General features: G+C 59.9%; 2 protein-coding genes across 2 annotated transcripts; both read right to left on the reverse strand.

Annotated features, from left to right (window-relative positions):
* Positions 1–7,199: 7,199 nt before the first annotated feature.
* Slc6a3 (solute carrier family 6 member 3) lies at positions 7,200–54,174 on the reverse strand. Its single transcript, XM_048368307.1, has 15 exons — positions 54,130–54,174; positions 51,883–52,209; positions 50,457–50,588; positions 29,654–29,885; positions 24,735–24,873; positions 24,446–24,580; positions 23,748–23,851; positions 22,530–22,654; positions 18,624–18,736; positions 17,722–17,850; positions 16,898–16,997; positions 15,396–15,496; positions 14,120–14,287; positions 10,158–10,229; positions 7,200–7,336 (listed from the first exon to the last, which is right to left on the reverse strand). The coding sequence occupies exons 2-15, from the start codon at positions 52,166–52,168 to the stop codon at positions 7,313–7,315; spliced, it is 1,860 nt and encodes a 619-aa protein (XP_048224264.1). The 5' UTR covers positions 52,169–52,209; positions 54,130–54,174; the 3' UTR covers positions 7,200–7,312.
* Positions 54,175–60,867: 6,693 nt separating this feature from the next.
* On the reverse strand, positions 60,868–105,781 carry Lpcat1 (lysophosphatidylcholine acyltransferase 1). The gene is made up of 14 exons (XM_048368390.1): positions 105,568–105,781; positions 86,199–86,341; positions 78,469–78,683; positions 75,174–75,286; positions 73,498–73,558; positions 70,996–71,054; positions 70,322–70,356; positions 69,243–69,297; positions 66,788–66,870; positions 65,919–66,044; positions 65,374–65,527; positions 64,635–64,733; positions 63,574–63,715; positions 60,868–62,661 (listed from the first exon to the last, which is right to left on the reverse strand). The coding sequence occupies exons 1-14, from the start codon at positions 105,700–105,702 to the stop codon at positions 62,477–62,479; spliced, it is 1,605 nt and encodes a 534-aa protein (XP_048224347.1). The 5' UTR covers positions 105,703–105,781; the 3' UTR covers positions 60,868–62,476.
* Positions 105,782–140,380: the final 34,599 nt, after the last annotated feature.

Consider the following 140,380-nt stretch of genomic DNA (forward strand, 5'->3'; position numbering starts at 1 on the left):
ACCCAGGCCTCTGCCCAGCCTCTCTGGGGCAGGGGGACCCCGTACCACGTGGGCCCCCCTTCTCCAGGGGGGGCCTCCCAGGCCCCCATGGGGCAGGTGGGCTGTGTCTTATCACTGCCGAGACCGAGACTCCGGGCATGGTGAAGGTCTCCCAGCCTCCTCCCAGCTGCCCTCTTCCTTTCATTGTCTTATGTCCTGCTTCCCGTGTGTGTGTGTGTGTGTGTGTGTGTGTGTGTGTGTGTGTGTGTGTGTGTTACTGGGGTTTGAATTCAGAGCCTTGATTCTGGCCCCAAACTCTTATTACTGTGTGACTTGTCAAATGGCCACACTTGGATATCATCACCCATTTGCAGTTGTAATGGCAGCTCTGAGAGGACCACCATTCGAATTCTCCTCTTACCTACCTTACCTACCTCATCTGTCAATCTGTCATCTATCTATTTATCTATCTATCGTCGACTTCATCTTCTTCATTATCTATTACCTATACCATCTATCAATCACCTACCTACCTGTTATAATCTATCCATGTATCATCTACCTCCCACCTGCCTAAGTATGGGACTTGCAGACATCTAGCCTTAGTAGATGAATATGCTCCATTGCTATAGTTTATTCTTTTTCCCAGGGGGTTCAGATCTGGCACCCCATGTCCTTTGGGCTGTCTGCATCCTTCAGGAACCCCCCTTTAGGAGTCCTGCATGCTTACGGCCCACGAGGGGCTCCAGGGTCAGCAGCCCCTTTGCTGCCTTGGCTCTGTCCAGGGAGCTGTGGAGCCTCTGGTTGGGAGAGATGCCAGCAACCACACTCTGCAAGATGCATCGTGCTCATAAATTGATGTGTTGTGTTGAAACCCCTTGGTACAACCACTTAAAGGGAGCAATAATAATAATAACGGGAGAAACTACAACCCGAGTGTGCTTGGGGCTCCTGAGATGCCCCTATTTGGGGCCTTTGGGGACGAAGGGAGACGTGTTCTGCAACATGGACATCTGTGCCTAATTCCACCGCACGCCTCTCGTCATCCACGCGTGTGAGCCATCGGAACCTCACAGCCGGGCTGGCCCCGGGGCCTCCTGCCCAGCCTTGGCCCGCGCCTCCTCCGCGGTGTCTGGGCCTGGCACTCAGAAGGGTGTGTGCAGGGCTGTGTCTGGGCCTGGCGCTCTAGATGAGTTTAAGCAAGGGCTCTGAGTTCTCATTTTGCACTGGGCCCCACAAATTATGTAGCTGGCTCTGATTGCCCATAATGTGTTTGTTTGCCTGTTCAGTCTGGAGCACACAGCGAGTGATTTCAGAATTGCGAACTTACTGACTGGGGCAGAGCTCGCACCGTTCCTTCTGTTCTGCAGTTGAAGCGGACCGGATCTTCCTCCCCATCCTTCAGCGCTGCTGAATTCCACTTGGGGGTCCCTCCTCTGCACTGATCTTAACTGTGCTTATTTTGGGGTGACAGTCCTGTGGTCCTCTGAGAGGCACACAAAGAACTCCCCAGGAAGCCAGGTCCCGGCTCCTCCAAGGACAAAGCAGAGGCCCCTGCGCTGACCTCTCCCGGCCTCATCCTCGAGCTCCCATCCTTCCTCCCTAAGGTCAGGAGGAGGGAGGAGGCGGGGCTGTAGAGGAAGGACGCACCTATGGGCTCTGCTGCTGCTGTCCTCTGGCTGGACACACGCGTGAGTGAGCCCTGCTCCCTAACGCGGGGCCAGGCCCCCGTCCTGTCTCAGGCGGTAGCCCACAAAGCGGTACCCAGGCCTGGCAAGGGGGTCCTGAGGAATCGAACCCAGGACTTCATGTATGGGAGGCAAGCACTTGATCACTAGGCCCTATTCCCAGCCCCTCTTTCTGAGACTTTAAATGAGCACTTTTATTATAACAGGGCGTTTTGGAACTCCAGACACAGCTCCTCTGTACACAAAAGGCTTACAGGACATCAGAATGTCAGTGGCCAAGGGTGTAATCCAAATGTTAACCACTGTTCAGAGCCAGCAGTGGACTCGGTGGGGGGCGCAGGGCCAGGCCGGCTGTGGGGTGGGCTGTGCCCGGCGTGGTGGACCCTCGGAGGGCAAAGACACAATTCCAAGAGGGCGATTGTGAGCCGCCCAAGTGTAACACGATGGAATGTTCCCCCTGACCCACCCTCGTCTGTGCACAAAATACTCCAAGGAAAAGGAGCTTAGCTTCCAGAATAAGTAAAATTATTAAGATTCTCGGTAAATACGACAGTGATACAGTCAACATTGGCATCGCTTTTGAAGCTCAGTCCTCTGAAGAATACTCGGCGTTCACTTAGAAAACCCACGCGTTTGCGCAAACAGCACGGACTTTTCTGAAGTCGGTCTGTGGGCATCCAGCACCCTCCCGGCAGAATCTGGCGGGGGAACTTTCCTGCCCAGGGATGGGGGCACGACTGGGGTTAAGCTCTTCTGGCATTATGAAGAGTTTATTTGATTTTCTTAGGTCTGAGGTCAGGACTTGAACTTGGTATCTGACAACTTTCACTCACTGGCTAGCACTCCACCAGCTGAGCCACGACTCCAATCCATGAGGAATTTTTTTTTTACCTTAATAACCATTTTGTTTTTAATTGACAAAAGTAACAATTGTATACACTTATGGGATACAATGTGATGTTTGACTTCATTTGTGACAACAGGTAGGAACCTAGAAGACATACTGAGGGAAATAACATTTTTGTGTGTGCGCTGGTACGGGGACTTGAACTCAGGACCTCGCCTTTCCCTTTGCTTTTTCACTTAAGCATGGTGCTCTCCCACTTGAGTCGCAACGCCACTTCTGGCTTTTTTGGTGGCTAGAGATAAGTTTCACGGACTTCCCTGCGCAAGCTGGCTTTGAACCATCAATCTCAGAACTCAGCCTCACAGCTGTGAGCCACTGGAACCCTGGGTGGGAAATGATTTCTCGAATGGACGTTTATTGCATTGACTTTCAGTATTTGTAATTTTCTAGTAACCCACGAGCGAAGCGTGCGGCGAGCGCAGGGATGGCGATGGTTGCAGCTGAGCTGCGGCCGCGCAGCCTGGAAGGAGAGGAGCCGGTGCGTGCGGCCCGGGTCGGCGGAGCGGCATGTCCCGCGCGGTCCAGGAGCACAGGACTTGCTAATTGCCTTCCTTTCGGAAGGAAAGACGGTTTTTCTGTGGTCGGTAATAAGGAAACGGACAGAGGCGGTAACCTTTGGCCAGTCAGACGAATCTACAGAGATTAAAGGGCAACCGGGGAGGGAAAACAAGTCAAACAGAGGAATCCGTTTACCCTTGGAGCCGGGGCATCTCACTGGCGCAGACGGAGGCTTTATTAAAGCGCTTCTCTCAGCGGATCACGTGGCTCCCCTAGGCTTTCACATCCAGACTTGTGTCTAAAGGTCACTCAGCGCACACAGAAAATCCAACGGTAAAGAGCAGCGCGGGGCCCGCTTCTGAGGCACCGTGGGGCGGCCCAATGCAGAGGGCGCAGCCCCCTCCTCCCGCCCCTCCTGGGCACCAGAGCAGTGAGGGAGAGCGCTCTGCTTTGATGGTGGCCGATGAACACGGGCGCCCACCCACCTTAAGAATTCATACCTCATCCAACGGGAAGGCTGAGACGGAAACCTAGCCATTTGCCGACCTGTCCACCCACCCATCCATTCCTGCACCCATTCCCCTAGCGTTCACCCACCTGTCCACCCACCCATCCATTCCTCCTTCCATTCCCCTAGCGTTCACCCACCTACCCACCTGTCCACCCACCCATCCATTCCTGCACCCATTCCCCTAGCGTTCACCCACCTACCCACCTGTCCACCCACCCATCCATTCCTACACCCATTCCCCTAGCGTTCACCCACCTACCCACCTGTCCACCCACCCATCCATTCCTCCTTCCATTCCCCTAGCGTTCATCCCCTACCCACCTGTCCACCCCCCCATCCATTCATTATCCAGCTACCCAGCCATCTCTCCATCATTCATTTGCCCACCCTTCCACACACCCAACCACCCATTTTTCCATCCACCCACCTGCCCATTGTCCCACTCATTCATCCAGAGTAAATATATTAAGTGACACTGCCCTGTGCCAGGCCTCTTCAAGAAACTATCAGAAGCAAATGCAACTAAGTCAGTCTCTACGAGCAGCTAAGATGGGGGAAATTTTTCAGTATGACACCTCCTGGGAGGAGAAACCCTGAGAGAACGGGAGTTCAGGGAGCTCACGCGGAGGGTCAGAACCTAGATGCCGGGGTCAGCCAGCTTCCAGGGCGATGGCTAAGGGCAGCGGGACCTGGAGGTGGGGGCTGGAGATGGTGCCAGACAGCGGGCAGGTGGCAGCCTGGGGCAGCAAGTTTGGTGTGGACAGGGTCCTGGGGCCTGGAGAGCCTCTTGTCCCAGATTCCGACTCCCGGTAGACCTGGTCCAGGTTTACTTCTGTATTCACCACACAGACAGCCCTGTTGACAGGTGGGTGCTGGAGTTTTTCCCTGAAGCCCTGCGTGGGAGGCTGACCCCTCGCGGGCGCCGGCCGGGCACCGTGGGAGACAGCAGAGGCTTTAAGAGGGAGCCGAGGGGGGAGATGAGGGCACTGGGGTGCCGCCTTGAAGGGAAAGTGGGACCCCAGTTCCTTTCTCGTCCCCCATGTCTCAGACACGAAGGGAATGGAGTTGCCACTCACGGCCGTCGGTTCCCAGGCAACCCGACCCGATCCAAACCTCCAGACCTGTGGAAACCTGTGACTTGGTGTTTCTTACAGTGCTGGGAAGCTAGGTGACCGCATGTTGACTGACACACCGTGCTTCTATTTTCTCACTGGGTGGGTTTCCTGCTGGCTTCTAGGGGTTCCTCCACATTCAGGGTGATGCCTCCCCTGCGCTCCCTTCCTGACATTTTCTGACCGTGCCTGGGCGCGAGCCGCGGGCAGGTGAGGGTCCGCGGGGCGTCGGGCGGCGCCTCCTGGCTCGGGTTCTGCGCGCGGGCGGCAGTGCTCGCCCCGGAGTCCCCTCCGCGAGGCGCGCAGGCTGCTCTGCCGCAGTCCTCTCTGCACGGCCCCTGTGCCCGGGCCTCGGTGTTCACCCCAGCCCCTCGCTCCTCTGCCCCCTCCCCCGGCCTACCGTGGGCCGGCCTACCGTGCCTTTGGTTTCTCTGGGGGTCCAGGGAGGAGGCACCTGGGTGGCCCCAGCCCCACAGGTGGCCTTTGAGCTAGGGCTGTGCCGCAGGGACTGACAGACTCCATCTCCTGAGCAAGCACAGCTATCTGGAGGGTGGTCGTGTGCCCCCCCACGGTGGGGAACGGCAGCACCCCGGGCCGGGGCCTCCCCCACCTCCGCCACTGGCGGCCTGGCCTGTCAGATGTGCGGCCGCCTCCAGAGCTCTGGCGGCGGCAGGTGTGGGCCCCGGGTGGGGTGGGGTGGTGCTCCCTGCACATCTGGGGCTGGGAGGGTCCCCAGCTCACACTGTGGGCCAAGGGCTGTCCCCTGGCGATTTGAGCAGTGGTCACCTGTGTGCTGGGGACATCATTCCTACCGCGGGTGTGTCACGGTTGGCACTGGGGGTCAGGTAGCTGGCAGGGGTCTTGTTAGGGCTATGTTTAACCACGCATCGGGCAAGGGGACGGTAGTGATCAGCAGAGACCTGGTTTCCTTCAGGTGTGGCTGGGTCCACTGAGAGGCCCTGTGGCATTCCTAGGGTCACAGAGTGGACAAGAGAGACTCGGCCAGGGCCAAGGGCCTGGAGAGTCCCGGGACATGTCTGACCCTGGATCTCTGCCACAGGCAGCGGCCAGCCTGTGGGGTCCAAGTCTGGATGCATGGGGAGCTCCCCAGCTGCCGCTGGATGGGTGGGGGCTGCAGGAGGGGGGACATACCAGCGGGGTCCCCTGAGCAGGAAAGTGTAGGCAGACTGGCTGGCCCGTGGGGACGGGGAGCGGGCTGCGAGGGAGCCGGGCAGACGTGCCGGCTGCAGACTCTGGGGCACAGATAAGCAGCTGTTTGCCAGGACTCCGGTACAGATGCAGGTGGGTCCCCCCCCCCCCCAATCCCGGCAGGTGTGAGCCGAGGACTGGGCAAGCAAGAAGGGCCAAACAAACTCACAGCAATGTGGCTGAGGTCATTTTCCAACACAGAGCTCTTTTATTGTTCACAGGACCGACACGAAGTATTGAGTACAAGACACAAACACGCCGCCGACGCCTGGATGTCTAGCGCTGCTCCTCAGGAAAGGGGCCGAGGCCGACTCGTCCAGTCCGGAGGCCGAGGCTGTGGCCGCGCTGTGCGCGGAGCTCCGGTCCCCGCTGCCGTGCCCTGGGCGGGGGGCATCCGAGGCTGGCTCCCAGAAGAGGGGTGCGGCCAGGCCCCTGCGGGCACACGGGAGCCGGGCCGGGCGTGCCAGGGCAGGTCTCCGCGTGCTTCTGCGTGCGGCCAGTGGGCCGGGCGGGGCGGGGCCTGGCCCTGTTCTCCACTTGGTATTTGTCAATTGTTCTTGTAAACAAACCCCAAGACATCAGCACACAGATTCCCAGACCCTGCCCTTGGGTTTTCAAAATTGGCTTTGGTTCACAAGCAACTATGCGGTTTCACTCGCCGTTCCCCAGCAAGGAAAGGCTCCCTCTTGTGCTCAGGGCAGGAGGCGCCTCGGCTACGGGGAGACAGCGACCCTGAGCTGCCCCTGAGCTGGCCAAGAAACCCAGAGCCAGGGTGGTGGCGTCTCGCGCTCCTTCCAGGAGCTTTTGCTCCTCTCAGCCACAAGGAGGGAAGCGGAAGCCCCGCCCACTGGAGGCCCCGCCCTCCGGAGGCCCCGCCCCCAGAGGCCCCGCCCCCAGAGGCCCCGCCCTCCGGAGGCCTTGCAGGGCCAGGAGAGGACGCGGTGCGCGTTAGTGGTTTTTTCCATTTAATCTTCTGCACAATTAGACAAAATAGGATAGTTGGCTTTTTAGATCTGAGCAAAATAAATGATCCAGGCAGCTACGGGAAGCACAGTGTATTTACAATTAGCAAGGTCCCTGCCCCGGGAGCACAGAGGAGACCGGGCGGGGGGGGGGGGGGGCCTGGGGGAGGGGGCCTCGGCACAGCCCCCCGGCAGGCAGATGCTTCTGCCCTGGGGGCGGGGGATGGGGACAGCCTGGCCGTGTGGTTTGGGCCGTTCCTACAGTGACACACAACACAGTAGGCCTGGGGGGGGGGCGTGGACTGGGGGTGAGCGGTCTGAGGATAAGGCCTTGCGGAGGGGAAGGGTGGAAGCAGCCTTCCTTCCCCCGACACTCGGGCCTCTAATCTCCCTGTGCATCTCTTGTCGTGGTGGGTGACCTGTCTGGTGGTCCATCTCCCTCAGGGCTACACCAGGAGCCAATGGCGAAGCTGGAAGGAAACAAGTGTTTGTTGAGAAGGAAGAAGAAGCCGAGTGGACAGCGGGTGGCTTCCTGCTGCGCTCAGAGCCTCCTCCCTTGTGATCTCTCAACCACAGGGGAGCCTGACCAGGGCACTGATGCCCGAGGGCACGAGGCCAAGCGGTTTAACTTTCATAAATATGCCATTTCTTAGGCGTGTCTGTAGCACCAGGGCGGGCACTGGCCGGCGGTGGCCACACGGAGCTTGGGGGTACTAGACACCAGCAGCTAGACTGGGGATCTTCAGGACATGTGCAACTTCGTGGCTGGTTACAGCAGTGAAACCCGGGTGACAGCTGCTGACTCCAGGGCGGCCTAGAAATGTCCCCATCCCCTCTGGGTCCTGACACTTTCCTGGGGTTCAAAGGCCCACCTGGGGGAAGGGTGGTCTGCAGCCCGCTGTCCGAGCGTGACCCAACGAGGGCCAGGAGCACCAGAAAGCGGGTACTGTGGCTACCAGAAAGCACCCTGGTCCTCGATTCCACCGGAGGCCAGCAACTGTGTACACACGTCCTCAAAACAAGGGCTGGCACCCACGTGTGAGAGCTTACACCTGACATCCCAGCTACCCAGGAGGCTGACACTTGGGGGAAATCACTGTTCAAGGGTGGCCCAGGGGAAAGTTCTTGAGATCCCATTTCAACCAGCAAAATGCTGGGGCAGTGGCCCGGGCCTGTCTTCTCATCTGCGCAGAAAGTGTAAATACAGAGGGTCACGGTCCAGGTTAGCCCTGACAAAATGGAGGATCCTAACTGATCAATAACTAAAGCAGGGGCTGGAGGTACACCTCAAGAGGCAGAATCCCTCCCTAGCGAGCACAAGGCCCCGAATTCAAACTTCAGCATTGCCAAACAAATAAGACCAAGAGTTCTCATGGCTTGTTTTTGACACTATGCTACCAGGGATGAAGAAAGGCCATGGGCACTGCCGGTCACAGGAAACTGATCTACTGTCAACTACCTGCCTATCCTCTCATTCTTCCTGTCATCTGTTATCTGAACCTATTGTCCAGCAATGCTTGCATGCTCTTATTCTATCTATCTATCTATCTATCTATCTATCTATCTATCTATCTGCATCTATCTCCCTAATCTATCCATCTACCCATCCATCCACCTATCCATCTATCTATCATCTATCTACTCAAAATGGGTTAGGTTTGTGTTTACTTTGAGGACGGGGAGGGATGATCGGGTGATCTGGTCCTGTCAGCATTTAGTTTTCACATGCAGCATCATGAGGGTTTATTTTGTCATGTAGACAAATGGCCACCTGTAGACCGGCGACCAGAGTGTGCTACACTCCTGGACCCTGAAGCCCAAATGAAAAGGATTCCAAGTGGGGCCCAAGACAAAGACTCCAGAGAGAAAAGCACAGGACAGCCAAAGGCAAGATCGTAAAGTGTATCTGCCAAGTTCTAGAACGGACAAAATTCATAAACACACAGATGCTGCACACAGCGCATTCCAAGATGACACGAGGAAGAGAGCCGTGGCAGCTCCCTCGAGCAAAGCCGTGATGCTGGACACACACCGTCCAGGCAGCACCGTGGAGCTGCGGGCCTGGCTGTCAGAGGCCAGGCTAGCATCTTCAAAACCGAGAGACCTTCAGGGCCAGCTTGAGGCTGGGCTGAGGAAAGGGAGGTAATGAGAACAGGTCAAAGACATCCCAAGTGTGGGACTGCCTCAGATAGTTTTGGAAAAGCCAAAACGTGACCCTAGAAGGAAAGATACCTGTGCCAAAAGCAGAGGAAATGATCAAAGCACACAAGCCCCAGAATGTGGGCCACACACACGCATCACCCCGTGGAGCCAGCCACACAGCTCTAACTCTGGGTTAATAAGGAAACACTGGGCACCTGGGTAACAATAGCACATTAACTGGCCAGGTGGAGCTTCGAGTCCTTGTGAGAGTCAAGTGGGGAAGAGGTAATCAGCTGTATCTCAATGTTGATCAGCACCAAGTGAAAGAGTAACCAGCGTCAAGGATAGCTAGTAAAAGAATCAACGTATGTAAATCCCAAGTGAATACAGAGCAGAAAATGAAGGAAAACACAACATCCTGTGAGCAGAAAAGGAAACGTAAAAATGGGCCAAATGTAAACTAAGAGATATAGCAAAATAAAGCTGCACTGTATCAACAGTCAACAATCAGGGTAAAACTATAGGACCTCATTAGGGTTGTAACGGACATCTCAGTCAAAATCACTGGGCGGCTGGTGGCATGGCTCAAGTAGCAAGTACAGGGCTCTCAGTTCAAATCACACACACACACACACACACCAATTTCTGGCAAATGCAAGATATGCCTGGTGCAGTAAAAGTCACCAGACAAATGGATCTTAAGTAGATCAAGAAGAAAATGATTGGGAACATGAATAGACCTCACTTCTTCCTGCTCCCTGCTGGCTTGATGGACATTGACAGGCTTGACGCTTACCCTCCTGTCTCTCCCCCCTCCCTTCCTCCTCTTCATTCCCCAGCGGTGGGCTGGTCCCTGTGGACCCTCAGTCCACCTTCCCCTCCTGAAGAACCCACCGACTCCCTCTGCCCTCCATTCTCGGCTGCCCACCGGCTGCCCTGTCCTTCAGCGCAGCGTCTTGCCCTGTCCTTCAGCGCAGCGTCCCAGAGTGGTCCGGCTCAGCGGCTCAGACCTGCCGGCGTGACCGGCAGCTGGTTTTCTGCGCTCATCCTCCTGGCTTCCCGGGCCAGGGGAGGGGCTGTGGGGAGAGGATGTGGTTCTCTAGATTGTTCCGAGTTCCTTCGGAGGGCCTCCTGGCACGGGGTACTCACTGTGAACTGGCGCACCTCCCCTCTGTCCACAAGCTGGCGGTCCTTCTCGGGCGTGATGGCATAGGCCAGTTTCTAAGAGAGAGTGAGGCTGTTGGCTTTCACTCCCATGTGCAGGGAGCACTGCATCTGCGAGGCTGCCAGGCAGCAAACCTGTGACCCACCGACCTACGGCAGACCCGGGGCTGAGGAGCTCAGCGTGGCCTAGGACAGACCCGGGGCTGAGGAGCTCAGCGTGGCCTAGGACAGACCCGGGGCTGAGGAGCTCTGCGTGGCCTAGGACAGACCCGGGGCTGAGGAGCTGTGCGTGGCCTAGGACAGACCCGGGGCTGAGGAGCTCAGCGTGGCCTAGGACAGACCCGGGGCTGAGGAGCTCTGCGTGGCCTAGGACAGACCCGGGGCTGAGGAGCTCAGCGTGGCCTAGGACAGACCCGGGGCTGAGGAGCTCAGCGTGGCCTAGAACACTCTGGGGGCTGAGGAGCTCTGCGTGGCCTAGGACAGACCCGGGGCTGAGGAGCTCAGCGTGGCCTAGGACACTCTGGGGGCTGAGGAGCTCAGCGTGGCCTAGGACAGATCCGGGGCTGAGGAGCTCAGCGTGGCCTAGGACAGACCCGGGGCTGAGGAGCTCAGCGTGGCCTAGGACACTCTGGGGGCTGAGGAGCTCTGCGTGGCCTAGGACAGACCCGGGGCTGAGGAGCTCAGCGTGGCCTAGGACACTCTGGGGGCTGAGGAGCTCAGCGTGGCCTAGGACAGACCCGGGGCTGAGGAGCTCAGCGTGGCCTAGAACACTCTGGGGGCTGAGGAGCTCAGCGTGGCCTAGGACACTCTGGGGGCTGAGGAGCTCTGCGTGGCCTAGGACAGACCCGGGGCTGAGGAGCTCAGCGTGGCCTAGGACACTCTGGGGGCTGAGGAGCTCTGCGTGGCCTAGGACAGACCCGGGGCTGAGGAGCTCAGCGTGGCCTAGGACACTCTGGGGGCTGAGGAGCTCTGTGTGGCCTAGGACAGACCCGGGGCTGAGGAGCTCTGCGTGGCCTAGAACACTCTGGGGGCTGAGGAGCTCTGCGTGGCCTAGGACAGACCCGGGGCTGAGGAGCTCAGCGTGGCCTAGGACAGACCCGGGGCTGAGGAGCTCAGCGTGGCCTAGGACACTCTGGGGGCTGAGGAGCTCTGTGTGGCCTAGGACACTCTGGGGGCTGAGGAGCTGTGCGTGGCCTAGGACAGACCCGGGGCTGAGGAGCTCTGTGTGGCCTAGGACACTCTGGGGGCTGAGGAGCTGTGCGTGGCCTAGGACAGACCCGGGGCTGAGGAGCTCAGCGTGGCCTAGGACAGACCCGGGGCTGAGGAGCTCAGCGTGGCCTAGGACAGACCCGGGGCTGAGGAGCTCAGCGTGGCCTAGGACAGACCCGGGGCTGAGGAGCTCAGCGTGGCCTAGAACACTCTGGGGGCTGAGGAGCTCTGCGTGGCCTAGGACAGACCCGGGGCTGAGGAGCTCAGCGTGGCCTAGGACAGACCCGGGGCTGAGGAGCTCAGCGTGGCCTAGGACAGATCCGGGGCTGAGGAGCTCAGCGTGGCCTAGGACAGACCCGGGGCTGAGGAGCTCAGCGTGGCCTAGGACACTCTGGGGGCTGAGGAGCTCTGCGTGGCCTAGGACAGACCCGGGGCTGAGGAGCTCAGCGTGGCCTAGGACACTCTGGGGGCTGAGGAGCTCAGCGTGGCCTAGGACAGACCCGGGGCTGAGGAGCTCAGCGTGGCCTAGAACACTCTGGGGGCTGAGGAGCTCAGCGTGGCCTAGGACACTCTGGGGGCTGAGGAGCTCTGCGTGGCCTAGGACAGACCCGGGGCTGAGGAGCTCAGCGTGGCCTAGGACACTCTGGGGGCTGAGGAGCTCTGCGTGGCCTAGGACAGACCCGGGGCTGAGGAGCTCAGCGTGGCCTAGGACACTCTGGGGGCTGAGGAGCTCTGTGTGGCCTAGGACAGACCCGGGGCTGAGGAGCTCTGCGTGGCCTAGAACACTCTGGGGGCTGAGGAGCTCTGCGTGGCCTAGGACAGACCCGGGGCTGAGGAGCTCTGCGTGGCCTAGGACAGACCCGGGGCTGAGGAGCTCAGCGTGGCCTAGGACACTCTGGGGGCTGAGGAGCTCTGTGTGGCCTAGGACAGACCCGGGGCTGAGGAGCTCAGCGTGGCCTAGGACACTCTGGGGGCTGAGGAGCTCTGTGTGGCCTAGGACACTCTGGGGGCTGAGGAGCTGTGCGTGGCCTAGGACAGACCCGGGGCTGAGGAGCTCTGTGTGGCCTAGGACACTCTGGGGGCTGAGGAGCTGTGCGTGGCCTAGGACAGACCCGGGGCTGAGGAGCTCAGCGTGGCCTAGGACACTCTGGGGGCTGAGGAGCTCTGTGTGGCCTAGGACAGACCCGGGGCTGAGGAGCTCTGCGTGGCCTAGAACACTCTGGGGGCTGAGGAGCTCTGCGTGGCCTAGGACAGACCCGGGGCTGAGGAGCTCAGCGTGGCCTAGGACAGACCCGGGGCTGAGGAGCTCAGCGTGGCCTAGGACAGACCCGGGGCTGAGGAGCTCTGTGTGGCCTAGGACAGACCCGGGGCTGAGGAGCTCAGCGTGGCCTAGGACACTCTGGGGGCTGAGGAGCTCTGTGTGGCCTAGGACACTCTGGGGGCTGAGGAGCTGTGCGTGGCCTAGGACAGACCCGGGGCTGAGGAGCTCTGTGTGGCCTAGGACACTCTGGGGGCTGAGGAGCTGTGCGTGGCCTAGGACAGACCCGGGGCTGAGGAGCTCAGCGTGGCCTAGGACAGACCCGGGGCTGAGGAGCTCTGTGTGGCCTAGGACACTCTGGGGGCTGAGGAGCTCAGCGTGGCCTAGGACACTCTGGGGGCTGAGGAGCTCTGTGTGGCCTAGGACACTCTGGGGGCTGAGGAGCTCAGTGTGGCCTAGGACACTCTGGGGGCTGAGGAGCTCTGTGTGGCCTAGGACACTCTGGGGGCTGAGGAGCTCAGTGTGGCCTAGGACAGACCCGGGGCTGAGGAGCTCAGCGTGGTCTTTGACAAACTCGGGCAGTGTGGGCAGAGCCCGCCCTCCTGTCCACACAGACCCTCAGGACCTGGCTGATCCACGAGGATCACCTCTGGGGCCAGGTTCTGCCCGGAGCCCCCTCCACCTGCGGAGGGGCTCGGGTCACCTTGGTGGCCCTCAGACGGACATTCCCACGTGGGAGGGAATGCAAGGGTTTATGCGCAGTGCAGGGCACGTGGACAGAGGTGGGCACACACAGACAAGGACATAGACATGGACGCCATAAAGCATGGTCAGCTACATTCATAGGCATGTCCCTATGCCCCCACACGCATCAACACGCACGCAGACCCAGGTACACGCAGACGCGCAGGCACGCAGATGAATACACAGACAAACACTCAGGCTCGTGCGTTTGCCTAGAAACACACAGATGGCCCAGGGATGTGTAGGTGCGCGCGCACACACGCACACACACACACACGCACACACACACACGTACCGGGTGCAAACACAGATGCAAACATACACATGGACACGCCTATAGACACACATGGATACACAAACACACAGATGCACAGACACATGAGTGGACCTGCTGGGCACTCACCTCCTTTCTGCAACAATCCACTGGTCCCCTCCCTCCTCCCCTCCCCCTCCATCCCGGTCCCCTCCCTCTCCATCCTGGTCCCCTCCCTCCTCCCCTCCATCTCCATCCGGGTGTCTTTCCTCCTCCCCTCCCTCCTGCCCTCCCTCTCCATCCCGGTCCCCTCCCTCCTCCACTCCCTCTCCAGCCTAGTGTCCTCCCTGCTCCCCTCCCTCCTCCCCTCCTTCTCTGTCCCGGTCATTCCCCTGCTCCCCGGCCTCCTCAGAGCTGAGCCAGGAAAGGACCATCACCCCCGCCTCGTGGGGGCCTCGCGTCAGGGGGCCGCCCCGCACCCACCTCTCGAAAGGAGCCGGGCAGGCTGCAGAGCTTGTAGGTGGCGTAGATGGGCACCATGGCCATGGAGGACGCGGCGATGGCCCACCCCAGCACGTTGGCCCAGTCTGGGAAGATGTAGGATCCATAGTGGGGGGGCCTGAAAGTCACGATGCTGACCACGACCACGAACTGAAAGCAACGGCACAGGGTGAGGGCGCCTGCGGCAGGCGCGGGGCCTGGGGCAGGCATCCAGTCCCAGAGCGGCCTCCCGGCCACGCCGCCCCGGGGGCTGGACTCCGGCCGGCTGCGGGCCGGCTGGGCCCGGCCCTGAGAGAACCGGCGGCCTTCTGAGGCACAGCTGCTGTGTGCCGTGTCCTCCGGACCCCACGCCTGACCCCCACGCTCCCAGCGCCTGCCTCCCCAGCGCTGGCCTGGAAGGCACCCCAGCTGCCCGGTCGCCGCCTCTGAAGGGTGGTTGGGGTCACGGGCCTCGGCCACTGCACCCGGCCTAGGGACTAAATTCTATCTCCATCCTCAGGGCACAGGTGCCTAGAAGGCCTGTCTGGCCACCGGCCTCTCCTCTGACAGACTTGCCACACGAGGGCAGGACTCACTTTGACCTCAGTGGGGTCCACAGCCCCTTGGGGTTGCCTGTGGATTTCCCCCAGAGGCCCCAGGGGGAGGGGAAAGCTGCCCTCGGGAGATGGGCACTTGGCTCCCGAGACCTGCTGATGTCACCTGGATGGCCCTGGCTTCAAGGTGCTGCGATGGGCATAGGGACAGGGGATGACAAGGGGCGAGAGGAGGACCAGGGGCAGGAGCAGGGGCAGGGGCAGGGGCAGGGGCAGGGGCGGGGGCAGAGCCAGAGGCAGGGGCAGGGGCAGGGGCAGGGGATGACAAGGGGCGAGAGGAGGACCAGGGGCAGGAGCAGGGGCAGGGGCAGGGGCAGGAGGAGGGACAGGGACAGGGTCGGGGGCAGAGCCAGAGGCAGGGGCAGGGGCAGGGGATGACAAGGGTCGGGAGGAGGACCAGGGGCAGGAGCAGGGGCAGGGGCAGGAGGAGGGACAGGGGCAGGGGCGGGGGCAGAGCCAGAGGCAGGGGCAGGGGCAGGGGCAGGGGATGACAAGGGTCGGGAGGAGGACCAGGGGCAGGAGCAGGGGCAGGGGCAGGAGGAGGGGCAGGGGCAGGGGTGGGGGCAGAGCCAGGGGCAGGGGCAGGGGCAGGACCACGGGCAGGGGCAGAGCCAGGCGTAGGGCCAGGGCCAGGGGCAGGGGCGGGAGCTATCCGAGGCCCTTACCAGGAGGAAGCAGGGGCTGACCAGCTTCCAGCACAGTCTCCAGTACAGGTTGGGCCTCTGCCCCGTCATCTGCTTGATGTCCTCACTGAACTGCTGCACACCTGTGGGCAGCGGGGTGGGGGAGGGGGCACAGGTGAGCCCGGCTGGGTCCCTGCAGCACTCAACGCACCCCAGGCTCCTCTCGGGCCCGGCCCGCACCGTGGAGGCCTCGCCGGCTTGGGGCCCCTGTGCCGTCAGCCCCGGCGGAGCTCCAGGGCGCCGGGGGCCAGAGCCGCTCTGCGGGCCGGTCCAGCTGCCTGCCCGGCCCCGCTTCCCTTCCTCCCACTCCAACTGGTATTTTTACCCACTGGAAAAAGAAAGTCACAGGCTTGTAACGTAACATTTACCAGTTCAGTGGCTTTGAGGGCATTCGCACTGCTGGGCGACCACCACGCCCACCTCCAGAATGTTCTCATCGCTCCAGACGGGAGCTCTGTCCCCACGCAACACCAGCTCCCAGGCCTGGCCCCAGACCTGGCCTCTAGCCCACCCTGTGGACGCGGCTCTCCCCGGGACCTGGTGTGGCTCCGTGCAGGCTGACTGTCCTCGGTTAGCAAATGTCCTTGAGCGCCGTCCCGGTGGAGCCCAATCCCTTTCCCTTTCGAAGACTGAGTGATACTCCGTGGCTGCACAAAGCCATTTTATTTTTTATGGAAAGGTATTTGCAGAAACATAATAAATGGTGTCTTCTCCTCACTGGCGAGTACCAGCCGAGCACTTGGCAAGCGTTTCTTTCAGGGGTATGATCTGACTCTCGGGAACTGGACAGAAGCTCTTCGCGTGACTCTCCTCCAGCTCCAGCTGGCCCCCCACTCTTGTGAGCACAGTGCTGGCCCAGCTCTGGGCGACCTCTGCGGGCTCCACGGTCCCATCAGAAAGAAGGCTCCACTCAGAGCCCCCTTCCCACCCCATCCCATCGTCAGAACCCAGGTGTGGGGAGATGGACTGGGGGGGAGGGGGAGAGACGCTCCCCGAGGCCCCGCGCCCCTCCATCGCCAGCTGCAAAGCCCAGGGCCATCAGTGGCGATAGGCTGGCAGGTGCGGATTGACAGTCCCCCGGTTCTGAGTTACGGTCCCGAGCCGGGATGTGCGGATGTGGGGTCCTGGTGGGTAGAGTCTCTGAAGGACTGACAGGCGCAGCTCTACACAGAACGGAGCTGAAATCACGAGGCCCTCACCTGCACGAGCTCCTGGGGGCACCCCTTCTGCCAGCAGCGAGGAGCCCACCACCCCCAAAAAGTCCTACTCTGTCACCCGACCAAGATGGCCACATGGCACAGCCGATCTGCATCGCATAGACCGCACTACGGCTTCTAGGCAGCGGGCCTGGCAGGACATGCTTCTTTCAGGCACCCCTGAGATGCACACGAACCCCAACGTGAGCCTCTGTGCCTGGAATGCCTCTCTCTAGGGCAGCTTTGTAAGAAGGCCAGAGGCAGCCCGCTGGTTCCCGCCTGCCTTACCATAGAACCAGGCCACCCCAATGGCCTCGATGAGGACACCGAAGAGAATGGACGTGCCAGCTGCAAAGTGGTCCAACAGCGTGAATACGTAGATGCCCCCCTGGAAGAGAGGGGGCAGCTGAGCCTGGAACCCAGCAGGGTTCCAGGAGGGAGGCTGAACCCAGTACCCGCTGTGGGGGGGAGGGTGAACCCAATACCCGCTGTGGAGGGGGTGGGGGAACCCAGTACCCGCTGTGGGGGGCAGGGGGAACCCAGTACCCGCTGTGGGAGGGAGGGTGAACCCAATACCCGCTGTGGAGGGGGTGGGGGAACCCAATACCCGCTGTGGAGGGGGTGGGGGAACCCAGTACCCGCTGTGGGGGGGGAGGGGAAACCCAGTATCTGCTGGGGGGGAGGGGGAACCCAGTACCCTAAGTGGAGGGGGTGGAGGGGGAGCCCGGGACCCAGCTGTAGAGGGGGAGGGGGAGCCCGGGACCCAGCTGTAGAGGGGGAGGGGGAGCCCGGGACCCAGCTGTCGAGGCTCCCACAGAAGTGCCTTTCCTTAGAGCTAATTCACCCTGCAGGCGTATTCTACTCACTCCCTGCGAAACCAGTCTGAGTCCTTCAGTTCCAGTCGGACAATGTCTATCACAAGTGACAGAAACGTTTCCTCTCCTTTCCTCCCCCTGGCTCCAGATGTACACAGGCAGCGGCAGCAGGGCCAGCGTGGCAAGGCCTGCCCCAGCAGCACTGCGCCCATCCCCAGGAGGCAGCTTCAGCGAAGGACCCTGACCACATGGCCCAGCCCTGAGGGAAACGAGACATGAGCGGGGAACAGTACGTACATTGGTGACACAGAGGAGGGACAGCAGGAAGGTGGCAAGAACAATGCCCAGTGTGAAGATCTCGCGATGCCGGTGCAGCAGCTGGAACTCATCAATGAGCCCGGTGATCACCGACTCCATGCCGCCCATCTGAGGAGCGAGCACAGGGTTCCCCTAGCAACGTGGCCCTCAGGGAGTGGCCCCGGAGGACCACCACAGCCACCACAATCAGGGAGGTCCTGGAGGAACACCACGGTCACCGTGATCAGGGAGGTCATGGAGGACCACCACGATCACCGTGATCAGGGAGGTCATGGAGGACCACCACGATCATGGTAATGGTGATTACTACATGGCTATGACGGTACCAAGGCACAGTTCTGCCAGGCTGCCCCAAGCACCAAAGGGCGTAGCCAGCTGGTCGTTGTGATGCGGCCTCACCCCCACACCCTGGACGCCACCCAGGCCGCCTTGGAGCCAGTGTGTGCCCTGTGCCCTGTGCCCTTCAAGCACTGCGCCGGGAGGCTGCTCCAGCTGGAGGGACCAGGGGCTGCGACCACACAGGGTGGAGCGAAGCTGGGGACCATGCACTGGATGATGTCTGTGGCAACAGAGACTCCCGGCTTAAGCTTTCTGGAAAGCCGGTCTTGAGCTCCATCGGGGTGGGCAAATGGCAGCCCAGGCCCCGCCTGTGCTGTACCCTGGGGCTCAGAGTGTGGGGAGAGAAGGCACCTGAGCCAGGCAGCAGCCCGGTGACAGCAGTGTTACACATGAGGAGGCGGACACGGGGCAGTCCACGCAGAGTAGGGGGTCGTTGGAGGGCCTGGGCAGGCCCCATGAGGGCGGCGTCGGCCAGGAGCAGGCCGACGCCGAGTGTTGCTGCCTGCCGGCCCCGTGGGGCAGCACAGGCCGGACTCACGTACCGCGCTGTCGATGCCCAGAGTGAGCAGCATTATGAAGAAGACCACGGCCCAGGCGGAGGACAGCGGGAGCGTGGCGATGGCCTCGGGGTAGATGATGAAGATCAAGCCGGGCCCTGCGATCAGAACCGTCAGCGGTCACGGGGCCTCTGCCCTGCCCCAGGCTGCCAGCTGCCCACTGCCCCCAGGGGCCAGGCTGACCAGAGATCTCCACCCCACCCATTTTCCCAGGAGTCTTCCTTCCTGTGGGCCCAGGACTCTAGAAAACCCATCACTGGGCGCCAGTCACCCCCAGCCGGGCAGCCTGCCTCCCAACTCGCTGGGTCCCCATCAGGCCGAGGGGGGCTGGGGAGAGCAGAGACCAATGGGAAACGGAGGCCCGAAGAAGAGGCCCAGGCCTGTGGTTACTGGATGACAGCTTCCAGTTGTGTCCAGTCCTATCTCACACTCACACACACACACACACATCACCGAACACGCATGCACACACCAATGTGAGCATGCTTACGTATGTACACCCATGCACACACATACCCATGGGCACACACGTGCGTGCGCACGTCAAGCACATCCTCGTGAACAAATCAATGCACACACATTCGACTATCTGAGGGCCTGGGTTTTAAGTGCAGCGACACAGAGCGGGCGTGCCCTGCCGTCCACCCGCCGGGCGTGCGGGCGTCACGCCCCTCCCGCCCTCTGGTGCTGGACAGCCCATTCTCCCGGGGCCCACGGTGCAGGGGCCCGGACGACAGGAACCCTTCCAAAGCCCGCACGGAGGTGAGCGCTTCTCTAGGGAAACACCAAGCGGTTCAGAGGGGCAGGGCACCCCACCAGCTCCAGAGAGCCGGACAGCAGGGAGGGAAGAGATGGCCGCGCCTCAGGCCCCGAGAGGCCGGTCGCGGCAGCTCAGCCGCACATCCTGACTTCAAATCCTGACGGGGGACTCGAAGCCGCCGGCGGGGGGGGTGCTACGCCGAGGCCGGCCTGAGAGGGGAGGCGCTAATCCGTCACGCCGGGAAGATGAGGGCACCGCGGGTCAAGACTGGAGCGTGGCCTCCGATGTCCCTTCTGGGGAGTGACTTGGGCTTCCTGTGACCCCGGGACTGGCGGTGCGCTGCACGCGGCCCCCCAGGACTCACAGGATGTGGCCTCCACGGCGGTCCGGGCCTCCTGGGTGGACCTGTGTCTCTGACACAGGTCCACAGGGTGAGTCTGGCTCCAGGGGACGGTGACGGAGCTCACTATCTCTCCCAGGCCAGGCCCGGAGCCTGCGGGCCCACTGCTATTCTAGAGGCTCAGGCCTGGGCTTCCCGCAGCCCAAGGTGCTGGGGGCACGAGGAAGTTTCCAGTAGAGGCTGAGCATGCAGGCCTGTTTGAGAGTTTTGTTGTTGTTGTTTTCCAGAATGAAGCCCCTCGCTGCCCTGAGCTACACCTGCAACCCCCCTATCTGAGATTCAGTTCAGACACGCAAGCCAGGAGTGAAGTGAAGACAGACAGTATCCTTCCCTGCCAGGAGTGAAGTGAAGACAGACAGTATCCCTCCCTGCCTTTCGGTCTGCCCCTGAGTCGACACGTCACACGGTGGTGATAAGAATCTGGGTGACAGGTGACATTTACTTTGCTTGTCTGGTAATGCACAGAATATTCAACTCGATGTTCAGAGGTTAACAGTTTTCACAAACTACAGCTGTTTATCATAATAAAGGGCAGGGAGCTAGGTACAGATGTATAACTGTATCCATGAGTAAATTCCACTGCTCTGTGTTTATTTGCACTACATTTCCTTTCTCCCCCTTTCATTGGATTTTCCCACCTGGGCTTAGGGAGCCGGCACCGTCCCCGGCCCCCTCCCCAGCCCCCTCCCCAGCCCCGTCCCCAGCCCCCTCTCCAGCCCCCTCCCCAGCCCCCTCCCCAGCCCCCTCCCCGTCCCCGTCCCCGGCCCCCTCCCCGGCCCCCTCCCCGTCCCCGTCCCCGGCCCCCTCCCCAGCCCCCTCCCCGTCCCTGTCCCCGGCCCCCTCCCCGGCCCCCTCCCCGGCCCCGTCCCCGGCCCCCTCCCCAGCCCCCTCCCCAGCCCCGTCCCCAACCCCCTCCCCAGCCCCCTCCCCAGCCCCCTCCTGCGGGCGTGGAGCAGACTTAGGGCTTTCGAGGCCTCGTGAAGCAAAGGTCTGAATGCTCAGTAATCCAGAGACAGAAGAGTATCCAAAATGGCCCTCTGCTCTGGATATGGGCACGTGGCCATGGTGTCCTAGACCTCCTCCCATGAACGCCAGGACCCATGGCCAGGACAGGGCATTCCAGAGTCCAGGGGCAGCAGCTCTGCTTCCAAAGCAGCCCCAGGCAGAAAGCACCCAGGGAGGAAGAGAGAGGACAGGGGAGGGGAGGAGACGCGGGGAGGGGGGGGGAAGGGAAGGGCCATGGAGAGAGAGGTGCCGCCTCCCCAGCCCAGGGCCCAGTCTGGGGGGAAATGGGCTTACTTCCTGTCACCTGGCCGGGACCAAGACAGAAGCAAGGCAGTGTCCTGGTGAGCTCAGGAGTCCTGGCTGATGCCAAGCCCGGCCCTCCAGCCCCAGTCCTGGGGCCTGGCTCACGCAGGGGACGAGCCTTCCCCTAGGCCTTTTTCCTTGCTCTCTCTTGCCTGCACACTTCCCACGGAGCAGCTCGCCCCGGCCGGGGGCTGTGGTTTGGTGTGGCTCACCCCACCCACACTCGAGAAGGCAGCGAGGTGCTGTGGGGTTAAGTCTGCCCTGGCCAGCCAATTCATATTTCCTCCCATCTCTCGGGAGTGAGTTCGCTCTAAGATGACAGAGAGGGGCTGGACCCCAAGGCGCCGACCGCATCAGTGGAGTCCGCCATGGTCAGCTCATACCAGGGTGGACTGCTGGAGCTGGGACCTCATCAGAGATTGGGGGGGGGGGGTTCACAGGGGCGGTCAGTCCCGCCCCCAGGCCTCCCTCTGCTTCCCTGTCATCATGGGTGGGGGGGAGGGGCAGCCAGCTCCGCAACCCCCGCCATTGGGCCGCGGTGTTCTGCCAGCCGCAGGCCTGAAGAGCTACTGCAACCTCCCCGCCGGGAGCCCAAACGAGCCTTCCTTCCTTTGCATGGACTCAGCTGTTTTGTGACAGCAAGGGAAGGCGCCCCGCCCAGTCAGTCACAAAGCCAGGCCGCTCCACGCGCGTGGCCCGCTGTGCCCAGCTCTTGCCGTTCCCGGCCCTTGGCCCTGGAGTGGAGCCGTGCGAGCACCGCGCTCGTGAGGCTCCGTAGGCTAAGGAAGGCTCTTTCTTTTATCGAGGAGCCATCCTCCGACACTCCGTTACAGCCACAGAAGACAAGCAAAGGTCCCTGCACACAGCAAAGCGCCCCGCCCTCCGCTACAGCTTCCACTCGGCACCCGGACGTCGGCCCAGCGAGGCAGGAGGGGGCGGGGCAGCCGTGGCAGGCACGTCCCTGCGTGCGGCACACGTACGTCATGGGCTCTGGATGGTTGCTGGGAGCAGATTAACTGCTGGCGTCAAGAACCGCTCAGTGAGGTTCTACAGAGCCTCACGGAAGCCCGGAGCCTCCTGGTCCGTCCGCCCAGCGCTACAGTGAGTCTCCCTCCTTCCTCCTCACCCTGGACCCCCCGTCCACCGGGCCTGGTCCTGCAGCCAAGGACGAGTGTCTGCCTGAACACTCATTGCACCTGTGGGTCCCCCGACCGTGCTCAGGGTGGCGGGCCAGGAGGAGGGGCTGCGGCATGGGGGGCGGGGAAGGACGGTCAGGGCTGGGCCACACTCCTGATGGCTGGTTAGATGCCTCGGGACACACCGTGGCCACAACTGCCCTCATTCAGTCACCGGCTGTCATGGAGCCAGGCGGCTCGGGCCCGGTCCACCTGAGCAGAGCGGAGGCAGGCGGGGCAGGGCTTACCGTCCGTGGCCACGTCCCTGATGGGCACACTGTGCTTCTGTGCCATGTACCCCAGGAAGGAGAAGACAACGAAGCCGGAGGAGAAACTTGTCAGAGAGTTGATGGAAGTCGTGATGATGGCGTCCCTAAAAGGATAAGACAGGCTGACCTGGTGCCCGCTGAGCCCGGGGCCCTGGAGAGGATGTGGCTCTGGGGGGCGGAGCTGTGGCCTGGGGGCGGAGCTGTGGCCCTGAGGGGTGAAGGTGTGGCCCTGTGGGGCGGAGCTGTGGCCTAGGGGCGGAGCTGTGGCCCTGGGGGCGGAGCTGTGGCCCTGAGGGGAGGAGCTGTGACCCTGTGGGGCGGAGCTGTGGCCTTGGGGGCGGAGCTGTGGCCCTGGGGGGCGGAGCTGTGGCCCTGAGGGATGGCGCTGTAGCCCTATAGGGTGGAGTTGTGACCCTGTGGGGCGGAGCTGTGGCCCTGGGGGGCAGAGCTGTGGCCCTGGGGGGCGGAGCTGTGGCCCTGTGGGGCGGAGCTGTGGCCCTGGGGGCAGAGCTGTGGCCCTGGGGGCAGAGCTGTGGCTCTGGGGGGCGGAGCTGTGGCCCTAGGGGATGGAGCATGTCCCTGGTAGAGCAGTCATTCTCCATCTGCCATGTCTGGGGAGGAGGCTGGGGACAGGCTGGAGGAGCAGCCTTTCCCACATGAGCACCATTGGACTCTAGCAGGCCGAGCCTGTCCAGGCCTCTTGGGCCGTCCTGACTCCTGGAAGCCCTCCGTGCTCAGGGGGTGGGACAGCCCGCAAGTCCTGCTGGCCAGGACTGACTCTCCACCACACAGGGCTTCTGGAACCTAGATGTGTGTCCCCTACCCCTAGGCAAGGCAGATTCTGAGTGCTGGTCCTGCATTTCCCACGCTTGCCTGGTGGCTCTGGTGCTGTCTGTCTGGGGACCCCACTGTGAGGGCTGAGAACAGAGCGCCAAAGGCAAGCTGGGCAGGAACCAGGAGGATGCCCTCATTCCAGCGTGACCGGGCCGCAGCACAGGGCGTCCACACCTTCCAGACAGTGAGCCTCACGGTCCTGCTGGAAGGACCTGTGCCTCAGCTCCATTTAGAAAGCTGTGCGGCTCAGAGGTTCAGGAGCAGTTTTTCCTCCAGGGATACAATATTTCAACAGTCCAGCACCCTTCCCCGGCAGCAATGCCCAGACGGCGTGGCCCTCCCCAGCGAGGGGGTGAGGCTTACCTATAGCAGTTGTTGGTGAACTTATTGTAACTGGAGAAGGCGATCAGCACTCCAAACCCGACGCCCAGAGAGAAGCAGACCTGGGTGGCAGCGTCTATCCACACCTGCCACAGCAGAGGGGAGACGGGGTCAGAGGCAGCCACCACAGGGGCCGCGTCTCGTGAACAGCCGCAAGCTGTCCACCAGGGGTCTTCGGCCTCCATCCCACCACCAGCCCTCACTAGGTTGAGACCAACCCCAGAGCTCTGTGGGCGTGGCTGAGCGGCTGGCACGGACCTTGCCCAGGCCACTGCTTCGTGCCTCCTGGGAGCCCCACACGGCAGCCTGGCATCTTTGCTGGGTGCACACCTCCTCGGGCCTTAGACACGACTCTTTCCATAGTAGTCTGGCATCTCTCTGTCTAGCTCGTCTATCCATCCATGCATCTATGTTGTCTGTAATCTATCTGCCTAGCTCCTACCCATCTCCACTCCTGTTGTTCCTGCCGCAGTTGTGCGTCTGTCTCTCTGAGGACCCCACTCCTGACCCCCTGTGTACCCTGCCTGCACCGTGTAACGCCTCCCAAAAGTCCCGCCCAGGCTCAGGCCCGAGCACACAGAGTGAGACAGGCACTCCCGCCAGCCGCCTCTCTGCAGGCGTCCGGCCCTCGGCCTGTGCCATGGGGCCGAGGACCGCAGGTGGCGAGGGGCTGTACTCACAGACGCCTCACAGAGCCGGTAGAAGTCCACGCTCAGGTACGCTCTGATGCCGTCCATGGCTCCGGGGAGGGTGACGCCGCGCAGGAGCAGGGCAGTGAGGACCACGTAGGGCATGGTGGCTGTGATCCACACAACCTGAGGAGAGGACGGTGCCCACAGATGACAGCAGGGCCCTTGCTGGGGACAGGAGCTGGCAGGACACTGGCGTCCACCTAAACCCCAGCCGTGGCCACGGGCCCCCTCTTCACCGGGCCACGGCTGGGTCATGGGCGGAAGCCCAGCGTCTCACCTTCCCGGAGGTCTTGACTCCCTTCCAGAGGCTGAAGTAGAGCAGGACGATCACCAGCACCAGGCAGGCCGTGAGCTGCCACCTTGGGGGGCCCAGGTCGTCGATGCCTCGGCTCTGGTGTAGGTGCAGCACCCCGCGCCTAGAGGGGAGCAAGAGGAGGGTTGGAAAGGGAATGGCTCTCCATCGAGAATGGAAGCCGGGCGGCCACTCTGGTCGTACGTGCTACCCTCAAGCTCCACGCGGCAGAAAGCACCTGATCTGATGGGACCAGAGACCCTGCTCTGCGAGAGGCGGGGCCGGTGAGACAAGAGGTGGACAGAGACGCTGGGCCTCGCACGGTGGGGCTGGGCAGGGCAGCGCCTGGGGTTTGTGGGGACGCAGAAGCTGGACGGAGGTGCTGCGTGTGGGCCCCCCTGCTGCTTCCCGCACGGTGTCCCGGGGCCCCTCTACGGGGCGCAGGACGCTCAGGGGTCGGAGGTGACAGCCCGTAGCCCCCTGCACGCTTCCCCAGCTCTGGGTGCCTGGAGGCTGCAGGGGACCAGTCAGGATCACACGTGCTCCCGTGTATCTTTGGGAGAATCTGCCCCAAAGGGCAGAGAACCAGGCCCGAGGGAGCGGGAATGGTGCCGGGCACGAGCCTCCCCCGCCAGCAGACGCAGGGCCTTGGCACTCTCTCCAGAGCACTGCCTGGGTAAATCCTGGTGACGACGTTTGGGAAAGGCGCTCTGGCACTGAGACCTTCGCAGACCCAGGCTTCGAGGCCAGGCCACTGTAATAACTGCTTTGGCACTGGACGGTGGGGGACTCACAAAGACAAAAGCCACTTACGGCTCAACCCTGTTTTAACTGCGGAACCGCCTAAGTCCCTGATACAGTGGAGCACAGCCGGCCTAGCTTTCCGCAGCTTCCAGCAGAGCCAGATGGCAGGTGCCACGTGAGCAGTCACGTCCAGGGCCACAGCCAGGCGTGGCTCAGGGCTCCGCATGCCCCAGGGTGGTCAGGGGCATGGTCCCCGGCAGAGGCCCCGGGCGGCCCCCCTGAACCATCACTGTCCCCCTCTCCCTACAGAGCTCACGAGAGGTCAGCCCCCACGGGTGCCCCGTGATGGAGCCCTGGGTGCCGGGAGGTCGCGGGACCAGGGAGCTCCCGCCAGGCGCCTGCTCAGCCATGCCCTCTGCCTCCCCTAGGTGGCGGCAGGAATTCCCAGCGGGTCCTCCGCGCCTCCTGTCTGCCCTGGGCTGCTGTCGAGTGCTCTGCCCCCCTGCCCGCACTCCAGTCCCCAGAATCCTTCAGCAGCGAAGATCAATGGCAGCAATCCCACAGAAGACGAGAGGGCGGGTTACACAGGCGCGGCGTGGCGTTGAGTTGTGTGGGGAGCGCGTAAAGATGCCGGGAGGTGGCCTGCGCAGGCTAAAGATGTACACTGCGCGGAGAGGGTGGGGGGGCACAGAAAGGGGGACAAAGGGTGAAGAAACACAGCAGGGGCCCGCACTGGACAGCATGCTGAAAATGGACTGTGTAACTTGTGAGTGGGGATGGGAGGGGAAAACAGAGAGAGAGCGAGGGGAGGGGTGACACTGTCCAAAAAGATATGCACTGCAGCCCCTCTGCACATCACCTTTATAATAACAATAAACACATTTTGTTTTGTTTTGTTTTTTTGCCAGTCCTGGGGCTTGAACTCAGGGCGTGAGCACTGTCCTTGGCTTCTTTTTGCTCAAGGCTAGCACTCTGCCACTTGAGCCACAGCGCCACTTCTGGATTTTTCTATATATGCGGTACTGGGGAATCGAACCTAAGGCTTCATGTATGAGAGGTGAGCACTTTACCACTAGGCCCTATCCCCAGCCCCCCAATAAAAACATTTTTAAAAAGAATACGCTTATTGTAAACTTTATGATACACAGTAAAAGCCGAGAGTACAGATAAGACAGATAGCTGAAAGTTGGCTCCAAAGAAGGAATAACAAAAAAGAAACAAAGGAGATACAGAACACATAGGAAAAAAAATCAAGAAGATTTGAACCTAAACGTATCCATATTATGGACTAAGAATTTCAATGAAAGGACAGACATGCTCCAGGTGCTGGTGGCTCACGCCTGTAATTCTAGCTACTCAAGAAGCTGGTATCTGAGGATCACAATTTGAAGCCAGACCGGAAAGTCCTTGAGTCTCACTCTTATCTCTAATGAGCCAACAAAAAGCTATAAGTAGAGGGCTGGCTGAAGTGGTAGAGCACCATCCCTGAGCAAAAAAGCTAAGGGCTGTGCCCAGGTCCTGAGTTTAAGTTCCAGTAGACTCTCTCTCTCTCTCTCTCTCTCTCTCTCTCTCTCTCTCTCTCTCTCTCACACACACACACACACACACACACACACACGGCAGATATTATCATACAGGATTAAAAATCAAGAAACAGTGCTATGCTATCTACTAGAAACTCAACTTAATGGAACGACACAAGCAGGTTAGAGGTAAAGGACAGGAGATGGACCACATGGCCACCAGTACTAGGGAAGGGAAGAGAAGGTTGGGAGGGAGGGAAGGGAGGGAAGGTTCCTGGCCCTCCCCCGTCACCTGCCATTCCCTAGGCCAGCCACGGGGCAAGGCACTGGTGCAGGCTGCCTCGCTCCCTCAACCGCAGTGTTAAGTCTGGGGATGGGATGGTAAGGAGGCCAGCAACAAGCTCTGTGGCTCTCTGCGAAGCTCCACTTGGATGGGGGACACAGCTGCACTCCGGGGCGATCTTCACCTACTACTGGGGACTTCTGTGCCGACTCACCAGGGGCCCTGCTCTTCTCTAAGCAGGGCTCCACAGCTCCAATGACAAGGCGGCTGCTACACCTCAGGCATCGCAATGGGACTGGCCCAAGCCCCTTCTGCTATGGTGTCCATGGACGCTCACGTGGAAGTGTGGACAGGACATGTCGATCACAGTGGATCAGTGGGCACTCATGGAAGTGTGGACAGATCACAGTGGACGAGTGGATGCTCACATGTTAGTGTGGACAGGGGAGATCACAATGGATGAGTGGACGCTCACGTGGAAGTGTGGACAGATCACAGTGGACGAGTGGACGCTCACGTGGAAATGTGGACAGGGGAGATCACAGTGGACGAGTGGATACTCACATGGAAGTGTGGACAGATCACAGTGGACGAGTGGATGCTCACGTGGCAGTGTAGACAGGAGAGATCACAGTGGACGAGTGGATGCTCACGTGGAAGTGTGGACAGGACAGTGAACGTTCATGTGGAAGTGTGGACAGGACAGTGGACGTTCATGTGGAAGTGTGGACAGGACAGTGGACGCTCATGTGGAAGTGTGAACAAGAGAGATCACAGTGGACGAGTGGACGCTCACATGGAAGTGTGGACAGATCAGTGGACGCTCACGTGGAAGTGTGGACAGATCACAGTGGACGAGTGGATGCTCACGTGGAAGTGTGGACAGATCACAGTGGACGCTCACGTGGAAGTGTGGACAGATCACAGTGGACGAGTGGATGCTCACGTGGAAGTGTGGACAGATCACAGTGGACGAGTGGACGCTCACATGGCAATGTGGACAGGAAAGATTACAGTGGACGAGTGGACACTCATGTGGAAGTGTGGACAGATCAGTGGACGCTCACGTGGAACTGTGGACAGATCACAGTGGACGCTCACATGGAAGTATGGACAGATCACAGTGGACGAGTGGACGCTCACGTGGAAGTGTGGACAGGACAGTGGACGCTCACATGGAAGTGTGGACAGATCACAGTGGACGAGTGGACGCTCACGTGGAAGTGTGGACAGGACAGTGGACGCTCACGTGGAAGTGTGGACAGATCACAGTGGACGAGTGGATGCTCACATGGAAGTGGACAGGAGAGATCACAATGGACGAGTGGACACTCACGTGGAAGTGTGGACAGATCACAGTGGACGCTCACGTGGAAGTGTGGACAGATCACAGTGGACGAGTGGACACTCACGTGGAAGTGTGGACAGATCACAGTGGACGCTCACGTGGAAGTGTGGACAGATCACAGTGGACGAGTGGATGCTCACATGGAAGTATGGACAGATCACAGTGGACGCTCACGTGGAAACATGGGCAGGGCATGTCACAGTGGACACATTCCCCAGGAAGAGCACCATCATGCCGGTGGAGCCCTGGATGTGACAGCAATGGCTAAAGTGTCCTTTCCTCCCCGCTAGAGAAGCTGTGCCTTAGGGAACTCTGCCTCAGTCCAAGCAGGTGAATCCGCTCGGCCAGGAGCTGGGGGGAGGGACAGCTCCAGAGCATGCACACCTCACACGCTTACACGCCACTCATGTCCGTTTACACACCCATAATTACAATCCGTGACTCCGCTCACAGGAAAACTCTTGCTGGAAATGAGGTGGGAGAGGAGGCGGCCGTGAAGAAGGAAGGCCTTGCGAGAGGTGGATGGCCACCGTACGCCGTGGAGGGCCGTCGGAGCGGCTGGGGTGACTGGACCCCCGTGGTGAGAGAGCAGAGAACCTGAAGGCTGAGTGCCACCCCAGACTGTGTGCAGGGAAAGGGCAGGGCGGGGTAGGCAGAGCACGAGAGAGACCCGGATCCTTGGCCCCCGCGCTTGCCTTCCCCTGCACCCACGTAGGCCTCGGGCCCTCTTCAACCCCACTGTGGGCGCAGGAGAGCACAGCGCAGGGCTGGCTCCGTGTGCCGGTCTGCTTAGTGCTCACCCCCACAGCGAGGCTGAGTGGCCCGACGCCTGCCTGCCAGGGGCTCCGATGCACGCTTCACAGGAGGAGGAGAGGACGGGGGTCTCCGGGGCGTGTACCATGGTCTTGCGGGCGGCGGGGGAGGGTGGCTGTCTTCGGCTGCCGGCTGGCCCTGGCCACGCCACCCCTCGCCTCTGAGTGGAGAGGAAGACCCGGCCCCCACTTACTCAAAGTACTCGGCGGCGGGCGTGGTCCTGAAGGTGTCATTGGCCCCCGTGCCGCCGCTGGCGTTGCCGGCGTGGGCTTCGGAGCAGTTGGGGCTGTTCCAGGTGTTGTTGCAGTGGATCCACGGGAGGTCCACGGTGAAGGAGGAGAAGAAGTAGTGCAGGGCCCAGGCAATGATGACATTGTAGAAGAAGCCCACGTAGAAGGAGATGAGGATGACGGTGAAGCCCACGCCTGGCGAGGAGAGGAGAGCCCCGGTCACCAAGGCCTCCCTTCCCCTGCCTTCCAGCCAGTGCTGCAGCCCTGAGCTGGGGCACCAAACGTCTACCTCCAGGAGCGCCCTGAAACACAGTGAGCTCATGAGAGGACTCCCTCCACACGCCACGTGACCACCAAGGAGGGCACCCGCCCGCCAGAGGCAACCACACCCACCTGGAGAGAGCAGCGTGTCTCCAGATGAGGTCCAGGGCCTTCTTTGCACACTCAGGACCCTCTAGGGTTAGCCATGGAGAACCAGGTTATCCGGGAACCTCTTAGGATTACCAACCATCATCTGAGTACACCAAGGCTACCCACAGACACATAAGGCAAAAAAGGGCCAGCTATTGCCACCACAGCCAGTCAGAAGCAACCAGGGTCCTTCAGGACAATCTAGGGCCATCCAGGGTAAGCCAACCCACAGATATCCATCATGAAAAACTTGAGAACCACTCACTTTCACCTACGCCAACAGGAGCATTCAGACGGCACCTGAGATTCCCAAGAGCCTTCTACAGTCACTAAGAGACAACTGGCACCCTCTATTGTTACCCATAGTCACTAAGAGACAGCCAGAGCCCTCCACTGCCAGACACAGTCACTAGGAGACAGCCAGAGCCCTCCACTGCCAGACACAGTCACTAGGAGACAGCCAGAACCCTCCACTGCCAGACACAGTCACTAACAGACAGCCAGAGCCCTCCACTGCCAGACACAGTCACTAACAGACAGCCAGAGCCCTCCACTGCCAGACACAGTCACTAGGAGACAGCCAGAGCCCTCCACTGCCAGACACAGTCACTAGGAGACAGCCAGAGCCCTCCACTGCCAGACACAGTCACTAACAGACAGCCAGAGCCCTCCACTGCCAGACACAGTCAGTAAGAGACAGCCAGAGCCCTCCACTGCCAGACACAGTCACTAAGAGACAGCCAGAGCCCTCCACTGCCGGCCACAGTCAATAACAGACAGCCAGAGCCCTCCACTGCCAGACACAGTCACTAAGAGACAGCCAGAGCCCTCCACTGCCGGCCACAGTCACTAGGAGACAGCCAGAGCCCTCAACTGCCAGACACAGTCACTAACAGACAGCCGGAACCCTCCACTGCCAGACACAGTCACTAACAGACAGCCAGAGCCCTCCACTGCCAGACACAGTCACTAGGAGACAGCCAGAGCCCTCCACTGCCAGACACAGTCACTAACAGACAGCCAGAGCCCTCCACTGCCAGACACAGTCACTAACAGACAGCCAGAGCCCTTCACTGCCAGACACAGTCACTAACAGACAGCCAGAGCCCTCGACTGCCAGACACAGTCACTAGGAGACAGCCAGAGCCCTCCACTGCCAGACACAGTCACTAGGAGACAGCCAGAGCCCTCCACTGCCAGACACAGTCAGTAAGAGACAGCCAGAGCCCTCCACTGCCAGACACAGTCACTAACAGACAGCCAGAGCCCTCCACTGCCAGACACAGTCACTAACAGACAGCCAGAGCCCTCCACTGCCAGACACAGTCACTAGGAGACAGCCAGAGCCCTCGACTGCCAGACACAGTCACTAGGAGACAGCCAGAGCCCTCCACTGCCAGACACAGTCACTAACAGACAGCCAGAGCCCTCCACTGCCAGACACAGTCACTAGGAGACAGCCAGAGCCCTCCACTGCCAGACACAGTCAATAACAGACAGCCAGAGCCCTCCACTGCCAGACACAGTCACTAAGAGACAGCCAGAGCCCTCCACTGCCAGACACAGTCACTAACAGACAGCCAGAGCCCTCCACTGCCAGACACAGTCACTAACAGACAGCCAGAGCCCTCCACTGCCAGACACAGTCACTAGGAGACAGCCAGAGCCCTCCACTGCCAGACACAGTCACTAAGAGACAGCCAGAGCCCTCCACTGCCGGCCACAGTCACTAGGAGACAGCCAGAGCCCTCCACTGCCAGACACAGTCACTAACAGACAGCCAGAGCCCTCCACTGCCAGACACAGTCAGTAAGAGACAGCCAGAGCCCTCCACTGCCAGACACAGTCACTAGGAGACAGCCAGAGCCCTCCACTGCCAGACACAGTCACTAACAGACAGCCAGAGCCCTCCACTGCCAGACACAGTCACTAGGAGACAGCCAGAGCCCTCCACTGCCAGACACAGTCACTAACAGACAGCCAGAGCCCTCCACTGCCAGACACAGTCACTAACAGACAGCCAGAGCCCTCCACTGCCAGACACAGTCACTAGGAGACAGCCAGAGCCCTCCACTGCCAGACACAGTCACTAAGAGACAGCCAGAGCCCTCCACTGCCGGCCACAGTCACTAGGAGACAGCCAGAGCCCTCCACTGCCAGACACAGTCACTAACAGACAGCCAGAGCCCTCCACTGCCAGACACAGTCAGTAAGAGACAGCCAGAGCCCTCCACTGCCAGACACAGTCACTAACAGACAGCCAGAGCCCTCCACTGCCAGACACAGTCACTAACAGACAGCCAGAGCCCTCCACTGCCGGCCACAGTCACTAGGAGACAGCCAGAGCCCTCCACTGCCAGACACAGTCACTAGAAGACAGTCGGAGCCCTCCACTGCCAGACACAGTCACTAACAGACAGCCAGAGCCCTCCACTGCCAGACACAGTCACTAACAGACAGCCAGAGCCCTCCACTGCCAGACACAGTCACTAACAGACAGCCAGAGCCCTCCACTGCCAGACACAGTCACTAGGAGACAGCCAGAGCCCTCCACTGCCAGACACAGTCACTAACAGACAGCCAGAGCCCTCCACTGCCAGACACAGTCACTAACAGACAGCCAGAGCCCTCCACTGCCAGACACAGTCACTAACAGACAGCCAGAGCCCTCCACTGCCAGACACAGTCACTAGGAGACAGCCAGAGCCCTCCACTGCCAGACACAGTCACTAAGAGACAGCCAGAGCCCTCCACTGCCGGCCACAGTCACTAGGAGACAGCCAGAGCCCTCCACTGCCAGACACAGTCACTAACAGACAGCCAGAGCCCTCCACTGCCAGACACAGTCAGTAAGAGACAGCCAGAGCCCTCCACTGCCAGACACAGTCACTAGGAGACAGCCAGAGCCCTCCACTGCCAGACACAGTCACTAACAGACAGCCAGAGCCCTCCACTGCCAGACACAGTCACTAACAGACAGCCAGAGCCCTCCACTGCCAGACACAGTCACTAACAGACAGCCAGAGCCCTCCACTGCCAGACACAGTCACTAACAGACAGCCAGAGCCCTCCACTGCCAGACACAGTCACTAGGAGACAGCCAGAGCCCTCCACTGCCAGACACAGTCACTAACAGACAGCCAGAGCCCTCCACTGCCAGACACAGTCACTAACAGACAGCCAGAGCCCTCCACTGCCAGACACAGTCACTAAGAGACAGCCAGAGCCCTCCACTGCCGGCCACAGTCACTAGGAGACAGCCAGAGCCCTCCACTGCCAGACACAGTCACTAACAGACAGCCAGAGCCCTCCACTGCCAGACACAGTCACTAACAGACAGCCAGAGCCCTCCACTGCCAGACACAGTCAGTAAGAGACAGCCAGAGCCCTCCACTGCCAGACACAGTCACTAACAGACAGCCAGAGCCCTCCACTGCCAGACACAGTCACTAACAGACAGCCAGAGCCCTCCACTGCCAGACACAGTCACTAACAGACAGCCAGAGCCCTCCACTGCCAGACACAGTCACTAAGAGACAGCCAGAGCCCTCCACTGCCAGACACAGTCACTAACAGACAGCCAGAGCCCTCCACTGCCAGACACAGTCACTAACAGACAGCCAGAGCCCTCGACTGCCAGACACAGTCACTAGGAGACAGCCAGAGCCCTCCACTGCCAGACACAGTCACTAGGAGACAGCCAGAGCCCTCCACTGCCAGACACAGTCACTAACAGACAGCCAGAGCCCTCGACTGCCAGACACAGTCACTAACAGACAGCCAGAGCCCTCCACTGCCAGACACAGTCACTAACAGACAGCCAGAGCCCTCCACTGCCAGACACAGTCACTAACAGACAGCCAGAGCCCTCGACTGCCAGACACAGTCACTAACAGAGAGCCAGAGCCCTCCACTGCCAGACACAGTCACTAACAGACAGCCAGAGCCCTCCACTGCCAGACACAGTCACTAACAGACAGCCAGAGCCCTCGACTGCCAGACACAGTCACTAGGAGACAGCCAGAGCCCTCCACTGCCAGACACAGTCACTAGGAGACAGCCAGAGCCCTCCACTGCCGGCCACAGTCACTAGGAGACAGCCAGAGCCCTCCACTGCCAGACACAGTCACTAACAGACAGCCAGAGCCCTCCACTGCCAGACACAGTCACTAACAGACAGCCAGAGCCCTCCACTGCCAGACACAGTCACTAACAGACAGCCAGAGCCCTCCACTGCCAGACACAGTCACTAACAGACAGCCAGAGACCTCCACTGCCAGACACAGTCACTAACAGACAGCCAGAGCCCTCCACTGCCAGACACAGTCACTAACAGACAGCCAGAGCCCTCCACTGCCAGACACAGTCACTAGGAGACAGCCAGAGCCCTCCACTGCCAGACACAGTCACTAGGAGACAGCCAGAGCCCTCCACTGCCAGACACAGTCACTAGGAGACAGCCAGAGCCCTCCACTGCCAGACACAGTCACTAACAGACAGCCAGAGCCCTCCACTGCCAGACACAGTCACTAGGAGACAGCCAGAGCCCTCCACTGCCAGACACAGTCACTAACAGACAGCCAGAGCCCTCCACTGCCAGACACAGTCACTAACAGACAGCCAGAGCCCTCCACTGCCAGACACAGTCACTAACAGACAGCCAGAGCCCTCCACTGCCAGACACAGTCACTAACAGACAGCCAGAGCCCTCCACTGCCAGACACAGTCACTAGGAGACAGCCAGAGCCCTCCACTGCCAGACACAGTCACTAAGAGACAGCCAGAGCCCTCCACTGCCGGCCACAGTCACTAGGAGACAGCCAGAGCCCTCCACTGCCAGACACAGTCACTAACAGACAGCCAGAGCCCTCCACTGCCAGACACAGTCAGTAAGAGACAGCCAGAGCCCTCCACTGCCAGACACAGTCACTAGGAGACAGCCAGAGCCCTCCACTGCCAGACACAGTCACTAACAGACAGCCAGAGCCCTCCACTGCCAGACACAGTCACTAACAGACAGCCAGAGCCCTCCACTGCCAGACACAGTCACTAACAGACAGCCAGAGCCCTCCACTGCCAGACACAGTCACTAGGAGACAGCCAGAGCCCTCCACTGCCAGACACAGTCACTAGGAGACAGCCAGAGCCCTCCACTGCCAGACACAGTCACTAACAGACAGCCAGAGCCCTCCACTGCCAGACACAGTCACTAAGAGACAGCCAGAGCCCTCCACTGCCAGACACAGTCACTAACAGACAGCCAGAGCCCTCCACTGCCGGCCACAGTCACTAGGAGACAGCCAGAGCCCTCCACTGCCAGACACAGTCACTAACAGACAGCCAGAGCCCTCCACTGCCAGACACAGTCACTAACAGACAGCCAGAGCCCTCCACTGCCAGACACAGTCACTAACAGACAGCCAGAGCCCTCCACTGCCAGACACAGTCACTAGGAGACAGCCAGAGCCCTCCACTGCCAGACACAGTCACTAAGAGACAGCCAGAGCCCTCCACTGCCGGCCACAGTCACTAGGAGACAGCCAGAGCCCTCCACTGCCAGACACAGTCACTAACAGACAGCCAGAGCCCTCCACTGCCAGACACAGTCAGTAAGAGACAGCCAGAGCCCTCCACTGCCAGACACAGTCACTAGGAGACAGCCAGAGCCCTCCACTGCCAGACACAGTCACTAACAGACAGCCAGAGCCCTCCACTGCCAGACACAGTCACTAACAGACAGCCAGAGCCCTCCACTGCCAGACACAGTCACTAACAGACAGCCAGAGCCCTCCACTGCCAGACACAGTCACTAACAGACAGCCAGAGCCCTCCACTGCCAGACACAGTCACTAGGAGACAGCCAGAGCCCTCCACTGCCAGACACAGTCACTAAGAGACAGCCAGAGCCCTCCACTGCCGGCCACAGTCACTAGGAGACAGCCAGAGCCCTCCACTGCCAGACACAGTCACTAACAGACAGCCAGAGCCCTCCACTGCCAGACACAGTCAGTAAGAGACAGCCAGAGCCCTCCACTGCCAGACACAGTCACTAACAGACAGCCAGAGCCCTCCACTGCCAGACACAGTCACTAACAGACAGCCAGAGCCCTCCACTGCCAGACACAGTCACTAACAGACAGCCAGAGCCCTCCACTGCCAGACACAGTCACTAGGAGACAGCCAGAGCCCTCCACTGCCAGACACAGTCACTAAGAGACAGCCAGAGCCCTCCACTGCCAGACACAGTCACTAACAGACAGCCAGAGCCCTCCACTGCCAGACACAGTCACTAGGAGACAGCCAGAGCCCTCCACTGCCAGACACAGTCACTAACAGACAGCCAGAGCCCTCCACTGCCAGACACAGTCAGTAAGAGACAGCCAGAGCCCTCCACTGCCAGACACAGTCACTAGGAGACAGCCAGAGCCCTCCACTGCCAGACACAGTCACTAACAGACAGCCAGAGCCCTCCACTGCCAGACACAGTCACTAACAGACAGCCAGAGCCCTCCACTGCCAGACACAGTCACTAACAGACAGCCAGAGCCCTCCACTGCCAGACACAGTCACTAACAGACAGCCAGAGCCCTCCACTGCCAGACACAGTCACTAGGAGACAGCCAGAGCCCTCCACTGCCAGACACAGTCACTAACAGACAGCCAGAGCCCTCCACTGCCAGACACAGTCACTAACAGACAGCCAGAGCCCTCCACTGCCAGACACAGTCACTAAGAGACAGCCAGAGCCCTCCACTGCCAGACACAGTCACTAAGAGACAGCCAGAGCCCTCCACTGCCAGACACAGTCACTAACAGACAGCCAGAGCCCTCCACTGCCGGCCACAGTCACTAGGAGACAGCCAGAGCCCTCCACTGCCAGACACAGTCACTAACAGACAGCCAGAGCCCTCCACTGCCAGACACAGTCACTAAGAGACAGCCAGAGCCCTCCACTGCCAGACACAGTCACTAAGAGACAGCCAGAGCCCTCCACTGCCAGACACAGTCACTAACAGACAGCCAGAGCCCTCCCCTGCCAGACACAGTCACTAACAGACAGCCAGAGCCCTCCACTGCCAGACACAGTCACTAACAGACAGCCAGAGCCCTCCACTGCCAGACACAGTCACTAACAGACAGCCAGAGCCCTCGACTGCCAGACACAGTCACTAGGAGACAGCCAGAGCCCTCCACTGCCAGACACAGTCACTAGGAGACAGCCAGAGCCCTCCACTGCCAGACACAGTCACTAACAGACAGCCAGAGCCCTCGACTGCCAGACACAGTCACTAACAGACAGCCAGAGCCCTCCACTGCCAGACACAGTCACTAACAGACAGCCAGAGCCCTCCACTGCCAGACACAGTCACTAACAGACAGCCAGAGCCCTCGACTGCCAGACACAGTCACTAACAGACAGCCAGAGCCCTCCACTGCCAGACACAGTCACTAACAGACAGCCAGAGCCCTCCACTGCCAGACACAGTCACTAACAGACAGCCAGAGCCCTCCACTGCCAGACACAGTCACTAGGAGACAGCCAGAGCCCTCCACTGCCAGACACAGTCACTAACAGACAGCCAGAGCCCTCCACTGCCAGACACAGTCACTAGGAGACAGCCAGAGCCCTCCACTGCCAGACACAGTCACTAAGAGACAGCCAGAGCCCTCCACTGCCAGACACAGTCACTAACAGACAGCCAGAGCCCTCCACTGCCAGACACAGTCACTAACAGACAGCCAGAGCCCTCCACTGCCAGACACAGTCAGTAAGAGACAGCCAGAGCCCTCCACTGCCAGACACAGTCACTAGGAGACAGCCAGAGCCCTCCACTGCCAGACACAGTCACTAACAGACAGCCAGAGCCCTCCACTGCCAGACACAGTCACTAACAGACAGCCAGAGCCCTCCACTGCCAGACACAGTCACTAACAGACAGCCGGAGCCCTCCACTGCCAGACACAGTCACTAACAGACAGCCAGAGCCCTCCACTGCCAGACACAGTCACTAACAGACAGCCAGAGCCCTCCACTGCCAGACACAGTCACTAACAGACAGCCAGAGCCCTCCACTGCCAGACACAGTCACTAACAGACAGCCAGAGCCCTCGACTGCCAGACACAGTCACTAGGAGACAGCCAGAGCCCTCCACTGCCAGACACAGTCACTAGGAGACAGCCAGAGCCCTCCACTGCCAGACACAGTCACTAACAGACAGCCAGAGCCCTCGACTGCCAGACACAGTCACTAACAGACAGCCAGAGCCCTCCACTGCCAGACACAGTCACTAACAGACAGCCAGAGCCCTCCACTGCCAGACACAGTCACTAACAGACAGCCAGAGCCCTCGACTGCCAGACACAGTCACTAACAGACAGCCAGAGCCCTCCACTGCCAGACACAGTCACTAACAGACAGCCAGAGCCCTCCACTGCCAGACACAGTCACTAACAGACAGCCAGAGCCCTCCACTGCCAGACACAGTCACTAGGAGACAGCCAGAGCCCTCCACTGCCAGACACAGTCACTAACAGACAGCCAGAGCCCTCCACTGCCAGACACAGTCACTAGGAGACAGCCAGAGCCCTCCACTGCCAGACACAGTCACTAACAGACAGCCAGAGCCCTCCACTGCCAGACACAGTCACTAACAGACAGCCAGAGCCCTCCACTGCCAGACACAGTCACTAACAGACAGCCAGAGCCCTCCACTGCCAGACACAGTCAGTAAGAGACAGCCAGAGCCCTCCACTGCCAGACACAGTCACTAGGAGACAGCCAGAGCCCTCCACTGCCAGACACAGTCACTAACAGACAGCCAGAGCCCTCCACTGCCAGACACAGTCACTAACAGACAGCCAGAGCCCTCCACTGCCAGACACAGTCACTAAGAGACAGCCAGAGCCCTCCACTGCCAGACACAGTCACTAACAGACAGCCAGAGCCCTCCACTGCCAGACACAGTCACTAACAGACAGCCAGAGCCCTCCACTGCCAGACACAGTCACTAACAGACAGCCAGAGCCCTCCACTGCCAGACACAGTCACTAACAGACAGCCAGAGCCCTCGACTGCCAGACACAGTCACTAGGAGACAGCCAGAGCCCTCCACTGCCAGACACAGTCACTAGGAGACAGCCAGAGCCCTCCACTGCCAGACACAGTCACTAACAGACAGCCAGAGCCCTCGACTGCCAGACACAGTCACTAACAGACAGCCAGAGCCCTCCACTGCCAGACACAGTCACTAACAGACAGCCAGAGCCCTCCACTGCCAGACACAGTCACTAACAGACAGCCAGAGCCCTCGACTGCCAGACACAGTCACTAGGAGACAGCCAGAGCCCTCCACTGCCAGACACAGTCACTAACAGACAGCCAGAGCCCTCCACTGCCAGACACAGTCACTAGGAGACAGCCAGAGCCCTCCACTGCCAGACACAGTCACTAAGAGACAGCCAGAGCCCTCCACTGCCAGACACAGTCACTAACAGACAGCCAGAGCCCTCCACTGCCAGACACAATCACTAACAGACAGCCAGAGCCCTCCACTGCCAGACACAGTCAGTAAGAGACAGCCAGAGCCCTCGACTGCCAGACACAGTCACTAACAGACAGCCAGAGCCCTCCACTGCCAGACACAGTCACTAACAGACAGCCAGAGCCCTCCACTGCCAGACACAGTCACTAACAGACAGCCAGAGCCCTCCACTGCCAGACACAGTCACTAACAGACAGCCGGAGCCCTCCACTGCCAGACACAGTCACTAACAGACAGCCAGAGCCCTCCACTGCCAGACACAGTCACTAACAGACAGCCAGAGCCCTCCACTGCCAGACACAGTCACTAACAGACAGCCAGAGCCCTCCACTGCCAGACACAGTCACTAAGAGACAGCCAGAGCCCTCCACTGCCAGACACAGTCACTAACAGACAGCCAGAGCCCTCCACTGCCAGACACAGTCACTAACAGACAGCCAGAGCCCTCCACTGCCAGACACAGTCACTAACAGACAGCCAGAGCCCTCCACTGCCAGACACAGTCACTAGGAGACAGCCAGAGCCCTCCACTGCCAGACACAGTCACTAACAGACAGCCAGAGCCCTCCACTGCCAGACACAGTCACTAACAGACAGCCAGAGCCCTCCACTGCCAGACACAGTCACTAGGAGACAGCCAGAGCCCTCCACTGCCAGACACAGTCACTAAGAGACAGCCAGAGCCCTCCACTGCCAGACACAGTCACTAAGAGACAGCCAGAGCCCTCCACTGCCGGCCACAGTCACTAACAGACAGCCAGAGCCCTCCACTGCCAGACACAGTCACTAACAGACAGCCAGAGCCCTCCACTGCCAGACACAGTCACTAACAGACAGCCAGAGCCCTCCACTGCCAGACACAGTCACTAGGAGACAGCCAGAGCCCTCCACTGCCAGACACAGTCACTAACAGACAGCCAGAGCCCTCCACTGCCAGACACAGTCACTAACAGACAGCCAGAGCCCTCCACTGCCAGACACAGTCACTAACAGACAGCCAGAGCCCTCCACTGCCGGCCACAGTCACTAACAGACAGCCAGAGCCCTCGACTGCCAGACACAGTCACTAACAGACAGCCAGAGCCCTCCACTGCCAGACACAGTCAGTAAGAGACAGCCAGAGCCCTCCACTGCCAGACACAGTCACTAACAGACAGCCAGAGCCCTCCACTGCCAGACACAGTCACTAACAGACAGCCACAGCCCTCCACTGCCAGACACAGTCACTAACAGACAGCCAGAGCCCTCCACTGCCAGACACAGTCACTAACAGACAGCCAGAGCCCTCCACTGCCAGACACAGTCACTAGGAGACAGCCAGAGCCCTCCACTGCCAGACACAGTCACTAACAGACAGCCAGAGCCCTCCACTGCCAGACACAGTCACTAACAGACAGCCAGAGCCCTCCACTGCCAGACACAGTCACTAACAGACAGCCAGAGCCCTCCACTGCCAGACACAGTCACTAACAGACAGCCAGAGCCCTCCACTGCCAGACACAGTCACTAACAGACAGCCAGAGCCCTCCACTGCCAGACACAGTCACTAGGAGACAGCCAGAGCCCTCCACTGCCAGACACAGTCACTAAGAGACAGCCAGAGCCCTCCACTGCCGGCCACAGTCACTAGGAGACAGCCAGAGCCCTCCACTGCCAGACACAGTCACTAACAGACAGCCAGAGCCCTCGACTGCCAGACACAGTCACTAACAGACAGCCAGAGCCCTCCACTGCCAGACACAGTCACTAACAGACAGCCAGAGCCCTCCACTGCCAGACACAGTCACTAACAGACAGCCAGAGCCCTCCACTGCCAGACACAGTCACTAACAGACAGCCAGAGCCCTCCACTGCCAGACACAGTCACTAACAGACAGCCAGAGCCCTCCACTGCCGGCCACAGTCACTAGGAGACAGCCAGAGCCCTCCACTGCCAGACACAGTCACTAACAGACAGCCAGAGCCCTCCACTGCCAGACACAGTCACTAACAGACAGCCAGAGCCCTCCACTGCCGGCCACAGTCACTAACAGACAGCCAGAGCCCTCCACTGCCAGACACAGTCACTAACAGACAGCCAGAGCCCTCCACTGCCAGACACAGTCATTAGGAGACAGCCAGAGCCCTCCACTGCCAGACACAGTCACTAGGAGACAGCCAGAGCCCTCCACTGCCAGACACAGTCACTGGGTCCTCCATTGTCATGTACAGTGACTGAGAGACAACCAGAGCCTTCCATTGACAGCAATAGCTCCCTGGGGCATTTGAAACTATTAGAGACTCAGAAGACAGTCTGTTATTACCAAAAAATCCCAGGCACCCCAACGTCAGTCACATGGTCCATCCCAAACATCGTGCATATTCACTCTCCAGAGTCAGTAACAAGGTCCATCCACAGACACCGTGCCCATTCACACCCAGAGTCAGTCACAAAGTCCATCCACAGACACCCCTTGTCCATGCCCATTCACACCCAGAGTTGGTCACAAAGTCCATCCACAGACACTGTGCCCATTCACACCCAGAGTCGGTCACACAGTCCTGTTGGGGATTTAGCTTGGCCTTAAGGGGGGAAGGGCAGCTAGGGCTCCCTTAGAGACGCTGCCCTTCCCCCAGCCCTGGGGCTGTGGAAGGTAGTCCCTCCCACCTTCCGGCTTTAACCAGAAGAGAAGCAAAGCAACCACCGCCCCTGGGGGGAGCACGTGTGCAATGGCAGGGGATCCCAGAAACCCAATCCTTGGGGGGCTGGGTCTCCGCCCATAAAGGAAGTCCCGTGACATCACCTGAGGAACAGTTCTTATGGCCAACCAGTGGCTCCTCTCCTGTGCCCGCCTTTGGGGGTATATCTGTTGGCTACTCAATTGAATAGACCAGAACGCCCCTGAGGCTTTCTCCGGGACTCCCACACGTCCGTGTCTTTTCTTAGAAGGGCATGAGGAGTCTCGTTCGGCCACGTGCACTGAGGCTTACCCGTGTCCCTCACTCCACCCTGGGCGCCTGCAGGTCAGGTGCCCAGGGGAGAGGGTGAAAAGGGGAACACACTTAAGAGGGAGTAAGCTTAGCCTCCCCGGACCAGGGGAGGTGAATCTAGCCCGGCACAGTCCATCCACAAACACCATGCCTATTCACACCCAGAGTCATTCACATGGTCCATCCACAGACACCGTGCCTATTCACACCCAGAGTCTGTCACACGGTCCATCCACAACACCGTGCCCATTCACACCCAGTCAGTCACACAGTCCATCCACAGACACCGTGCCCATTCACACCCAGAGTCAGTCACACGGTCCATCCACAGACACCGTGCCAATTCACTCCCAGAGTCAGTCACACGGTCCATCCACAATACCGTGCCTATTCACACCCAGTCAGTCACACAGTCCATCCACAGACACCGTGCCCATTCACAACCAGAGTCAGTCACACGGTCCATCCACAGACACCGTGCCCATTCACACCCTGAGTCAGTCACACGGTCCATCCACAGACACCATTGCTATTCACACCCTGAGTCAGTCACACGGTCCATCCACAGACACCATTGCTATTCACACCCAGAGTCAGTCACATGGTCCATCCACAACACCGTGCCCATTCACACCCAGAGTCATTCACATGGTCCATCCACAGACACCATTGCTATTCACACCCAGAGTCAGTCACACAGTCCATCCACAACACCGTGCCCATTCACACCCAGAGTCAGTCACACGGTCCATCCACAGACACCGTGCCCATTCACACCCTGAGTCAGTCACACGGTCCATCCACAGACACCATTGCTATTCACACCCAGAGTCAGTCACACGGTCCATCCACAGACACCATTGCTATTCACACCCAGAGTCAGTCACACGGTCCATCCACAACACCGTGCCCATTCACACCCAGAGTCAGTCACACGGTCCATCCACAGACACCATTGCTATTCACACCCAGAGTCAGTCACACGGTCCATCCACAACACCGTGCCCATTCACACCCAGAGTCGGTCACACGGTCCATCCACAGACACCATTGCTATTCACACCCAGAGTCAGTCACACGGTCCATCCACAGACACCATTGCTATTCACACCCAGAGTCAGTCACACGGTCCATCCACAGACACCATTGCTATTCACACCCAGAGTCAGTCACACGGTCCATCCACAACACCGTGCCCATTCACACCCAGAGTCGGTCACACGGTCCATCCACAGACACCATTGCTATTCACACCCAGAGTCAGTCACACGGTCCATCCACAGACACCATTGCTATTCACACCCAGAGTCAGTCACAGGGTCCATCCACAGACACCATTGCTATTCACACCCAGAGTCAGTCACAGGGTCCATCCACAACACTGTGCCCATTCACACCCAGAGTCAGTCACACGGTCCATCCACAGACACCGTGCCCATTCACACCCAGAGTCAGTCACACGGTCCATCCACAACACCGTGCCCATTCACACCCAGAGTCGGTCACACGGTCCATCCACAGACACCATTGCTATTCACACCCAGAGTCAGTCACAGGGTCCATCCACAGACACCATTGCTATTCACACCCAGAGTCAGTCACACGGTCCATCCATAACACCGTGCCCATTCACACCCAGAGTCGGTCACACGGTCCATCCACAGACACCATTGCTATTCACACCCAGAGTCAGTCACACGGTCCATCCACAGACACCATTGCTATTCACACCCAGAGTCAGTCACAGGGTCCATCCACAGACACCATTGCTATTCACACCCAGAGTTAGTCACACGGTCCATCCACAGACACCATTGCTATTCACACCCAGAGTCAGTCACACGGTCCATCCACAACACCGTGCCCATTCACACCCAGAGTCGGTCACACGGTCCATCCACAGACACCATTGCTATTCACACCCAGAGTCAGTCACAGGGTCCATCCACAACACCGTGCCTATTCACACCCAGAGTCAGTCACATGGTCCATCCACGGACACTGTGCCCATTCACACCCAGAGTCAGTCACACGGTCCATCCACAGACACCGTGCCCATTCACACCCAGAGTCAGTCACACGGTCCATCCACAGACACCGTGCCCATTCACACCCAGAGTCAGTCACACGGTCCATCCACAGACACCGTGCCCATTCACACCCAGAGTCAGTCACACGGTCCATCCACAGACACCATTGCTATTCACACCCAGAGTCAGTCACACGGTCCATCCACAGACACCATTGCTATTCACACCCAGAGTCAGTCACACGGTCCATCCACAGACACCATTGCTATTCACACCCAGAGTCAGTCACACGGTCCATCCACAACACCGTGCCCATTCACACCCAGAGTTGGTCACACGGTCCATCCACAACACCGTGCCTATTCACACCCTGAGTCAGTCACACGGTCCATCCACAACACCGTGCTTATTCACACCCAGAGTCAGTCACACGGTCCATCCACAGACACCATGCCTATTCACACCCAGAGTCAGTCACATGGTCCATCCACAGACACCGTGCCCATTCACACCCAGAGTCAGTCACATGGTCCATCCACAGACACCGTGCCTATTCACACCCAGAGTCAGTCACATGGTCCATCCACAGACACCGTGCCCATTCACACCCAGAGTCAGTCACATGGTCCATCCACAGACACCGTGCCCATTCACACCCAGAGTCAGTCACTCATAGTCTCTCACTCAGGGTCATTCACAGTCATTGATAGCTAGTCATGCCCTGAGACCCCCTAAGCGGAGACATGTGGGTCTTCACAGACACTTAGGAATCCAGGCCACATACCACCTTCCAGGGTCTCTGAGAGTCATGTGTGCTGCCCAGTTTTCCTAAGGTCACCCACGCAGGGGTCACAGAGCCATTCAGAGTGTGTCTCCCAGTATTAAAAATCTTGAATTTGGGTTATTGGTGGCTACTCTCTGGCTCGCAGGAGAAGAACACAGTGGTAGGCAGTCCACAGAGCAAGGTGGCCCTGAGTAGCAGGCGGGTAGAGTGAGGAGACTTCTCCTTTGTCAAAGCACCCCGTCCTTCCATGGTGCACTGCGAGCCACTTTTCCTGACACTGCTCTACATCCTACTACTTTCCAATCACAACCCTCTTCATTGCAACGTTTCTTTTTAGCTTTATGCACATCGTTGGTTGTGTAGCTATGGAGGTCTGGTTTGGCTTTGTGCCTTGTCCGGTCGTCCGCTGCTAAGGAAGCAGCGTGTCCAGCTGCTCTCTGTGGAGACGGCCCTGGCCCGCTCTTCATGCTCTTCATCCACGGCACAAGCTGTTTTCATCTTCAAGGCACCTTGTTTAGGTTCTCTTCCTTCCACTGAGGCCAAAAAGATGGCACTAAAGTTTACTTATGTTAAACCTAGGGCTTATGTATCTAATCCCTCTTTGATGTGCTCAGAAGCAGTGGTGGTCAAACAAGCCACTTCCTTTGGAAGTTCTGTGTGGACACGGTGAGCAGTAAACAATTCTTCACTGCGATTCTTTTCACGAAGCACCTTAGGCGAGAGGCTGGGTGTTGACTTACAGTGTACTTGCCTCGGAAGCCACGTGGGAAAGCCGTGCTGTCAGGAAGCCATGCTGTCTGGCAGCCATACTGTCAGGAAGTCAGTCCCGCTGTCTGGCTGCCATGTTGTCAGGAAGTCATGTTGTCTGGCAGCCACGTCGGTGGAAACTGCATTGCTCCAGAGCACGCCACGGGAGATTTTTCCTGGCAGATGCTGACTGCGGTTGCCCTGTTTTAACACTTCCAAGGTTAAAGCTTCGTACACCAAGCTCTTAGCTTGAGATACTGGGAACCGAAAAGAGTCTTGGGTCAAACATTGCTTTGGACTCGGGATCTACACGGAGGCAGAGCTGGTCTCACCCTTTTCTGCCTAGAGCCACTGCTGGTGCTGAATCCTCCGTCTGGCCTTCACGATGGAGCGATAAGAACTTCAGCCTCCCTGGCGGCGGGAAGTCGGCCACCAGCCGATGCAGCCGTGTGGCTCCCAGGGCGAGGGACTTGTCCGGTCAGCTCTGTTGTGCAGCCTCCGGGTCTCACCTGACATCACTTCCCTCCCGTGCCACTGCCCAGCTGCGCCAGGCGCTAGGTGAGGAGAATAGTTCTGTGGGAAGGTGGATAAATGTCACCTGAGCTCAGTCCTTGAAGAAGGCGCGGCCTCAGAAAGCCACAAGCCTCGGACACTGAAGGGTAGCCCTTCATGGGCTCAACCGACATCAAGTTCCTCCTTAGTGTCTCCCAAGACACAGCCACCAGAAAGCCACCCTCCCGTTTTCTCTAAGACGTCCTGGCTACCGTATCACCACAGGCTCCAAATGAAGGTCCACGAGGTCGCCCTGTCACTAGTGCCATGGGGAAGCGTCTCCCCAACTCAGAGCAGGGCTCACCCCCATTCCCTGTCCCAGTGGGAACATGACACAGAGTTCGGTGCTTTTCCTTCTCCCAGGAAGCTCAGAGCGAAATGTGAATTCCAACCAGAGCGCTTGCCGTCAAAGTTCTTCACTTTCTATTTTTCTTATTATTCCTTTATACTAACTAACCTGTGTACGACTGCAGCCGCCTTAAACTCGTTTTGAGAATGAGGGAGAACTCCATGAGTCCTACTGACTGAAGAACATTCTGGGTTATTTTATGTTCCACACAGTAGGGTGTGGGCTTTCCACAGCTTGTGTACAGCGGGTCTGTCTCTAGCAAACAGTAAGCGGATGACCTGCACGGGGGTACCCAGCCCTCCAGAGTGTGTGAGCTCAGGGTTCTCCACAGCTCCCAGGGCCAGCACCCCACGAGCACCCGCACGCTGGCTTTGGGACGGAGTAACGTCCACCGAGACTGGCTTCGGCGATTCCAGCAGGAAGCAGGGCTCTGGGATGGGGCAGCCCTTCGGGGAGACACTAGAGGGCTTTTAGAAGAAAGAGAGGGGGAAATTCCTCTCCTCTCAGTCCAATGACTTCCGTCTCTGCTTACTGTATGTGCGTGAGCTCCTACTGGAAAGAGACAGACGGGGAGATGGAGGAGAGAAGAGGGAGGGGAGGAAGGTGGGAGGAAGAGGAAGGGAAGAGGAAGAAGAAGAGAGAGATGGAGACAGGGAAATGGAGAGAAAGGGACGGGGCCTTTTCTCAGTCCTTGGTTCTGAAGGCCGCTTGAACACTCTGGCCGGTTGTGCTCACCCTGGGGGACTGGAGACTGACAGTCAGTGGGCAGCTTCCAGTGGACAGGAGGGCACACATCGCCCCCCTTTCCATGAGGAGCTGCGTGAGCTTGCAGCTCCACGATTCTTGCATGGGGCACCATGCGCCTGTTATTTACCATGTTTTCCTCTAAGTCAACATACTTAAAAAGTCAAAGAAGGAAAGAGAAGGTACATGGACCGGGGGACCCAGGAAAACAGGATTTTTGCCTCCCCTACTTTTAAGTAGCAGCCAAAATCACTTACCACATTGGCACCCTTGGGCTGACCTATAACCTAAGCAAATAGGAAATTTCCTGTGAACTGCGGCTGCCCTGGCATTTGACTACTCGGGGTCTCACGATAAATTTAAAAAGAAGCATCGTGTTCTGTCGCTGATGCATTGCTCTCTCCACAATTCCGTAGAGACAGCAGAGCTGGGCGCTCAACGAGTTGCAATGCCCCAGTCACACAGGGGGGCGGGGTAAGAGCCACTTCGGTGGGGGTCGAGCCGTGGTCTGCCTGCTCTTGTGTGGCCCGGCCCCTGCCCCTGCCCGGCCCTCCGGAGCCAGACAAAAGCTGGTAAGAGGGACGAGGGCGGGTTCTGGGTGCGAGGCAGGGCACCGACCCGCGCTGCTCTTCACGTCCTCGTCCGGTGCCGGGGACGCGGCCCGCAGCCTCCCTTTCCCGCCCGTACCGAGGGGGCAGACTCGAGTCCTTGGAGATCTCATAACGCAACACAGAATTTTGCTTTGAAGTTTTCCTGGCCGCGGAGGGAGCCGCAGGGGACCGCTGGCTTCTCCCCGCTGGCCCGGGCCCGGGCCCGGGCCGTCCCTCACTCTCTGATCTGCTGCTGGTCCTCCGACCCCCGCCAAGGACGTGTGTGATTCGACAGTGGCCCCCAGCCAGCAGTGCGCCCTCCAGACGCAGAGGGGGGGCCGCCCTGGGATCCCCGCGAGGCCAAGCGTCACCATCTCAGCAGGCACGGCCGGCTTGAGGACGGACGGGCCGCTCCCGCCTGCACGCGCCCAAGCCCGTCCCCACCAGCGCACGGCCTCCCAAGCCACGTCTAGTCCCAGGTCGGTGGTTCTGAGCAGAGCGCGGGAGAACACCCCGGACTCCCTTGCTCCCAGAGATGCTGGTTTGGGACGGACCTTGACCAAATCATGTCCTCTCTGAAGGGGGCGCTCGGTTTCCACCCCCTGCTCGGTCAGGAGTCAGTGGTCGTGACGGACGGTCGTGAGCAGTCCTTTTGAGCTTTGACTCCGGTGGGTGTCCGGCCCCTGGCAGGGGACAGCCGCGCCGGCGCGGGGGAAGGGGAGTCCCTTCCATCCGCAGAGGGGCGTGGTGGCGGCGGCAAGGGAAGTCTCTCTCTGCAGTTCCATTTCAGTGTGTCCAGAGAACCATTTAGCCCAGGAAAAAGCTGCTAAGGCCGCACAACTCAGCAGTAGGCGGTTAGGAAGAAAACCACAGACGCAAGAGGAGCTGCAGGCCCGCGGGCCCCCCGTGTCCCCCGCGGCGGGCGAGGCAGCCCGTCAGCCCAGGTGTGACCTCAGCGGTCGCTGCACCTGGAGCTCTGCCCCCTGCCTGACTGTCAGCAGGCCCTGCAGGCTGGCACGTCCGCCCTTCCGCGTGCACTCACTGCTCCGGAAGCCCTCGGAAAACCCCAGGCTACTCTTGAAGAGCAGTGCTCAGTGGGTACCAAGCGCCTGAGGGAGTTTCTCCTCTCTGCCAGGAGGCCCCCAGACCATCCCGGGCGGCGGTGCTGACCTGGGAGGAAGCACGACTGGGGACTGGCAAGGGGACGAGACGGGTCTAGGGTGGACTCGGGCTCTGCTCCTGACCAGGGAGCCTGAGGGAATTAGCCTGATCCTCTAAAAGTGGTGTCTGCATCTCCCAAGCGGAGTGCACTGCTCTCCCGGGGATCTGGGTGGGGGGATGCCAGACAGGGTGGTCAGTGGACAGGGCACCTGGGCTCGGCCCGTGGACGGGGCACCTGGGCTCGGCCCGTGGACGGGGCACCTGGGCTCAGCGCTCAGCCCGTGGACGGGGCACCTGGGCTCAGCACTCAGCCCGTGGACGGGGCACCTGGGCTCCACCCAGGATGTGTTTGTCTCATGGTGCTGCAGCTGTGCCCCAGAATCCTGGAAGGCTCAGTTAATAACTCGCTAGATCAGTGGTCGATGCATCGAAGAATGGGAGAAAAAATAGATGTGAGGATGCAGATGACAGGTAGTTGCTTCGAGAGGATAGACAGACAGATCACTGGTGGACGAAGGCTCACGGCAGCTGGATGGGTGATTGGTTAATGAATCTGATGGGTGGACGACAGATAGATGGTTGGAGGATAGTTGGGAGATGACGATGGGCAGACACATGGATGGCTAATCTTGCCTACCATTTGGAAACCCTGGAAAGTGTCGTCGCTGGTGAATGCTAAGATTCACTCTAAGATTGTAAGAGGGGCCGGGGGACCCCTTGCCTGGGAGCAAGCCCTTGCTCACGAGAATCTCTGAAGGAGGACTCGTCGGGTGGGGTGTAGACACGCCTCCATATCCCAGTGAACGGGAGCCCCGGCCCGAGGCCTCTGGAGGCTCTGCTCGCACCCTGCTGAGGCAGAAGGAAGATTCTGTCCCCACTCCTTACCTTTCAGGACGGGGCAGATTTTCCAGACGCCCGCGGCCCCTTCCCTGTTGAACTGCCCGAGGGCCAGCTCCATGTAGAAGAGCGGCATCCCAGCAATGATCATGAAGAGCAGGTAGGGCACCAGGAAGGCACCTGTGGACGGGAGGGACCCTGAGTCCGGGGACCACGGTGCGCAGGGCCGCTCACCCGTGAGTCTGGGCCCTGCCATCCCAGCCGGGAGCACGGCCTTTCCAGCCGGTCCCCCGCCTCGGGGCGGCTTAGCCCCCTCCGTGCGGCGTCTCCACGCCTGCCACATCGGTGCCCCCGTCCCTCCCCATCCCTGGTTGTCCCCTCCCACTACGGGCAGCCACCCAGAGCACAGATGGAGGAGCTTTGGGATCTGTGAGCCGCCCCTCCCCTTCCTGGGTCGGGCGGCTGCGCCATCTCCACAGGACCCCTGGTGGAGGTCCCCGCTGCTGCAAGTTGCCAGGCACGGGAGCCCCAGCAGCCAGTGGCCAGTTCCCCTTTCCCCTGCCCCCTCCACCTGCGAAGGTCCGGGCTGCGTGCTCAGGCCTTCTGAATCTCTCTCGCTCCCCCCTCACCTAGCCTGGGGGGAGGCAGAGCTCTGCCCCTTGTTTCCTGGCATGGGGACTGGGGAGGAGGGTAGATGCCCGGCTCTTCCTTGGGCAATGGCTGGGCTTGCGGACCTCGGTTTTCTTACTCCGGGATGGGCAGAGCCTCGCTCTGGGCACAGAGGCTGTCCTCGGAAGGTCCCGCCTGCCTGGCCTGGAGGCTGGGGGGGGGGGGATGGAAAGGCCGAGGGGGCGCAGGGAAATGCGTGCGGACTGGGCTTTCCGCCTTGAGTTTTCAGATGAGCCTGTCCGTTACCCCATGGACACGTGCACAGTCAGGCTTCTACAAGCATTTGGTTAGGAAATGGGGGTGTGGGGAATCTTGGCCTCCATGTCCAAGGGCTTCCAGGGAACGTTGCCAGCGTTGTTTAAAGACAAGGTTCTCAGATCCTTTGAGAGTTTTCTTTGCAAGGCAGAAATGTTGTTGTAAACAGAAGGCAGGGCCTGGTCACCTACCAACTTCCCTGCACTCCTGCTCTCCTCCCGGGGAAGCCTGAGCTCGACGTGCAACCCGGGCCTCGCCCTCCGCCTCCCAGCGGCTGCACAGGACTGCCTGGCCGAGAGCACAGCCTCGCCCCAGGGCACGGCCTCCCCCTCCCCGTGGCCACCGTGGCCCGTGGTCTCGGCTCCCACAGCCCCGTGGCCCCAGCCCTCCAGGACCCTGCCCTCCATCCTGCCTGCCCTGCACAGCCCTGGAACCCTACACCCTGCCTGCCCCCTGTGCCCTGCCCGCCATGGCCTTGGAACCCCAGGCTCTGCCCCCCACGCCCTGCCCCGCCCCGGCCCCCCACGCCCTGCCCTTCACATGCTCTCACCTCCGCCATTTTTGTAGCACAGGTAGGGAAACCGCCAGACGTTGGCCAGGTCCACCGCGAAGCCAATAACGGAGAGCAGAAAGTCGATCTTCTTGCTCCAGGTCTCCCGCTCCTGGGTGGCCCCGGGGGTGGGGGGCGTCTTGATGAGGGTGGAGTTCGTGAGCTGCACCCCGTTCTGCTCCTTGACCAGGATGAGCTCCACCTCTCGGGGGCCCGTGGCATTGGGCTCCTCCACCGGGGCCACCACGGAGGACATGGGCCCCACGGCGCACTTGCTCTTACTCATGGGTGGACTGGGCCTGGCCCTTCTGCCGCCTCCTTCCTGGTCTACGGCCAACACGAAAACAAATGGTAACACGCTGACTTCCTAGGCAGGCCTGGAGCTGCACCTGGGCCCGGGGCACAGACCAGACGTAGGCCAAGCAGGGGGGGGGGGGCACCAGCACAGGAACTCTGAGACAGGCTCTGCTGCTCTTGTCCTCCTCCTGGGCTCACCCTGCCACCGAGTGCGGGCTGGAGTGATCTCTGTCTTTCTAATAACCCTGCACAGAGGTTGCCTCTTCCCCATGGTCCCAGGGAGCGACCTGCAGGCCTCCCAAAGCTGCACAGCCAGTGTTTGCAGCCACAAACACACACACTCCTTACACACCACAGAGTCCTGACCACAACCCACCTGCACTCTCTATGTGTGCTAACAGAATCCACAGCAAACTGTGGGCCAGGTATGGTGACACACAGCTAAGCAGACCCCGGGGCTCCAGAGGCTGAGGCAGGCGGACCTGAAGCCTGAAGCCAGCTTAACACAGCGGCGAGACACGCAGCACCCTGCATCTAACCAAAACGAGCCCCAGTAACCGGAACGTGCCCACAGCGCCCGGGAGCCCCAGTAGGCAAAGGTCTGTGAACAGTGACTGCGGTTTGAGTGGAACCCGGGTCTCCCACGCGCTCTCCACCTGCGCCACGAGTGAACCAGACCGGCGGCAGCGCCGGCTTCCACGGGGCCCGGCCGGGGCCAGTGAGACGGACGGAGGAGAGCGGGAGCGCGGGAGCACACCCTCGGCAACCCCCTGTGTGCGCCACGCGCACACGCGTGCAACACACAGACACGCGGACTGAAGGGGCCGCCCCTCGGCAGGGCTGGAGGAGGAACGTCCCCGGCATCCGCACACTAAAGCCCCTGACAAAAGCGATTTTCCCCACCGCTTCTCGGTGGCCTCGTCCCCTCTGGGTGACAAAGGCAGCCGGGTCAACGCTTCTCGCCGGTGGGAAACGCGCCGGGCAGCCGCGCCTGGGGCCGGCGGGGAGCCGGGAGGAGGGCCGCCCGTCCGGGGCCCTGGCCCCCCGCGCCCCGCGCCCCGCGCCTCGAGCTCCAGCTCCCAGCCGAGCCGCGGTTCGGGCTCCGCCGAGCGCAGAACTCGTCTGGGAGGGGAGGAAGCTTTCCCCGCTCGGCTGGGGGAGGAAGGCGCGGTCCACCCCGGCCCGCGGGCCGCCCAGAAACAGAGTCCGCGAGCTGCGCTCCCGCCTCAGCTTAGAAAGCGCGCCCCGCGCCCGGCACCCGGCACCCGGCGCCCCGCTCCCCGCGCCCCGCACCCCGCTCCCCGCTCCCCGCGCCCGGCACCCCGCGCTCCGCTCCCCGCACCCCGCGCCCGGCGCCCCGCTCCCCGCGCCCCGCTCCCCGCGCCCGGCACCCCGCGCCCCGCTCCCTGCGCCCGGCACCCCGCGCTCCGCTCCCCGCTCCCCGCGCCCGGCGCCCCGCTCCCCGCGCCCCGCTCCCCGCGCCCGGCACCCCGCGCCCGGCACCCGGCACCCCGCTCCCCGCTCCCCGCGCCCGGCACCCCGCGCCCCGCTCCCCGCGCCCGGCACCCCGCTCCCCGCGCCCGGCACCCCGCGCCCCGCGCCCGGCACCCCGCGCCCCGCGCCCCGCCCGCCTCCCGCACGGTGAGTGTCACCCGGGGCGCGCGTCCCCTCTTTCCGTGCCGCCCCAGTCCAAGTAGCACCAGGTCCCCCGCCCCGCCCGGCCCCGACAGGCCGGGTCCCGGGAGGCTGGCGAGGCGCTCGGGCTGGCGTCAGGGCCTCCCGAGGGCCGCGGGCCCGGCTTCCACTCTCCACGGGGCGCCCCGCTCCCCAACCCCCTGCCGGCGGCCGAGACGACGCGGCCCCGGCCCAGCGCCCGGCCCTGGCGCCGCCGTGCGCGCTGGGAGCGACCCGGCCTCCTCCCGCCGCCCGGAGACCCCGGGCCGTGCCTACCTCTGGGCCGCGGCTCTGCAGCCACCCCGGGGGAGGTCGGTGCCGGCCCAGTCGGTCTCGCGGCGCGGGCGGCGGCGACCCCAGGTTCTTATCCTGTAGCCGGGGTCCGCCTCTCCCCGCCCGCCTGCCGTCGGGGGGCGCGGTGCGGCCGGCCCCGCCCCGCCCCGCCCCGGGTGGGCGGGCAGATCCCGGCCCCGCCCGGGGCGCCCGGGACTTGAGAACCCGAGGCTGTCCTGGGCCGGGCGCGGAGTCCGCCGCGACCAGCCTCCCCGCGTGGGGAGGGCCGTCCCCCCGCCGCCTCGCCGCGCCTGGCCTGCGCCCCCACCGCGGCCCGAGCCCGGCGGGGAGACCTGGGGGGGGGAGCCGGGCGGCGGCGGCGGGATCCCTCCCCCGCCCCCATGGCTGCCCAGCCCGCTCCCCGCCCCAGCCAGCGGGCCACCCCGGGCCACCAAACCCTTCGGACAACCCCAGACCCCTGCCCCGCGCGGTCCCGCTCCGGCGACCTCCGGCGCCCACCCACTGGGTCCCGAGACCCAGCCCCACCCCCACCTCCCGCCGCCATCAGGCGCGCGTCCGCCCGAACCAGGGCTCTTCTCCTGGAAGCTTTGGGGAGCCCCACGGGGAGGGCTGGGGGCCCAGCGGGAAGGGGGCCCCCCGCCCCAGGCGCTGGGAGGCCCCGGCCCCAGGGCGCAGACCCAGGCCTGGGGCAGTGCGCCAGGAGTGGGCAGAACCGGGCTCCTCGGGGCCGGTCCCGCGCGGGACATCTTGGCAACCTCGTGGCGGCCGCGAGCCCCATCCTCGGAGCCATGGCGTGGGGGAGGTCAGGGTCTCACCGCGCAGATCTGGACACTCGGGAAGTCCACGCCAGGGGTGGAAGGCAGGGAGGGCCGCCGCAGAAGGGTCCGCGGGTGAACCCGGGGCAGCGGGACGCTGGCCATGGAACCCAGCACACACAGGACGCACCAGAAGGGAAGGCCCGGCCGCTCCACCAGGCGCAGGCGGGCCCGGCCCCGTCGGGTGAGCGGAGGGCACACCTGGGGGACCGACGGTGGGCACCAGTGTGCGGCCCACGCCGCTCACCTGGCCCGCATCTGGTCCGAGCACGGAGCGCCCCCCACGCAGGGGCTCTGCTCCTGCCACGCCTGACTTCTGACCCAGGCAACTAAGGAACGCAAGCCCTGCCTCTCAGAGGAAATGGGCGCGGAGGAGTCCCCACACAGAGCGAGGCACGAGCAGGGTGCCAGCCTCCAGCGCAGGAAGGCTCTCTGGGCATGCGCACGTAGAACCGGTGCGGTTGATTATGAGTTGATTAAACCTGATTGAACGGCGACCTTTGCCTGTCGGAAACTTTGCCTTAAATGCCAAGCTGGCTTTTTCCTGGCAGTGGCCGTGGCCAGTGCCCACTCCCAGCAGCGCACAGGAGAAGCAGGTAGCTCTACAAGAGCTGTCTGCTTCCTGCTACCCTCACTCGAGTCTCTCCACTGCGGAGGTCGCAGCTGCAGACTACCACCTCAGCGGGGTTCATCCGGTGGGGGCCCCACGCTGGGGTACCAGCCGCCCAGGCTGCTGCCTCGCCCTGACTCATAGGGCAGCGTGTGAGAGGACAGGGCTGTGTGCTGGCGCAGGCCCGTGACTGCAGAAGGCCCCCGGAGCGGAGCCCATGGTGGATAAACAGGTGCTATCAAGAGTAATGGTTCAGCTCCCTCCTCAGCACGAATGAGAGGCGCACCGGAAGCTAGTGAAGCGCTCGCTCCTCGGAGAGACCCGCTTGGCCCGTGGGTGGTGTGTTCCATTGGCGTGGGGCCCCTGGATGGAACAAGAGGGGAGAAAGGAGAAAGCCCAGGCACTCGGACTTCTGCAGATTCCTGGCTGCTCGGAGGCGAGCAGCTTTCCTCCCTCACACTTTTCACTCTGGGGTTTCTGCCTTGCCACAGGTCCGACAGCAGCGGAGCCAGCGGCCATGGACTGAGACCTCAGAAGCGGCGAGCCAAACAGGCGCCTCCTCCCTCGAATCTGTTAGGAATGCGGTCGCAATGGCAAGAAAGGGTAGCACAGGGAACCTGTGCCAGAGAAGTGTGTCACTGCTACGAGCGCCCGTGGTCACACGAGCCTCAGGACGGGGTGAGGCTGCGCAGGCCTCGGGACTTGGGAAGAGCGAGGGGAATTTGAAGATGTAGCGGGAGAAGTCCTGGATGGGTCATTCTCAGATGGGCAGAGTCGTGCCAGGAACGTGGACATAAAGGCCAGGCCCATGTGGTGTCAGATGGGGGGGGGTGGTAGCGGCCCTAGGGAATTGGACTATGCCTGCAGGAGGCTGGGAGTTCTCCACATGTTGTCCATGTCCTGAGAGCCCGAGGACACTGAGTTTAAAAGACAATGAACTAATTAATCAGACAGGAAATTGTGAACTAGCTCCACGTTCAGATTGTGGCAGGATTATTGCCGGCACCTAGTAGACAGGTTAATGGTGATGATCCAAAAAGCAGAGTTGAAGAGTTTTTAAATGTTCAGAGTTGTAGACAAGAAAGTGGTGGTTGTTAAGGAAATGTGTGCCATGAAAAAGAAATCCAGTACCTGCACTGGGGCAGTAGGAAAGATGCCTTGCTGGAGATGTCATCCATGCACAACTCTGCCCTCTGAGACGGCCTTGAGCCTTCAGAGGTCGGTGGTAGACGGTTCTGGTTTGAATAGGAAATCACCTCAACAGGCTCACGTTTCGAATCCTCGGTCCTGCTTTTGGTGTTGTATTTATCAATCTGAGGATCACATTTTCTCCCAAGTTTTCCTCTGAAACGTTAAATTGTAGATTTTACGTCTGTGAATATTGCCCACTTTACACTAACATGGTACAAAGTACACCCGTGTTCATTATTTTCCGTGTGAATACCCCGCCACTCCGCGCCTCTTGGCGAAAGATGACCTTTCTGTACCCACACGCAGGTGTGGGTTTGTCTCTGGAGTTTCTTTCACTGATACTCACCGATGGTGATGCCGGTGTTCCCACAAACTGAATGCTCTCCCCAAATACACGAGTGGAAGCTCCAACCCCGGCTGACGACACTCAGGGCAAGATGGGGGCGCCTCTTCCTCCCCACTCCCTCCCACGGGTCCGTATCCTTATATTTAAAGCGTGTGGATGTAGGCACTGTGACTTACATCTTGCCTTCACGTCCACTTGGACAATTTCTGCTTTTTAATTGGGGGCATTCAGACCACTGACACCGAATGTGGGCTTCAGTCTACCATCTGGCTATTCGTTTCTAATTTTTTTTCTAATGTGTTCTCTGTTCTTTTTCCCTTCCTTCTTTCCCCGCTTTGGACGGAGTTATCTGTGTTCCATCTTCTTTGTTGCACTGTTAGCTGTCTCTCCCTGCTCTGCTGCGTGGATGGATGGTTTAGTGGTCACGGTAGGCGCTAGCTTCCCACAGTCTGCGTCAAGGCTTCCCCCCTCCGAGCTGGGTGGCCTAGGCCTGTGTCTCGGCATTCCAGAAGCTCAGGCAGGAGGATTGCAAGTGTGAAGTTGTCCTGGACTGTGTAAGGAGACCTTGTCTCACAAAAGAAAGGAAGGGAAAAAAGTGAAGGAAGAAAGAGAGAGAAGTGGGGTGGGGTGGGGGTGGGGAGAGGAGACAAACGGCATGTATAGTTTCACACAGTGCGGTCTGTGTCCTTTAGGTCTGTGTGTGATTGTCAGTCACACACTAAGTGTTAATATGTTATGCCTCTTGAATCCACAACCATTTTTCACGGGCATTTTAATGAGAGGTAAGTGTTTGCATTTACCCATACAACTCTCTTATCGGGTTCCTTGCTCCATGGTATGGCCTGGGATTGGAAGGGAACCCTTTCTTTCTGGTTTTTGTTTTTGCCAGTCCTGGAGCCCGGACACTGTCCTTGCTTTCTTTTTGATCAAGGCTAGCACTGTACCACTTGAGCCACAGCGCCACTTCCAGCTCTTTCTATGTATGCGATGCTGAGGAATCGAACCCAGGGCTTCATGTATGCGAGGCGAGCATTTACCACCAGGCCATATTCCCAGCCCCTCTTTCTGTTTTAATGACTTCAGTGTCCTCATGTTGCAAGTCCACTGGTGATTATTTCTGCCGGCTTTTGTCTGCCTGAAAGTCTTTGGACTGTAATTCTTCTGGGAAAAGAATTGTAGGTGGACAGTTTCTTTAGTATGGCTTTCAGATGTTATACTTTGCTTGTAATTAAATCTGTAAACACCCCTATCTCTGTTTCTGTGTAAGAAATATGTCCCTTTCCTTCTGGGTTTAAAAAAATATATTTAATGGCTTTTCCCTTTTTCCTCCCTCCCCTCCTTTTCCTCCTCCTCTATTCTGTGCTTGTACCAGAGCTTGAACACAAGGCCTCCCTCAGCACTGGTCCTTTAGTTTTATCTGCTCAAGGCTGGTGCTCTACCACCTGAGCTACAGCTCCATTTCCTGCTTTTGGGTGGTTAATTGGAGATGAGCCTTCTGTACTTTTGTGACCTGGCTCTGACTGGTCTTCCTATCTCAGCCTCCAGAGTAGAAAGGATTATAGGTGTGAACCACAGCACTTGGCTTCTATTCCATTTTTAATAACACCGCGGTGTCTTGAAGATCATTGACCTTTTCTTGGTGATATTCAACCCCAAACACGGCATTTTACATCCCAAGCCCCGCAGCTCCCACCTCTAGAATTTGGATTTGTGTCTTTTAAAGTACCTTCCACGTTTCTTCTAAATGCGCCCGGTTTAGCCTCTCGCTGGTTCTTCGCATGATGTAATGCAATTATAGCCATTGTTAAAGCATCTGCTAATCTGAGTTGTTTGTGTCCATTGGTGTAAGTCATGTTCGTAGCCTGGCATTTTCTGGTTGGATGTCAGGGATGGTGGGCTTGCCCCACCTGGCGGGTAGGCAGTGCTGTAATCCTGCACACGTCCCGCTTTGCCACTGCCTGCCTGGACAATCTTTCAGGGCTTGCTTTAAGCTTTGAGACCCGAGTGGTGTTTATTCTAGCGTTAACCTTTCCTCGCTGTGGAAATGTTAATATAAACTGCACTTTGTGTTTAATAGACTGACTGATACTGTTGGATTTAAGTTTACCATTTTGCTATTTCATATTTGTAATATTTACTCTTCCTCCTTTCCTGCCTGGCTTGGATACAATTACCATTTATATTAATTATCTCTGGGGCACTGTTTTCCCTGGAGGGCTTATCCTATGCATTCCAGGGCTTTCAGTCTCTCTTCAAGTAATATCAATCACCTGCATGGACCCAAGTTCCCGCATGTTCTTCTCCTCATTGCACCTGCTCAGAAGGCAGGCTGGTCATGGAGACGGACGGAATGGCCTCCGCAGGATCAGCGGCTTTCTGCACACTTCTCGGGACTTTCCCGGCTAACGCGCGGCTGAGGCCAGGCAATAAAGGCTTCAGATACTTGGGGGTGGGACTCAAACCTTCTCCCTAGAAAAGGAGCCCCGCCGTCCTGGGTGCTGGCTGGGGTCAGGGAACCACAGTGGGTGGTGGAGAAGGGAGGCCGGGGGGTGGGGTGGGGAGGGGGGCTTCCAGCCGCTGCCCGGGCCTGGCCGGAGCCCCCTCCGCAGGCGGCTGGAGGCCACGGTCATCGGCGCTCCCGCCCCGTCCTGCGTGGGGAGCGCTGACACCAGCGCTGAGTGTGAACTCTGTGACCAGGGTCCCCGCGAGAGCCCACCGGTCCTGACTGAGTTCACGCCGCCAGGAAGGAGCAGAGCTCCCGCACCTGCAGGCAGAGGGGACGTACGGAAATGTTACCTTGCAAGGGGAAGGGATGTGTGTGTGTGTCTGTGGTGTGCCAGGCCCTGCCCGCCTGTCCTTGGAGCCCCTCCCACACCAGTGGAGGTTCTTGAACAAGGTGGGGATCTGGGAAGAAGCAGGGGCTGAGCAGACAGGCCGGAGGGGGGACACGGCCGGCTCGGGTTTCCCGCGGGTTCCCCCGCCGTCTGAAACCCCTGGAATGGCCTTCCTGCCGGCTGCGACGGCATCTGGGCCCCAGGGCTGTGCGCAGCTGGAAGCTCAGGGCGGAGGCAGGCGGGTGGCGGGCAGACATCACCAACGACCCCGACGGGCACTGCGACTCAGGGACCCGCACCAGGGCCACCCCATCTCAAGTCTCCACTTCCGCCCTGGGCGGGAGCTTCCTGTACCAGCTCCGTGCGTTGAGGGTGTGGAACTTGTCTTCCTTAACAAACAACAAACCCAAAGCTTGAACACATCTACTGTTTCAAAGGCTTTAGTCAGTAAGAATGAGAACTGCAAAGACTGCAGGAAGACATGAACAGCGACCCCCATACCCCATCACCAGGGCAGAGCCGAGACCGTAAGGTGTTGGTACTGAGGCTTGAACGCGGGGCCTTGACCCTGTCCCTGAGCTTGTTTACTCAAGGCAAGCACTCGAGCTACAGCTCTGCTTCAGGTTTTTGAGGAGTTAATTGTTGATGAGTCTCACGGCCTTTCCTGGCTGGGCTGGCTCCCGATCAAAATCCTCCTTTCTCAGCCTCCAGAGCAGCTGGGATTGCAGGTGTGAGCCACAGAGCCCGCTGTCAGTGCTAGCTGGAAGCCCTCTAGGCCTCTCTCAAGCTACCATGAAAGCTTTCTCTTTCCAACACAGCTCAACTGCATTTTCTAGGCCTTTCTAGAAGCAGAACTCTCATTTCTGTCGCTTCTCTTGTCATTTCCTCTGCAAACCAAACGCTGTTAACAAAACACACCTTCAGTACGCAAGACTTCATGTTACGTTTATTCCACGGAAACTCTAGTTTACAAGGACCCCGTCGTGCCCACTATACACATTCACAGTCGTGACGCCCAGACTGGCGGTCCTGGGAGAGAGAGGGAGTCAGGAGGGACAAACATCCATTCAGAGCCTGCGTCTCAGAGGTGGAGTTCCGTTAACCCCCCTTCATCTACAGGCCCGTGGGAAGGAGGTTCCCCGCCCCCCGAATATCTTAGTTATTACCTCCGTCATTGCTCCTTTGTCAGTTTTTCTTTAAAAAAATGAATTTTTATGCACTCTCTAATTATAAAATCACCCACTAGTAGCTACGAGGCTGCATTCCGATGTCCACGGCGCACGGCCCAGGCCGACGTGGCCGCCGGCTCCGGCGCCGTCCCGGGCAGTGTGTGCTGGTCGCCGGCTCCGGCGCCGTCCCGGGCCGCGTGTGCTGGGGGGGGGGGTTGAGGTTCCGGTTCTCTCCCCGGTGGGGAACGCACGCCGGGCACCCACCTAGGAGGCTGGCACACGTGTGCCCTGGGCTCACCGGCTCTGTTCTCTAGAAATGCCCCAATGGAAACTCCAATTCATCTCAGGAACAAAACACCAAGTACCAAACGTAGGCCTCGTACGGAAACAAATCAAATCCACGCCACCTTTGTGCTCCAAGGGTGGGTTTCTAGCTGTGTCACCAATGACACAGCCGGGTGACTTCAAAGCTAACAGGGCCGGGCCCTGCTCACCCCCTGCCCTTCCCTCAGGAGGGGCTGGACACCCCGGTTGGCAGAGCCATGGCTCTTGGCCCTGGCGGGGGCACCGCCCTCCACGGGGGCGGATCCGTGGCCATTCCTCCCGCTCAGAGGGCGGCTGCCTCGTCCGTGAGCACAGAGGAAGAGGCCGTGGCGTTCAGCGCCCTGTGAGGGGCGACACGCGGGGCGCCGGCCCCCGAGGGAAGCCGACCTCAGCTCGTGCCCCCGAGGGAACAAAACTACCGGGCGGGGCGCATCTATAGAAAAGAGAGGGACTTACAAAGGCTTAAGGAAAGCACGAGAGGTGTCTGGGGGCTGGTCTTCACGCCCAATGGCTGGCGGCCCCCAACGGGGAGAGAGGGCCCCCCGCCGGCGCCCGCCGGGCCACCCCACTCCACAAAGAAACGTCCTCTGGCGCTCACAGGAAAAATGAAGTAGAAAAGCAATTTTCTTTTTTTTAAAAAAACGCGGAATGTTTTCCAAAGTACCTAAGTGAGGTTTATAAAATGCTCATGAGCTCCCACACAAATATAGAAATGCTTAAAAAACCGGGCGAGGGCCCCGCGCCGCGCCGCGCCCCCACGGGGTGTCGAGGGGACCGCCCCGGGGTCAGGGGCCGGCCTGCGCGGACGGACGCGGGAGGAACGCCGGAGAAGGGGACGCGGACGCGGACCGGGGCGCTGCAGGGAGGGCGCGGCCCAGCTGCTCCCCGCCGGCCCGGGCAGCCCCGGCACCCCGCACGGGAGGGGGGGGGGAGGGAGGGGGCGCCCACTGCTGCCCTGCCCACGCCGGGCACAGAGCGCGAGCGGGGCCCCGGGCGCCCGGCCCGCAGCCGTGCGGAGGCCCCTCTGTCCGCCGCCCGGCCTAGTCCAGCTTCTTATGGGGAGGCTGGCTCCCCGCGCCAAGGCCGTCGGGGCTGAAGTCGGCGCAGAAGCCGTTGCGGACGGGCGCGGGCGGGGCGGGCGTGCCGCTGTCGAGCCGCGTCTGGTCGGGGTACAGGTACTCCTCCGCGAAGTCGGGGGCCGTCTCGGCAAACCTGCTGAAGTCGGCTGCAATGACAAGAGCAGCCGGTGGCCGGGGTCCGGGGCCGCGGAGGCCCACGGCGCGGACCGCGGCCGGGCTGGCGCGGGCGCCCGCCTCCCGCTTCCTGGGGCGTGGAGAACCCAGCCGGGCGGCTTCCCTCCGCTGCCTACTGCGTGGCTGCGGAAGCCAAGGGGCGGCCACTGGAGGGAGGGCGCCCGGACGGAAGGACACGCCCGGCGCCTGCGGGGTGCTGGGGACGGGCCAGGGCCGAGTGTCCGTCCGTCCGGGCAGGAGGCGGCCGCTCAGAGGGGCGTGCGGCTTCTAACGCTCGCGTGAGCAAGGGCCGGCAGGACGGGACGCCATCCCTGCAGACCCCCTGGGCTGCGTCTCCCTCGCCGTGGGCCCCGAGGAGGGACAGCGCCCCGGTGGCCCCGGGCCCAGGCGGGTGACGCTCCAGACGGCATGGCTGTCCACACGCACAGCCCCGAGAGCTCGTGGGGCCCGCGCCGAGCCGCCTGCCCGCCACGCTGACGGGAACCGGCACGCCCACCCCGGCCTGGCCCACGCACACCTGGTGCCGTCTGCACGACCCCGGGGGCGTGGGCCCTGGACCCCAGGGAGCCTGCTGTCACACCCGCCGTGGGGTGTCTGTGGCCGGGTGTGCGTGTGTGCACACGCGCGTGCACGTGAGGCCCGGCAAGCCTCGCCACCCTGCAGTTACACGCTTGACCTCTAGGGGGCTCTGGGCTCGGAGAAGCCGGGTCTGCAGGCTCAACTCGGCCCCTGGGTTTCCAGAACTTTCCTCTGCAGACTTAGGTGTGGCTGAGAAGAGAGGTCAGCCGGGTGGGCTCAGGCAGGGTAAGGGGGCCCTCGTGACCCCAGGGACCCCGGGGTCACCTGGGCTCCGGCTGCACCCGGCCACTCCCCGTCCCACTTACCAAATGTGATCTTCCCCTTCTCTTCCCGGTCAATGGCCTGGAACAGGTCAGTCACACGGAGCTCGGCCACCCCCAGGGCGGTCCTGAGGATGCGGGACAGCTCGTTCTCGGCTATGCTGCTGTCCTCGGGCGACCCATACATCTGTCAGGAACGGCAGGGCGTCTGGCTGCGGGGACCACGTCCACCCGGCTGGACCCTGCCCCTGTTCCCGGGGCCATCCCGGCTCCCCAAGCCCTTCTAGAAGCTCCTGCATCTGACCGGGTGGCCCCCGGCCTCCATTCCCAAGGGGACGGTCAGCCTCGGGGCAGTGCCCGCCCCGCCCCTCCCCTGGGGTCCTTCCCGGTGCCTCGTGGGCCGTCAACACAGAGATTCCTCCACGTCTGAGCTGTAACAAAGCGATGAGGACGCAGAGGCGTAGCCTAGCCAGGGCGGCAGGGGGCCAGGGCCGGACACAGCAAACGCGGGTTCTCAGGGCCCCGTCAGGGGACCCGTGTGTCTCCCGGGGTTCACAGGTGGGTCTGACCGCAACAGGCCCGAGGGAAGAGCAAGGGGCAGGCCGGGCCTCCAGTGCCACGCCATTCGGGGCGCAGAGCAGTGCGCCTCCTACCCCACCTAGTGGTCGCAGGCCGAACTGCAGCTCCACACCGTGACAAGTGCCCGGAGCTGAGCAAAGGAACGGATGGATTTCTACGTTCCAAAAAAGTACTTTGACCAGGCTATAGTGGCTCACACCTGTAATCCTGGATACTCAGGAGGCTGAGCTCTGAGGACTGGGGTTCAACGCCAGCCCAGAAAGATGACTTCAAGAGACTCGGATCTCCAGTTAACCAGCAAAAACTAGAAGTGGAAGTAGGGCTCCAGTGATAGAGCACCAACCTTGAGCAAAAAGCTAAGCCAGAGCATGCGTCTCTGAGTTCAAGACCCAGACTGTTTTTGCTCAAGTATATTTTGTAGCATCTGGAATATTTCATAAACAATGATACAGTAAGAGCCCGTGAACCCCTAACAGCCCTGTGCCTCTCACCGTGCCCACAAACCCACTCGCGGGGACCCCACTTACCTTGAACGCCAACTGGATGGTGTCCAGCGTCCGGGACGGCCTGCAGACCACAGACAAGGCGACCACGTACTCGCGCAGGTCCATCTTGCCATCTCCACTCTGAGAAAGAGACAAAGAGACCTCTCAGGGACGCTCAGTGCCGTGCCCCCCCCCCCCCCCCCCCCCGTCGGCAGCCCGCAGACCCGGCGTCCCTGGCATCGGCTACAAGGTCCCCGTGTGACCTGAGAACGTGAGAAGGGCACTGCTTATGAACCACCTGCGCCCGCGTCAAAGCCTCGCGAGGAGTTCACCGTCTATACCACCCTCCCGGAAGAACGACCGCCACTGACCGAGGCTTGCATGGACAGAATGCGCGTCTGTGTGCTGGGCGTAGCGCCTACGCCTGTAATCCTAGCTACCTGGGAGGCTGAGTTTGGATGATTCCCCCACCAAGGCCAGCCAGGGCAGAGAAGTCTTTGAGACGCCCCCTCCTCAAGAGAGCCCCGGTGCAGTGGCTCACGCTGTCGTGGCTGAGATCGGGCCTATTTCCATAGCCTGCTTCCACGGAGTGGAGCCTGGCCATGCACCGACGGAGAGGCGGTGGGGGGGCGGGGCGCAGCCCGGGGCCGGCCCAGCAAGCAGGAAGCCCCGAATCCAAACCCCAGTGCCGGCCAGCAAAGGCCAATGCCATTCCGGGAGCTATTCAAAGCACCGTGAGGACCAGTTACGTTCTGGGAAGTCACCCCCCGACCGGACCCACCTCATCGAACAGCGAGAACATGTCTGCCAGGGTGTCAGAGACGGGGACCTCCAGGAACGCCGCAAACTCGGACAGATCGATTCCCTGCCCGCTCCTCGTCCTGGCACTTTCTGAGTATTTGTCCAGATCTTTTTCAAGTTTTTCTGGTTTTAGCCTAAACACAAAGAGGGAAAGACCTCTTTTTCAGTAAAATTCCAGGATGCAGAAACAGGGGACTCGCTGTTGGGTTCTGAAGCTCTTTAAGTGTTAAGGGGGCTTCTGCGAGTGCCGGAAGGCCGCCGGTGTCACGCCGAAGCAGGCGTGTGCCCCGTCCGTGGAGGAACCTGGCTCCCTGGAAAGCACCCCGGCACTGGCTCCACGCTGGCAGCCGGCACCCACCACAGTGGGTTTTTAAGGCCTCTTTCTATGTGTACTAAACTTGACATTGGAGAAAAACAAAACAAGACGACCAGAACGGGCCTGTTAAGGCCGACTCCCTTAGCTGCCTGCCGTGACCTCGGCCGCACCAGCCCCGACAAACCCCACAGACAACGGCAAACTCCTACCCGAGGCCCCGCACGAGCCTGGCGAACTCCAACAGGCAGGTGTCCGCGGGGAGCCGCAGCTGCCCTTCTGCCAGGGCCAGCTGGCAGTCCTCAAACGTGTAGTCCGTCACCGAGATGCCCAAGGCCCTGGGGGAGAGGGGGGTCAGCCAGCCCCAGGCAGCGGCAGCCGGGGCTGCCAGGGCGGGGCCACCAACGGGCCACAGGAAAGCCAGAGGCCACGGCTGGTGACCTGCCTGATGCACCGCGGCCCGGTCCCTGACTGCTCAGGACGGTGCTCCCACTGGACAGCAGGGACACTGTGGCCCGGTCCCTGACTCCTCAGGAGGGTGCTCCCACTGGACAGCAGGGACACCGCGACCCGGTCCCTGACTGCTCAGGACGGTGCTCCCACTGGACAGCAGGGACACCGCGACCCGGTCCCTGACTGCTCAGGACGGTGCTCCCACTGGACACCAGGGACCCCACGGCCCGGTCCCTGACTGCTCAGGACGGTGCTCCCACTGGACACCAGGGACCCCATGACTCCTCAGGACGGTGCTCCCACTGGACACCAGGGACCCCACGGCCCGGTCCCTGACTGCTCAGGACGGTGCTCCCACTGGACACCAGGGACCCTGCGGCCCGGTCCCTGACTGCTCAGGACGGTGCTCCCACTGGACACCAGGGACCCCGCGACCTCGCAACCTGGTCCCTGACTCCTGAGGACGGTGCTCCCACTCGATGCCGGGTGGCTGACTGCTACAGCAAGTTTGGCACTTGCAAAGCGAAGCAGTAAGAAGCCATCGTCTGAAGGGCACACGAGCGGAAACGCTGTCAGAGAGGAGCGGGCCTGAGCCCGGGGCCGGGCGCGTCTCGGACGGTTCACTCACTCGGCCATGACGCGCCGCACGTTGCTGGCGTACAGGGAGGGGTTCCTCCGCTCCTCCTCGGAAGGGCGGTACACCGGCAGGAACTGCACACAGAAAAGCCGCGTCACCCCAGCCTCGCCGGTGCCACCACACACGGCAACGACTGCCACCCAAACCGAGACTGCCCCGATGTGCCTCCGTCACCCACACGGGCGTGCACCCTCAACCACGACCCGCAGCGCACCGCACACACGCGCAGCCCACACGCGCACTTGAGAACTCACTACCCGACACCGTGCTGGGCTCCCTGGCTCCTACGGGGCCTAAGGCCTGCCCCTTCGGCACACCTCACTCTATCTTACTTGGGGGTCATTCTCGCACGCGCGCGTGTGTGTGTGTGCGCAGGCGCTGTTTCTAAGGAAGGAAGGAAGGAAGGAAAGCAAGTTTGCTTCAGTTGCTCAGGGCAGTGGATCTGTGACCTAGATATCCAGGGAGCAGAGACTGAGGGACAAAGAAGTTCATGAGAGTAGGGCTGGGGATATGGCCTAGTGGCAAGAGTGCCTGCCTCGGATACACGAGGCCCTAGGTTCGATTCCCCAGCACCACATATACAGAAAACGGCCAGAGGGGGCGCTGTGGCTCAAGTGGCAGAGTGCTAGCCTTGAGCGGGAAGAAGCCAGGGACAGTGCTCAGGCCTTGAGTCCAAGGCCCAGGACTGGCCAAAAAAAAAAAAGAAGTTCATGAGAATTCACCTTTCACAAGACTCCATTCCCATCCCGACCAATCAATGGCTGTGCCAAGGCAATGGAAACACAAATGGAGGGATCACAGCCCAGGCCAGCTGGGCTTTGCAAGATCCCGTGATGCAGAGACTCTGAGTTCAAACTCAGGACTGCCCACCTTCCCCAAATTCCATAAATCCCAATGTTTCTTCTCATTAACATTAGCATTGAGAGGCATTCTCAATGTAAAGTCTCTCCTTTCCTCCTGAAGTAAGAAGCCAAGTTGGCCACGAGATCTGAGGATGGCGGTTCAAAGCCAGCCTCGGCAGGAAAGTCCATGAGACTCTGTCTCCAATTAACTACTCGACCCCGCCACCCCCCAAAGTGGCACTGTGGTTCAAGTGATGGAGCGCTAGTCTTGAGCAAGAAGAGGCTCAGGGACAGTATCCAGGCCCTTAGTTCTAGCCCCAGGTCCTGAAACAACAAAAACCTGAGAAACCAGGTTTGAAACAGCTACCTAAAACCAAGGAGGCTGCAGCCAGCCCAGTCACGGTCCGCCTCGGAGACGGTGGTGCTGCCTCCTAGTGGCCAACAGAAGGAACCACGCAAACACGGCAGGCAGCGAGGCCCTCCCAAGACCCCGCCAAGGCCGTGGGCTCAGCTCAGCCCTTCACAGCCCCTCTGGGTCAGTGAACAAACTGGCAGGAAGACAGGCTGGTCTGTCCACGGCTTCGAAAATGTTAACTGGAAGGGAGCAAATGACATCAAGTGCCCAAGCCAGGCATGGCGTCTCTCTGATTTTGCATGCAGGTACATCCTGGGTCCACCTTTAAGGGGAGGGAGGGAGGGAGGGAGGGAGGGAGGGAGAACGTCGAGAGCACCGTGGAAGCACGGGAAGAGGAAGAGAGCCCTGAGGGTGGCTAACGTATACAACACCCATGCACATGTGAAATACATAGTGGTCCTTGGGGACAGGGGGTGAGGCCCCGGGGGAGGGCGAGTGGGGAGGGGAAGGTCCAAGGACTTCACAGGCACATGGGGAGGGGCAGTGAGGGCTGGTGGGCGAGGAGCGGGGAGTCGGAGGACCTTAGCAGGTATGGGAACACCACAGTGCAACGCCTGCGTACAACTGCGTGCCTCCCACCAGAGACACTCGCGATGACGTTTAAGTGGCCAGGAGAATGGTGTCGGGACCCCCCCCCCCCCGAGAACTCCCAGGGGTGAATAGTACCTCGCCAAGCCACCAACAGGAGGATCGCAGCGTGAGTTCAGCAGTGGTAGAATTGGGTAAGAATGAAACATTAACTGTGTATGTGCCAATTTTATATGCGCGTAAGCTCCAAAAAGCATCATGAAACAATGATAGGCTTGGCTTCCTTGCTAATTTTAAAAATCCTGTCTAAATGGTTAAAAACCACACAAAACATAAAATCATTCAGGCTAGGTTATGATGGAGAAATGCAGATACCCAAGGGAACATGACAGGAAACGTTTTGCTGTCATCAGAATGTAACACTATCTAGCAGGTACCAAACACACAGTTCTCAGGGGTGAATGCCGTTTAACGTTGTATCCGTACACAATACTGAATCTAGACCTGAACCTGGAGGTACTCTAACACAACACTACAGTATCACGATACTGTATTCACACGTCTTGATTTATAGACATACACACACATACACTCAACTTATAGCACTGTATGCACACACACACACACACACACACACACACACAATCATCCCCGCACATACCTCTATTTCCACTTGGTTGTGAAACTGGCACAGTGTGAGCCACAGGATTTCCAACCTTAAAGACAGCATTGAATAGCTTTTCAGCTTTGGTTAGAAAGGGCCCTAACTCTTAGAAGGGAATGATTCTCAAGCCCCACCTGCCCTGGAGGGGACAGAAAACACGCCATCAGGACTGGGTGGGGCTGCTGACAGCTCCACCGGCCACCGCGGAGAGGTGACTTCCATTAGTGAGTGGCCTCTGCTCTCCAGGTTAAACATCTGTCTCTGCCTTTAGTCCTTCTAGCTATCTTTCCCCGTGTCTGCACTCCACTCAGGGACGCGTTTATAACAGGTCGGCCCAGGGCAGACTCTCAAGCCTCAGGTCAGACCACTGGCCCCGAGGGCCCCCTTCCCGGACTGAGTGCACCTGGCCACCCTAGTCCACAGGAGCAGAAGCGGACAGCCGTGTGGGATCCGCATCCTTCTGTCCGTCCTTGCCTCTCCCAGCCTGCCGTCTCCACCTCCTAACTCACTGCACAGCCTGGTTTCCGTTTCGTTGTTAGCCTCATGCTCAGGCCACGGGAACCCACAAGAGCCCCTCCCAGCCCTCTGGGCACCCCCTTTCCAGCCTGGGAAGTACCGTGCCGATCTGCCACTGTGCCGACCCCTCCGCAGTGCTCCTCTCCCCACACCCTGGCCGGGCCGGAGGGCTGCCCGAAAGCGGTACCCCAAGCCCTCGGCTGACCCCCTGCAGTCCCCGTCTCCACCCTCCGAACCTCAGCTCAGACACCACCTCTGGGGGCCAGAAGGGCCTGGTGCCCTGCACTCCGGGAGGTTGCTCCCCACCGTGCCTGGGCCAGTGTAGGGAGTCCTGGACAGCAGAGCCACCTAGCGGACACCGGCAGTCACCAGCGGGAAGAATGGACGGAGGTCCGAGTGACATCCCGTATTTCACAAGGCCACGCGCGGGATGACACTTAGCTCCCATAATGGGCCGAATCTAACTAACTGGTTCCCATTTGCAACAGTAGCGAGGGCACGGGAGTCAGCAAGCAGCCCATGCTGCCATGGGGCGAGGGGACACACAGAAGGCAACTCACGCGCCAGGGCCTTGCCACGTCCACGTGATGGTGTCCTGTGGGGGAAAGCAGCGGCACTGACCATGACGGAGCCTGGGGGGGGTGCACACGACCTCACAGGGCCCCCCCGGCCCACGCGGGCTGCTCGCCTGTGTGTTCACCCCCGCTGGCAGGGCAGGGGAGACGGGGCTTGCCACCTGGGACCTTCCCGCTCCCACCCGCCCCTCCACCTAGCCCGGCACGTGTCCCCGAGGTCTGTGCTTCACCCTGTCAGCATCCGGGCTCTTCCCACAGTGGCTCAGGGAAGGGAGGCAGCACAGAGGCAGGAACATGGGACACCCTGCTCCTGACAGGCGGCTGAGTCGTGTGTGTGTGTGTGTGTGTGTGTGTGTGTGTGTGTGCGCGCGCACGCGTGCATGAGATCGCAGGGGAATACTGGTGCAAGGGAGAGACACGGCCTCACGTCCCACCAGAGGGCCGTTCTAAAACGCCAGGGGTTCCTGGCGCTGCTCCGCAAGGCCACATGAACGCCGGCTCTGCCCTCTCTAGACTGAAGCCTCCCGATGGCTGTTTCAACATTCCTTCTGCTACTAGGAATGGACAAAGGGCAAGGGGACACGGCAGCCCAGGCCCCCAACGCAGGCAGGTCTCGCCGCCCCTCTCCCCGTCCCGGGACCCAGGAAAACACGACATACCAGTTTGTTTGGATACCGCAATACCACCGGCTGCACGGGGACTCCAGGAATGAAGGCACCTGCGGAAGGGAGCGGTGTCAGCCTGAGGCAGCAGGGAGGGCAAGCCCTGCCCGACCTCTCCTGCTGGCCCGGATAAACGGCTTTTGCGGTTGGACCTTCCTAGGTCGGAAGAAGCACTCGGAGCACCTGAACGGATATCCACACTTTCCCTCAGGGCGCCCGAGCACTTCCACACCCACCCGGAGGCCCCACGCCGGTCCCCGTGGGCGGGGACTGGGGGCCAGGAGCCCACGGGCACCTCCTGGTTCCGTGCGCTTTCTAGAAGCATGCAGGCAGGAGGCCAGGGCCACGCCCCTCCTGCCCTGGGCAGCGGACCTGGGGACAGGCTGCGTGCAGGACACACATCGGTTCACCCCGCCAGGACCCAAGCCGGCCTCCTCGCGGAGCTGGCACCCCTGAGGCCCTCGCTCCCTTTCTGCAGGGCCATGTCGTCGTATGCTGGTGCTCCGACCCTGAGAACCCACGTTTTAGTCGGGACACCCTCTCTCTACAAGTCTGTTTGTGCCCGAGACCGGTCTTTTTACGGAGCTCCGCTGGCCTGCCATTCCCATTTCTCCTCCGATCCCCGGGGATGGACGGGACTCCAGCTGTGAACTACCTGGCTTTCTATTTAGGCCTTATGTGAAGTGCCTTCTCTTCTCTGCTCACTAGGACCGGACCTGCCAGGGACGTTCCAGCACGTAGCGCCCATGGACCCCGACCACCCCGGCCAGGGGCTCCCTGAGAGTCCCGGATGGCAGAGATGGGGACACAGCTCTACAACGCTGCGGCCCACGGGCTACAGCTTGCCTCTCCACTGTGCGCCTCCCCAGGGAGGGTGGGAGCCTGCACCTGCCCAGGGAGGCTTTTCCCAGTTCACTAGGCTTTTCGCTGACCAGCACACAGTCGTGTCTGCCCCGCAGCTTTCCTCCACTCTGCAAGACTCACGCCAGTCTCGCTGGGGTTCCTTCCGCACACACCCTGTCCTTCACTCCTTCAGCTCCGTCTGGGAGGAGGCCTGTGGCCGCTCCCCAGGGAGCAGGGGGGGACCCCGTGGCCTACACAGAGGGAGACACGAGGCTCACTTGTTTCGCCCTCTGCCCACGGTCCTGAGGACGTGGTCTTGTGTTAAGTGTCACTAGAATTTCCCATGAACAGTCCTGGAGCCCCCAAGCCTGGTGCCCTCCTATCACCAGGCCCTCCTCGGGCACTCCATCTGCTTCACCTGAGAGCAACTCAGGATACGCTGTAGTGTTGGTCAGACTTCCTCATCCCTGCCCACGATGGCTGACCCTGTCCTCCCCTCCACGACAAACTGCTCCAGAACCTGCCACCCACATGGGCAGGACTCTAGAATTGCCACCCAGCTTTCCAAGAGCCCAGAAGGACCCTGAAGATGGGCTGCCCCAAACGCCAGGCAGCACAACGACATCGAGAGCAATTCTCTGGCTGCACTGTGGGGTCTGGTGCAGACCTTGGGAATTGCTGTGTGTGTCCTGCATAAAGTTCACAAGGTCAAGAAGATGATCACCTCCCCATCCCAGGAGAGAGACGACCATCTCCCCATTCCAGGACAGACACCCCCATCTCCACATGCAGAACAGACACCCCCATCTCCACATCATAGGACAGACACCCCCATCTCCACATCCCAGGACAGACACCACCATCTCCACATCATAGGACAGATACCACCATCTCCACATGCAGAACAGACACCCCCATCTCCACATCATAGGACAGACACCCCCATCTCCACATCCCACGACAGACACCCCCATCTCCACATCATAGGACAGACACCCCCATCTCCACATCCCACGACAGACACCACCATCTCCACATGCAGAACAGACACCCCCATCTCCACATCATAGGACAGACACCCCCATCTCCACATGCAGAAGACACCCCCATCTCCACATCATAGGACAGAAACCCCCATCTCCACATCCCAGGACAGACACCCCCATCTCCACATCCCAGGACAGACACCCCCATCTCCACATCATAGGACAGACACCCCCATCTCCACATCATAGGACAGACACCCCCATCTCCACATCCCAGGACAGACACCACCATCTCCACATCCTAGGACAGACACCACCATCTCCACATCATAGGACAGACACCCCCATCGCCACATCATAGGACAGACACCCCCATCGCCACATCATAGGACAGACACCCCCATCTCCACATCCCAGGACAGACACCCCCATCTCCACATCCCAGGACAGACACGCCCATCTCTGCCTTGCTGCAATCCTAAGTTCAACCTCCCCAAGCACTGCAATCACAGCATTTACGGTGTGGCTTCTCTTACAATTATTTCTAACAATCCCAACAGAGAGAACAATGGGATTTTAAAAAAATTACTGACATATGACTTTACTTTTTGACACTGCTTTAGTATTTTCCCCTTCCTGGAGAAGAATAAAAATTAAGAAAGCTACCTACCAGGTTTGAAGGTGATTAGGCAGGTTCTATTTGTACAGGTTCCTTCTGGAAAAATCATTATCTTAAAATGAGAAAAATAAAGTCAGCGCTAAGCCATCTTAATTATAATCCATAGTCCAAAGACAGTGTCTTCCCAAGCTGTTTGGTGGGAGCAAACCGTGATTCCACTCGAGCCACTGCCTTTATCAACCCCTGTGACCCCGGAAGCAGTGTCTCCTAGGAGACTACAGCTTCTCGAAAGTGGGGCGATTGGGGGACCCACCTCCAAGTGCCACGGTTGGAGAGGCCTGAGAGCGGGCCAGCATCTAAGTGTTGCTGCATTAGAAAATCTCAGCACAGAGGCCAGACTCGGCATCATGGCCCAACCAGGGCGGCTGTCTACAGTGAGCAGCGGCAGGTGTGGTGGGGTGGCAGGCGTGGTGGGGCAGCAAGCGTGGTGGCATGGTGTGGCAGGCGCAGCAGGCGTGGCAGGTGTGGTGGGGCAGCAAGCGTGGTGGCATGGTGTGGCAGGCGCAGCAGGCATGGTGGTGTGGCAGGTGTGGTGGTGTGGGCAGACATGGTGGCGTGGCAGGCGTGGTGGGGCAGCAAGCATAGTGGCATGGTATGGCAGGTGTGGTGGTGTGGCAGGCGTGGTGGGGCGGCAGGCGTGGTGGTGTGGTAGGCGTGGTGTCATGGCAGGAGTGGTGGGTGGCGTGGCAGGCGTGGTGGTGTGGTAGGCGTGGTGGGGCGGCAGGCCTGGTGGGGTGGCAGGAGTGGTGGGTGGCGTGGCAGGCATGGTGGTGTGGCAGGCGTGGTGGGGCGGCCGGCATGGTGGGGCGGCAGGCGTGGTGGGTGGCATGGCAGGCGTGGTGGTGTGGTAGGCGTGGTGGGTGGCATGGCAGGCGTGGTGGCATGGCAGGAGTGGTGGGTGGCGTGGCAGGCGTGGTGGGGCGGCCGGCATGGTGGGGCGGCAGGCGTGGTGTGGTAGGCGTGGTGTCATGGCAGGAGTGGTGGGTGGCGTGGCAGGCGTGGTGGCTTAGCTATGGTAGGGTGGTATGGCTATGGGAACAAGGCCTATAGCCACAGGCACAGTCCAGGTGACTAGGGAGTGTTACTACCTTACAAGCTCACACTTCACTCAGAAACAAACCTGTACTGAGGGGACGGACAGACCCGGCAGCCTCCACCTGAGAACTTACTGCCAACACCCAGACTGAGGGACCTGACGTGGTGGGAAACTGTTTTGTGACTTCTTTCATCTCAAATCACAGACACGAAGGCCATGGACCCTGGGCACATTCTCAGACTTACACACTCACTGAGACCAAAGCAAAACAGGACCCAACACCGGAGAACAGCCTGGGCCCACGGTCCTCCCCGCCTGCCTGGGCCCACGGTCCTCCCCGCCTGCCTGGGCCCACGGTCCTCCCCACCTGCCTGGGCCCACGGTCCTCCCCGCCTGCCCGGACCCACGGTCCTCCCCGCCTGCCCGGACCCATGGTCCTCCCTGCCCGTCCAGGGCCCCCCGGTCCTCCTGCCTGCCTGGACCACAGTCCTCCTATCTGCCCGGGCCCACCCACGGTCCTCCCCGCCTACCCGGGCCCACGGTCCTCCTGCCTGCCCGGGCACTGGTCTTCCCCTCCTCAAAGCTCTCACTTCTTTTGGCATCAACCATTGTAGACAGGTGGGCAGCTTACCTGAGGCCATGTGCCACTAGACTGTGCCCGCCTCTTGATCTCCTCCACAGTCTTCCGGCGTGAGTCCTGGTCTGAGCGGGACACGAACACTGGCCGTATATACCGTATCAGGGCTGTAAGAGGATTAAGAGAGATCACGCTAGCTTGGCTCCCCCCAGCCACCACAGAACTAGGTAAGGCGTCTCCAGAGGCCTGGTATAAGTGCACCCTCAGAGATACCCCATGGGCTGCCATGTCTGACAGTCGGGAATCAGGAAAAATCACCCAAACTTCCCTGACAGAGCGCTACACCCCAGATCTGAAAGTAACGAAGCGAGGGATTACGGGACCATAAACAAGTCCATTGGGGAAGTCTGACCCCACCAACACGCACACAGCCGCAACACCTTGCCCTGGACACAGGCGCAGACCTCAGCCCCCACCGAGGTGTGAACTGCGCCTCCCCAGACAGAGAGACAGACAGACAGACTCGAGTTGTTTCCCAGTCCTATGCACGTGAGGTGCCTGCGGCTATCAAGTGAGGGTGCAGCATCCTAATCGGGTCACCGGTGCTCTAAGAATCAAAGAGCGACAGGGGCAAGGGTGGGGAGGGCTGGGCGGTGCCCGCAGAGGAGGGGCGGGGGGCGATTCTCCTGCGCACGGGTCTCTGGCTTCCAGCGTGGTGGGAGACGGGCACGCGGGGGCGGTCCCCACGCGGGGAGCCTTCGGGGCTCTCACTACTCGGGTATGGGCACCCACCACGGAGGCTGCCACGGCTGCCTGGGCACTGGTCCTCCTGAGAGCACGGAGCGTGGAAGGCAGTAGGCCTCAGAAAACGGAGGAGGCTCTGGGACAAACTGGTCAGGTGGAGCTTGCAGTGGGAGAAGCAACGGGGAGTGGGCTTTCCCCACAGTCACTGCCGCCCGGGCCAGCGGGTCCGCACGCCCCGCCTGTCCTCGGAGGCTCTCCTTTGCTATTTGTAAAGAGTATTTTAAGACTTTTGTTCTTCCTTGGACATCTTCTGAGAGCTCAGAATGAGCTAGGCACTGGTGGCTAACTCCTCTAATCTTAGATACCCAGGAGGCTGAGGATTGAGGTTCAAAGCCATCTCAGGCAGGAAGTCTGTTTAACCACAAAAAAAGCTGGAAGTGGAGGTGTGGCTCAAATGGCAAATCAGCAGCCTTGAGCCAAAAAGCTCAGGGACAGTGCCTAGGCCCTGAGGCTTCAGGCCCAGGACTGACCCACTCACACAAAAGCTCAGCATCTTAAACAAAAAGAAAAACCCTCTGTTCTCATCGGTCAGGACCACGGAGCTCTTCGGCTAGCGCACGACGCACGTGGACTCGGGAGTCTAGTGATCTTGTTTTTCTTACATCTTGAATCCTGGCTATCTTGCCATTCTGGAAACCACCTGGGCCTTACTCACGGGCTTCCTGCTGCTGCCACCCTGGCTACCGAGATGGAGAGAGCAGTGGAGCGAGGTGCCAAGGTCAGGTCCAGGCCTCATCACTGGTCCCAAGAGCCCATCGCTGACCCAGAGGCGGGGGACACCTCCGAGGACAGCAAGCTTCCCTCCTCTGCCTCTGGTGGTAAAGACGAGAAAGCGAGCACGGAAGGCTGATTCCTGGATGGGTCTGAGGACCGATGTTGGGGGTGAGGAGGGCTCTCAGAACCAGTCATCTGAGCGGCCCCTGGTGGTGCCTCCGGAGCCATCCTGGGTGAACCCTGTTACCCTTTTAGCACCTGAAAACGGATCCTGGGGCAGGAGGGACTGCAGTCCTTGCCTGTGAGTGCACCGTACGTGAGGACGGCAAGATGGCAGCCTGCCGACAGGCCCGCGGCAGGCCCACTGTCCCTGTGGATGGGCAGGTAGGTAAACATCTGTTCAAAGGAGACCAACCACGGACTCCAGATCACCCTCCCTTCACACTGATAGGTCTAGAGCCAAAAAGATCTAAAAATGAAAGTACTTAAGGTATTTTCAACAAAGTTGTGCATCCAAAGGGTCTGAGAGCCCCTGGCACAAGAAGGGGGGAGGGGAGGGCGGCCCCTGCTTGCTGGGAGCCTTGGTGTGATTCCTGTTTCATAACCCACGTCCTGGATTCACCATTCTTTCTAAGACAGTGGGTCTGTCACAGACTCAAGCTGGCAGGAGCAAGTCTGACTTCACTGTGGGGTGAGCCCGACGGCTTCACCTCTGCAGACGCCGAGGTGTGGGTAGACTAGCACTGACTTCAAGTCCTGTCTTCTGCACACCCTCTGTGACCCAGGAGTGCCCGCGACCTTCTGAGGTCTCTTGGGGCCTGGGGTGTGGAGAGGGGGCACCCTGCCAGCACCTGCATGGGACGCTTCTGCGGGGCACACAGCTCCTCTCCCGGAGCCCACGTCCTCCGGGGCCAGGAGACTGAGCACCTGTTACCAGGAGGGTCACACTGGGAACCTCAACACAGCACGCCTCTCCCTCCCCATCCGTCCTCCAGGTATCAAGTCACACTGCTGTGAGGCGGAGCCACATCCCAAGTCTGGCCAGGGCCTGAGGGATGTGGCCCTCCTACCGTGGACAACGGGGACCCTCCTCCTACCGTGCTCCCCCTACAGCGCCCGGCACTCCCAAGCCCTTCTCCCCATGCCCGGAAATCTCCACGGTAGCTTCTCTGCACCGCGAGGCCCCTGGGGGTGGGCGGCGGCTCAGAGTGACAGTGCTCTGGGCTCAGGGGTCCTCGAAAACACGTCTGTGTGCACGTGTCCAAGCTAGGGCCTGTCCGTGCGGCCTAGAGGACAGAGACCTTTGAAGATGTAACTAAGGCCTGCATCACGCAGCCACGTGAGGGATACGCGGATGAGGGACAGCAGGAGAGGCCGCTGGCCACGGGAACAGTGGTGGGAGGGGGCCACGCGAGGCAGGAGGAGGGCACAGCCTGTGCAACGGGGATTCTGGACGCGGCTCCAGAACGAGAGGCTCTCTGCGGTGCGGAGCCCCCAGGGGGTGATCTGAGGCCCAGGCTGACCCGCCCCCCCGGGTCACCAGGCTGACCCACACCCCAGGATCACCCGCCCCAGGCTGACCCGCCCCCCGGGTCACCCGCCCCAGGCTGACCTGCCCCCGGATCAACCGCCCCCTGGATCACCAGGCTGACCCACCCCAGGCTGGCCCGCCCCCTGGATCACCAGGCTGACCCGCCCCCTGGATCACCAGGCTGACCCACCCCCCAGATCATCAGGCTGGCCCGCCCCCCCTCCAGATCACCAGGCTGGCCCGCCCCCTGGATCACCAGGCTGACCCGCCCCCCGGACCTCCCGCCCCAGGCTCACTCACTTCCCCAGATGGGGATGTTCCTGCTCTCCGCCTTCATCACAATGGAGGACATGGTCATGGTGACAGGGATGGCATCGAAGTAGGACGAGTGTGGTGCCAGCGTCAGGATGGCGGCTTCGGTGGGCAGTGCCTGCTGCCCCTTCACAGTCACGCGGTGGAAGCCACCGGCGAACCACATGGTGCGCATGATGGCTTTCAGCAGGAAGTCCACAACCCTGAAAGAAAGGCGGCACCGTCAGGTCACCCTGCCGTCCCGCAGGCCGAGGGCACCGTCAGGGTCACTGCCGTCCCGCAGGCCGAGGGCACCGTCAGGTCACCCTGCCGTCCCGCAGGCCGAGGGCACCGTCAGGGCCACCCTGCCGTCCCGCAGGCCGAGGGCACCGTCAGGTCACCCTGCCGTCCCGCAGGCCGAGGGCACCGTCAGGTCACCCTGCCGTCCCGCAGGCCGAGGGCACCGTCAGGGTCACTGCCGTCCCGCAGGCCGAGGGCACCGGCAGGGTCACTGCCGTCCCGCAGGCCGAGGGCACCGTCAGGTCACCCTGCCGTCCCGCAGGCCGAGGGCACCGTCAGGTCACCCTGCCGTCCCGCAGGCCGAGGGCACCGTCAGGGCCACCCTGCCGTCCCGCAGGCCGAGGGCACCGTCAGGGTCACCCTGCCGTCCCGCAGGCCGAGGGCACCGTCAGGTCACCCTGCCGTCCCGCAGGCCGAGGGCACCGGCAGGGCCACCCTGCCGTCCCGCAGGCCGAGGGCACCGGCAGGGTCACTGCCGTCCCGCAGGCCGAGGGCACCGTCAGGGTCACTGCCGTCCCGCAGGCCGAGGGCACCGTCAGGTCACCCTGCCGTCCCGCAGGCCGAGGGCACCGTCAGGGTCACTGCCGTCCCGCAGGCCGAGGGCACCGTCAGGGTCACTGCCGTCCCGCAGGCCGAGGGCACCGTCAGGTCACCCTGCCGTCCCGCAGGCCGAGGGCACCGTCAGGGCCACCCTGCCGTCCCGCAGGCCGAGGGCACCGTCAGGGTCACTGCCGTCCCGCAGGCCGAGGGCACCGTCAGGTCACCCTGCCGTCCCGCAGGCCGAGGGCACCGTCAGGGTCACTGCCGTCCCGCAGGCCGAGGGCACCGTCAGGTCACCCTGCCGTCCCGCAGGCCGAGGGCACCGGCAGGGTCACTGCTGTCCCGCAGGCCGAGGGCACCGTCAGGGCCACCCTGCCGTCCCGCAGGCCGAGGGCACCGTCAGGGTCACTGCCGTTCCGCAGGCTGAGGGCACCGTCAGGGCCACCCTGCCGTCCCGCAGGCCGAGGGCACCGTCAGGGTCACTGCTGTCCCGCAGGCCGAGGGCACCATCAGGTCACCCTGCCGTCCCGCAGGCCGAGGGCACCGTCAGGGTCACTGCCGTCCCGCAGGCCGAGGGCACCGTCAGGTCACCCTGCCGTCCCGCAGGCCGAGGGCACCGTCAGGGTCACTGCTGTCCCGCAGGCCGAGGGCACCGTCAGGGCCACCCTGCCGTCCCGCAGGCCGAGGGCACCGTCAGGGTCACTGCCGTCCCGCAGGCCGAGGGCACCGTCAGGTCACCCTGCCGTCCCGCAGGCCGAGGGCACCGTCAGGGTCACTGCTGTCCCGCAGGCCGAGGGCACCGTCAGGGCCACCCTGCCGTCCCGCAGGCCGAGGGCACCGTCAGGGTCACTGCCGTCCCGCAGGCCGAGGGCACCGTCAGGTCACCCTGCCGTCCCGCAGGCCGAGGGCACCGTCAGGGTCACTGCTGTCCCGCAGGCCGAGGGCACCGTCAGGGCCACCCTGCCGTCCCGCAGGCCGAGGGCACCGTCAGGGTCACTGCCGTCCCGCAGGCCGAGGGCACCGTCAGGGCCACCCTGCCGTCCCGCAGGCCGAGGGCACCGTCAGGGTCACTGCCGTCCCGCAGGCCGAGGGCACCGTCAGGTCACCCTGCCGTCCCGCAGGCCGAGGGCACCGGCAGGGTCACTGCTGTCCCGCAGGCCGAGGGCACCGTCAGGGTCACTGCCATCCCGCAGGCCGAGGGCACCGTCAGGGTCACTGCCGTCCCGCAGGCCGAGGGCACCGTCAGGGCCACCCTGCCGTCCCGCAGGCCGAGGGCACTGTCAGGGTCACTGCCGTCCCGCAGGCCGAGGGCACCGTCAGGTCACCCTGCCGTCCCGCAGGCCGAGGGCACCGTCAGGGCCACCCTGCCGTCCCGCAGGCCGAGGGCACCGTCAGGGTCACTGCCGTCCCGCAGGCCGAGGGCACCGTCAGGGCCACCCTGCCGTCCCGCAGGCCGAGGGCACCGTCAGGGTCACTGCCGTCCCGCAGGCCGAGGGCACCGTCAGGTCACCCTGCCGTCCCGCAGGCCGAGGGCACCGTCAGGGCCACCCTGCCGTCCCGCAGGCCGAGGGCACTGTCAGGGTCACTGCCGTCCCGCAGGCCGAGGGCACCGTCAGGTCACCCTGCCGTCCCGCAGGCCGAGGGCACCGTCAGGGCCACCCTGCCGTCCCGCAGGCCGAGGGCACCATCAGGGTCACTGCTGTCCCGCAGGCCGAGGGCACTGTCAGGGCCACTGCTGTCCCACAGGCCGAGGGCACCGGCAGGGCCACTCTGCTGTCCCGCAGGCCGAGGGCACAAGGGACACAACACAGGCCACGGGCACCTGACGGTGGCCGTTGCTGAAGGGAAACGATGTCGTGCTCACGTCCCCTGGGCACATGCCAGCAAATCTCTCTCGTCTCTCAGGACACGTGGAGGGCTCCCTCTGCCCACCGAAAAGCGAGTTCTAGACTACACCCAGCCTCTCCGTACTAACACAATATGGCACATGCCAAGATTAAGGACTTCTGCTCCTCAAATACCAGCCTTTTTTTTTCTATAGCATCCTATCATGTTTAAATGAGAAAACACGGGAACACGGAATGAACGTTAAAATATGGAGTTGATCCAGGTGTCTATTTGTAGGACTTGCCCAGCCGTGCCCGCCAGACTCTGCAGTTCCTGAAGCCAGACTTCACGTGACCAACAAGATTCCAGAAAAGGCTAGACGGATGAATGGAGAAAACGTGGTAATATGTACACAATGGAGTATTATTTAGCCATGACAGACAGGCCGGGAGACCATCACACTAACTGAAGTAAGCCCGTTTCAGAGGGAACGAGGCTGCACGTTTTCTCTCGTGTGTGATGCTAGACCTACAAGATAAACATCTGGGTACGTGCATACAGGATCGTGTACATTTGTGCACACGTGTGTGAACGGCCTGATTAGAGTGCAGGAACATCAGCACGTGCGAGGCACCACGGGGAAGCCCTTTGAGAAAGTAACAAGCACTTGAACAAAAATGAGTACCAGGAAGGGGGAACAAGTCCCGGCCGGAGCGTGAGACACTGGGGGCCTGTGTTCAACTGCTTCGTGTTAACTGAAAAAACAACAACCCTACAAAAAAGAAATCTGTCTAGACCCACAAACTTCCTTCCTATGTAGCCTTTTGTTTGTTTGTTTGCCAGTCCTGGGGCTTGAACTCGGGGCCTGAGCACTGTCCCTGGCTTTTTGCTCAAGGCTAGCACTCTGCCACTAAGCCACATTCCCAGCCCCCTAATGTAGCCTTTGTAATCACATGACAGTTTCGGCATCCAAATCTGTACCGTCTCCTTCCCTCCAACCTTCGATAAGTTACACCTAGTCACTGCTCGGCACACCCGTGAGGTAACACAGATAAGCACCCATGGACGGAACGCCCCAGTCGCAGACAGAGACGGAGACACAGGACCTCGGAAGGAACGGCGTCTCCTGGGCCTCCTGGGCCAGCCGAGGGCTAAATGGGAGACTTCAGTGCGTGGAACTGCTGCAGCGGAAACCCTCCCACGAGGACTCTGGGGGAGGAGCCAGGGCCCCTGGAGGAGCCACCTTGGAAAGACCTTTGCTATTTGGAGGATAAACAATCCCTGCAGGAGGAGACTCCAGGGACGGTGCTCCAGTGCTCTATTTCTAAGGCGTGTACACTTTCGCTTTCTTCTGAGCATCCTCACATTTTCTATAGGGAAGTTATTTCCAAGTAAACCAACAACAAAGAAGACGGACACCAACTGATGGGCGAGGAAGAAAAGAGCCCGCAGGGGACGAAGAAGGAACGGGGCGGCAGGGCCTAGCCCCCCAGCTAGGAGAAGTGGGGACCGCGCTCGAGAGATGAGCCGAGCTGGGCCGGGACCTCTGCGGGCGCCCTCCACCACTATCTGCCCCTCCAGTGTTCCCGACAGCGGGGACCCCGTGCTGCGCTCCTCGAGAATACAGCCCCTCCCCGGCTCTGAGGACGGAGACAGAATGGGAATAAAAATTCGGAAAGGAGGTGACATCTGAAGTGAGCTAGGGGGAGACGGCTTCTCCCTGTGAGAAGAGAGGGAAAGGAGGGAGGGCGGGGAAGAGCAGAGACCAGGAAGAGGGAGTGCTGGGGGAATGGCTGGAGCGGAGGGAAGGGGCGGTGGCTCACAGGGCTACACAGGGGCCGGAAGGACGCGGCCCAGGCTGCCGTCACCGGGCTGTGCCCCGCCAGCACCAAGGTGGGGCTGAGGAAGGTGTGAGATCCAGATGTGCTCCAGGCGGGGATCCCCAAGGACAGAGGGCAAGGTGTGAGATCCAGATGTGCTCCAGGCGGGGATCCCCAAGGACAGAGGGCAAGGTGTGAGATCCAGATGTGCTCCAGGCGGGGATCCCCAAGGACAGAGGGCAAGGTGTGAGACCCAGATGTGCTCCAAGGACAGAGGGCAAGGCGTGAGATCCAGATGTGCTCCAAGGACAGAGGGCAAGGCGTGAGATCCAGATGTGCTCCAAGGACAGAGGGCAAGGTGTGAGATCCAGATGTGCTCCAAGGACAGAGGGCAAGGTGTGAGATCCAGAGGTGCTCCAAGGACAGAGGGCAAGGCGTGAGATCCAGATGTGCTCCAAGGACAGAGGGCAAGGTGTGAGATCCAGAGGTGCTCTAAGCGAAAGGCTTTGCTTGAGGAAGGTGCAAACATCGTGAACTTCACTCGTGCTCAAGGCTACACACCTGAGCGCGGCGCCCCAAGTCCCTGTCGGAACAGACGCTGCAGCCTTCAAAATGCTGCCGTCCCCTAAATCCTGTTATCTTATGAAGCACAGTCTTACTAGATAGCCTGGGTTGGCCTTGAACTACCGAACCTCCCGCCTCCTCAGTGCTGAGATCCCACGGACGCACAACCACGCCTAGAGTTGAGTCCTGTTACTCTAATAACACTTCCCCCGCTTACACCCCCGCACTCAGCCAGGCCACGGCACCAAGCACCCAAAGCACAGCCCACTGAAGGGAACCGCTCAGTGCGGGAGGACCCACCCGGCATGCAAGGGGACGTATGCATATACGTGCCCCACGCGAGCACGGCCCAACACGTCTGCATAGGCTCAGATACACGTGTGCGTGCACACATTCGCACACACACAGAGGATGACTTGTAGTCTGCACACATGAAGCTCTGAGGAAACTAACACCTCACGTGTCACTGCAGTGGAGGGACCTCTGTGCACGTGTGCATCTCAGAAGTGGGGCTAGACCAACACCACACTCTGCCGTGACCCCCGCCGCCTCCTGAAGCCAAGTCAGCTTCTCATGGACACCCAGAACTGGGGGTGACCAGGAGGAGCCAGGACACAGCCAAGCCTCCCACTCTGAAGAGACAAGGCCTGGGGGTGGGGTGGGGGGATGTTTACAGGAGAAGGGGCACAGCCCAGAACAGCAGGCATCCTGGCGAAGAGCACTGGGAAGGGCAGGTGCAGGCCCTGGCCGCCGGGAGCCTTGAACACGAGTCAAGTTCCGTGGCACACCCCTACCTGCCGGCCAGGCTTCCACGCAGCCTCCCTCGGGTTTGGTCGGGGTGGAGTCTGGTTTCATGCTCAATGAGGGTTTAGAGAATCTCACAGAAAGGCACAACGAAGAACCCAAAGCCAGCAAGGATGCCACTCAGATGGCTGACGCTAGCATGTGTGTGTCAGGGCTGTGAGGTGCTGGACTAGCCTTGCTGTGTCTGTGGCACTGGGAGCCGCGGGGCCGCTGGCCACTCCCGTCCACGCTTCTGGGAGATCTGCGGGCCAGAGGGAAACTCCTTCCCCAGGTGCCTCTCTCCGCCGCCCATCTTCCTGTGCTCAACGCCCAAGCCTGTGACAAGCCGAGGGGGGACCATAGCTCATCACGGACACGCGGCTCGCTTCGGGCTGAGAGCAGTCCTGACAGGGTGCCGCAGGGAACGGCCTGGCTGGGCACCAGGGCTTTATTCACAAGACCAGGCAGCCACTGCACTTGGCCTGCAGGCCTTTCTGCCAACTTGCCCAATGAACAACTTCACTGCTCAAGACCCCTGAGACTTCTTAGAGCTGTTAGCAGCACCAGAGTCCTGAGTCTGGTTTAGGATGCCAACTGAAAACATTCATCCAAATACCTGATCCCCCGTCTCTCGTATGGCTTCCACTTTGCTCAAGCACAACTGAGGGGGCTGATGGGAAACACGAAGTCTGCAGTCTTTGTTGGGTCCTACACATCCACAGACGGCTGTGGCCTATGTCTGTCCCACGCGTAAGGGCAAGTGTGAGGCACGCCTGGCAGCATTAAGAGGCAATCATCTGGCCTGCCTGTTTTCCCAGCCCTGGGGCCAGGTGGCTGTTAGCCCCGACTGCCTTCCGGTCCGGAACCGGAAAGGCGGTTCTAACTGGCCCCGCCTCCCAGCCTTGGGACCACATGTAGCCAAGATGGCGACTGGTGGTGAATCCTGAGGCGGTCCTGTGGGCTGTGACGTAGACTTAGGCAGCCCCTTAGGGTGGTCCCTCGGCCCTCCACCCTTGACGGACATCCCAGGCAGCCAATCAGCGCCTAGCTAGGTGCGCTACACCCCTCCCCTTCCGGTCGCTCTGGCCCTTACAAGTGTGATTCCTCCCTCAGTAAGCCTGAGACTGCGTGAACTTTCTCCCGGGCCTCTGATTGTCCTCCAGCGAAGGGGGGCTGGGTGTGGGCGGTTCGCCGACTCCTCACCTTTTCTTGGCTTGCCCATTGGGGTGCGCTCCCCGCCTCTCCAGCTGGCCAGGAGAGCGCTGGGGGCGAAGGACCCCGACAGGCAAGGACCAGCTTGGGGCTACCAAGTGAGCGAGGGCCCAGTGTGCAGACAGTACTTGTTAAGAAGGCTGGCTCAAGGTCCAGACTGGGGCCGGTCTGAGCCTGGCTCCTGCCCAAGCTGCCCAGAGTTCCTGCCTTGCCATTCCCAACACTGACACCTGATACACTTTTAAGATGCCCACATTTAATGAACCAACAACACTGCTGCCACGGAGGCATTTCTGCTGGAACTGCCACAGTGAACACCCGGAAGACAGGCCACTTTGCCCCCCCCCCCCCAAGGGCCAGGTGCCTCTGTTGGGCAGGCACCGAGGCAGCAGCCTATCAGTGCAGGAGGGCTGTGGGCTGTTCGTTGGGGCAGAGGAAAGCCAGCAAGGCTGACCCAGGGAGGTGGGACTCCAGACCCCAGCAGGCTCTGCAGCAGCGGCCCTGGAGGGAGAGGCCCACCTGCTCTGGGATCCAGGAACCGTCCCGGTGCGGCCTACACAAAGAACTCTGAGTGTTGAGCTGGGGACAGGACCGGCAGGAGGTGGACATGGGTCCCAACGGACAGGCGGGGAAGGGCGCGGGCCCTTCAGTGAAGAGCTTCCGGGGTGCAGGGGACCGCCAAGGGTGACTTACTTCCGCCACAAGGCCAGGGACTGCTCCGGTTCCTTGTCAGCGGGCCCCAGGGAAGCCACCAGTGCCAAGGGCCACGCCAGCAGCATCATGAAGGCAGCGAACAGGAGCCGGATGGGGAACAGCGTCAGCGTCATGATGGCCACCTGGCGAGACAGGAGCGTGTCATTCTGGGAGTCCCGCTGCCTGGGATGAGCCGAACCAGCCGGCCGGGACCCTGGCGTCCCCACACACACCTGGGCCTCGGCGGACCGATTCACCCTGGGCACGACACGCCCACTCCCTACCCCCGGCCGGCCTGAAGTAAAGCCCCGGAGGGAGGGTCAGGGTGGGAGCGGCACGGCGGAGCTTTCTCCGCACCTGCAGCAGGCACCCAAGACCGGAGCCCTGGTCCTCATGCCTTGCCTCGACTCCCTGCAGTGCCGCTCACGCGGACACAAAACACGAGACTGCGTGACCCTAAGCCGTCGTGTGAGAGGCAGCAAGGGAGCGGGAACAGAGCTTATGAGACCCGGGCCTGGGCTAGAGAGGCGGAGGAGTCGGGAGAGCTTCCCAGCCCAGACAGGCCCAGACAGGCTGGTGCGCGGCCGCCGGGGCCGGGGGAGGGAGGAACCTTAGTCTCTCACCAAGGCAGAGATGGGGCCACAGGACAGGGGCTGTCAGAAAGACCCAGTGGAGAGGCTGGGTCCTGCGGGACGGGACAGGGCTGCCACGCGGATGGGAGATTTTACATTTGCCCTCGGTAGCCGCGGCACGCACCCGTCCACACGCTCTGTGTGGGGGCACACAGGTGTCCTCTCACCTGCCAAGTCCCCTCAGGAGGCCCCTGCTGGGGACCCCCCTGGGGGCCTGCTGGCCTCTCCTCGGGCGGCCCCTGGGTGTGGCCTTCCCACCAGTGAGCCTGGGCTGCGGGTCTCTTGTTTCTAGAGCTACCGTTACAGAGACCACACCTTATCCGGGGTTCACTGGGACATTTACCTCCATGAGACCCCGCCCACCAGAGCTCACCTCCACTCTGCGTTCAGACACAAGACCTTCTCCTTAATCCCCTGCTGTCCACAATGATGCAAAAATTATTACGTGGAAAATCCCAGAAACAAACCATTTGTAGGTTTTAAACTGCGCCTCTCCCCACTATCACACGGGAATTTCATGTCACTGCTTCTGTCCTGACAGGGACCCGTGAGCCCCAAAGACAATCCGCAGCTCCCCGAGGGCTTGCACACCCCGGGGGGAAGGTGAGGAGACACGGCTCAGCTCCCCGAGGGCTTGCCACACCCCGGGGGGAAGGTGAGGAGACACGGCTCAGCTCGCAGAGGGCTTGCACACTCCCGGGGGACACGATGCGTGTGCAGAGTCCCGCAGTCCTAGTGAGCTGGGCCGGCTGTGCCTGGAGGCCGAGGGGCAGCCCTGCTCCACACAGTAAGGTTGTCTTGGGAGGGTGGGTGGGTGGGCGGGCACGGCTTGAGTACCAGGTGCCAGGACCTGTCAAGGGCATGGGTGTGCCCACAGCTACCTGGCCTCTGCCATGGCTGGCACTGGAAAGGGCACGGGTGTGCCCATGACTACCTGGCCTCCGCCATGGCTGGCGCTGACTCGCACCCTGGTTTTCTGCCAGGTGTGGGCCCGTGCGGGGCGCTGGAAGCCCTCCGCCGGCAGGGCAGGGCTGGAAGGGCCCGCGGCTGCTTTCCGCCCCCCCTGACGTGCTCACAGGCTTAGGCCTGCCCACTCGGCTCTGCATCCTCGCTCGCTGCCCCGAGGTTGCTGAATTCTCTGCTGAAGGTCAACTACGGCACACGGCCTCATTAAACGGAGCCTACTAATGCGCCAGAGAGATAATCTGGATTAGGTCTGGAGGTGGACTTCCTGTCTCCGTGGGGTGGGGCTGAGCAGAGACACACAGGGCCTCTGGGGAGGAACTGCAGGCCCAAAGCCCCACTCCCAGCCGGAGAACCCGAGGCTCTTCAGTGAGGCTGAGCCCGCCCGGCCACGAGCAGAGTGAGGAAATACCCCAGCACCTGGTGCTGCGGGAAACAGGAAGTGGCTTACACACAGGAAGGGGCGGGACTTCCGCTCTTACAGAAACCAGGAAAGTGACAGGACCAGCTCTTCCTGAAATCAGGGAAGTAGCCTATAAGCAGGAAGTGACAGGACTTCAGCCCTTCCCGAAAACAGGGAAGTGGCCTGAAAACATGGAAGAGCCCACAGGCCAAGACCAAGTGTCTGGGCCTCCATGGGGCTGGAGCATCAGAGAAAACGCAAGTTCACAAGCATGTGTGCACACTGGCATGGACACACAGCTACAGTCAGACGCCAACCTCTCTGTGGTTCCCGGAGGGTGAAGCTTAGCTTGGCAGTGGAGTCGGGCCGCCTCCCCTTGGAGGACTTAACTCTGGCTCTGGCCCAGACATCAGGCTTCCTGGTGCACATGGCCTACAGATTCCCCGTGAGGCAGGTCCGCAGGGGATGGTGACCCCCCTGACCCCCCCAAGGCAGGTCCACAGGGTCTGGTGACCCCTGTGAGGCAGGTCCGCAGGGGATGGTGACCCCCCCATGAGGCAGGTCCGCAGGGTCTGGTGACCCCCGTGAGGCAGGTCCGCAGGGTCTGGTGACCCCCGTGAGGCAGGTCCCCAGGGTCTGGTGACCCCCTGTGAGGCAGGTCCACATGGTCTGGTGACCCCTGTGAGGCAGGTCTGCAGGGTCTGGTGACCCCCGTGAGGCAGGTCTACAGGGGATGGTGACCCCTGTCAGGCAGGTCCACATGGTCTGGTGACCCCCGTGAGGCAGGTCTGCAGGGTCTGGTGACCCCCCCCGAGGCAGGTCTGCAGGGGCTGGTGACCCCCGTGAGGCAGGTCCACACGGTCTGGTGACCCCCGTGAGGCAGGTCCACAGGGTCTGGTGACCCCCCCCATGAGGCAGGTCCACACGGTCTGGTGACCCCCCCATGAGGCAGGTCTGCAGGGGCTGGCGACCCTCCCTGTGGACCTGTTTTCAGCCATGTAAGACCTGCACTGTGGCTAAAATTTGCCATGGCCGTCACCCAGGTCAGGGTGTAAAAGAATGCAGTTTACATGAGCCCCGTCAGCCACAGGCTGGTAACTGTTAAGGTTGGGGGGGGGGGCTAGCCCAAGGGAAGAGGGGGGAGAGGCGCCCGGGAGGAGTCTGCCCTGCTACAGGGCCTCCTCTAGCCCGGCCAGTGAGGGCAGTGCTGTTTAAAGCCCAGGGCGGTGCAGCGTTGTCCTGGCTGCTGAGTGAACACAGCAGATGCGCCCAGGACCGGAAGAGGCGTGGCTCCTGCTTTGTAAGCGGGCGGGACCGTGTGAGAAGCCACAGTCCCTTCCAGCCACACACTGGAAAGGAGCATGGCAGCTCCGCCAGGGCCCAAGAACTTCATGATGTCTACAACGCGAACGGACACCTGGTACCCGCCCTGAAACCAGCCATGGTACTCAACACCGGCGGCCCCAAAATGCCACTGCAGACCTGCGTGCCAGGGGCCACGCGAGCTGCCACTGCAGACTCAACCCTAGGCAGCTAACAGACAGCCTCTCTACCACCAGGGGGGTGATCTGCAGAAGAGTTGTCAGGACTCCAGAGGGTGTGTGAAAACTCACAGGGAAGTGTGTCAATAAATACCCCTCCTCCACATAGAGAAAATGCCAGCACACACAAGTGTGCGGCCACAGAAGCAAGCTCGCGGCACCCAGACCACAGGTCACACCACTGCTCCAGAGGTTTCCTCGTAGCAGAAGGAGAGGCCCGGTGCTCACGCTCAGGGAGTGTCGTCTACCCATCACCCCAGGTGACAGGTGACGGAGGCTGCCGGGTGAGGAAGAAGCACGGCAAACACAAGGGCTGCCAAGATGTGTGAGACCCCAGAGACCCCACGACGGGGAGCAGGCTGGGTCTTCTGGAGCACACGGAGACCACGGTGCCTGGGGTCCAGGTAGAAGACCCCGGGAGACCACAAAGGTGGGAGAGGCCCGTGAGGCTCCAGGAATCCGGTGTCCCGCAAGCTGTCTGGGGCCCTCGGGTGACTAAGTGCTCTCGCCTGCCCTCGAGGGACCCCCTGGGACATGACTGCACCAGGCGCACACGGGGCTCCCGAGGCCAGTGTGGGCTCTGCTGGGGCAATGCCGGAGACGGGGCCCCCAAGGGCTCTGCCTCCAAGATGCCCATCCTCAGTCACGGGCCTCTCCTGGCTCACACCTCTGCACAGAAGAACCACTCCGGAAGCACCTCCCGGAGTCCTTTCTCAGGAGCCTGGGCAGGCACCCAGTTGGGGCCGGGATGGGGGGACAGTATGCCAAGGGCTTGCTTGGCCCACACCCTCTCCAGGGCAAGCCCATGACAAACGCCCAGGAAGGTGGGGAGGACCCTGGGAACGTCAGGGCGGGCAGGCGGGCTGGCCGGGGGCAGCATGCCAAGCACAGCTAGAGGGAGCTGGGAACGAGAAGGGACAAGGCTGCATGCATGGCAGGCGGCAGCAGCTGAGGGGTCCTGAGAGAAGTGCGGCATTCAGGAAGGTGAACAGGTCTCCACAGATGCCTGTGGCCAAGATAACCTGGCTCCCCAGGGGCCCCAAGGCCAGGCCTGGTTCACGGCCCCTCGAGGGTCCCTGGTCCCACTGCCACCAAGGAAGCCCCTGGCCGCACCTCTTCCCACCCGAAAACATCCAGGTGGCCTTTACAAGCGTGGCCCTCATCTCAGGTCTTTAGATAAGCAAGGCCCCCCCAGGGCTCTCTGGGAAAACAGCTGCTGCCCCTCCTCAGGCTGCTTGAAGGCCTACGGCGTCACGTAGGGCTTGGGTGGTCCCCCTTCTGGCGGTGGCCCCATTCTGTGCTTCCCAGAGCTGAACTCTATCCGTGACCCGGGCTGGCACCACAGTGACCCTGAGCCACCAGCACGGGCCTCTCTCAAACTCGTCTCCTCCACTTCCTCGGGCTCGTGTCTACGTTCCTTGCCTTGCTCTGTCCAGCGGCTCCAAGCACCTGTTCTGGGCGAGACCCCTTTCCCACACACTTGGCGAGCCCCAGGGACTCCCGGCAGGAACAGAAGTCGCTGACGGGCGAGAGGGACCGCGAGGCCACAAGGCCGGCCCAGTGGCTTGTTGGGACCATGGGGGAGAAGCTGCCATCCCAGCACAGCCAGGTCGGGGCATCCGGGTCCTAACCGTGGGCTTCTTTCCAGGACAGTGACCGGAGCGCCAACCCCGAGGGGCTGCCATGGGCCAGAGGCTCCGGAGGAGGTGGCCGGCTGGCTTTCAGGCAGGTGGAGGGGGGGGCTGCCCAGGGCCAGAGCGGGCCTGGGCGGAGCCCCAGGCATGGAGTCCGTGCCCCTTCTCTGGGTGCTCTGCCCCTGGACACACATCCATCTGATATGGCTCCCAGACCCAATGGCTGGGCCACCCAGGAGTGCCGCCAGCGCTACGGCGGGCACTGCCTCCACCACATTCCTAAATGGATCCCTCTGCAGAACTCTCTGGGGTGCTGCCGTCCCCTCGGGGGCCATTCCCCTCAGGTACCACCCCATCTCAAGATACAAATGCCTGCTCCTTGTTTCCTCTTCTACCCTTTCTCATCAACCCCTGTGGGCCTCCTCTCCAAAACCAGGCCCGAGACAGGCCCCTGGCTCTTGGATCTGAGACTGTTTACAAACGGCTGGGGTGGGGGGCGGCAGGGGCTCACCCACAAAGGGCAAGAGTAGCCAGGATGCAGGGCGGCCACTGGGGCCCGAGACAGAGGCCCTGCTGGGGAAGCAAGCCTCACTTCTGGAAGGAAGCGCGCGGTCTACACGGCTGGAGGAGCCGGCGACTTCCGGCACCCGCACGCCTCAGTAGCCACCCCAGGGGCCTGGCCTGCTCGCCTGCAGATGGCCAGTCCCGGAGCCCAGGGTGGTGTGGGCGTCCACCCTGGTGTGCACTAGACACAGACACGGCCCTGCGGCAATGCCCCCGGGGCACCAGGAGGGGGGGAACCGGGCCCAGAGCCCCACACCCTCCATTACCGATAAACACAACGTGAGTTATTTTTGAGAATCCGATTTAGAACAGACTCAATGCCCTCGCACTGGGAGCCGATGACTGACGTTCCACACAGTCAACAGCAGGGCCGGGCAGAAGCGGTGCGTGGCCCCCAGGCGGGGCAGAAAGACACAGAAATTCTCACAGGCACGCTGCTGGAGCCAGGAGGTTCATTCCCTAAAAAGCCGCCAGCCTAGGCCTTCAAACTCTCCCGTCAGCTCCGCGGAAGCAAACAGCAAGGCAGCCAGGTGGCGGCCCGGGCCTGTCCCCATGTGATCAGTCTCTAGTGCCAGGCAGGTGGCTTCTAGTGAGAGCAAATGCCCCCCTCAGGGTCGGCGTGGCCAGTCAGCGAGAGCAAATGCCCCCCTCAGGGTCGGTGTTGCCGGTCAGTGAGGGCAAATGCCCCCCTCAGGGTCGGCGTTGCCGGTCAGTGAGGGCAAATGCCCCCCTCAGGGTCGGCGTGGCCGGTTAGCAAGAGCAAATGCCCCCCTCAGGGTCGGCGTGGCCGGTTAGCGAGAGCAAATGCCCCCCTCAGGGTCCGCGTGGCCGGTCAGCGAGAGCAAATGCCCCCTCAGGGTCGGCATGGCCGGTCAGCGAGGGCAAATGCCCCCTCAGGGTCAGCGTGGCCGGTTAGTGAGGGCAAATGCCCCCCTCAGGGTCCGCGTGGCCGGTCAGTGAGGGCAAATGCCCCCCTCAGGGTCGGCGTGGCCGGTTAGCAAGAGCAAATGCCCCCCTCAGGGTCGGCGTGGCCGGTTAGCGAGAGCAAATGCCCCCCTCAGGGTCCGCGTGGCCGGTCAGCGAGAGCAAATGCCCCCTTCAGGGTCGGTGTGGCAGGTCAGTGAGGGCAAATGCCCCCCTCAGGGTCGGCGTGGCCGGTCAGTGAGGGCAAATGCCCCCCTCAGGGTCAGCGTGGCCGGTTAGTGAGGGCAAATGCCCCCCTCAGGGTCAGCGTGGCCGGTCAGTGAGGGCAAATGCCCCCCTCAGGGTCGGCGTGGCCGGTCAGTGAGGGCAAATGCCCCCCTCAGGGTCGGCGTGGCCTGTCAGTGAGAGCAAATGCCCCCCTCAGGGTCAGCGTGGCCGGTCAGTGAGGGCAAATGCCCCCCTCAGGGTCGGCGTGGCCTGTCAGTGAGGGCAAATGCCCCCCTCAGGGTCCGCGTGGCCGGTCAGCGAGAGCAAATGCCCCCTTCAGGGTCGGCATGGCCGGTTAGCGAGAGCAAATGCCCCCCTCAGGGTCCGCGTGGCCGGTCAGCGAGAGCAAATGCCCCCTTCAGGGTCGGTGTGGCAGGTCAGCGAGAGCAAATGCCCCCCTCAGGGTCGGTGTGGCAGGTCAGTGAGGGCAAATGCCCCCCTCAGGGTCGGCGTGGCCGGTCAGTGAGGGCAAATGCCCCCCTCAGGGTCGGCGTGGCCGGTCAGTGAGAGCAAATGCCCCCCTCAGGGTCGGCGTGGCCGGTCAGTGAGAGCAAATGCCCCCCTCAGGGCGTGGCCGGTCACCACGCCAGGAGCAGAGGGGACCGCTGGCCTCTGGCACCCTAAGCGGCTGTGGCGGGCTGGGCTTGTCACACACAGCTGCTCTGAAACACAGCCGACAGGGGTGAAGACGCAAGTGGGCGCTCAGCCCACCTCTCGGTGCCCCACCTGCCCCGGGCCAACGGCGGGGCAGGGTCACAGCTGACCGGGTTTCACCAGGTGTTATGTCGTGGGGTGTTTGCCCAGGTTTCCCCGGGGTGCGTTACCCCCTCCCTAACGGGCGAACGTGGAGTCTCTGTGGCCTCACCTCCCCGGGGGCAGCTCTGGGGCCTGTGGACTCCCACGGGAGGTAGAGTGGTGCCCAGTGCCACCACAGAACGTTCCCTGGAGCCCGGGCTCGTGCTATCTATAAGCTCTCCCACTCACATCTAAAATTAAATATAGCTTTCCTAACGTGGAGCTATTTCTTCCTTCCAAACCTTCAGCCAGGCCCAACGTCGCCCCTCCCTGGGTGGGCGTCCGCGGCGGTCTGGGCCCCATGCGGAGGTGTGGCCCGCAGATCTCCGCAGGGCGGGGCTCGCTGGCCTGCGGGGGGGGGGGGGGGGGGAGGGGGGGCGAGGAGGGGCTCGGCACTGCCATGTACCAGGCCGCCTGGCGCGTCCTCTGGACAGAGCTCCTCTGGTCTATAGCCCCCCCCCCCCCATGGTGAACACTGACCTACGCCTGGACGGGTGACTTCCACACACGGTCTTCCCGCGCGTCCCAGCAAAGACGACGGGACAGTAGCGGCGGGCCCCGGCTAGGCTGCCGGGCACCTCGATGCCCAGGCACAGCGTGCTGGGCAGCACTGATGCCAGAAGCGCCCAGGCCCTGCACAGATCCCTGGGGACACAGGTGTGGGGCTGGGGGGCTGGGGGCGAGCACTGTGGGCCAGGTGAGGCCAAGGGGGTGAGGGGAGCAAGGTGGCCAGAAGCCCCGCTTCCCTCACTGTGCGAGGTGCGGCCTCCTTGCCGTGGAAAGGAGAGCACCGTCCGTCCGTCCGTCAGCACGGCCCCTCCCCGAGCTGTCCCCACCAGCCGGCGCCGAAGCACGACAGTCAGCGAGCCAGCGGGGACCCCGGCAGCCACGCCGGCTAACCCACCGGGCGCCCACACACTCCGTGCACACCCTGTGGGAGCTGCGGGGCTCGTGCGGTGGAGTGGTGGGGCCACACGCCCGCCGGGCACCTAGAGGAGTGCTCTCTGAGCCCTTGGGAACAAGTCTCACGCAACAGATGGGGCGCTGGGGTGGGGGGACCATGCCCCCCCCACAAGGGCTGTGTGGGTACCTCCCTCAGCCCGACCCCTGACCCTGGCTCACCAGGAAGCCACAGAGCAAAGCCACGAGTCAAGTGGGGCTCAGCCATCAGCAAGGAAGGTATGACACGCGGGTGGGGGGGGGGGGGGACAGAGCTGGGGACTGCCGGCACCCTCCCACCGCGGCTTGGGGACCGGCCGGCGGCAGGACGACACACCAGGGGCTCCGGATAGGCTCACTGCTGGCAGCAGGGCCCTGCGGCGGCAGCCCTCGCCCCGGAGTCAGAAACCACCACGGGGATGGTGGTGCCTCCTCGGCCAGGCGGGCAGAGATGGCGGTGACCCTGCAGAGCCTCGGGAAGAGGGCTGCCCTGGGCCCGGAGGGTTCGCTGGACCACGGGGCGCGGGGCGCGGGGCGCAGGCAGGAGCCCCGTCCACAGCTCAGCGGGCCCGGACCTCCAGGCTTCGAAGCCCTGGCGGGCAGGGCTCGCCGGCTCTCACTCACTCTCCGTCCTAGCTACTGGGGAGGCAGAAGTAGGAAGACTTTCGTTCAGAGACAATCCAGACCAAAAACAAAAACGGGACCCAGGATATCGTGGTTTTCGGCTGTCCCCTCAGGCAGAACCACGAGGCCCCCTGGGGAAAATAACGCCAAGAAGACCGGGGCCCAGGGCTCAAGTGGGAGAGCAGTGCCGCTCGGGGCGCCCCCTGGTGGCTCTTCCGTAACCCTGCGTCCTGTAAACGCCGCTTGTGGCTTGGGGCTGTCCCGTCTGAAGTCACGCTGCCCCGACAGAACGTCTATAAGGACGGCCGAGTTTCCGCAGAGACTGAAGCCAACGAGCGGGTGGTGGAGAGCTAGTGGCAGGGTCTCGCACGCGGTGGTGAGGACGCCGACTAGGAAGCGGGCACAGATGCTCACGTCCAGGCCCGGCCCCTGCTTTGGGACCCGGCACCCGCTGGCTCCGGTCAGGCCCCCTCCCGCTTCGCGTTCAGCTCTACATAATCTCTCCTGGTTCCAGGACTCCTGCCTGAGGGCCAGAGCGCAAACGTGAAGTTCCAAAACACACCACACCACACCACAGCTGGGCACAGGCGTGAACACCACTCTGTGTCACCCAACAACTTAGGGGACGCAGGGCAGGGAGGGCAGAAAACCTTGCCAAGTGTAAGCGTGGGACGAGCCCTGGGAATACGGCTCAGGTTCCAAAGAAGGACTTGGCCCGAATCTCTCTCCAGGGCAGCAGGGCCTGGGCTGCAACGGAGCTACCTCCCGGGGCACGCGAGCCCAGGGGCAGGCCTCTGGCAAGGAGGCCTTGGAAAGGAGCTTTCCGCGCACCCGTCCCCTGTGCAGTCCAGCCCAGGAGGCTGGCGGCACGGGTGGAGCTCAGACAGAAGCCTCGCTGCCAGGTGCCACCTGGCTGGCTGTGCCACGGGGCTAGCCCCAACTGCAAATACCCAGGAGACCCTGGCTTTGTCCAGAGGCACAGCCCGGTCCGAGAGGACGAGATGGGAACGCAGCCACAAAGATGAGCAGAAAGGCCCTGTCCTCCCACCAGGGCTAAAATGCCACAAGCACCACCCTCACGCAGACCATCCACACTGCCGGTGCTCTCCCCGAACGAGAAGTACAAACGCCGGCTGGCAGCAGAGGCCCTGCTCCTCCAGGACGCTCCCGGGCCTCCAGCTCCGTCCGGGACACGGCGAGGCCCCAGAGCAGGGCCAGCCGGGGCGGCTGGTCCTGGGCCCAGCTCGGTGGGGATGGTCCCCCGGGGAGTGTCTGGTGGCCCAGCTGAGGACAGAGGCTGGGACCAGATGGGTGGCGACGTGGCATCTCCAGGAGCTGGTCTGCTGAGAAAGAATCCTGGAATCCGAGCCGTGCGGCATTTTCCCCTGCTTCCACTAAGAGCCAGCAGGAACACTGCTTGAGACTGGATCAACTCAAATCTATGGCCCCCTAAGGGCTTAAGGTATTTAAAACTGGTTATTTTCTTCAAGCCTGTATGTCAAGTAACTTCCTAGGGAAAATAAACTGCTCCTCAAGTGCTAAACTGCTACATGACTTTTTTTTTTTCCTGGTGCTAGGACTCGAACTCAGGGCCTTGTGCTTGTGAGGCTTGAGCCGCATTTCCAGCACTGCTATTTGCTGGCTATTTCAGAAATGAAGTCTAGGGAACTTTTCTGCATGGGCTGACCTTGAATCTCCAGATCTCAGCCTCAGGAGTAGCTAGAATGACAGGTGTGAGCCACTGGTTCCTAGCCTGTCTTGCGACTTCAGGAGTAAAATACAAACAAAAAAGCACTGTCCCAGGCCCCCCTGCCCCAACCCCTGCAGCACACCCGAGGTCGAGCTGTGGTTCTGGTGCATGCCCTGACTGCACCTCAGATGCCACCCACAAGCCCACGGGGCCAAGGTGGTGGGGAGAACGAGTGCCAGGCGAGCACATGTGGGATCCCCCAGGCCACATGGGGCCACGTGAGGTCACCCAGGCCCCACATGGAGGTCACCCAGGCCCCACATGGAGGTCACCCAGGCCCCACATGGAGGTCACCCAGGCCCCCATGAAGGTCGTGTAGGTCACGTGAGGTCACCCAGGCCCACATGGAGGCCACGTGGGCCACGTGGGGTCACCCAGGCCCCACATGGAGGTCACCCAGGCCCCACATGGAGGTCACCCTGGCCCACACAGGTAACATCCTGAGACGTGGAAACAATGCAGGAATGACATGGCTGGCTTTATTGTGGTAGAGGGAAGCAGCAAGGACACTAACTCCTAACTCCTGTGCAGGAGGGGAGGGGAGGATCCCGCGTGGGGGAGCAGAGAGCAGGCACCAGGAAGAGCCTGAGCGCCCCCTGCGGGAGAGCGTCGTGTGCAGGAGAGAGGGCAGGAGAAGAACCCTGCGTGCCCAGTGCAGGAGCCTGGGCAGGAGGAGCATCCCCAGGGCCCTCGCAGGCCACGCAGGATGTGACCCTGCCGTCCAGGTACAGTGGCCATCTGACGTGGTGTCCACAGTCAGAGATGCCATGGACACAGGTGGGAAAAACAGGGACACAGACCTATGGGCTTGCGTGTTAACCGGACTCAGCCTCCACTCAGTACAGCTCATCCCCTGGACTCTCAGCCTCCACTCAGTACAGCTCATCCCCTGGACTCTCAGCCTCCACTCAGAGCTCAGATCATCCCCTGGACTCTCAGCCTCCACTCAGAGCTCAGCTCATCCCCTGGACTCTCAGCCTCCACTCAGCACAGCTCATCCCCTGGACTCTCAGCCTCCACTCAGAGCTCAGCTCATCCCCTGGACTCTCAGCCTCCACTCAGAGCTCAGCTCATCCCCTGGACTCTCAGCCTCCACTCAGAGCTCAGCTCATCCCCTGGACTCTCAGCCTCCACTCAGTACAGCTCATCCCCTGGACTCTCAGCCTCCACTCAGCACAGCTCATCCCCTGGACTCTCAGCCTCCACTCAGTACAGCTCATCCCCTGGACTCTCAGCCTCCACTCAGTACAGCTCATCCCCTGGACTCTCAGCCTCCACTCAGAGCTCAGCTCATCCCCTGGACTCTCAGCCTCCACTCAGAGCTCAGCTCATCCCTGGACTCTCAGCCTCCACTCAGAGCTCAGATCATCCCCTGGACTCTCAGCCTCCACTCAGCACAGCTCATCCCCTGGACTCTCAGCCTCCACTCAGAGCTCAGCTCATCCCCTGGACTCTCAGCCTCCACTCAGAGCTCAGCTCATCCCTGGACTCTCAGCCTCCACTCAGAGCTCAGATCATCCCCTGGACTCTCAGCCTCCACTCAGCACAGCTCATCCCCTGGACTCTCAGCCTCCACTCAGAGCTCAGCTCATCCCTGGACTCTCAGCCTCCACTCAGAGCTCAGCTCATCCCCTGGACTCTCAGCCTCCACTCAGTACAGCTCATCCCCTGGACTCTCAGCCTCCACTCAGTACAGCTCATCCCCTGGACTCTCAGCCTCCACTCAGTACAGCTCATGCCCTGGACTCTCAGCCTCCACTCAGAGCTCAGCTCATCCCCTGGACTCTCAGCCTCCACTCAGCACAGCTCATCCCCTGGACTCTCAGCCTCCACTCAGTACAGCTCATCCCCTGGACTCTCAGCCTCCACTCAGTACAGCTCATGCCCTGGACTCTCAGCCTCCACTCAGAGCTCAGATCATCCCCTGGACTCTCAGCCTCCACTCAGTACAGCTCATCCCCTGGACTCTCAGCCTCCACTCAGCACAGCTCATCCCCTGGACTCTCAGCCTCCACTCAGAGCTCAGATCATCCCCTGGACTCTCAGCCTCCACTCAGAGCTCAGCTCATCCCCTGGACTCTCAGCCTCCACTCAGAGCTCAGCTCATCCCCTGGACTCTCAGCCTCCACTCAGAGCTCAGCTCATCCCCTGGACTCTCAGCCTCCACTCAGAGCTCAGCTCATCCCCTGGACTCTCAGCCTCCACTCAGTACAGCTCATCCCCTGGACTCTCAGCCTCCACTCAGCACAGCTCATCCCCTGGACTCTCAGCCTCCACTCAGTACAGCTCATCCCCTGGACTCTCAGCCTCCACTCAGTACAGCTCATCCCCTGGACTCTCAGCCTCCACTCAGAGCTCAGCTCATCCCCTGGACTCTCAGCCTCCACTCAGAGCTCAGCTCATCCCTGGACTCTCAGCCTCCACTCAGAGCTCAGATCATCCCCTGGACTCTCAGCCTCCACTCAGCACAGCTCATCCCCTGGACTCTCAGCCTCCACTCAGAGCTCAGCTCATCCCCTGGACTCTCAGCCTCCACTCAGAGCTCAGCTCATCCCTGGACTCTCAGCCTCCACTCAGAGCTCAGATCATCCCCTGGACTCTCAGCCTCCACTCAGCACAGCTCATCCCCTGGACTCTCAGCCTCCACTCAGAGCTCAGCTCATCCCCTGGACTCTCAGCCTCCACTCAGCACAGCTCATCCCCTGGACTCTCAGCCTCCACTCAGTACAGCTCATCCCCTGGACTCTCAGCCTCCACTCAGTACAGCTCATCCCCTGGACTCTCAGCCTCCACTCAGAGCTCAGATCATCCCCTGGACTCTCAGCCTCCACTCAGAGCTCAGCTCATCCCCTGGACTCTCAGCCTCCACTCAGAGCTCAGCTCATCCCCTGGACTCTCAGCCTCCACTCAGTACAGCTCATCCCCTGGACTCTCAGCCTCCACTCAGCACAGCTCATCCCTGGACTCTCAGCCTCCACTCAGTACAGCTCATCCCCTGGACTCTCAGCCTCCACTCAGTACAGCTCATCCCCTGGACTCTCAGCCTCCACTCAGTACAGCTCATCCCCTGGACTCTCAGCCTCCACTCAGCACAGCTCATCCCCTGGACTCTCAGCCTCCACTCAGAGCTCAGCTCATCCCCTGGACTCTCAGCCTCCACTCAGCACAGCTCATCCCCTGGACTCTCAGCCTCCACTCAGAGCTCAGCTCATCCCCTGGACTCTCAGCCTCCACTCAGAGCTCAGCTCATCCCCTGGACTCTCAGCCTCCACTCAGAGCTCAGCTCATCCCCTGGACTCTCAGCCTCCACTCAGAGCTCAGCTCATCCCTGGACTCTCAGCCTCCACTCAGAGCTCAGCTCATCCCCTGGACTCTCAGCCTCCACTCAGAGCTCAGCTCATCCCCTGGACTCTCAGCCTCCACTCAGAGCTCAGCTCATCCCCTGGACTCTCAGCCTCCACTCAGAGCTCAGCTCATCCCTGGACTCTCAGCCTCCACTCAGAGCTCAGCTCATCCCCTGGACTCTCAGCCTCCACTCAGTACAGCTCATGCCCTGGACTCTCAGCCTCCACTCAGTACAGCTCATCCCCTGGACTCTCAGCCTCCACTCAGAGCTCAGCTCATCCCTGGACTCTCAGCCTCCACTCAGAGCTCAGCTCATCCCCTGGACTCTCAGCCTCCACTCAGAGCTCAGCTCATCCCTGGACTCTCAGCCTCCACTCAGAGCTCAGCTCATGCCCTGGACTCTCAGCCTCCACTCAGTACAGCTCATCCCCTGGACTCTCAGCCTCCACTCAGAGCTCAGCTCATCCCCTGGACTCTCAGCCTCCACTCAGTACAGCTCATCCCCTGGACTCTCAGCCTCCACTCAGAGCTCAGCTCATCCCCTGGACTCTCAGCCTCCACTCAGTACAGCTCATCCCCTGGACTCTCAGCCTCCACTCAGAGCTCAGCTCATCCCCTGGACTCTCAGCCTCCACTCAGCACAGCTCATCCCCTGGACTCTCAGCCTCCACTCAGTACAGCTCATCCCCTGGACTCTCAGCCTCCACTCAGTACAGCTCCACAGCCTCCGTATACCACCCACTTGGGACACAAGTCCCACAGGCCAAGAGACAGGCCACTGCCCTCCTGGGAAAGGCCACGGTGGGGTCATCAGACTGGCTGGGTATCTGACAGAGAGAAAAGACAGTCTGGTTTGACCCAACGGGCTCGAACTGGGAAGCACTGTAAAAAACCTCAGCTGAGGCTGAAATAAAGTACAAGACATCAGGTGGAGGCTCCTATCCAGGGCTTATTAACACCTGGGCAAGAGCTGAGAAAACCTAGCATGCACCTGCTGAGTTCAGGACCTGGGCCCCGGTCACTGGGTGGAGCCCATGGTCCCACAGAAGATGGGGGACTCCAAGGCAGATACAGCAAGCTGGAGGCCAGCCCGGGGCGAAGGCAGGAATCGCACCTGAGTCAGCATGTAACTACCATCCCATTTGCCTGGGCCAGAGGAGATGGGGAGGAGCACGGCTCCCCAATGCCGGCTCCCGTCAGCATTCTGGAAGGTGCTGCCCTAGTTGGACCGGTGCTTGAGATTGAGGACCTTAGTCCACCCATGGGACAAACCAGAGGACCAACCACAGAGGAGGGTCTCGGGGCTCAGAATACAGGGACACAGCTCAAACGAATACTAAAGCTGCTCTTGCCCCCAATACACTAACACAAGCACACTGGAACAGCTGATTTTAAAAATGTCAGTTTAGCAAGGTGACATACACCTGCAGTCACAGCTAAATGTGAGAGCAGGCAGGGAGAGAAAGATGGTTTGGGACTAGCCCAGGAAGAAGTTACTGAGAGCCTCGTCTCAACCAACAGGCTGGGTATGGTAGTACGGCCTGTGGGGGGCACAGGAAGGCCAGCCCTGAGCAAAGATGTGAGACTCCATCCAAAAATGAACAAACGCAAAAAGGGGGCTTGAAGATGTGGCTCAAGTGGTAGAACACCCATCAAGCACTCAGTCCTAAGCGAAACCTCAGTGCCCCCAAAGTCATGAAGCTTTAGACTTGCTTGCTTGGTCCAGTGCCACCAAATCACAGTTAGTTTAGACTTGCTCTGTGCTTTAATTACTGCAGCAAATGGTGCTTTGCCATCAACTGTCAAATAAAACCACTACATTACTCAGCAGAGGGCCAAACGGTCCTTGACAGACTCGACTTCCCCTTTGTCTGTCCAGCTAGCTGCACGGGCGTGCCTTCACACCCTGGGAAGCTTGGAGAGAGGCTTCACGAGAGGTGGAGACGAGTCCCCCAGGCCGGCCACAGCCACACTGAGCCTCCGCTGCCCAGGAGATGGGGCAGGGTGGGACAGCAGCCCGCCCCCGCGACCCCGTGCCGACCGCCCCACCCCCTCCCCAGAGCATGGGGCCCAGAGGCCAGGGCACTGCAGAAATGGCCGGGAGGCCCCACCTGTGCCAACAGAGGCAGGCCCTCAGATGCCAGGCTGTCAGGTGGTATGAGGGCCCAGGGTCTGCTCCAGGCCTCCCGAGAGCCCCACAGCCCACTCTACTCTCCTAGGAAGCTTCCACCGGAGCCCAGCTGCCCCGTGGCCCCCCAGGCCTGCCGCCCATGGCCCCTCCAGACTCTGGCTCTGGGCAGGGCTCGGTCCTGCTTCTCCCTGCCCACTCCTGCAGCACACAGGGAACAGAAGGGCCAGGCAAACAGCTGGTCCATCTCGTGGACAGCAGGCACAGGCTAGCCAGGACGACACTGCTGCCACAAGTGTGTGAACCGGAGGCCGTGGGCAAACACCAGCCACCAGCGAGTGACTGGGAAGCACAGGGCTCCAGAATCACCGCGTTCAACTGGAAGGCAGGGAGCAGTGAGGGGCCAGTTCTGCTTTATCTCAACTCCAACAAGGTCCCTGCTCTGCAAACTCCATGCAGGGCTCTGGGGAGGGAGGAAGGGAGGGAGCGAGCAGTCTTGGATTAGCCTCTGAAGGCAGACTGTGTGGTGGGGGTCATGGCCTCCTTTGAGCCCCAGAGTCTGATGGAGGATGGGCCTCCAGAGGAAGTGAACTCGGAGCTGGTGAGACTTCAGGGCTGGAGGGAAGTTCTCCAGCAGGGCCCACGGGAGTTCTGGAAAGCCCCAGGGACAGACAAGGACATGACTCTGAGTGACACAGAAGTGTGACTAAAGAACTTTAGCTGGAAGCCCCAAGACCCAGCACCACACCCCCACACCCCCACCCGGTACTGAGCTTCACGGGAGCCCAGCACCACACCCCCCTGGTGCTGAGCTTTACGACAGGCCAGCAGGTTTTGCAGACCATAGTGGATTCTCCTTTCAGATCTCAATGTGTTGCCTGTCATCCACACAGATGCTTAAGCGCCTCACTAAAGCTGTAGTGAATGACAGATGGGCTGCCGGGGCCGAGGTGGCCTGCATGGCCTTAATCCCAAACAGAGCAGCGCCTCCCAGGCAGAGCATGTGCTCAGCTGGTCTCGACCCACTGGGAGCCCAGAGGGCTGAAGTTCTGAGTAGCCTTCCAGCTTCCGTCTTAACAAGTCCCTTTCCTCTTTTCTTTGGGGCTTTCGTTTCATGAAAGGCAGACAGTTCACTCTGGGGAAACTTAAGGCCTTGCAGAGGAGAGAGCCCTGCACGGCAATGCTCAGGCCACGCGTCCGGTACACCAGGGAGGCACTCGGTGCATTTACAAGCAACCTCCCGCCTCACAGGCTACACACATATCTACGCGGAGACAACGCTGACACACGTACGCACGTGGCCTTCAGACAGAGGGACTGCTGGAATACAGCACAGACACAACAGCTCTGTTTTCTAGAAGCCAAAGTGTCCTGCCCGCCTGTTTAATCACCACATGCTGTTGTCACACCTGAAACAGGATGCTGGCTATGAGGGACTCCAGAAGAGCCAGGTGGTGAAGAACGGCCCTCAGAGGGCCAGGGTCTGGAGTGTCCCTACCTGCCAGGCCATGGTGGGGCGGGGACCTGGGGGCCCGGGCCATACCAGACTGGGGTGGATCCTGCTGACCCTGCCTTGGCCCCCACATTCACTTCAGGGGCGGGATAACCAGGAAGGGAGGGGTCGGGATTGGAGGGAGGTGGATCTAGACCAGGATGGGAGGGAGGCAGGGTAACTCCGGCAGAGACTGGGGGGGGGGGGGGTCCAATCTTCTGCACCCCAGTGGGAGGGAGAAGCTAGCATCCAAAGAGGGCAGGGGCTGGAAGCACACGCCTGAGGTGAGCCAGGGCAGGAGGGGGCAGCACGGCAAGGTAGGTGGGAGCATGATCTGAGAGTAGAGTCCTCTAAGCTCCAGGAAGGCTCCCTCCCAGGGAAGGAGGGAGGGTAGAGGGAGGGGGGCTGCGGGGCCAGGGAGAGATGAACCGGAGAGGGCTGGGGGCTGGAGAGTCGGTGGGGGGTGAAGAAGCACAGGGGTGAACGGCTGGACGGGTCCCAAGCAGGTAAGCACGCGAGTGGGGAGCACACTTCTGCCTGGCACCAGCCACACGCAGAGAAAAGGGACGTCCCGGCGGGGCACCCTAGCTCGAGACCCTTCCTGTCCTCGACCTTCCGCTCGCCATTCCTTCCCGTAGCCCACGGCCCCATCGCGGGCGGTAACGAGAAGCAGGTGTGCTGGGAAAGCGACTTCCAGAAGTCTTCCCCGCAAAGTTCTGCCGGATGAACCGCACATTACACACGCGGCCCGGCCCCCTGCCTCTCGGCCGGCAGACCCCGGGAGTTCCGAAGCTAAGCTAGCGGGGGAGGGGGGGGCGGGCTGCGGACTCAGAGGCCCGGCCCGAGGGGGCCGCGCGGGGCGGGCGGGGCGGCGGGCCAGCCGGGCCGAGCGCGAAGGGCCGGCGCCGCACCGGGCAGGGATCCCCGGCGACGGGGGCCGAGGCCCGGCCCGCCCCGCGCCCCGCGCCCCGCGCCCCGCGCCCCGCGCCCCGCGCCCCGCGCCCCGCGCCCCGCGCCCCGCGCCCCGCGCCCCGCGCCCCGCGCCCCGCGCCCCGCGCCCCGCGCCCCGCGCCCCGCGCCCCGCGCCCCGCGCCCCGCGCCCCGCGCCCCGCGCCCCGCGCGGGAACCAGCGCGCGAAGTTGGTCGGGCCCCGTGTGGAAATCCTCCGCCCCTCGCCCCGGGCCCACCCGCCCGTCCGCCCGCCCGCCAGCCCGGGCACCGACTCCGGACGCGCGCCCGCGCTCGCGTCCTCCCGGGCCGCGGGGCGAGCGGGGCGAGCGGGGCCGGCGCGGCCGGGCCGGGCCGGGGGGTCGGGCGCGGGGCGCGGGGCGCGGGGCGGGCCCGGCCGCCGGGGCGCCGAGAACCCACCTGGGCCTTCTGCAGGGCGCTCAGCCGCAGCTCGTGCACGAAGGGGTTCCGCCCCGGGGGCGCCAGGCGCGGCGCGGCGTCCGCCCGAGCGCCGGGGGCGGGCGCGGCCCGCAGCGCGCGGCCCCGCAGCCTCATGGCCGCCCGCCGGCCCGCCCGCCGGCCCGCCCGAGGGAGCCGGACGCCGAGCGTGGCGGAGCCGCGAGGAGAGGAGCGGGCCGAGGATGCGCCGAGGGCCGAGGATGCGCGGCGGCGGCGGCGGCGGGCGGGCGGGCGGCGCAGGCGCGGGAGGGGCGCCGTGACGTGGGCGGGGGGCGGGGCCGGGCGCGGCGGGGCGGGGCCGCGGGCGGGGGCGGGGCTCCGAGGCGGCCCCGCCCCCCGCGCTTGCGCGCCGGCTCCGGGCGCTCCGGCTCCGCGGCCGCCGCGTGGCCCCTCTCCCCGCGCCCGGGCCCCCGCGCGCACGGCCGCGGGCCCGGGGGGCGGCGCCCTGGCCGGGGCGGGAGCCGCGGAGGGAGGGCGCTTCCCCGGACGCACGCGGGAGCGCGGACCCGGCCCCCCGGCCCCCCGGTCCCCGCGGGCGGCGGGCCGTGGGAACCGAGTCGCCGATGCCTGGTTGTGGTCATGGTAATGGGAGACGTTGGGGGGTCCTTAGGGCGCAAAAGTGCCATCCTGGGGAAAAGGTAGAAAGTGGAAGAGCCCGCCTTGTGCCCTGTTACCCGGTAGCGGCCTGGCGTGCGTTCCACCGCACCCAACACCCAGCTGGCATGGGCAGGGGGTGGCCAGCGGGGCGCTGGTCCCCGCCCTGGGGTGGAGGGGGGCTCCCCAGCCTCCAGCGTGGGGAACGACCAGACCTCTGATACCTGGCAGGAGTTCTAGCGAGGTGACAGGCGAGGCCATGGCCTGATGAGGAGAAACTGAGGCAAAGGGGAGAGCCGGAGGGACTGCAGGGTTCCTTCCCAGAGTGGCCTTTCAGAGAAAGGGTGCCCGCAGCTCCAAACACTGGAGAGCCAGCCACCTTCGTGATCTGGTCGCTGGCCTGGCTTTCCCTTGCCTCTCACTCCCCATCCGACGCAGGGGCGTTTCACCCAAACCTTAGCGTCAAGAAGCTCCAGGACGCCAGGGCCTGTGGTAGAACTTGCAACCCAGGTGCTGTCTCTAAAGTCTCCCAGGCAAAGAGGTCTGAAGTTGTCCTGGCTGGGTTTCCACAGCCTTAGGTCTGAGTCTTGGAGAGCTGTGAACAGCGTGTGCAGATAGATGTGAGAGCCAGGATCCTCCCAAGTGTGGAGGGCAAGATGAAGTGAAGATACACCCATCAGGAAACCCTGTGAGGTAGTGCCATCCTGTAATCCCAGCCCTCGGGAGGCTGAGGTAGAACGAAGGAAAGTTCTAGGCCAGCCCGTGCTATATAATATATGTGTGTATATATATGAAACAGCCAGATACCAGTAACTATAAATATCTGAGGCCATTCAAAGCCAGCCTGCGCAGGAAATTCCATAAGACTCTTATCTCCAATTGACCACTAAAAAGCTGAAAGGGTGAAAAAATGCAGCAGTACTACTCACTAGATACTACATTGAAAGTGAATATACAACTGGGGACCAGAGGGAAAAACCGGGAGAGAGCAGCAAGAGAAGGGGTGGCATTGTCCAAAAAGAAATGTACTGGTCTGGGAATATGGCCTAGTGGTAGGATGCTCGCCTCGCATACATGAAGCCCTGGGTTCGATTCCCCAGCACCACATATGTAGAAACTGGCCAGAAGGGGCGCTGTGGCCCAAGTGGCAGAGCAAAAAGAAGCAGGGACAGTGCTCAGGCCTTGAGTTCAAGCCCCAGGACTGGCATAAAAGAAAAGAAATGTACTCATTACCTGACTTATGTAACTGTAACCCCTCTATATATCTTTATAATAACAATGATAAAGCTGGAAGTGGAGCTGTGACTCAGGTGGCAGAGTGCTAGCCTTGAGCAAAAAAAGCTCAGGGGCAGTGCCTAGGCCTTGAGTTCAAGCCCCAGGATGGCAAAAAAAAAAAAAAAAGTACATATATATGTATATGTATATGTTGACAGAGGCTGTTACAGAACATGCCTGTTGAAGAGACCAAAGCGCAACCTGCCTGTTGTGGGATAATGTGGAAATGCAAAACCCTGGGGCCTGCCCTTTTAACTCCATGCTTTTGTGTCAGAGTGACCTTGTTTGGAAATAGGGTCTTTGTCAACAACCAAGGTGAAGACATCAGGATGTGGGCCTATCCAGACCAGGGGTATCCTGGCCAAGGGGGCACTGGGGTGGAGACCTGACTGGGGCAGGTCCATCAGAAGCTGGACAGGCCTGGGAAGAGCCCTGGAGATCCAGAGGCAGCCTGCCCTGTGGGGTCCTCCACGTTGGGTGGGGAGCTGGGTGGGGAGCCGCGGGTCTGGGTTTGTGTGAGTTACCACCGTGCTGGTGGCGGGACAGCCTGTGGAATCATTGAAAGTAGAGGAGCAGTCCGTGTTTGAGAATCCCACTCGCCAGTGCATTTCCAGCAGTCATGGTGGTGGCCATCGGTCAGCCCCAGGTGCTTCCCATCAGGCTACAGCTGGGGCTTTGCAGAGGGCCCCTCTGCTCTTTCAACTTGACTTCCGCGGGTTTTTGCTTGTTTTTTTGGCAATGTTACTATTTACAAGTGGGAAAGCAGATGCAACATTGTATCTGCCTAGCTCAGCTATGACTCTCACTACTGCAGAGTCTGATGGAATGTTTGGCCAGGCTGTGTGGATCCCTGGTGATCTCCTTGGATTTAAGCTTCACAGCCTCAGATCTGGGGATCCACCCCACCCCATCAAGCAGCTGCACGCCGAGAGCAGCCTCACCCCCATATCAAATGCACAGCCGGCACCGGAGGGCCCGAAGGTCTTTGGGTTGTACAGCCACACCCCACAGGGAAGTTGACACTGAAGGCATCAATATTGAGCTCGTCTGCTGGTTTTGAATATGGCACTGAGCTTAACACTGAGGTGCCAGACTGGTTCGGCTCCATCAGGGGTAATATGTAAAACCAGTTTTGCCTTTGGGTGTGTTCCGACAACGTTCATCAACTCAACTCTGCTATCAGAAGGCATCAGCTGGATGCCCTTACTGACAGCAATCTTAATGTAAGACACTTGCTTACATGGATTTGCATAGATAATGGCCTCTGAGACAGGTGGCTGGGTCTTGCTAGTGCAGTGCAAGCCTGTTGTGAAGGCAGCCCGGGCGTTCAGGACGGCTCTGCTGTTGCTGCCTTTGGCTGCGTGATGGGAAGGAACCGCTCTTGGGAAGAGCTTTTCACCCTCACCCTCATAGATGTTTCTTTAGACCATCTCTGAGGCTTGTGTCATAAAAGCCATCTTTGTCAAGGGAAGAAGAAACTGCATTAATTTTGGGACCAGAATGTTCTGGGTGGTAAGTCTTTCACTGAGAACGTGGCTGTCCGTTTCTTCCTTAAGTTGCTCATGGCTTCTGTTTGTGCCTCTGAAGTGCGGCAGCTCCCAGTAGGTTGGAGAAATTCACTCTGACCATGAGCCTCAGAGTGGCTCTGGCCCGTGTGCCACCCCCTGGAGATACTAGCACCCGGCCAGAGACCAGGGCATGCCCCGTGACACCTCCAGACCCAGGGACTTTGCCGACTTAGCTGCATCCCATAGCATTGGATATGTTGTGCCATTATTTTATTTCTATCTAATTCAACATACATCTCTGAAGCACTCTTCCCACTTGTTTGATTGTTGGGAAGAGTGGTTTTAGTTTCTGAACATAGGGTACTTTTCCAGATATTTGCGATTGACTGCTAGTTTAATTTCATACAGAGAACGTATTTTGCGTTTCCCAAACCCTCAAACCTGTGGAGATTTGTCTTACACCTAGCATCTGGTCTTTCCTGGCAAGTATTCTTGGTGAACTTGAGCAGAATGCACGCACCCTGGCCTTGGTGGCAGGGTGTTCTGTAAGGCTAGCTAGTTAGCTCAAGCTTGGGCTGCTCCCGTCGACTGCTCTGCAGGGTCTGCTCAGGTACATCCCCTGCTCCTGTGGGCTCTAGATACCACACTGACAGTGTCCTCCTCCCTGCCCCAGAGCCTTCTGTGTCCCCATGCTTCCAGTTGCCTCCTCCCCACCCCACCCCCTTTCTCTTAAGAAGGTAACAGTCCTAGACAGACTCCAGCATGGTCTCGCTTCAAGAGTTTCACGCCCCAATCACATCTGCAAAGACCCTGTCTGAGGAAGGCCCACGTTCGGGCTCAAGTCCGAGTCAGACTCCTCCCGGGAGGGTGCAGCTCAGCCCACGAGAGCCACGGCAACCATCTCCGTGTGGACAGCTCGGGCAAAATCATGAGTAGAAGTGAGAGACGAAGCGTGGTTCCTGTGGGATCCACTCTCGCACACTGCGAAGGTCAAGGCTGGGGCTGCACTCCTCATGCCGGCCCTGAGAAAGTCAACAGGAGCCCCCCACAGAGCTGGGGGGGCATGACCCCGTGGAAACAGCTCTCCTGTCACTCTCCGCATCTGCCGGGGAGACGCTGAGCCCGGATCACTTCCAGAGGGCAGCGTGGCCGAGCCCCAGCCCCGTCTTCCTAAGCCTGTGTCCTCTTCCCCTGCTTCCTGGTCTGTGTGTCAGTGAGTGCTCTACTGCTCTCTTCCCTGGACCTGACAGTCCTACACGGAAATGTTCTGTCCAGTTTGCTCCAGACGCTCTGGGTTTGTGGTCGATTCTCCGAGGCCTACTGAGTTTGGAGTATTGACGCCCAGGGCCCGGCCCCCCTCTGCATCCAGCCCCACGGACAGGAGCAGCCAAGAGGCTGCAGAAGTTTAGCAGAAGGAGGTCCCAGGAGTGGGGGCACCTGGGAAGAGGGAGGTCCTTGGAGAGTACCTGAGCGGGGGGCAGGGGGGTTCTGAGCAGGTACCTGGGCTCTTCTTGAGCCACTCTGGACACTGGCACAGTTCAGAGAAGCCACAGCCCCAACGTAGGGAAAGAACCTGGTGTCCATGGAAGAACCAGACTGAGCGGCATGGAGTAAAACCATTCCATGCGGTGTTCTTTCTCAACCTAAGATATGCACTGTTAGAGTATAATGCTAATAAGCGTTAAAAAGTTGAAAATTATATTAAAAGTTCAGAATCAAGAATGGCATTCAGAGTGGGCACCTGTGGTTCACACCTGTAATCCTGGGGCTGGGGATATGGCCTAGTGGAAAGAGTGCCTGCCTCATATACATGAGGCCCTGGGTTCGATTCCCCAGCACCACATATACAGAAAATGGCCAGAAGTGGCGCTGAGGCTCAAGTGGCAGAGTGCTAGCCTTGAGCAAAAAGAAGTCAGGGACAGTGCTCAGGCCCTGAGTCCAAGGCCCAGGACTGGCAAAACAAACAAACAAACAAACACACCTGTAATCCTGGCTACTGAGATCTGAAGTGGGAATCTGAGGCTCTTGGTTCAAAGCCAGCTCAGGCAAGAAACTTGGTGAGACGGTTATCTCTGATTAACCAGCAAGATTCTTGCCAGAAGTGGAGCTGTAGCTCAGGTGGCAGAGCACCAGCCTGAAGCCGGAAAGCTGAGGGACAGTGCCTCATCCCTGAATTTAAACCCCAGCACTGGCACGTGCATGTGCGCACACGCGCACACACACACACACAGTAGCTGGAGCCTCCCGTGTTTGGTGAAGGAAAGGACAGTGCTCTCAAGCTGTCCTTGCTGCAGGAGTCCACTCTGTCCGCCTGTCCCCCCACACCAGGCCACCCTGCTGCACGCGTGCTCCTCTGTGGGGCGGGGCCTCGCTGGCGCAGCGCGGACCCACGGAGGGGGCGGGGCCTGCCGAGCACTCTGCGCGTGCTCTCTGGGTGGGGCCCAGGCAGCAGCCAGCGCATTCTAGGTAGGGCCCAGGCCGGGAGCCGAGGGTTGAGTCACCTCGCCCAGCACCCTGGCTTGGCCCTGCCTCCTGGCTCTGGGCTCTGGTCCATCCCCAGCAAACCCTCCCCAGCCCCAGGAGCAAAGGGAGGCCAAGCCTCCCCCGTGTCCCTGTGAGCATGAGCTTGGCTGGTGTGAGGAGCCCTGGGCCCCAGGCCCCAGGGCGTCAGGCCCCGACAGGCCCATCCACACTCCGTGTTGCCCCCACCACACACCTGCCTGCCCCATCCACCCCCACGGCTTTCTTGTCCTGGGCTCTCACCCTGCAGCCTCGGACGTGAAAGCGCAGGGCTCTTCAGGAGGCTGCTCCACGGCGGCCGCCTCCCCAGCCAGGCACCCCGGCCTCCTTCGCCCCCCCCCCCGCCCCCCGAGCCCTGGTGTTGTTTGGGCTCTCAGAGCTCTGCTCTGTCCCCACCGCCGCTTCCTTTGGCTCTTGGCCCCACTGTTGGCCAAGGGCCCGCTGTGCCCGGGGAGGGCAGATGCAGTGTCGGTTCTGGGTGTGTCCCGTCTTGCGCACATGTCGTACACGGTGTTCTGGCTGTGTGTGTGGTCTGGTTTCCAGCACCTCGAGTGAGCCGGTGGGGGCGGTGTCTAGGTGGGCCCCGCAAGGCCACACCAGGGCCGCACACGGACACGGAGGGTCGGCAGGTGCCGTGGTCCCCCCCGTCTGGGGACTTCCCTGCTGCTCACGTGCTGACATCCCCGTCTCTGGGTCACCCTCTCTGCAGGCGAGCTGCCCAGGGAGTTTGTGCTGTACAAGCTTGGTTCCCAGGGAAGACCGTTTTTCCAACCAGGCAGCGTTTGTGGTCACACGGCACCCGCCTTCCTCAGAGCGTCAGGGCTGATGTTCACCGGGAAGCTCCGACTTCCCACCAAGTGTGGATCTCACAAGTGGCAGGCGTGCTGGCCCCGAGGGGGGTGGGCTGACGCCGCAGCGTGTGCACCCGGTCCCCTGTCCTCCGCCCTGGTCTCTCCCAGCCCCTGGCCTCTGTCTCCTTGTGTGTGTCATTAAATAAATGATCCTTAGCACAAGACACGAGGGAAGCGGTGGTGATACAAACACAAAGGCTGGAAAGGCTGGGACGCTGGACGCGTCGCAGTGTTTGGACACATCTCTCTTCACACTTAGGGCTTGCAGAACAAATGTTTGTATGTATTTTTTGCTTCTTAAACATCAGAAACAGCACAAATAGGAACACGTGTACTCGCCAGCGAGTGGTGGTTTAGGAAAACACTGCCAACAGTAACTTCCTTGGCTGTGAGCACGCTGAGTCCAAAGAACCCTGGTACGTGGGGCCCGGGCTCCTCCTGGCCCTCCGTCCTTCAGTGCCGGGCCCTTTCGGCTCCTGCGGGAGCCCCTGTGCATTGCCGAGCAAGGAAGCCGTGTGGACTGTCTTAGAAGCACACTCCGTCGTGAACACGCTCATCCCAGCCCCCCGGTTGCTTGTCGGGAATTCACTGTGAGGCATATTTTGAAACGTTGAGAGCGAACTCATGGTGCTGGGTAAGGGCTGGGCTCCCAGAGCAGGAAGCAGGGTTGAAGAGGGGTCCTGTGGCCAGACTGTGAAGAGTCTGTGGGCCTCTACCACAGCCAGGTTCTTCTGAGGGGTGTCTCCCAGCCTACCTGTCCTGTCGGTGCTCAGGTGACTAAATTCTGGCAGCAGATGAGATACAAGCCCAAGGTGCGTGGACCTTCTAGGAAGTGCCTTTAAAGGGAATCTAGGTTCCTGCTGGCTAGAAGGTAGACGTAATGGCTGGAGCTATCGCATCCACATTAGGCCACGGAACAATGGTGGGGAAGGAGAGCTCGCAGGCCACGGAGGAGTTTGGTCCTAGACCCCAGGGCTGGCCTTCGCAGTCCTACCCCAGGACTTCATGAACAATGAGGGAAAAGCAAAGGTCCATCCTGTGGAGATGGCTGTTTTAGCTTCTTCTGCCACCTGGCGCTTATCTTCTCATGCTGAACTGTATTTAGAAAATGCCGTGGGATCGTCCCGAGTGGGCTCACTTACGGCTCCTCTTGTGTCTCCCAGGCGCCTCTGACCCCACCTTCTGTAGCCTTTGAGCCTGGCCTTCGCCCTTCCCCGTGCTGCTGAGCCACCTTCTCCCCAGAACTCGGGGGTCCCAACCCTCCGCCCCCCCGGCTGGGGTCCTCTGCTCCGCCCTCCCTCCCGCTGATGGCCTGTCACCCCCTCCCGGCTTCTCTCCCGTCCTCGCGGTGGCTGCAGATCACGGCGCCCACGCCAGCTCTGGGCCACCCTGACCATCACGGACGCGGTGTCCGGCTCCAGCCCCCTGGCCGTCGTACGTTGGCTCTAATCTCCTGGAGATATTTTGGCTGCATAGCATACATTTCCTGGAAAAAGAAAAATAGACTTGCCTGGACATTTTTTTTTAAATGTGTCTGGGAAGGATTTAGTCACACAAGCCACCATTTCCATAAATGTTTTTTTGTGCCAGTACCGGGCTTGAACTCAGGGCCCTATGTGCTCTTGTGGCTTTCTTCCTAACTCCACCTCTCAAACCACACATCTCGTCTGGTACTTTGCTGGTTAATTGGCATCGGAGTCTTGCAGACTTTTCTGCCTAGGCTGGCTTCGAACCTCAGTCCTCCAGGCTTCAGCTTGCCGAGTGAGAAGCATTACAAGCACAAGCCATGGGTGCCGGCTGCTATTGTTGTTTAACCCTTCCTGTGTTCAGTGCTCCGACTGGGGCGGAGGCGTGGGTGCAGACTGGGTTTCTTCAGCTGTCCACTGAGGCCTTCATTGACTCTGGGAGAGGAAAGGCTCTACCCAGTGTGTGTCAGGGGGCACGGGGTGGGGGGGGTGTGGTGAGGTGGGAAGAAGGTTCTGGGGCCTCAGAGCCCATCCTGCGGCAGCCTCAGGCGGGGCCTGCGGCTCTGTTGCGGGTGTGCAACGTGTGCGCCTCCTCCCTCCTCCTCTCGGCGTCTTGGAGGTGTGATGGGACCTGACTGTGGGGACTGGCTGTCCCCACGGTTGAGGGAGCCGGCAGTCCACACCTGCACACACCTGTCCCGTTTGGGCCACCCCCACAGATGCCCTGGCGTCATGCTGGGCTGGCCGGGGAGGGGGCCGTTTGCACAGCGTGTCCTTGTTTTCGCAAGCACAAGTGCTCTGCGGAAGCCGGTGGCCCGAGATCAGTCAGCGAGCCTCCCCTGCCCGGCTCTTGAGTGCAGAAGTGTTTCTCTAAACAAAGCCCTGTGCATATTTCTGGGGTGACCGGATGAGGCCCAGCCTCTCCTCAGAAGGAGGCTTTGAGGCACGTGGTGGGAGGAGGTGACGCGGCGGTCGGCCCCCGCGGGACACCCGGGCCAGGAGTCCGAAAGCACCGCTGGCGCCTCACCAGGCCCACGAGGCCCCGTGGCGGTCAGGGCCGAGGGCGGGGGTCGCACTCCGCCGGCGGGATTTCGGCACACCCCGGGCCGAACTCCCTGCGCCCTGCTGTGGTGTTCTTCGAGCAGGACCTAGGTGCTGCTGATTTGCGCGCGCTCAGGGGTGACGGTGCCCGGGGCTGGGCGCTGACAGGCTCCTGGCTCTCTGGGCAGGTGTTGGCACGGGCCGCCCTGTTCTTCCACACTGCTTCCCACCTTCCTCCTTTGCTCGGTGCTCAGAGAGGAAGCGTCCGGGGGGATGTCGCTCGTCGCTAACCGCCGTGCCAGAGCCGGGGAATCACTGGAGGTGTGCCTTGGAAGGAGATAGCGTGACTCTCGCTCCTTCTTCTTTCTCTGGTTTGCTTTCCAGGCTGTGAAACCAGTGTTTTTTCTCTTGGCCATGCCTTCTACTATGGTGTCCTGCCGCTGTGCAAGCCCAAAGCAACAGGGCCCGGCAGCCTGGACTGCCAAAGCTGTGAGACAAAATAAGCCTTTTCTTTATGAGCTGATTACCTCAGGAATGTGTTAGAGTAGAGAGCTGACTCAAACAGGCCAATTGTGTATGGAACAAAGTATCATCTAATGGGTTTGTAAAGACACACTGTCACTGCTGGAGAACCAAACCACCTTTCTACAGGTGCATCCAGGAAATGCCCTCCTCCCTTAGCTGTATTTTGCCTTCCCGCAGTCTAGGAAACTCTCAGTAAAAGCCGTGGGCAAAGCGGAGCTATATATTTACTTTTGCAGCATGCTTGAAAATCTCTCCCTTCTTTGTCAGTCATTCAAGCTGTTTCTTGTGCTCCAAACTTAATGACTTTCTGTAAATTCTGTTCACTTGCTCATTTTTTCCTTTTTTGAGTAACAAAGGTTCTAACAAAGCTCAGTAGAAAATAAGACCTAGAGGTGTGTTATCACTTGACCGGTGTTTTACATGATTGCTGGACACTCAAATGTGCATTTGGAATTCACTCTTTTCTCATATATTTGAATCTCAGAACCATTTTATTTGTAATACAAGTGAACATTATGGCTGTTTCTGCAGAGTCCTCTCTAAAAGCAGCTCACATTTCTGTCTAGCAAATGTGTACAGGGCGCTCTGAGATGCCAGCTGCTCTCCCAGGACAATTCCCCTGTGGGTGTGTCTTTTGCACTGGTGGGTTTGAGGCATTCTTGTCTGTTAACTATAAAATCTACAACTGGGCTGGGATGTAGCTCAGTGGCAAACAAAGCACTTGCCTAGCAAGTGCAACATCCAGGGTTTGATCCCCTACCAAAAAAAGAAAAAAGAAAGTTAAAAATCTACAACCTTCAGCCACAGTAAAGGAGGGACTCGCCTTAGCATAGAGGGATTGTGCTGTTTAATCATTGACTTGACTTAGAACTGGGAACCTAGAAGCACCTTGCTGCTCCACCAAAGGGCAGCGCCCAGCCCCCACGAGAGGTCATCCAAGGGCCCGGCCTTCCTTTCTGGGAAGAGGTAGTCCAGCATTCCCCAGGCAAGCTAGCTGCACAACCCAAGGGGACTTCTTCCTAAACCTAGGGGGCCAGCCCCGCCTCCTGCAGTTCTGTGGTGATGAGGGGCGTTTCCTGGACTGCCCACTCCCATGGGATGGGCCCAGCCTAGCCCAGACAGGCCGTGGGTGCCACAGCCCCAGTGCGGACCACCAGGCCAGAGCGGAGACCACAGTGCGGTTTCAGCCCCCCGTGACATGGCGGAAAGCACTACCCTGCACTGCCAGGACTCGAGTCCCAGTGGCCGTTCTGCGCCTTTTCATTTCTGCAGGGACTGAGGCTTGAACTCAGGGCCTTGTGCTTGCCAGGCAGGTACTGTTCCATCGGAGCCACACCTTCGGGCTTCTTTGGCATTGATTGATTGGCAAGGGGTTCACGGTGACATTTCCGCACACGCGTACGGTTAGTCCTCTATCACTCCACCACTATCCTCTCTCCGCATAGCAAGACAGTTTTGACGAGTGTCGTTGTCCGTGGTCACGCATGCAGATGAACTGTCTGGACGGCATGCATTCGCTCGCTCTTGGTGAGCCCCTGCCCCGGCCGGTTATTGAGGTGGAATCTCACCTTCTGGCTGGGCCTCCGGGACGGCAGTCTTCCTCTCTGTGCTCCCACCACACCCTGGGGGTGTCCAGCCACCGCGCCTCCCACACCTCGGGGGACGGGCGTGCGTGTGCCACCGTGCTAAGCCGTTGGGCAAGGTGGACGCTTACAACCTTTTCCCCTTATGCCCAGGCTAGCCTCCAACCGGGCCCATAGACCTCTGCCTCCACGCTCCTTGGTAGTAAAGATCACGGGCTTTAGTCATTAGGCCTGGCTCTTTTTGTTTTTGTTTTTTAATTTTAGCAAACAGGGTCTTGTTAGGTAGTCCGGTGGGTCCCGACCCCCGGTTTTCCTTTCTCGCCCCTCCACATGCTGGGCTCGCCATCACGGGGCCGCAGAGGCGCCCATGTCTCCGGGAAGCTCACCTCGGGACGGCTGAGCATCGGGAGATGCCGGCCTGTGAGGGACCGGGTGGAGCTGAGGCTTCGCCCCAGCCCTTGACGCTTTGCCCGACCCACATCCTTTGAGGGGAGGAGGCCACCCGCAGCCTGCTCGGCAGAGGACCCTAGGGCGACCGTCCCCAAGGGAGAAGCGTCCCGCCCCAGCTCGGGTCCAGCAGCGTCCGGCAAGGGCCCGCGTCTACGCCCTGCAACCCAGCCTGGGCAGGGACGGTCTGTTCTGTCTACGAAGGGCCCTCCAGTCCTCTGGGATCTGGCCAGGGCCAGGGGTTCTGTTCTTGGCTCCCCAGTAGAACTGCGGCTGCTGGGAGCTTTGTGACCAGCCACGGGAAACAGTGTCATGACCGGCACGGGGTCCGTGGAGGGGCAGGGAAGTGGCACAGAGCCGTGGGGTCCCGCGGTGGTCCCCTAGTCACACCAGAGGGGCCAGGCTGCCTTTCCACATACCTGCACTGAGCCAGAGTTGGGGAGACACCCGGCATGAGCCCCCAGGGAGAGGCCAAAGTGCGGGCCCCGTGCCCGTCTCGTGCTTGGCAAGTGGAGAAACGGGGGTCTGCCCCACGGGAGTCCCAGGCGTGGCAGCACCCAGGCATCCTAGGGAGGGAGGCCGAGCCGAGGGGCCCGGGACACCAGCTGGCACTGGGCCCTCCCACCCTGCCTCGGCTGCCCGTGTTGTCTGCGAGCCTGGTCCCCCTTTTCCCAGTGGGTGCTGCACCCTAGCTCTGTACATACACTCCCCCTGCCCTGTGAAGTGTGGCCGTGTGACCCCTCAGAAAGAGGAGGCTCTGGGAAGCAGACTCCTGGGCCAGCAGTGTCACAGAAAGACGGGGAGGGGGGTGGACTCAACTGCCCACCCTCCATGGCCTCCCAGGACTGGTGGGGGCCTGGCCAACAGCCCCATCGGAGCTGGCCTCCGCCTCGTTCCTGCTGTCGGTCTGTGTACGAGATGGGTGTGGGAATTTGCTCTTGGAGAAGGGTCGCCTGGCGCCTGGTGCCCAGTGGTGGGCGTCACCCTTCCTCCACGGTCATCACGCTTGTGACTCAGCCTTGCCCCTCTGCCCAGGTCTCAGGCCATGCTGGCCCCCCAGGGTAGCACTTGCCCGTGGCCCCGCACCCCCTGTGAACACCTGAGCTGCGGCAGGGGAAGGGCCGGAAACACTTGCTGTGGTTAGTGGCAGACTTAAGTTTCATTTGCCGTGGTTTCGTGTTTTATTTTAATGTTCGTTTTTGGGCTTTCTTTTTTTTTTGGCCAGTCCTGGGCCTTGGACTCAGGGCCTGAGCGCTGTCCCTGGCTTCTTCCCGCTCAAGGCTAGCACTCTGCCACTTGAGCCACAGCGCCGCTTCTGGCCGTTTTCTGTATATGTGGTGCTGGGGAATCGAACCTAGGGCCTCGTGTATCCGAGGCAGGCACTCTTGCCACTAGGCTATATCCCCAGCCCCGTTTTTGGGCTTTCTACTGCCTCGGAGGGTGGACTGCTCCCTAATCACTCGCTCCCCTGTCCACGGTGGGTCCAGCCGCTGGCTAGAGCCTGCTGCTGGCCTCCACCTCCGAAGCAAAGCCGCCCTGGCTGGTGTGTGGCTGCGTCTGCAGTGTCGGCAGCTCTGGGACCTCGGCCCGAGCCCGGCTGACAGGTCAGCAAAGGGCTAGCTCAGACTGACACTTGGCACAGATAGTTCTTGGAGAATGGGATTTAATCTCACCCATTCTGCCCCGCTGTGGGAGAGGGGGGAGGGGAGAGGCCCAGCTGAATCTGCTTCGGACTTTTTCGTTTAGATTTGGAATGTGATCACTCGGGCAGGCCACCGCCAGCAGCCCACAGAGTGCAGCGGCTTTGGAAACGCGAACCTCATTCATCCACTCGGGGCTTTATGAACGGCCGCTCCGCTTTCCCGCCGCGCTGTGCCATGACGGAGTCCCGGCACCACACAGCCCCTTCTGTCCTCGGCTGGATGCCGGCCAGCCGTGCTGGCCCACGGAGTGAGACTGCTCAGCGCATGAGCCAGCTCAGCCCTGGAACTCACTGCACAACAAAAGCCTTCTGTGCCCGGTCTGACGGTGCTGGACGGTGCGGCTCCCCCCGCCGTGGTCTGGGCCGCGGACTCCAGAGAGGGCCCCTTAACTAGGTCAGCCGGCTGGGGCTGTGCACTGGGCTTCTAGCTCAGCGGGCGAGCGAGCCCCCGGGCCCGGGTGACCTCTGGGGGGGCCTGGCCCCCGGGAGCCTCGGGGCGCTTCTCCACACCCTTCACTCACTCCCTGCAGGGCAGAGTGGCGGCTGGCTTTCAGGCCTGGGTGTTGGCCCCGGTCACGAGCCTACTGCCAGCCAGGCCTGAGGGCTCCCCGCAAACCTGAGCCGGCCTGGGTGTCGTCTGTGGGACGGTCGGACGTGGTGCCCAGGCATGTTTGGCTTGGCTTTGGGCCTGAGATGTGTGGAGAGTTCCCCGCAGGAACCGATGGGAATGGCGTCCCCCGTCCCCAGCCCGTGAGGGGCTCCGTCCAGCGAGGCTCTCGGGGGGCAGGATCCTTTGGGGGAGTGGGCCGATAGGAGGTGAGCGACCGCAGAGTTCTTGAGGCTCAGGGCAGGAAGGCCCCGGGGCTCTGCACCTCAAGTTCCTCCTCTGGAAAGGACAGGAGCGTGGTCCCCCAGCCCCCACGTGGGGGTGAATTGTAACGATTAGTCACAGGGCTCTGAGCCTGCGTCTGGAGGCAGCGTGCCAAAGCCAGCCGCGCTCGGGGTGAGGGGCTGAGCGGGGCAGGGGGTGGGGGGGCGGGGGGGGGGCGGGGGGCCGCGACCAGCCCCACCCGGCCTGGCTCCCTTCCCTCGCTCGGGGCCTGGAGGGTCACTGCTCAGGGGGTTTCTGTATAGGACTTCCCACTGGAAGCCACCTGGGGGAAACGGGCCTTTCTGTTAAAACAAGGGCGTCCTTCCCCTCACGGGTCTTAGGGTTTCGCCACATCTGGCGGCCAGGCTTTCCCCCATGCCGGAGGAGGAGACGGCACGTCGCTGCCTCTGGACTCTGCAGCCCCGGCCTGAAGGAGGGCGGGTGGGAAGGGCCCCGGGGCCCCAGCACTGGGGGGGGAGGGGGTGGGGGGAGGGGCTCAGTCAGGGCACTGCTGGGAAGCAGGGAGGGCACCGCAGGGGCCAGGCGCCTCTCCTGCCCCAGCACAGGGAGAAGAAGTGAAGACCAGGTGAGCACACGGCGTGGCGTGACCGCAGCCTGCACTCGAGGGTGCTCCCGCGCTAATGTTTACAAAGCCATCAAGCCTCAGATTCCTTCCGGAAACATCTAAAGTGCTCTGGCCAGGGCGTGGCCAGGGCCCCCCCCCCCTCCTCTCCTTCTTCTCTCCCTCGGAGAGTGTGGCCACACTCCCCGTGACCTTCGGTGCGTTGACCTTCTGTAACTCTTGTGCATTCCCAGCACGTTCCCAACTCCTAAGCTTTTTTTTTTTTTTTTTTTTGTACCAGTCCTGGGGCTTGAACTCAGGGCCTGTGCACTGTCCCTGAGCTTTTGCTCAAGGCTAGCACTCCGCCACTTGAGCCATAGAGCCAGCTTTTTCTGTTTATGTGGTGCTGAGGAATCGAACCCAGGGCTCCTTGTATACTAGGCAAGCACTCTACCACTAGGCCGCATTCCCAGTCCCAACTATTATTCTTCCTTTAACAATTGCCCAGTTTGGGTTTCATTGTTCAAAAGGTCTGGCCAGTGCCCTTCAGAGGTGAAGTTGTTTTTTTTTATTATTAAATTTAATTGACAAGGTGATGTACAGAGGGGGTACAGTTACATAATAAGGTAGTGAGTACATTTCTTGTCTTTTTTTTTTTTTTTGCCAGTCCTGGGCCTTGGACACAGGGCCTGAGCACTGTCCCTGGCTTCTCTTTGCTCAAGGCTAGCACTCTGCCACTTGAGCCACAGCACCACTTCTGGCCATTTTCTATATATGTGGTGCTGGGGAATCAAACCCAGGGCTACATGTATACGAGTCAAGCACTCTTGCCACTAGGCTATATTCCCAGCCCTTCTTGTCATATTTGTAATAACTTCCCTCCTTTTTCTTTCCCTTCCCTAGTTCAGGTAGGCATATATACAATATTCAGTGTACCAAATTCATATACAGTAGCCACCTGGAGTACGCCACAGGAAATTCACCTAGTACGTAAAACCTAACGACAATGATAAAATCCTCCTGTTTCCATCTCTTGGAGTTCATTTTGCTTTGCCTCATCTGATATCATCTAAGTACGTAGCTGTTGAGCTCTCGGGAACCTCTGATAGGTCTGTCCTAGACCTATTTATACCTACTCAGTAATTGTTTGGTTTTAGAGACATAATGTGAAGTCGCTGACCAAAACATGTGGAAATACCATTTGGAAAGAAGTTTGTTGTTTTACAGACATGGTTTCTCCTGATCTCCCCCCCCCCCCACCACCCAACAACCACATCTCAGGGAGCCCTCCGTGGTGAAGGCCCGGGGCAAGGCTGCGGGGACTGGAGCGGGATGAGGGACCCACAGCCCAGGACTGGCGGCGGGCTGAAGAGACGGTGCGGGGCCTGGGGCGGAGGGTGGGGGTCGACGCGGAACCACAACAGTGAAAGGCGTAGCTTGAGCCCCCCACCCCCGCCCTTTTGTGCTTTCATCGTGTGTCACATGTGGTCTCCAGTTTTTGTCCTAGACCAGCTTGGACTGTGATCTTCCTTCCTGTGCCTCTGTGCGCTGGAGACTACAGGTCTGTCCCACCATGACGAGCTCTGTGTTGAGAGGAGGAGCTTGCCAACTGTTTGTCTGAGTTGGCCTCAAGCGATGATCCTTTAAGTTTCTCCCTCCTAAGTAGCTGTGATGACAGGCAGGAGCCTCCAGACATGGCCCTAATTAGGGTGGAACCTCTTAAAATCACGCTTCTGAGGAACATGCGTGGCATTGAAAAATCCTTAAGCAAATACTGTATAAAGATGGCAGGACATAAATTGTGGCCTCAGACCTGACTACATGGAAGTGGGAGGAGAAAGCCCACCCCCCTGCGCCTGGCTGCTCCTCCTCCTCCTCCTCCCCCTCCTCCCCCTCCTCCCCCTCCTCCTCCTCCTCCTCCCCCTCCTCCCCCTCCTCCCCCTCCCCCTCCTCCAGCTCCTCCCCCTCCCCCTCCTCCCTCCTCCTCCCTCCTCCTCCCCCTCCTCCAGCTCCTCCCCCTCCTCCTCCTCCCCCTCCTCCCCCTCCTGCCCCTCCTTCTCCCCCTTCCCCCCCCCTCCTCCTCCGTTGGCACATTCCTCATTCATAAGCCAAGTGAGCTCTGTCTGTTGAATAATGGTTCAGGCACCTAGCTCACGAGCCCCAGATGCCGGCCTAACTCTGAGGATTGTAGGATTCTTCCTGGCACTTCTGGAGAACTCGTCCTGGGGCAACGCTTATGCAGCACGAACCTGGCGCTCACCCGTGCTCCCTCGTGCTCCCTGAGTGCTCACCAGCCACAGAGCCCCTGGGGTGAAGCCGGGCTCTTCAGCCGCTGTGGCTCGCAGTGAAACCACCACGTGGCCATTTCTGGGCACTCGCCTCCCACACTGTGGAAATGGGGGGCCTCCCGGGGAGTCGACCTGTGTGGGTCTGTGTGGGTCCAAGGACAGAAGTCTGTTCTTTCCTGTGGTTTAATCTGGGTGGAGCCAGCCTGCTGCTGGGGCCCCGTCTCCTCCCCCGTCCCCGTTGCTGGGCTCCGGCGGGCTGGGTGCCTCGGGCAGCTCTGCTCCAGGGCCTGAATTTCCCACCACAAAGCCCTTCAACGCTTCCCAAGCCGGGGATGATTCAGAGCCCGCGCGTGCCCGGGAGTGGTTCAGAAATCTCTCCCTTCTCTTATGGAGGCTGACGCGTGCATGCTGACATGCACGCAAACACGGGCATGCATAAACTGACACACACACGCGTGTACACACGAATCTAGAAACACACACATGCGAGCCACCAACATCTGGTAAGGGGCTGTGCCTTCAACAGCTCTGAGGTGGTCTCAACAAAACGCTGATTGAGCCCGTCCAGGTCCGGCAATGCGGCTCCTGTTTCCCTTCTCCCACCAGGTGTGCCAAAGGCCCGCCATGGCCTCCGGGGCACAGAGCCTGCCCACGGGAGACACGCGCCTCCGCGTAAAACGGCACCCAGTTTAACACGGTCCTCCATACGAGTTTAATTCTGTGGCAGACATCCCAGTTCAAACACTCAGTTCTCTTTATAGCATGGGGTTAAGCAATGGAGCTGCTAAACAAACTTCCTGTAACTGTTGAGAATCAAGAATGCCTAGGCTGAATGTGTGTCTTGGGCCTTCACCTCTGTCCGAGGCCACGTAGGGCTGGGCCTGAGGCTCTTGCCCCCACGGCCTCTTCCCGGGTGACGTCAGTGCTGTCTTCTGAGGTTCTCTCCAAAGCCACCCGCTGAGATGACCCCAGGTGGCCTCCGGCCTGGGGCTGAGCTGTGGCAGGCGCAACCTCACCAGGCGCAGCCTGAGCTTCGGGCCCCAGCGGGCACCGAGACGGGGAGGATTTAAGGGCAACGGTTCCTGCCCGAGGCTGGACCAGGGCCAACGGCACAGAGCGGAAGCGCTTGGGGCTCTTTGGGGGTGACTGGGCTGTACCCTGATGTGTGGTTGTGTACACGCGTGTGTGTGTGTACACGTGTGTGTGTGTCCTGAGGACCGCAGGCCAGGAGGAGCCACCAGCACCGCCTGCGGTAGCCCGTCCCGCCCACCCTGCGGGAAGAGGCAGGGCCAGGGGGCAGTGATGGGAACCTCACTCAGGGATGCTGCGGGAGGCGGCCCTCCGATCGCAGAGGCCACCGGTCGCCGTAGAGCACCTATTTCAGATCACCCTGCTTGGAGGCAGAGCCTGCCTCGTCCACCCCCGGTCCCTCGTGTAGGGAAGGGACGCTGCTCGGGGCTCCCGGGACCCCCTGGGCCCGGAGGGGCTACGAGGCAGCTGCGGCTTCCAGAAGCCCCCCCGGCACTCACTGGGTTGCTCTGCTCCGGCCGGGCCTGGGCTCCGTGTGGCGTGGATTTTCAGCCCTACCCCGCTGGGCAGCACCTCTGGCCAGGAGTCCTTGGACGAGCAGGACTCTCCGGTGACCGTGACGGGGACGCTCCCAGATGCCCTGCTGGGCGCGGGGCCCCGGAGGCAGTGCCAGGCCACAGGGGATGGCGGCCCGGGGCTGACCGCTCGAACCCCAAGGAGGGACTGTGCCAGCCCGGCGGGGCTGCTCTGAGCCACCCAGGCGGACGTCTCTGGGGGTTGGGGGCCGCTCCCTGGGGGCAGTGGGCGCCCCTGTGCCGGGTCAGGGGCCTCCGTAACTGTGACCTCTGCCCTCTGAGATCATCAGCTCCCAACCCATCCACCTTGGCCGCTCAGCCCAGCTGGGGCGCAGCCTTCCCGGTCTCCTTCTCTGGAGCCTGGACTGCCCGGCTCTCAGGCAGCAGCCGTGGGGGGCTGCCAATGGCCTTGGTGACGTGGGGGCCCCGGGAGCTCCCGCTTCAGCCTCTGCACTCACAAGGGCACAGAGAAACGGTCTAGTCCCCGTGCAAGGCCCGCCACCTGGGTATGGGCCCGGGCCTCGTGGCCTTGGTCTCGTGGCCGATGCGCCGGGAGGTCGGAGGACAGGAGGCGTCCCCTCTGACACGTCCGTCCCCTGCACTCCCAAGGACGCTCAGAGCCTAGGAGCCAGAGGCCACTGCGTGCCCAGGCTGGCCCGCCTCCTTCCCGGACTGCCCTGCTTCCTTCCTCCTGGAGGGAAGAGGAGGTGGGCAGCCAGCGGGGACTGCGGGGAAGTGAGTCCACACATTTCAGTTCCTTTTCCCGGCCCGATAGCCTGACATGCATGGGCTGTGGTGCCCACTGGGCCACGGAGCCACTTTTCACTCGTTTATGTGGGGATCCCGTGTTCCTCACCCCCCTCACTGTCAGGCGAGGAGGCCTGGCGCTGACGGGGACAGTGGCCACGGAACAGAGTGCCTGGGGCAGCAGCTCTGCAGTGTGGGCAGGCCACGGGTGGCCCAGGGCAGGCCACGGGTGGCCCAGGGCACGGCCGCAGGGGGCAACTGGACCCCCTGAGCTGCAGGGCGGAGGAGGCGGTGCTCCTTGCTCCGTTCTGAACTTCCCCTCAGCAAGCTTTCTCCATAGGCAACTACGAAACCAAAGTAGCCCCAAGACTATCTAGACCACTGATGGATCTCTGGAAGGGAGCTATGAACGCGGGGATTTTATCCGAATTCCCCTGAAATATACGGGTGGCAGCGACAGTGCTTTCAGTCTGATGCTTTCAGGTGGGGAATGAGTTCTGCAGGAGCAGGAAGATCCTCCCAGAGGGGTTCTGCCTGGATCCCGCTTCAGGGGCCCCCATTCTGGATGGGGGACAAAGAAACAGGGGGCTCTGGGCAGGGCGGACCACTCTCCATACAGGCATACAGGCAGCTCTGGTGTCCTTTCCAGACTTGGACATGCTTCTGGTCTCCGGGGGTCTCTCCCTGTTGTCCCCGCCTCTGGTCTCGGGGGGGGGGGGTGTCTCTCCCCGTTGTCCCAGCCTCTGGTCTCTGGGGATGCGGCGGGCGGCAACCCTGTCCAGCGAGGAAAGACGACCACCACACGAGGATCCTTCTCAATCGCACTTTATTGAAGAGCTGCTTGGTTGAGGGAGAGCTGAAGCGAGGGGCCCCAAAAAGCCAAAAACGCCTGCTTATATACAGTTGGGTGAGCATGGGTCGTTCCCTGATTGGTCTGTGACCGGTTGCTACTAGCAACCGCCACGGGATTGGCTGGGACTAGAACTCACTTGCGCATGCGCGGGGTTTAGGCGGGTAAGTCCGTTAGGCTTTGCCGTATATGGCGTTGTTTACCACTAAGGCTGCAAGGAAGTAGGCGCCATCTTGTAATGGCATTGTTGCCGGCTTCCCGCATGGGGGGGGTTCTGTCCCCGTTGTCCTGCCTCTGGTCTCGGGGGTGGGGTGTCTCCCCATTGTCCCAGCCTCTGGTCTTGGGGGGGGTCTGTTCCCATTGTCCTGCCTCTGGTCTCGGGGGGGGAGGTCTGTCCCTGTTGTCCCCGCCTCTGGTCTCTGGGGTGGAGGGGTCTGTCCCTGTTGTCCTTGACTCTGGTCTCTCTGTGTGTGGGGTATCTCTACCCCGTTGTTCCCGCCTCTGGTCTCTGGGGGTGGGGGTTCTGTCCCTGTTGTCCCCGCCTCTGGTCTCTGGGGGTCTGTCCCTGTTGTCCCAGCCTCTGGTCTCTGGGGGTCTGTCCCTGTTGTCCCAGCTTCTGGTCTCTGGGGTGGGGGTCTCTCCCTGTTGTCCTGCCTCTGGTCTCTGGGGTGGGGTGTCTCCCCGTTGTCCTGCCTCTGGTCTCTGGGGTGGAGGGGTCTGTCCCTGTTGTCCTTGACTCTGGTCTCTCTGTGTGTGGGGTATCTCTCCCCGTTGTTCCCGCCTCTGGTCTCGGGGGGGGGTCTGTCCCTGTTGTCCTGCCTCTGGTCTCTGGGGGGGTGTCTCCCCCTTGTCCTGGCCTGGCCTCAGCCTCAGCCTCAGCCCCCCCTGCTGTCAGCCCGCCTGGCCTCCGTCTTTGGGAGGGAGCAGTGGTACCAGACAGCGGAGGCGCTCCGTGAACGTCTCTTCTCCCGGGACTGCTGGCTCCGCCGCTGGCATGGAGCGGACTTGGCAGCTGTCATCTGAGCGTGCTCGGGGACCCTTGCCTTCTCTGTCCTTCCGCATGGGCTGTTAGTCCTTTCAAATAACGCCGGGCAGTTCCCTCTCCTCTCCTTTCTCCATGAGACGCGGCGGGTGGTGTGTAAGGAAGGACGCACACGCAGGAGGGAGCTGAAGTCTCCCTTAGAGTCTGGCGGACACATGCGGGACAGCGATGAGGCCTCCGGGAGAAGACACGAGGGCAGCTCCGGGAACACGAGTCCAGTCCTGGGACGGGGACCGGCGCAGGGGTCGGGTGAAGCTCAGGCCGGTGGGCTTCCTGCAGGCCCCTGATCAGGTGGCCAGGGAGCTTGTCTAGCCCAGCATCCGGTCGGGAAGCCAAGGCCCAGCCAGGCAGGGGAGCCCGGGTGCTCGTTTCTAGCACACGAATGGCTGCCCCTCGCTGCTCGTGGTCACGGGGAGTCGCGTCACGTGACCTGTCGTGGACGGATGATGGTGAGCGTGGGCAGGCAACTGTGGGGCGGTGAGAAGCTGGAGGCCGGCCCTGGGGCTGGGGCGGTGGCCAGGAGTCTCAGAGGCCTCCAGGGAGGCAGGGTGACCGTCCAGCCGGGAACGGGGGCCGGGAAGCTGTGGCGTGAGCCAGTTGGGCCCTCAGCACCCAGGCCTAATCTTGCTTCATCAAAGAAGCCAGAATGATCTCTGTTTGTGGGCCTGCACTGGGGCTTGATCTCAGGGCCCCGCACTGCCCCTGAGAGTTTTGCTTAAGACTAGCGCTCTACCACGTACGCAAAGCTCTGCGTCTGGCCTTTTGGTGTTTACTTGGAGATAAAACTCTCAGAGACTTTCCTGCCTGGGCTGGCTTTGAACTGCGATTCTCAGATCTCAGTCTCCTGACTAGCTAGTATCGCCGGTCTGGCTTCCCTTAGCTTTTTTGTTCAAGGCTGGTGCTCTATCCCTTGAGCCACTTCTGCATTTTTAGTGGTTTATTGGAAATAAGAGTCTCGCGGTCTTCCCCGCCCGGGCTGGCTTTGAACCACAGTTCTCAGGTCTCAACCTCCTGAATAGCTGGGATTACGGGCGTGAGCCGGCAGCACCCTGCTTCCGCCAGAGTTACGTCTGGAGACACGGAGTGTGTGATGGTGGCCCCTTCTTTGGGCGGGGGCAGTGGGTTTCTGTTAGGACGAGTCCCGCCTCGCGCGACTCTGCGGACTGAGGACCACGGACAGCTGTCCATCCCAGCCTGGAGGCTTGCCGGGGCCTGGGCAGAACACAAAGGCCCGGGAGGATAACCCCGTCTGCCTGGCACATGCGCTGGGGGGGTGGGTGGCGGTGTCCGGCTGGGTCCGCAGCACCGGCTCTCCTGGTTCCGAGCTCACCAGCTCCTGTGTGCAGCCGGCAGGTCATCCGCGTCTCAGCTTTCGACATCAGGACAGCCAGCCCTTCACCTCCACCCCCTTGCTGTGTCCTCTCCATCTACCCCCCGCCCAAGATATCTACAGCCGCCATCACCAACCATCTACCGTCCAGCGCCTGTGATCTACTGTCCTACCTACCTACCGGCGACACCACGTAGCTATCCATCCGTCACTTGTCTGTTATTTTTGATCCGTCATTTCTGTCGCTTGTCATCATCTCTGTGTGTCTGTCTCTCCCCCCCCCCCCATCGGTTCTGCTTCTCTGGCCAGCCCTGGCCCAACACCACCAGCATAGCCTTCTGTAACCCGCAGAGGAGCCAGGTTTTCTGCCCACCCCCCCCCCCGTGTGGGGTCTCCAGTACCTGCCCGGCCCGCGGTCTGGCTGGCCCTTGGTGCAGCCTGGCCTCTGGCTGGCCCTTGGTGCAGCCCGGCCCCTGTGTGCACACCCAGCCCCGCTCACTTCCTTAGGTCTCCTCCTGGACCCTGGAGCGGGGGTCCTCTGCAGACCCTCGCCGGGCGTGGCTGCCCCTCTGCTTACTCGAAGCCCCTGCTCCCGGGGTCACTGGCTTCACCCAGGTCCAGTGACCCCAAGCCAGGCTGTCAGAACTGAGCCGAGATGTGGCGGCAGGACGGGGCCGGGAGGTGCACGAGACCCTCCTCCGGACTCAGACCCTGCCTGGGGCGATGTGGCGAAAACAAGCTTCTGAAACGTTACCCTGCGTCCTGTAGGTCAGGTTTGGGGCAGATGTCTGGGGCCAGTGGTCCACTGTTTCTCTCTCCTCTCACTGTTCAGACCAGCGGCGTCATGGACAGAGCTCCCCCGAGGCTGAGCTCGAGCAGCTCCAGAGAGAGCTTCCCAGGTTCCCCTGGCTTCCGCCCCGAGTCATGGAGCACAGGGGAGGGCGCCGCTGCCTCTCCCTTGAGCAAGGGAAGGGCCGCCGTGGCGTCGTTAGGAACTCTGGGTGGCTTTGAGTTCTGTAAAACATAAGGGGCGAAGGCGGCCCCAAACCCCACCAAGGCTGCTGTGGACAGGGGATTCCTGGGACTTCACATCCTGGGCCCCACCGAGACCCACGGTGGCACCCACTGGTCACTCTGCTTGTGTCGTGGCCCAGGGCTGGCATTCACACGCAAAGCCGGCTTCCCCTGGAGTCAGGCCCTGGGGCTGCCACTCATTCCCCAAAGCTTGTGTGTGGCACAGTGAATTCTAGAAACGCTGCCCAGGGCTTGGTGGGGGCAGAGAAGCCGGGAGTTCTGACCCAGCAGGCCCGGGCCGGGCTGCTCCTGGGCTTGGAGTTTGCTTTGTCCCTGTCTTCCTGCCCCAGTGCGGCCTGACACTCCCTGAGAAGCCTGACATTGCCTAGGGCTGGGCAGGCGCACGCCTGCGGGTCCCGGCTGAGAGGGCGGCACAGGGCTCACTGCTGTGAGCTCTCGGGTGACCTCACGTACGCGGGGAATGAGGTCCGTCCAGGTCCCAGAGCCTGGGAATGGCGCCCCTCTCCAGGCAGGAGAAAAGGCCTTGTACAAGCGCTGAACTGGGGTTGGTGGTGTGGGGGGCAGGGATCTTGAGGTGAGGAACTCATCTGTAATAGGGAGGTCAGATGGGGCCAGGGCCATCACTAACTGTGGAGGGGCGTCAGATTGACTCCAGGTCAGATTAGAGCAGAAGCCGACTCCATCTTCACTAAGCTCTCCCCCGCCCTATCCAGGGAAGTTCCCCTTCACTGTGATAAGATTGTGTAAACTGCTTGACCACCTGAGGTGTGGAAGGTTCAAGGAACCTTCAAGGTTAAACCTGTGCCCTCCCATGAGTAGGCGTATCCGCCTGCATCCTGTGAGCCCCGCCAAATCCAGGCACTAATTCTTTTTTTTTTTTTAATCTTATAAGAGATATATCTTATAAAGAAGATTACATTCCAGTACATGAAGTCTTTAGGCAATACTCAAACCATATTCAAACCATAGCAGAGAAGAAACACATACGCTCTCCATTAGCAAGGATTCCATCTTTATATTGAGGTGCCAGACTTTGAAGTCAGGCCCCACCACGTGAACCCCATTTTAGAATCGAACCCTGAGCCAATCAGATTTGTACCTGTGTTCTAATCTTGCTTGCACAGCTGATTGTTGTAACCTTGTTCTTTGCCTTTATAAGCCCTGTGTAATCACAGCTCGGGGCTTCCTCCTAACCTCCGCTGTGTCGGTGGGTAGGACGAGGCCCGAGTTGGCAGCTCGTTAAATAAAGTCTTGCCTTGCTTTTGCATTTCGGAGTGTCTGAATCTCGGTGGTCTTCTTGGGGGTGATCTTGCGACTTGGCACAACATTTGGGGGCTCGTCCGGGATAGCCCCAGAGACCCCGAGATCCCAGACTCCGAAGGTAAGAAAACAGCACTGTTCATTTGTCTTGTCCTGTAATTTGTCTGTTTTGCTTTTGCTTGTAGGGCGCGAGTCAGTTTGGTTTTTGGCCGGAACTGACCAGGAGGGCCTCCTAAACGAGACTCAACCCGCCCACCTTGTACTTGGGTCTGCTCCTTCTGCTTATCTGGCAGGAGGCTGTGGGCCAACTTGGGTCCACTCCTCCTGTACCCTGGCAGGAGGTTGTGGGCCAACTTGGGAGATCTCCAACTCGTAACTCGGGTCCACTCCTTCTGCACCCTTGCAGGAGGTTGTGGGCCAACTCGGGTCCACTCCTTCTGCACCCTTACAGGAGGTTGTGGGCCAACTCGGGTCCATTCCTTCTGCACCCTTGTAGGAGGTTGTGGGCCAGCTTGGGAGATCTCCAACTCGTAACTTTTCTTAGGCCTGTGTGTTTTCCTCCTTTTGTATTAATTGTTTTGTTTTTGTAGCCTTTTGGAAGAAATTTGGAAGTAAAATTGTCCTAAATAATTATTGCAAAGTGAGAAAAGGAGAATTATGGCTACCAAAATGTTTAATTGCCATTCCAGCTTCTTTGTAGGTTTTTTTGTAACAGTTTCCAGCAGGCCCACAGAGAAGCACAGGTGATTCCTACAAGTTTGTCAAGATCTAATACTGACCCTTAATAAGTTCCAGGTAAGAGAGCATGCTTAAAAACTACTTCTGTGTGGACCACCTTGTTGCTTATAATTGGAGTAAAGTGGCCCCTTATAAGACTCATTGATCTGAATCTGCGGTTTGAAGCCAGCCCGGGCAAAGAAATGTCCCTGTGAGAGGCTTGTCTCTAATCAGCCAGCAGAGTGCTGGGAATGGAGTAGTGTGGAGCTCAAAAGTGGTACGGTGCTAGTCTTGAGCTGGAGAGCTGAGGGACAGCACTCAGGCCCTGAGTCCAAGTCGAAAGTCACTCCTCCTGGGACAAAAGTGATGGAGCATCCAGAGGCAGTAAGCCACTGCTTGGATGGCAGAGATGGTGTCAGATCCTAGAGTCACTACTGTTGGCCTTTCAAAAGTTAAAGCCGGGAAGTCCTAGAAGAATAGTTCATAAGCATGCCTTTCCAATGCCCATGTCTGTCTACTGGGCAGGAATTTGCCAGTCATCTGTGATAGTGGTTAGTAAGGGTAAGTTTGTCAAATGAGAGGATAGATTAAAATCTCACCCCCCGCATTTACTCAAAGCCCTGACTGGCAGTGAGAATTTTAAGCTCATACATCTGTTTAGTAAAGAAAGCTTGTAGACCTGAGATTGTGTCCTTATTGAGATCTGTTAAAGGCCTGTCAGCTTGCCAATGCCCCCAATCAACAGATTACTAAAGGAGCTCGCCTCTGTGGGAATAGGCCAGGTGTGTATTGGGAAGTAGATTTCACAGAAATTACAAATATTTGCTAGTTTTTGTAGACACCTTTTCAGGATGGGTTGAAGCCTATCCAACAAAGCATGAGACTGCGAATGTAGTGGCTAAGAAGATCCTGGAAGAAATCCTACCCAGGTATGGCTTCCCATCCACCATTGGGTCAGACAACGGACAGGCTTTCGTCTCAAAAGTAAGTCAGGGAATAGCTGCAGCACTGGGGACGGATTGGAAATTGCATTGTGCTTATAGACCCCAGAGTGCAGGACAGGTAGAGAAAATGAATTGGACTCTAAAAGATATGATTCTGCTTCTGTCCCTACCCCCCATTTATTCAGACCAGGGGACTGAAATCCTAAGAACCACGGTGGAAGGAACCCTAGATGGCATCGCCACTTGGGTTCATTGCTTCCACGCCAGGCCAGCTGACCCCTTTGCCCTGGATAACAACTACCGTGGTGGAACATGGGAGGTCTCCAAGCACCCAACTCAGCCGCTTCGCCTTCGCCTCAAGAAAAGAAAGTTAGACTGAATATTGTTATAATTTTCTTTTTGCCTTCTTTCCTTACTACCCTGGCTAGTGTTAATGTTATTTTGGCAGCTCACTCCAAAGTGAGGTGAATCCTGCAGTCCCTTGGTAAAGTAGACTAAGGTTATAGGTTCCTGGCTAGGTAAGGTCAACGCCCCTGAGTCAGCCTGAAGAAATTACAGAAGATGGATGATCTTCACCCATCAGCCCCCCTTTAAAACCGAGGGACCAGAGTTATTTTCGGATACTACTTTTGGCCCTACTGGCCTATGCCTTACCTCTATATCATCCCCTAGACATGCAAGCCATTGAAATGGACAGAATGGAGCCATGATTGGCTCCCAAGGTACCAAAAAGAAAAAGGGGGAAATGAGGTGCCAGACTTTGAAGTCAGGCCCCACCACGTGAACCCCATTTTAGAATCGAACCCTGAGCCAATCAGATTTGTACCTGTGTTCTAATCTTGCTTGCACAGCTGATTGTTGTAACCTTGTTCTTTGCCTTTATAAGCCCTGTGTAATCACAGCTCGGGGCTTCCTCCTAACCTCCGCTGTGTCGGTGGGTAGGACGAGGCCCGAGTTGGCAGCTCGTTAAATAAAGTCTTGCCTTGCTTTTGCATTTCGGAGTGTCTGAATCTCGGTGGTCTTCTTGGGGGTGATCTTGCGACTTGGCACAACAATATGTCAACCCCACCAGCCCCTCCTCCCACAGAGGACACTAGCTTGAGGCCCCAAAGGTCAAGTTGTTCATTGAGTGTTTTAGTCCAAAGCCAGGAAATAGAACAAAGGAAAACTTTGAGATGTGAGAATTGCTATAAAAAACCATTTTCACAAGGAACCAGTTTTATTCATTAATATGCACAGTTATCCAAGTAATATTTGGCAGGTAAATAAGAGTTGCTTTGGGGAATTTCACGCCCCCCCCCCTTGTTCTGCTTGAGTAGTGTTGATAAAGATCTGTTCATTATCAGTTTTATCTTAAACCCACCAGAAAAGTTTAAACTTTGAGAACTTGGGCCATGATTTTGAACTTTTTGTTTCTAATCATTTCACCTGCCATTTGCCTACATATCTTGTAGCTGCTAATTTCTTTTTTTTATTTGTTTATTAACTGAACACAAATTTTTTTAAAGGTGTTGTACTGACTTGGCACAACAGTACAAAAAGGGTACAGTTACATAGTAGGGCAGTGTGTACATTTCTTGTGATATCTTACATTCTGTTTTTCTATCCCTTCTCTAGGTCAGGTAGACATATATACAATATACAATGTATCTAGAACATATACAGTATTCACAGACTTGGTCTCTACTGTCTCTCCGTCTCCCTTTCTTAACAGTCATATATCAGGGAGGTCATGCCCCTTTGTTTTCTGTGTTCTAGGCTTGTCTCGCTCAACATTATTTGTTCGAGTTCTGACCATTTCCCTGGGAATAACAATATTTCACCATTCCTAATCGCTATGTAGTATTCCATTGTGTATAAGTGTTGTGCCAAGTTGCAAGACCACCCCCAAGAAGACCACCGAGATTCAGACACTCCGAAATAGCAAGGCAAGGCTTTATTTAACGAGCTGCCAACTCGGGCCTCGTCCTACCCACCAACACAGCGGAGGTTAGGAGGAAGCCCCGAGCTGTGATTACACAGGGCTTATAAAGGCAAAGAACAAGGTTACAACAATCAGCTGTGCAAGCGAGATTAGAACACAGGTACAAATCTGATTGGCTCAGGGTTCGATTCTAAAATGGGGTTCACGTGGTGGGGCCTGACTTCAAAGTCTGGCACCTCATTTCCCCCTTTTTCTTTTTGGTACCTTGGGAGCCAATCATGGCTCCATTCTGTCCATTTCAATGGCTTGCATGTCTAGGGGATGATATAGAGGTAAGGCATGGGCCAGTAGGACCCAATGTAGTAACCAAAGGGCCTGTCACCATTTCTTACAAGAATATTCTCTGTACCTCTGTTCTGCATGTCTCTAGTTTATCCTGCCTCATCTTCCCAAAAACAACTCTGGTCCCTTGATTTTAAAGGGGGGCTGATGGGTGAAGATCATCCATCTTCTGTAATTTCTTCAGGGTGACTCAGGGGCGTTGACCTTACCTAGCCAGGAACCTATAACCTTAGTCTACTTTTCCAAGGGACTGCAGGATTGCTGCAAACTGAAAATTAACTTTCAGCTATACAGACTTACCATTAGCTGTATAGTGTTTAGTATCCAAATGTAAGCAACAAAATAATACATAAACTTCTCAACTGTGCTCTAAGGGTCAGGTGGCTATACCCGTATTCCTGAGCAAGCCCAAAACTACCTAAAATAAGGGGGTCACCTCACTTTGGAGTGAGCTGCCAAAATGACATCAACACTAGCCAGGGTAGTAAGGAAAGAAGGCAAAAAGAAAATTATAACAATATTCAGTCTAACTTTCTTTTCTTGAGGCGAAGGCGAAGCGGCTGAGTTGGGTGCTTGGAGACCTCCCATGTTCCATCACGGTAGTTGTCATCCAGGGCAAAGGGGTCAGCTGGCCTGGCGTGGGAGCAATGGACCCAAGTGGTGACGCCATCTACTTTAAGGGCCGTGGGAGTAGTCAGTAGCACCACGTAGGGTCCCTTCCATCGTGGTTCTAAGGATTTGGAGTTATGCCTCCGGACGAACACCCAATCTCCTGGCCTGAATAAATGGGGGATAGGGACAGAAGCAGAATCATATAATGCCTTGAGTTGGGGCCACATTTTCTTGTGCACGAGCTGCAAATAATCAAGTTTACACAAAAATTCAATATCATCCAAATCAGTGAGCAATTCAGTCTGAAGGCTAGGGATAATGGGCGGAGGGTACCCGTACATTATTTCAAAAGGAGTAAAGCCAAGTTGATAGGGAGAATTTCTTACCCTAAGTAGAGCAAAAGGAAGGAGTGACACCCAGTCTGCGCCAGTCTCTAAGGCCAATTTAGTTAAGGTCTCTTTTAGAGTCCGATTCATTCTCTCTACCTGTCCTGAACTCTGGGGTCTACAAGCACAATGCAATTTCCAATCTGTCCCCAGTGCAGCGGCTATTCCCTGACTTACTTTTGAGACGAAAGCCTGTCCATTGTCTGACCCAATGGTGGATGGGAAGCCATACCTGGGTAGGATTTCTTCCAGGATCTTCTTTGCCACTACATTCACAGTCTCATGCTTTGTTGGATAGGCTTCAACCCATCCTGAAAAGGTGTCTACAAAAACTAGCAAATATTTGTAATTTCTGTGAAATCTACTTCCCAATACACGCCTGGCCTATTCCCACAGAGGCGAGCTCCTTTAGTAACTTGTTGATTGGGGGCATTGGCAAGCTGACAGGCCTTTAACAGATCTCAGTAAGGACACAATCTCAGGTCTACAAGCTTTCTTTACTAAACAGATGTATGAGCTTAAAATTCTCACTGCCAGTCAGGGCTTTAAGTAAATGCAGGGGGGGGGGTGGTGAGATTTTAATCTATCCTCTCATTTGACAAACTTACCCTTACTAACCACTATCACAGATGACTAGCAAATTCCTGCCCAGTAGACAGACATGGGCATTGGAAAGGCATGCTTATGAACTATTCTTCTAGGACTTCCCAGCTTTAACTTTTGAAAGGCCAACAGTAGTGACTCTAGGATCTGACACCATCTCTGCCATCCAAGCAGTGGCTTACTGCCTCTGGATGCTCCATCACTTTTGTCCCAGGAGGAGTGACTTTCGACTTGGACTCAGGGCCTGAGTGCTGTCCCTCAGCTCTCCAGCTCAAGACTAGCACCGTACCACTTTTGAGCTCCACACCACTCCATTCCCAGCACTCTGCTGGCTGATTAGAGACAAGTCTCTCACAGGGACCTTTCTTTGCCCGGGCTGGCTTCGAACCGCAGATTCAGATCAATGAGTCTTATAAGGGGCCACTTTACTCCAATTATAAGCAACAAGGTGGTCCACACAGAAGTAGTTTTTAAGCATGCTCTCTTACCTGGAACTTATTAAGGGTCAGTATTATATCTCGACAAATTTGTAGGAATCACCTGTGCTTCTCTGTGGGCCTGCTGGAAACTGTTACAAAAAAACCTACAAAGAAGCTGGAATGGCAATTAAACATTTTGGTAGCCATAATTTTCCTGTTCTCACTTTGCAATAATTATTTAGGACAATTTTACTTCCAAATTTCTTATCTAGAAATGTATTCTTGATTCCCAAAGCCTTTCTAACACTAACACAACACTTTAGCTTTTATCTGCATTGGAAAAACTGAAGCTCACAGGCAATCTGAAACCAGGTGCCACCCTTTGCTTACGGGCTGCTTGTTCCAAAAGAGCCTCTTTTTTTTTTTTTTTTTTTTTTCAGTCCCAGTTACTACATGGCATGAAGACCTTTGAATTTAAACTTAGTTTTGCATCATACTGCAGTCTTGAACATGTTCACACTCACACATGCACACACACATACATTTTCAAAATATCTTAAAGCACGCTGAATAAGCATCGGCCGTACATTTTAAGGCAAAAACCTTTAACAAATGATTTTAGCATTCTCCAGCCTCATTTTCCAGGGCTTGATAGTTTTAGTAAAACATTTTTAGTCTTAGTAAAACATTTTAGCACACCAAACAATTTTCTGCTTAAAAAGGCTGGGTGGGGGTCCACCTAGAGTTCTTTCTGTGGACACTCACACTCTGTGAACCATCGCCTGTACATCTTTCCAATGAGCTATGCAGGTTTGACACAAAAGAGACTGTTATACTTACAAACAACACAGAGATGACAGCGCAGCATGGTGAGGTCACTCCCTGCCACCTGTGGGTGGCTTGGGCTGGCCCTACATCCACCCCGTCGGCGGCTGCGGGTCAGGACTTGGACTTGGGGCTGATGCGTCCGTGTCCTGGGCTGTCGGCGCCGGCGAGTTGACTGGGCAGGACCCTCCGGAGCGGAGGGCACAGCTGAAACATTTTCCTCAGAGTCCTCCTCTTGTAGAGTTAACTGGGATGGGGAGTATGGAGCGGGAAACATTTCCTCCTCCGTGCTTCCTCCCTATGTCAAAGCTCCCTCAATTTCCTCAAAGGTGGACCATTCTGACTTGCACAGGGTGATCCACTTTTCCTTCTTAAGGGCCACACCTTGGTTCTGAGCTATCTCCTTAACCTCCCTCCAGTGAGCTAGTATCAAGTCTAGGGGGCTAGATGGAGGTCCTCAAGATAGAACGTTATCCATAGCTCTGATCAGAAGTTCAGTCCAAAAGGCTACAAAAAACAAAACAATAAAAAAGGAGGAAAACACACAGGCCTGAGAACAAGAAAAGCTACGAGTTGGAGATCTCCCAAGCTGGCCCACAACCTCCTACAAGGGTGCAGAAGGAATGGACCCGAGTTGGCCCACAACCTCCTGCAAGAAGGAGTGGACCCGAGTTGGCCCACAACCTCCTGCCTGATAAGCAGAAGGAGCAGACCCAAGTACAAGGTGGGCGGGTTGAGTCTCGTTTAGGAGGCCCTCCTGGTCAGTTCCGGCCAAAAACCAAACTGACTCGCGCCCTACAAGTATAAGCAAAAGCAAAACAGACAAACAGACAAATTACAGGACAAGACAAATGAACAGCGCTGCTTTCTTACCTTCGGAGTCTGGGATCTCGGGGTCTCTGGGGCTATCCCGGACGAAACCCCAAATGTTGTGCCAAGTTGCAAGACCACCCCCAAGAAGACCACCGAGATTCAGACACTCCGAAATAGCAAGGCAAGGCTTTATTTAACGAGCTGCCAACTCGGGCCTCGTCCTACCCACCAACACAGCGGAGGTTAGGAGGAAGCCCCGAGCTGTGATTACACAGGGCTTATAAAGGCAAAGAACAAGGTTACAACAATCAGCTGTGCAAGCAAGATTAGAGCACAGGTACAAATCTGATTGGCTCAGGGTTCGATTCTAAAATGGGGTTCACGTGGTGGGGCCTGACTTCAAAGTCTGGCACCTCATAAGTACCATATTTTTTGGATCCATTCGTCTGTGGAGGGGCATCTGGGTTGTTTCCATATTTTGGCTATTGTGAATTGTGCCGTGATAAACATGGAAGTGCAAATGTCTTTTTGATATCTTGGGACCTTTTGTTCAGGATAGATGCCTAGGAGTGGTATGGCCTGGTCATAGGGTAGGTCTATGTTGAGCTTTTTGAGAAACCTCCATACTGTTCTCCAAAGTGGTTGTACTAATTTGCACTCCCACCAACAATGGAGAAGGGTTCCTCTTTCGCTGCACCCCCTCCAGCATTTGTTGTTGCCTGAGTTCAGAGTATAGGCCATTCTAACTGGAGTGAGGTGGTATCTCAGGGTTGTTTTTATTTGCATTTCCTTTACCACCAGGGATGTTGAGCATTTCCTCATGTGTTTCTTTGCCATTTTTATTTTTTTGTTTTTTTTTTGTTTTTTGTTTTTTGTTTTTTGGCCAGTCCTGGGCCTTGGACTCAGGGCCTGAGCGCTGTCCCTGGCTTCTTTTTGCTCAAGGCTAGCACTCTGCCACTTGAGCCACAGCGCCACTTCTGGCCGTTCTTTGTATATGTGGTGCTGGGGAATCGAACCCAGGGCCTCATGTATACGAGGCAAGCTCTCATGCCACTAGGCCATATCCCCAGCCCTCTTTGCCATTTTTATATCTTCTCTTGTGAAGTCTCTCTTTAGCTCCTTTGCCCATTTCCTAATTGGTTTACTGGGCTTGGAGGGGCTTAGTTTTTTGAGTTCTCTGTAGATGACAGATATTAGGCCTTTGTCTGTTGCTGTGCTGGTAAAGATCCTTTCCCATATGGTTGGCTGTCTTTCTAGTTTGGTGGCTATGTCCTTAGCTGTGCAGAAACTTTTTAATTTGTAGTAGTCCCATTTGTCAAGTCTCTCCCCTATTTGTTGTGCCCCTGGGACTATATTCAGGAAGTTCCTTCCTGTGCCTATAAGTTCTAGCGTCTTTCCTACTCTGTCCTTCAGTAGTTTCAAGGATTCAGGTCTGATGTTGAGGTCCTTGATCCATTTTGAGTTGATCTTGGTGCATGGTGATAGGCTTGGGTCTACTTTGAGTTTTCTGCATATGGCTGCCCAGTTGTCCCAGCACCAGTAGTTGAAGAGGCTTTGTTTATTCCATTGTATGTCTTTAGCACCTTTGTTGAATATCAGTTGGCTGTAAAAGTCCATGCGCTAATTCTAACTAGAACGATAGGTTGCTTCAAACAGATACTGTGAGACAGACTGTAACTCCATTGCCACCTGCGTGTGACCTGGCATGCTCTGTAAGTGTTGTAACCCCATTGGCCACCTGCGTGTGGCAGGTTTGACTATGTGATGTTTGCCTTTATAACCAGGCCTGAAAGGTCACAGTTTCAGCTCCCGAGTCTGGGCTGCGACCCTGGCCGGTCGGTTCGCTTTTTACTTCCCCAATAAATCCATCTTTTTACTTGAGGCTCTCTGAGTGGTGGACTCTTGGAGGGATGGGGGATCCCCTCACCCTCGGACCCCGTTACATTGTGGGCCCCTCCCTGGGGGGGGGTGTCCCCATTACCTCATCCTGGTGGAGCTGCTGGCCCAGGATGCTTCAGAACAGCCTTCCAAACGGCAGAGGCGATGGGGCGTGGACAGGGAGGGGCCACAAAGAGTTCCCGGCCCAGG

This window comes from Perognathus longimembris, chromosome 19 (genome assembly GCF_023159225.1).
Source record: "Perognathus longimembris pacificus isolate PPM17 chromosome 19, ASM2315922v1, whole genome shotgun sequence".
NCBI lineage: Eukaryota > Metazoa > Chordata > Mammalia > Rodentia > Heteromyidae > Perognathus > Perognathus longimembris.

Excerpts from the sequence above, each read along its gene's own strand:
- Slc6a3 (XM_048368307.1), bottom strand. The coding sequence starts at position 52,168 with ATGAGTAAGAGCAAGTGCGCCGTGGGGCCCATGTCCTCCGTGGTGGCC. Across the intron at positions 15,497-16,897 it reads TGGGGTGGCCTGGTTCTATG|GTGTGCAGCAGTTCAGTGAG; the intron begins GTAAGGCAGGCG and ends CGCTGCCCACAG. Across the intron at positions 7,337-10,157 it reads GGGAGGTGCGCCAGTTCACA|CTTCGCCATTGGCTCCTGGT; the intron begins GTGAGTACCCCG and ends GTTTCCTTCCAG.
- Lpcat1 (XM_048368390.1), bottom strand. The coding sequence starts at position 105,702 with ATGAGGCTGCGGGGCCGCGCGCTGCGGGCCGCGCCCGCCCCCGGCGCT. Across the intron at positions 78,684-86,198 it reads TCCCTGGCCTTGTGGCGGAA|GGTTGTGGACTTCCTGCTGA; the intron begins GTAAGTCACCCT and ends CCTTTCTTTCAG. Across the intron at positions 69,298-70,321 it reads ACGTGGCAAGGCCCTGGCGC|GTTGGAAATCCTGTGGCTCA; the intron begins GTGAGTTGCCTT and ends GCTGTCTTTAAG.